This window comes from Bidens hawaiensis, unplaced genomic scaffold (genome assembly GCF_021521415.1).
Source record: "Bidens hawaiensis isolate Kalapana, Puna unplaced genomic scaffold, B.hawaiensis_p1.1 tig00042484_1, whole genome shotgun sequence".
Classification (NCBI taxonomy): Eukaryota; Viridiplantae; Streptophyta; class Magnoliopsida; order Asterales; family Asteraceae; genus Bidens; species Bidens hawaiensis.
This window is the reverse complement of record NW_027497535.1, coordinates 1-144,179: the sequence shown is the minus strand read 5'-3', so window position 1 is coordinate 144,179 and position 144,179 is coordinate 1. Positions and strand designations below refer to the sequence as shown.

Sequence of the window (144,179 nt, the reverse complement as noted above, 5' to 3'; positions counted from 1 at the left end):
AATAAGTACCTAATCTAGCAAGGCAATTAAGTAAGCTGTAAACAATCAAATAGAACACATCATGTAAACAAATAAGAACGTATGGGGTTCCTAAGCATGTTACTAAAGCACCACCAACGACCTATCTTAAACCTTCGGCTCTGATACCAATCTGTCACACCCCAACCTACGGCAGAAATGCCGTGGCGTGAACTGATTGTCCACAGCTCTCAAGGTACTATCAAGAAATTATAAAACGACAATATTTATTTAATTTATTTATTATCAAACAGCATTTAAATACAACAAAAATAAAGATAATTATAAATACAAAACCAACTATTCTTGTATATGTTTATTATCCTAAAGTCATCTCTACGTGAGCTTAAGTTCGTAAAGCAATCCAAATCTATAACCTGCAAATGCGTACAAAATATATATTTGTCAACAACACATGTTGAGTGAGTAAAACACCAGTTTAAGACACAACAATAATAATATATAATAAATAAAGGATGCAAATTGTTCATGTGAGATAAACAGTTAAACCATAGCACATACACAAATAATCAACCATAAAGAAAGGGCTAAACCGTTGCCATGCGAATGAGCATTGGTTACCAAAAATGAGGTGTCGGTGAAACCATTGTCAATGCGTCGGACGCCAGCCACTACGATGGTCGTATGATCATACTAGACTGAGAATATGTTGGACCTCTCCGAATGCGATTCAAGTAAGCAAGTAAGAAAATAGAAAGTTAGGCATAAACTGATATACACACAAGGATTAAATAGTTGCGGTTTTGAATACTATATAATAGATAAATAATTTGATAAATGGTACGCAAGTGTCCCCAAAACATTTGAAAACAAGTAAAATAGGGGAGTGATTACTCACCTGATCGGATGAACGAAATATAAGTGAAGATGATGGGAAAAAGATAAATCGTTCGGGATATACCATCAAAGATTCCGATTTAAGTAATATTAATATGAATAAGTTAATAATGAGACAACACGAATAATGAACTAAAATTTGATGTGAATTGAGTAAGGTTTGGGATTAGAATGTTTGATAATTGATCGATGGATTTCTTCAATAATTATTATTGTAAAGATTAGCATTATTGTTTGTCATACATTTAAAAGATGATTAATTATTATTATTTATAAAATACTATTAGTTATTATTGATAAAATATAAAATCCATTAACTTAAATAACTTTAAAGAATTAAGATATACGATAATAATATTTAAATAAATATATAATTAAATATACAAATTAAATAAAATAATTTGATAAATATAACTTGAGACATACTTATAACAATATTGGGATACATATTGGATAAATAATTAAAATAAAATAATTTAATTAAATATGAGATACACTTGTAATATCTGAATAAATACAATCCAATATTTAAATATTTAATATATAATCATAATATATATACAATCCAATAAAATAATAACATTTAAAAGCAAAAACGCACTGGCTAGGGCTCAAACCCGCGCCTGGCTGGCTCACAAGTGTTTAACACACACACAACCAACCAGTGGAGCCAACAGATCAGATGTTTAAAGAATAAGAAGAATAAATTAAATACAACGACCCAGATTAACCCCCAATTCATAAGAACCCTAATTCCATAAATCGTTCAATCCGTTTTTGTTACTTTAATTAAAAATAGGGCTATTGATATGCATGTTAAGACGAGCAGAATAAAGATTATAATTACCATAAACGATGATGTTTTGCGGGTTAATTTCCAAGAAGAGTGACGGCCAGAAAAACAATGATGAACGCATACTTGCAGGTCAAAGTAATCTAATTAACTACGAGGGTTAGATGGCGCTGGGTCAGGGATGGTGTGGGTGCGATTAACTGAATTATAAACCTCGATAGATCGACTTTTGATGTTAAGGTATTGACGGCTTGGTTAAATTAAACGAATTCGTATCAATTTGATATTTGATTCCTAATTAGTCATGTCGGTTATGGTCAATTATACGTAAAGAATAAGGAAACACCGATCAATTCCAATAATAGATAAAGATTAGGGCTCAAGAAAGTTGATTCTGGTCTTGATACGGGTCTGGGTTCATGGATTTGGGTTGAGAAGTTGGGTTTGGATAATAATAAAATAATACAACACAGATTTTGCTTAAAGGTCCTTAGAGAACGAAGATGGAAACAAACTTGGATAATAGTTTTAGTTTAGGGTTTAAAATTGTCATAATACGAAAATTATAAATATTTAATATGGAAGTAATTAAACAATAATATAATAAAATTAACTCGATGCTTTTATTTGATAAAATAACCCGAACGTAAAAGCGGGTCAGGTATAATATAGATTGAGAAAACTCGAGTTGTTACATTATGCACATTGAGTTAACATGATGCATAGACTATCATCTTTTGTCTTTCTGCATAAGCGTACATACAAGACTTAAGCCTAAAACATCACAATCACTACAAAGCTATGTGCTCCTTCTGGGAGGGGCAAGATAGGTGCACTACACAATCTTTTGCTCAGTAATTGAGAAACTTCCTCTAATATTTTTGTTCCAGGCATATTTCTTATCCTTTTGGGTTAATATCGTCAAAGGTTAAGCTAATCTTGACTATGCATCTCCAATAATTCCCATTAAGACCTAAATATTATCTCACTTCGGTAGGAGACCTTGGTGTTTCCCCTAATTGCTTCAGTCTTTTATAAACTTATATGTATACCTTTCTTACTGATTATATGTCAAATACAATGAATTTCTCAAATCCAGAAATCATACTTAGAGAATTTCACAATTTTTCATTCTTTAAATTTTAAAGTGTTTGTTCATGAATTTTCTTGGTATGTGAACACATATGCTTATATCATCCAGGTAGGATTTGCATATCTTATTCATGAAATTCAAGAACATTGCGACTCATTTGTCAATTCGACTGGTATGACTTATAAACTTATAATGGCCCTATCGTGTCTCTAAAATGTCTTTAGAAGGTAAATTGATCTTTCGGTATGGATCAGGTCCACCTTGAAACTGATCAAATAGATCATCAATTCTCAATAGTGGCATCGGATTTTAATGGTATGTTTTTGAGTTCCTGGAGTTGTTTGGATAGAGTTCTAGATATCGGTGTGTCGTCTTGTACAAGATCAGGTCTAAACTCGATCTGTCTAGACATAAATTATCCAGGTAAATCTATGGGGAAAACTTCTATAAAATCTTGAATTGTAGGTATATCTCAAGGAGTATGGTATTCTTCATGCAATAGCTCGTGTGTCTTGGTAACAATCAACAATTTGGTATCATACTAATCACCATGGATTTCTAGAGTTTCACCACTGGTGAGTGGTAAACGTACTAGCCTTTCCGAACCCACGATCTTAGCATATTTTCGGATAATTAGCCTATGCCTATATTGAGGTTTTCTAAATTGATAGGTATATAGATCATTATAGAGGTTATGGGTTTCTGTCAGAAAATTATAGCCATGGATGACTATAGCGGTTTTTACTTTCATAAATAAACTTAATGAATACCTTTTATCTAAATTTATTGGTCTTATGGCAAGAGGTAACCCTAATCGTTTAGAAACTTAACTCGGCTCTAGTATAGATACGTACAAGAACATAATGGTTATTCAGTGATAAATAAGTGAATCCATACGGGTTTTCATGGATCTTCCTCTAGCATTCTAGTTTTTGAATTTAGGACAATCCTTTTTGGATGTGTCTCTCATTTATCAAAACAAAATTGGGTTTGCTTATTGCTAGCTACCGAATTTCTTGTTCAACACTGGGTTTGCTTATCGCTATCTACCGAATTTCTTGGTTACCTAATTTTCAACTTAATGTATACTATTGGGTTATAATAACTCTTGGAATCATCACAGACACCTTCAATCTTATTCTTCCTAGTGCATTTCAACTAGTAGCTCTATTGCTAGTGTATTTTCTTGCAATGTGTCCTTGGTTTTGTTGCTTCAATGTAGCGTTAGTGTATTGTACGATTTTTGAGCTAATTTTTCAAAGAAGATTGATAATTTAGGTCTTCTAAAGGCAGGTCTTTGTCTTAATTTGGGTGGTTTATTATCAATTCTATTATTTTTGAATAACATAAATAGACAAAGGTCATTATTAATTATTGAAGGCGTGTATATAAATATAGGAAATATTCACAACCGCATACTAGTCAATAAATCAACCCAAAATATAATTGTGATAATGAAAAATTACCGTACTTGTTTTGAGTTATTAAAATAACTACTAAATAGGTGTGAATATTCATCAGCACCAATTACAAGTTATTCAAATTTTCCTTACCAAAATATCTAAGCTATAGGATATTTAACTAGAATAATAAGAGGGAATTACTAGAAGTCCAAACATTCCATAAATAGGTTCTAAGAATTAAAACAACAATGTCAATAACGGAGTTATGCATCATGAGAATCGGTTCGCATCCTCATCCTCTAATTACCAACGATTTCAAATGAATCTAGCGTAGGAAGATGACATATGACCAAGGTTAGTGGAAAATAGGCTCTCGGAGTGTGTGTGAATAATTTCTCTAAAAGGAATATTAAGATTCACAGAAAAGGCACTGGCATGGTGCACGATTGATAGCAAAACAGAGGTCGCTGGGGGTGGTCCTTCGACTTACTGTCGCTGTTGCAAATCTTGATAGTAGTGTGTGAAATAGGTTTTGTGACATAATGCGTACTAAGTAATTGCTAGTAAATAACATATATATTCATATAGATTAAACACTAAACTTTAAACATTACAATTTTATTTCTTTATTTACTTATTATTATTTTTATTTTTTTATTTATTATTATTATTATTATATATTTTATTTAAATAATCATTTAATTGTTTGTACCTTTGCTTCGCAAGGCCAAAAAAAGCGTGTTTTTGAATATACGGGTTTTAGTTTAGAAATTTTTATCTAAACTTTCTAATTCACTATAACCATTGGCTCTAATACCAACTTCTGTCACACCCCAAAAATCTTAACATAAACAGCGGAAGACTTTGACCAAGTCTTTCTGGTGGTGAAAGACGATGTTTCAGCCAATCACATTTATGTATACATTTATAATGAAAGTTGAGCTTTATTTAATTATCAGAGACATTACACGATTATTATTCAAACTACAAATCCAACATAAAGTCAACATTTTTCATTCAAACACACGTCACTATTTCCCCGCGCTCTTCACGACGCTTCAATACTTCATATATTTTCCTAAAAAGCATATTAAAATCGTACACCAACACGAATGTTGGTGAGTTCTCTTTATTCGAAAATAAATTATACATATATATATATATATAAGACAGAAAATGGTAAAATAAAAATATATAGTTTTGTAGGAAGAGTAGGAATGACACAAAATTTAAAGTTAGGAAACAATGTAGCATAAATCCTTATATATATATATATATATATATATATATATATATTATGAAAGTATGGCAAATGAAAATTCAATTCAAATCATCGTGAAAATCATAAAAATCAACACTTTATCAACTTATCATGAAACATGATAAACGAATACTTATAAATCTCATTATATGGTTCCATGACTATTCCTATCACATTTTATTGCTATAACCAACGGTAGTATTCTTTCCATACCGTTTTAACATGGTAACTTAATCTTTAAAAATTCATTATAATCGAATTTTCCATAAAGACATATCATTTTATCTTTTAAACAAATCGTACTGTTGTAGACTAGCAAAGAATACAACAAGTGTATGACCATCAAAATTGATAACTCGATACATACCATACTCAAAATATTACCACTTTTAACCCAACACAATTGGAAGTGTGGGCGTCACCCTGATTGATCTACCAATATATATGTGCCCTTGTTAATTCGGTTAACAGTTATTTAACCAATTTTTTACTCATATCACTTTTTACACGGTTTGTAAAATAAAATGTTTTTTAAAACTTCAATAAAATTGATAAAAGAATATATTTTTCCCCCAAAACACAATAAAACAATTTATTAAAAAAAGGGTTTTTTTTAGAGAAACTCATCATTGGTAGGCACAACGTCAAATATATCCAAACACTCTGTGTCCTATTATTATTGTACACGTGTTTAATAATATATATGTATTTTAAGTTGTTTGCTCAAAATATTTCACACAAATGTTTTAGTTTTCTTTGAACGCTTATTATTATTCTTTTTATTAGTTCAAGACCTAACTTATATATATATATATATATACACACACACTTATGTTACTTAGCAACTAGCAAATATACATGTATACAAGAAACACCAAATATTAACAAATATCATACTTTATATTATTCTAGCAAACCGTTATATTCTTTAATAATATATATAAATGTATATAAATATGTTTTAGTTGCTGGAAACTTATAAATTTATAAGTTTTATTCTTATTATGATTATGGTGTCATTTGTCGGTTTTGTTGGTTTCGCGTTTTAACGACAAACCGATTAACTTTTCGTTAAAACTTGGAGCTTTAAATTATTAAAAAACACTTTTTATATGATCTTGATCAAGTTTCATTAGTTTTCCAATAAAGATGATACGGTTTTTTATTTTTGTTTCTGTTTTCTTAAAAACATCAATTTTAACCGTTTGTGTAGGTTCAAGCTTTGCTATCTTGACCCTTTTATTATATTATAACTTATGTTAAATATAAGAAATTTATGACTTTAGAAGCTGTTTTAAAACAGTTCCGAAAACTTGTAAGTCCCGAATCTGGATCACTACAATATGATATCAATCCGAACATGATGTTAGTGCGGAATCCTAACACAGTGGTGATTCAAGAACGATGTAGAACAGTATGAATATAATAAACACGATGTAATACTCCAAATGCACACGATTATATTATTAAATCGTCTGGTACATGAGATTACACAAAATCGTTATTGCTCTCTAGATGGATTACGGTTTTTTTTTCAATATGAACAACCCCTTAAACCCTATACAATAAGATCTATTTATAGAGTAGCCAACTATCAAGCCGAAAGTAAAGCCCAAAGCCCACCGAGATCCCTTTGATCTCGGTTTACACACATAGCCCAACACGAAACTCAACAAGCATAGAACTAAGTACAAACCACCAAATATTGACCCAACAATTTCCCCCTTGGTTTGTAGCTTCGTTCTTGTATATTTTACTTCAAACTAGCCTAACCGAAATCCATAGGGGTTTCGGTATTGCACCAATGTAATTCATCAACTCGTCTTTGTTTGCATCACTTTAGTCTTGATCATGTCGTGGCCTTTTGATATGCGTCAGTGTAACCAATTTATGACCCAACAATCTCGCCCTTAGACTGATGCTTTCAAGATCTTTAGAATCTTTACTATAACATAATTCGCAACTTCAGTGATCAGCAACTTCAGCATCTGCATCCAAATAATCTACCATCTCCCTCTTATTGACAGCATCATTCAATTTGAATCTCAGATACTTCATATGCTTTCGTTGCGAGAAATCAGCCTTAAAAAACAATAAACTTTGATAGAAAGATCAACCAAAATATTTTTGAAAACAATTAAATAAAACAAAATAAGACAGACATATTTTTTTATTTTTTTATTTTTCTAATTTTTATGATTTTCTTGAAAAGACTTGAAATGAGATCATACCAGCTGAACCAACTATAACACAATAACCAAAATCATATTTCATTAGCAGAAGACAAATTTTAAAACGATTTCTTAACACATTTGTTTCGACAAGAGTAATCAATAAGTAAAAATAAAATAAGACCAAAAACAACAAATAAAACAAATTTAATCACCCGGTCTTCTTGTAATTTAGCAAAAATTTGGGATCAAATTTCAGTTTTCTTGATAAAACTGCCGCCTTTATGAAAAGATCCGAACATGGAATCATATTGTTTAAGGTGCTTTCACAAAGATTCATGTTCAGCGTTATTATGATATAATGAAACAGGTTGATAGCAGGTATAACGAACTTTGCATGATTTTCATTGCATCAGTGATATGAATTAGGTTCAGTTCGGCATAAAGCATAGATGAACATCACTCATGGACCTGTGATGCCTCTTATCTCTTCTCAAAGCGTATTTGGCTTTCCCCAGATCACCCCAATTTGACTCCAACCCCCTAGTGCTTGATCAAAAGATTTTTATAGATAAACAAATAGAATTTTTAAGCTTTAAGGTTGAACGTTGGACTTACAAGCCATTCGGACTTACAGGCCTTTCATTCGAGTCACGACAGGACTTATTTTTGTGCCCCCATCTCTGTAGTTCTAGTTTGACCCTTTAACTTTTGAAATACGAATTTTTTATTTTTGCTTCACAATAATTTTTATTTATTATATATTTTTCTCTCTTTTTGTTTTTCTCTTTTTTTTGGCAAAAAATTAGAAACATAATATTTTTGGTGATCAAGACACTAACGGGCTCGTGTATGACTGGGTAATTGCTTTTCTACCTATCATTCGGAGAGATGTATCTGGAGACATGCACCTGTCTTCAAAATGACTCTCCACATTAAGTTTAGCAAATTTAGTTTATATCACTTCAACTTTTACGCATCATGGAAAGCTACCATACAATATCAATGACTGTTCTAGAGCCTTTTAAGCTTAATAACTTCACCCGTTAGGCACACAGAAACAATTTATCTATCACTTTCCAAAGGTTGGATCAATTTTCATTTGAAAATGTTTTGAAGCTTCTGAAAAGCTGTTAACTAAATAATCATATCACTTCCCAGAAAGTTACAGAAGACACACATGTAAAGAACTCAGTCACCCCGGTCACTCTTTAGTTTTCAGGTAAATGGCTATCCCATATGACCACTAGTGGTTAACAGGACCAAAACACATATGAAAATACGTGTCCCTCCAACTTGGAATTACCAACATAATTTTAAGTGAAAGAATTCAAAACACAAAAACACATCACAATCTCCCCAGATGCTTTCAGTCTTTAGGTGAATGGCTATCCTGTGAATCTACAAGTAGATCACGGACCAAACATATACAAGTATATGTCCTTCAAACTTGAGCAGCCGACATGATTTTAAGCGAAAGTGAATTATGAAACTTTTATGTACAAATTTAACCTCAAAAAGACTCAATCGTCGAAACGAATTATTTAATAAAAAAAGGTGTGATAGTCAGCCAACTGATGTACTATCATTTCTCATGTACGTTCAAGTCATTTTCTCAATTTTAAATAATAAAAAAAAACTATACTTGAAAAACTATACGAGAACATATTTTTGTATAATTTTTTTTTAAATTTAAAATTTATAAATCCTTTTGATTGATCAATCTTTCATACGAAAGTGATACGGTTACCTTTTATCTTCAAGACATTATTTTCCCATTTGTGAGAATCTCCCCCTAGGATTAAGCTTGTTTTGAGATTCTTCATCCTTGCGAGTTGAATGTCTGGAACAAACCTTTTAATATGCAATGTATTCACTGATTTGTTCCTACACACTTAGAGAGCAGATTAAAAACGTTCTATCACCCTGAAATCCCGTCCAGGCAACAACTAATCCATTTTATGGTTTAAAGATTTAAAAACAATGGATATTTGCCATGTCATGTGCCTGGAACAACCTATTTAATAAACAATGAATTTGTGGTTGTTCCTACACGTATAGCGGGATTAGTTGGACATAGGAACCCAAGTCATAAATGTCTTGGGGTTTCCTTGAGCATCAACATATGTGACCTCTTGCCAACTCATATCATTTCCATCTTTAATAGAATCATTTGTTATGACAGATTCTGGTTGCTGAGTTTTAAGTTTCCAAGTCTGTCTTGGTTTAGTGAAATTTGATGGCACGGACTTTAGAGTGGAGCAATTCGAATTCGAATTCTTAAAATTCTCAGCACTCTTTGACTTTTGAAAATTTATTTTTCTGTTAACAGTTTCTAAATCATTTGAGTGCAAACCTGTCATATTAACTTTGAATCCTTGAGTATCTGTGACCCGTTGTACAGATACTCATGGTTTTCTAAAATAAGCATTTTGTTTAACCACTGGATTCGGTTGAAACTTGTTACCTTTCACCTGAGGAGCTTGTCTATTAACAGCACGGTAGTGACACTCCTTTGCCAAATGCCCGCCGTTCCCGCAGACGAAACATGCTTTCATCCTTCTTCTAATGTCAACGTAAGAACTAGCCTCATGTTGGAATTCCTTCTTATGAAAGCTTTTTCCATTCTTCTTGCCCCTTGGCACAGCCTTCTGATTTTGCTTGTAGTATGGAACATATAGACGATGAACACAATTTCTGGCTATATGTCCTGGCGTGCCACAATGGTAACATGTTTGCCTCTTAATATAAGTAGCACCCGATGATTTATCAACACATGGACATCCGGAGGATCTATGAAGACGAGACCGTCCTTGTTGTGCTGATTTCTTACGTGCCTTCTCTTTGTTTCCACAACTCTGTGTATTATTATTAGTACAATTTTGAGTTGTGGTGTCATCTGAGTTTGATGACACGTTAGAATGAGATTCATTTTCACTAGCCTGAACCCCTTTACTATCAGAAGCAACATCGGTTACTATATCTGCACATGAAGTAGAAGCATCAAAATTGTTCACACATTTAAAATCAGGCTTGATTTCCTCTAGGGATCCTGATCCAACAGTTTCAGATTGAACCTGTTTACCATACTTCATGTCCTTTATCTTTTCCTCCTGTTCTTTGGTGACAGGGGTAGTGACATAATTGTGGTTGTAAGGTGGGGGAACTTGACTGTATCCTATTCCCTCACCTTCATTTTCCTTCCACCACAATTGGTTTTCAATCATTGAGTTAACTACTTTATTGGAACCATCGAATTTTTTAAAATCAAGTTCAGCCTTTTCAAACTTGCTAGTTAGATTCAAGATTTCTAACTTGGAGGCTTCCAGTTTAGCAGTTAACTCAGCAATTTCTTGTTTGGCATCTAGAAAATGACAGCCTTTTATACTAAAATCAGACTTAAGTTTTTTAATATCCTTGTTTTGAGCTTCTATTTTGTCTAGAAAACCCTTTTCATTCTTCTTAAGTTTAAAATTTTCTGATTTTATTCTCTCCATATCTCTACTTAGACTGTCGTTATGAATCTTATACATTTCTATTTTTTCACCACAATTTAAAGAACATGGTTTAAAACTTATCTCAAATAAATTTTGATATATTTCTTGTGAGGGAGCAGACTGATTAAGAGTACTTCCAAACATTAGATGAGTTGTGGTGAATCCGTTGAGTAATTAAAGAGATTAAACTGATTTTCCTGCCAAAATTTCTTGAAAAAATATGATCGCCAAAATTCTCAAGAAATATGTCCCGCTCAAAAGAGGCGTCCAGGAAAAATTTCGTTCAAGACAAATTTTTTTCGAATTTCCCGCCAAAATTTCGCCGAAAATCACCCGAAAAAAAATAGTTTTCGCCAAAATTTTCAAAAATGAGTTTTTACTTATAAGGAGTATTCTGGAAAAATTTCGTTCAAGAAAAATTTTCCCGACAAAAATGAGTTTTTTTTTTTAATCGAGAACCCTTGTCTTTGCTTGACTTTGACCGAGAACAGATATGGCCGAAAACTCAGATGACCGAGAACAGAGAGTGTTGACCGAGAACAACAAAAATTTGATCGAGAACATGAAGACTTGGCCGAGAACTAGTAAACTTGGCCGAGAACGATCAAAAGTTGGCCGAGATCCCTTGATTTAGGCCGAAAACTCTTGTATTTGGCAGAGAACTAAGTTTATTGGCCGAAAACAGGTCAATCAGTTGAATTTTGGCAGTAACAAATTTCCGAGTTTAGCGGGATTTGATTTGTTTCCAAACAAACAACAAATCTTTCACCAAAATTAGTTACTCTTCTTCTCCGATGAACCACTCGCCGGAAAACTCACCAAACCACCAAACAAACCGATATCTTGAATCTGTTGATATCAAATCGAGCCTGAATAGGTCTATGGCTCTGATACCAATTGTAAGTCCCGAATCTGGATCACTACAATATGATATTAATCCGAACACGATGTTAGTGCGGAATCCTAACATAGTGGTGATTCAAGAACGATGTAGAACAGTATGAATATAATAAACACGATGTAATACTCCAAATGCACATGATTATATTATTAAACCGTCTGGTACATGAGATTACACAAAATCGTTATTGCTCTCTAGATGGTGGCTTACGGTTTTTTTTCAATGTGAACAACCCCTTAAACCCTATACAATAAGATCTATTTATAGAGTAGCCAAATATCAAGCCCAAAGTAAAGCCCAAAGCCCACCAAGATCCCTTAGTGATCTCGGTTTACACACATAGCCCAACACGAAACTCAACAAGCATAGAACCAAGTACAAACCACCAAATATTGACCCAACAAAACTCATGACGGTTCACGTTAAATGTCGAACTTTTCGACCTTTAATGTTACCGCCAAGCTATTTAAGTCATAATATTAAAACTAAATTATTTTATACAGTAAATATACACATAATAACAAATAATACACCATCACTTTCAGGTTTGATCATATAGCACCAAATATGCACACTAAACCAATTTCTCAACTAAACATGCTAAAGCCTTGACTTCAAGTTTCTAACAACACATGAGCATGTTATTTCTAAGATGTCAATATGATGTTTATGCATCAAACTTTCCAGATCATAACAACTTATAACATGGTCCTATTTCACTATATCATTGTCATTAAAAAAAATAGCATTCTTAACACTTCAAACAACAAAGTTTCCATAATTAGCAACTTGGTTATATTCGTATCTTTCATTCAATTCAAGCTTTCAATTATGACTTCATGTTTATCTCATTCAACCAGATTGATAGAGATCCCTGACAATTCATCATCCAACTTGGTCTTAGATTCTCTATTTATTAACTAACAAAAGTTTATATTCTTAGCAAGTAATCTAACTATACTAATAAAAGGAAATAATGAGAATGATGTGGCAATCCCACATTCATTCTTGGCCTAATCCCTCTTCTCATTCATCCTACCTATCCATTGGTTATAGGGCAAAACCATATTGGCATATGGGTTATAATTTCCTTTATAATTCTCTAATCTTTCATCTCATTCATCCTAGCTATCCATTGGTCATGGGTTAAAATAATTTTTCCAAATGGGTTATAATTTAATTCCTATTTCTATAATTTCTCATCTTATTTATCCTACCTATCCATGGGTCATGGGACAAAACAATTTTGAGAAATAGGTTATAATTTCTCTTCTAATTCTTTAATCTCTCATCTCATTATCATAGTTATTCACAGGTAATTGGGCAAAACAATTTTTGCAAATGTTGTACTATATATTTTAACTTCTTTTTATCTATAATTTTGTTCATTCTTTTAAATAATGGATCTATTTATCTTTATTATTTTACAAATCCCGTGTAATACACGGGTGCAAAAGCTAGTCAACTTAATAATTATCTTGTCAACTCAACACTTTTCACAATAATGTTTACTATTACAATTCTAATCATAAGTCACTAATCATTCATATATCCATGTGTTCAATAATCAAGTCAAACTTTTAAACAATAGGCACCTAATCAAAAAGTTTCATTTATTAAAAATCAACAAGCTAACTTTGAATATTGTCTTAAAACTAGCAAGTTATAAAATTTCTAGCATGTAACCTATCGTCAATATTAATTTCAAGTTTTATTAACCATTTTACCAATCATAAATTTATCCAAGTATTCAAATAAATTCCCCAAATTGCAAATTCTATCTATGAACAATCTTTTATCAATATTCATCTAATTATTCATTTTTCATGTTATGACTTCATCAAGCAACTATTTGAGCATTAGTTTAATAAAAATCCATTTTAACATCCAAACCCACTTGAACATCTATAATCCATGTTCTTCCTAAATCTTTTAATCAAGTAAGATTATTATCAAATTCAAGTGTCATAATTCAATACAAGCAAGCTTATTACCATGAGTTAATGCATGTATGTGGGTGTTCAACACACCTCACGCATACACATACACAAACACTCTCACGGCTCAATCACACACACACAAGCATTCACTAATTTTTGTTTCTAAGGTTGATTCTAACCCATTTGTGTGAAACATTATTTAATCAAACTTGATTCATCAAAAATTAATTATATATCTTACCTTGGATTTTGAAGAAACTAGTAAGGTGATGAAAAAAAAAAGATCTTGTGTGTGGGTGCTTTCCTAAATTCCTAGCTTGATTCTTGCTTCCTATAATGCTTAATCTTCCATTGTAGTGTGTGTTCTTGATCAAGTATGATTGTGATTTGGGTTGATGGTGGTGTAAGGGAGGTGGTGGTGGTGTGTCGTGGGTTATATGGAGGAAGAGAGAAAGAGTAGGTTGGTGATGTGTAGTGTGGATTTGAAATATGGATGGTGTTAGCGAGTTACAACACACTAATCTACATAGTAGGTTATAATTATAAGGACATGGTTTTACAAGGAAATCAATGAGTGGTGGACATTGATTTTGAGAGAAACAATGGGAGGGCACATGGGTTTGGGTTGGGATCTTGTAGATAAATTAATCAAAGTCTTAAACTTCCTAGTGTACGTATTATGAATTTTAGCTAATCAGTCGAACTCCGTTTCAAATGATATTTACCAGGTTTGATCCGATATTGAATTTCTAATAATACGAGCTAAAGAAACTTAATTTTGGTGGTGGTTGGTTTCGAGTTCATATGGTGTCCTACATTGGCTTTTGCTTGCTTATTTTCAAAATTTCGCGATTCGAATCTTCGAAAAATATCTTTATATATTATTACAAATATTTTCATAAAAATTTAACTTTTTCTAGTTGTTCCTGACACGTTTGGACTTCTATCAGTTTTTAAGTTGTCTCCAACGGTCATTTCGCGTGGTGTTCGCTACGCGAAAAACTTAAACTTTTCGAACATTTAATAATATATTTCTCATAACTTTGCAATTTGGACTTTAAACAAAGATACTTTTATTCATATAATTATTTTATTACGTAATCACAGTTACAATAGTTGCTATTTTTTGCCGATTGTCACACCCGGAGCCCGAGCGCCCTACTTGGACGTTGGATTTACTCATATACTCAGTTTGTTACAGCGTTAGAACATATAATTTGCAGCGACAACTAAAACATTTTACATAATAACTTCTTTCTCTAATCTAATATGATCAATTCATCAATATTTATAGCCTCGTACGCGCCTCAAGCCCGCAATGTCATCAACAATACTTGCATGCATACTAAAAGTCAGCTACACGTTGAATGAGTTCTAACGTTTCTTTCTTTTTCATAAAATACGATTTATAAATAAATCACATCTTTGAACATTCACACCTAACATAACCTTTCTCATTCATTATTTACTTTCTTTATCTCTGTCTATCAATCATTTCCATAACTAGGTTCATACATGCTTGCTCATAACCAAGCCTCCTATTCTTGCCATAACCGAGCCTCCTATTCTTGCTCATAATTGAGTCTTCTATACTTGCTCATAACTGAGCCTCTTATTCTTTCTCATAACCGAGCCATCTATTCTTAATAACTGAGCCTTCTATTCTTTATCATAACCGAGTCGTCTATTCTTACTCATAACCAAGCCTTCTATTCTTATCCATAAAAGAAACATCTACTCGTATTTATAAAAGTAACATATATATTCATATCCATAAAAGGAACGTCTGATCATATCCATAAAAGAAACACATATATTCATATCCATAAAAGGAACGCCTGATCATGTCAATAAAAGGAACCGTAGTGTCTAATCACGTAACGTTAGCTCGTATATATAGAAAGAATAGTAAACACATAACCATTTAAGGAACACTTATCATATAACCATATAAGAAACATACATTATTATTACCGAAACTACAACGTATCAACTATCATTTTTACTATCCATAGAAGGAACACATGTCTATCGTATAAGCCAACTATCATTCTTATTATCCATATAAGGAATACATGCCTATCATATAAGCACTCGCATACTGCCCACGAGCATTCATGATGTGGACAGGTAGAAGGTATCACGGCCTCCCTGATGTCCACTCATGACATAGTCATGTTCTTCATACCGCTTAACATAAGAGAATTGTGTATAATTATTATTAAATTGTTTGCCTTTCCATTCTCATTACACATTTACTTTCTTATATAAACATGTCACATTCATATTTTAAATTCTTTTTGAGTATGCATACAACCCCAAAATCGTTTAAAGGTAAAATGGGGGCTAGAACTCACCTGGGTCATGTTCTTTATGAGTTAATTGTAACACATTTCTTCAGTTGGGCACGGATAAGTATAAATTAGCTATCCTTCTTTTTAAACAATACTACCCTAGTTAGTGAACTAGTTTAACTTAGCTAATTGGTTTACTATTTAGAATCGGGTCGCATTCGCATGTCCACGAATCGCATCCCATGGTCATGCACGAATCGCATCGCATGATATCAAACGAGTCTCATCTTATTTTCAAACGAATCTCATCTCATTTTCAATCGAATCTAATCTTATTTACAAACGAATCTCATTTTCAAGATATCTATTTCTAGCTCTAGTATTGAAGTCGAGTATCGCGGTATGGCCAATGTAGTTGCCGAAATATACTGGTTACGTAGTCTTCTTCTCGAATGTTGGCGCCCTCTTTCTCGCGCTACACTTGTATATTGTGAAAGTGCCATATATCTCTCGAGTAGCCCAGTTCAGCACCAACGAACTAAGCATATAGAACTTGACATTCACTTTGTGAGTGAACAAGTTCAACGAGGTCGCGTCCGCGCCCTCTATATGCCTACACGACACCAAATTGTGCATGTCTTCACGAAAGGTTTACCACTGACTCTCTTTGAAGATTTTTGTACCAGTCGCAACATTTGGTCACCTCCAGCCAACTGTGGGGGTGTTATAGCCCATGATATACTTATATATAGAATAGATATGGTGTGTGTGATAATCTGTATTAATTTGTTATTGATATTATCTCTTAAATTAGTGCATATTGTAAATTATATACTAGAATGTTTAATGAGAATAAGGTAACAACAATTCTTGGTGAAAATAACGAACACACATCATGATCAAGGCAGAAGACGAAAGAAACTGATCATTTAGCAAGTTGAAGTGTTGCACAAGAATAGTTAAACGACTAAATTGTAATTATTTATTATTTAGGATAGAAATACCCTTGATGCAAATGGAGCAGGTGTGGATTCACAATCTTTAATAGAAAACACACGCATAAAGATGTAATATTGAATCCATCAGTCTCTCTATATGTTTCTGTTTGGATTAAACACACACACGAACCGAACACACACACGAAAGCAATAAACGAACACGAGGATTTAACGTGGTTCGGTCTAAACTGACCTACGTCCACGGGTGGCAACTAGATATTCTTTATTGAGTGACAACGATTACAAGTACATAACGGTAAATATATATAGAGATACAACTAGGGTTTGTATCTTTTTAAACAAGAAATCAAAACCGGGTCGGGCTTCGGTCTGGCCACCCTACACCCGTCAACCCTTTGGACTTCATATAATAAACCGGGCCAACAAGGCCTACGAACCCAACAGCTTCATCTATCATCACGTTCAAGATCAAGACTTTCTTCTTCTTGTACTCCTTTCTATCTTGTTCGGTTTCATCACGTTCATGGTTCTGTTGTATTCAGCGTTCCGAGAATCACATAGATCCATAAACGATTGTTGGATCCGGTCATTTTGGGACTTACAAGAGTTAATGCCAGGACTAATTTCTGGGTTAACAACGAGAAGCAGACCATGGATTAAGGAATCGTGAGTGGGTAACAAACGAACAATTAATGGCATTTGGATTCTGAATTCGGGTTTATTTATACAATACATTATAATTCAAATGGTCTGCATGCATAACAGAAAAGACTAATTTTCCCTACAGCAATTCCATAATTATTTTAATTCAAATGCGGGTATACGTCTTGAAGCTATGAGATCGAGCATGCTCTTAATCCCATTGGATTTCTCTGTGAAGGGTCCAATCGGATGGGTTTAGGGTTGTTTTGCCATCTATAGAGATTACATCATATTCCGAGTCTTCTGAGAATTCAGTGGGCATAGATTTCCAGTGCAAACTTGGTTTCCATTCTGCTTCTTTAAGCACCTTTAGTATCTCCTCAACTACTATTTTGCTTCCCGCACCCGATAAATGAATCCCATCCCTGCAAAAACATGATTTCAATATTTTGTTTAATTAGGATCAGTGGTTTGTTTTATTGTTTTAAAAAGAGAAATTTTCAGAGGTCACAAATTCACCAGAAATGGTCAAAACTCAAACGTGTTGAAAGTCACCCGGAGTGTATTTTAAACCATAAAGCTCCTAAATCTTATTTCAAGATGTTTAATATTAACTTTTAGATAAAAACTGATTTTGGGTCACGCCCATAATTTTTCATTTCTGGTGTTGTACTAGCTAACAGTTTTTAAGACTTCACTTCAGAGCCTGGTCCTTTAATTAATATTTATTTACATGAAAAAAAAAAAGAATATGTAAAGATATATGATATGCAAGAGTACTTACTTAATGAAGTAAGTCAACCAATCATCTTGTTTTCGAAGTGCTGTCCAAATATCAATAACTTTTATTCCCATCTCATTGCACAATTCTATGCAAGCTTCTGAATATATCCGGCATAACTCATTTGTTCGAACAAGACCAAATTCACTCAAAATGGAGCTGTTTGTACATGATAAATCAATCGATTTAGATTTTATTGCTTGAGACAAAAAACTAAAAAAAAAAAAGAAAAGAGAACTTAAGAAAGTACCCTGGTTCATGAATTCTGACCTCATCCACCGGTGGACAAGTGAGGAAAATTATGCGCGTTGTGTCTGAAAGACCCTGATTTTCATATTGGTGTTAGTATGTTTTTGTTACATAGAAGAATCCTACCAGATAATCAGTTATAGTAAATCATGTTGCGTAAGCATATAGTGTTTAAATGTGTTTTTGTTATTTGAAGTCCTAATTATCAAGTAACAAGATGTGTATTTCAGTACATTCCTTGGGAAAATACAAACATTTTGTGAAATGGGAGTAAAACTCATCTAAATTAGGTTAAAACAGTGGATAAGTCGGTTATTTAACTTATTTGTGTTTACCCTCGAATAATCAGTTTCTTTGCAGCTGGTATAAAACTGCGAAATAATCATATAGCGAGACGCAGAAATGTGTTCATTAATAAAAAAATTAAGAAACTCATTATACGACTTCAAGTTGTGTTTGAAGAAGCTAGATCGTACCTGGAGATGAGTAGCAATTTTTCTCATGTTTTCAATATATTCAGGAAGAGGGACATGGGGGCCTAAACCAGATGAGTGAGGTCCCATTGAATCATTACCACCAAAGTAAGCAATGATCAGTGAAGGCTGGCTAGCAGCATCCTACATGCATCATTCATAATAAAACAAGACGATTATATTCATAACACAACATGATGCATAGAATGTAGGAAATATAGATTTCGTGTGAGTTGGAATTGGAAAGCTTTCTGAATCATGTAAGAACTCACTTTCAGATTAAAGTATTTATCCTATAACGAAATCAATAATCGGATAAGGGAGAGTAATTTTCCAAAAACAAAATGTTCTTTTCGGTGAAATTAAAGTATGAATTCGAAGATCCTTTATATAAGAGTTCACAACGTTTCAGTTGGTAGCTAAAACTTAAATACCTTCACAAACCAGATCCTCCAACATAAAGAAAATGATTTAAGACAATTCAAACAATCATGCTTACATGACAATGTAAGTATGTATATAATATTGTATTCAAAAGATTTACGTGGCAGTCGAAGACGAACCTTTGGGAAAATTTGATCGAGTATCTTGACAGCACGTCTGGAATTCCATCCATTGTACCCGCGCAACACTATATCCGCCTACAATAGATAAAAATATATTTTGTTGAAATATATAACTATTGAACTCGAAAGATTTTACAGTCCTGCTATTATATATTTATTTCATATATATTACTATTGGTTTCATGAAAATAGCATAAATTAATGAGACTGTTAATCAACTAATAATCTACTATGAACTCCACAAATACACAATGTCGGATTAATATTTTTAAATGCTTAAAACACACTATATAATTGGGCGTTTTTATATAGTAATTAACCAGTAGAAAACTGATCATGTTTCAAGTTTCAACATTTTCAAAACAACCAACACTGGCATTAAAACAAACCAACCAAACCATAGTCCAGAGTGCTGGTTCTTTAAAAAAATAGTACTCATATAAAGAAGTACCACGCCACCATGTAAGCATATAATCTACTATAAATGTTGAGAAGTTGTCTTTAAAGAAAATATACAACAAAAATGATTGAATATAACTTATTTGTAAATTGTGCTTTATTTATATTTAAAAATTATTTTTTTATTGTATCAATTTGGAGTTTTAGCCCTGAGAGGCCTCAAGCAAAAAGCCAAAACTTTACTTACCATAGAGCATCCACAACAACAAACCTCCGTAAACCATCATATCACCGCCATGTCAGATTTCAAATTTTTATTAAAAACTTAATATTTTTACACAACTAACAAACCCCCACAAACCATATCCAATAATATTATTATAATACAACATACTTATACATGTCAATATATATGTGTGGTTGTGAGAGTAGAGCCCCACCATTTATCCCCTATGTGGTTTGGATGAAGTTTGTGTATGCAAACTTTCTAAACAAACTTTTAGTCCACCACAAGGTCCCACTTTTCCACTAGAATCCACATCATCCAAACATATTCAAACTTTGGATTCCACACTATGCCTAAGTCTTTGTTTGCATGTACACGTGTAATCAGATTAAAAGTATGTGTGTAATTTTTTAAACCCAACTAGAGGTGGCAAATGGGTTGGGTTGGGTCGAACGAGTCATGGGTTGAAATGAGTCATGGGTCAAAACGAGTATGGGTCATAATGAGTTTGAGTCAAAATGGGTCAATTAAAAAAAGGGTTGTTTTGGTTTGGGTCAAAATAGGTTAGGGCCAAACCGAGTTTTAAGGTTTTTTTTTTGTGAACGAAAATAACGTCGGAAACATTTTAGTTTTTTTAGATTTTTCGTTTTTTATTTATATTTTAAGTTATGATTTTTTTTATTATTTTTTTGTTGAATTTTTTTGAGGGGTTTTCTCATAAGATCAAAAACCCTCAAAAAATATTCAAAAATAATAATAAAAAAATTATAATTCAAAATATAAATCATAAAAAAAAGTAAAAACGCTAAAATGTTTCTTACGTTGTCCTCGTTCTATAAAAAAAATAAATAAAACAAAAATACCCACCTAGAATCGAACCGAAACCGAAAAAATCGACGAAAATGAAACAAAGAAACAAAAGGCCAAAAGCGGACCACATCAATCGAAATCGAAAAAATCAATCAAAACGAAACTAAAAGAATTCAAACCGAACAAAAACAAAACTGAAAAAACAAACAAAAATGAGTCCGTAATCGACCAGAAAGAAACAAAAGAAACCAAAACCCAATACGTCACGGGTGAAAACTCGTGTTGGCTTGAAACCTGAACCGAAACCGTTCCAATCTAAAACCCGTTTCGTGCCGAAACCTGTCTTGTACAAAAACCCGTTCCGATCCGAAACCTGTCACATTTCCTTAGGACACTAACCCACATCGACCCATTTCTTTGAACTTGTCGACCCATTTTGACCCGAAACTAAAAGGATGGAATTTCAAATGACTCATTTTGACCCATTTAGTTAAAACCTTTTACTCAAACCAACTCATTTAATTTTTAAAACAACTCAAATTGACTCATTTGAAAGAGTTTGGGTCAAGATTGCCACCCCTAAACCCAACACAAACATAACACAAAATTCAAAATTCACGGGTTTGGGTTTGATACAAATGAATTCAATTCAACCCGCTAACCCAAACTGTATTTTATGTAATAAATTAAATTGTCTCAAAATAAAAATTTTAACTAAATATAAATTAACATAAACTTTTATAACTAAAAGATCATTGTTTTATATTAATTTGTTTTTTTCTTTTAAAAATGTAATTAAAACTACTCATTTGTAAAAAAATTAGAAAAATAAAAAGCTTTCAGGTCAAACGAGTCGTGTTTGGGTCAACAAGCGAATATGCGCATTGTGTTCACGTTCACATGTTTGACACGATTTTCACGCCCGGGTCTCATCTCAGGACCCGTTTAACACCCATAACTAATTTAAAGTTGTTAACACTTATATTTTATAAAAAAAATTGATAATACTTCTAAACTATTAAATTAATTATGACACACTCGGATTTTGGATCCGGCTAGATATCCAATTCGATTCTAAATAGCACAAAAAAAACGCAATTATTTTCGTTAAAAGTAGAAAACTATATAAATACCTTACGAGCATAGATGTCCGCGAGAGTGGCACCCCAACCATCGTTGCTAAAACTCATCTGAACAATTGACGATCCAAACAATACTATCTGTGGCCTCGCTGGTCCAACCATGGCTAAAGCTGAAGATTAATATTAATCTAACAGCTGATCAACCACGCAACTTTTATGGTGGATGGGTGTTATATATATAGAAAAGAATTGTAGAGTAGGTGATCGCTATATCATATTTTAAACTTTTTAATATTTTAAATTAAAGTGTGAGCACTATGGTTTTTCTGTCCATGTAAAACACGTATCCCTATTCTTTTAGAAATAGCACCATTATATACGTTTTTTTATGGTTTTTGATCGGTGTAAAATATGTGTTGATAACCTTTTAAGCATATGTTTCTTTGGGTTTTCTTTCGGTTGCTATACCAAGTATCAGTTTCGTACCGTAACAGACCAATATTGATAAAAACTGAAATCTCGCTGTATTACGTGGGGAAGTCGACTAGTTTATCAATAATCATTAAATCCTTTAAATGGTTTTTATAGCTTAGAGCAATAGTCATTTCAATACATGTTGGCGGATTAAATTGTTCCACGTGAACACAACTCTTACTTTTATTTGTATAAAAATATCAACTCTAATACGCAAACATTTAAAATCGTATTACCCGAGCACGGAAAACTCATTTATCTAAATGTGTCAAATTGGTTAACAAGTTGGTAAGAACTAAGTAATCAAGTTGTAAACATGTTAAGCAAGTTAATGGGTTGTAAAATTTAGGGCTGACAATTCGTGTCTTAACAGGTTTAACAGGTAAGAGGCGACGCGCGTATCACAAATATCAAACTTGAATACGACTCGTTTAATTACTTTATATATCATGACTATAAGACAGTTTTAAGTTTTGTGTACCAATAAGAGATAATGAGGGAGTCTAGCCTACTAATTTCAATTATTTAAGAAAATAGAAAATTCACATACCGCACTTTTTTTATTAACAAGTCTTGCCGTGTCTTTAACAGGTATCCAATTACCAGCCCTAGTAAAATTGGTAAACAAGTAATTTTAGGAAAGGGCCAACAATAGACACAGTAACTCAGCTTACAATTTAGTAACCTGTTTGGATATGGATAGCTTATATGCATTCACCAGTAGATACATATAAGTATCCTTAGAATCTACGAGAAGTACATTTACCAACATATGTATAGATAAATTGATTCAATATGCCATTTTGTCAATCACGCAGTATGCAAGATCGAAGAATAGTTCATTTGCTACATGTCCGAAAACAACTGTCTCGCTTGAACGTGATCTACACAAAACAAAGGGTTTAAAGAGCTTACGTGTTTCTTTGCCTCCAAACTATACACAATGTTACAAAAACTAAACAAAAATAATATAATGCACTTCGGTTTTCATGTAACCAAACATACATAACATTCTTGGTTTCGGGTTTGGTGGGGAATATAAAAGCAACCTCTTTCTTTTGGGTCAAACATTGAGCAAACTTCAAATCTTTGGAGTGGGAGAAATGGCGGAGCTTTGGTTCGGTTCCATTTTGATGTAATGCGTGTGTTGGTTTTTCCTTTGTTTGCTTTCACTTAAGCTTCTTGCTTAGTTTTAATGAAATTGCCATTCAAAAAAAAAAAAAAAATTCCCTGTATTTAAATATCCTAGAGAGGTTGAAAATATAACCATGCAAGTCATAAATACTACAAAACAATAAACTACTGATGTCTATTTACAACACACATAAATGCCAAACAACCACACATGTTCCCTAGCCCAAACAATAAACTACTGTCTCTGTCTCTGCTACCTTGAAAGAAATGACAACTCTTGTCTTTTTCACTAAAAAAAGACCAACATATATATCTCATTTATGTATAACAGCTCATTATGTACTAATCTGTCAAAACAAGTCCAACCTATATCCCAAAAATAGCAGGAATCAAGAACACAACCTCATTTCTTACATCAGTAAAAGATGTTTTTACCTTGGTCTTATGCAAAATGGCCCTGACTTTTTAAGTGTACCTTCACAAGCTCAAGGCATTCTTGACTTGTAGGGCCCACAAGGCTATTCGCATTAACATAAACCGAGCTTCTAGTGAGATCTCTTCAAACCATACACTTATCAAGCTACATAATGTTTTAGCATGTGAGAATTTCTCCTCAATAACCACCTCGGACGAAACTCTGCCAATAATCAAGAACGACTCCAGAGAAGGCCTTTGCAACTATTGAAGAAGAAAAAGATACTTGTAACAGCTAAAAAACATCAACGAAAAAAGTTTGGATTTTTATGAAGATTTGAATAAAGATGTACCAATGCATTGCTAACAGAACGTAAACAATCGTTCGTTTTCATCATTAGAAGTATGACACGTGGCAGTCTATGCAGAAGCTCGGTGACTTGAGAAAAATATTCAGGACCGTATATCTGCAAAACAAAATATATCACAAGACATTCTTTTATTTAGTTTATTGTGGTATTTATGATTTAAAATTATATTAATAATAATAATAATCTATTTTTTTTAAGAAAACGATTTTGGAGGTTGTATGCGTTGAATATTTGGGCAACTTTCAACATGTTTACACATTTGGTCATTTCCCTTTTTTAGATACTTTTTATAACTTCGGGTTTGCCTTATTACAAGTCCATTTTAAGTCAATGGGCCGAAAGTTTACCTGAAGATCTGATTGATCATTTATGGCCAAATGGTCAACAGAAGGGTCAATAACTTTCTCCCACGGTTTCATAGTAAGAATGCTTGTAAAAAACGTATACAAATCTTCTCCAGCCCCAAATTTCATGCAATTTTCCTTAATTCCTTTCACATCAGCCAATACCAAAGCCTGTAAAAAGTACATATATCTTTCATATCCTAAATATATGAATAATCAAGAAGTTAAAAAGTTCACCTTCCATAGTGCAGCATAGTTGGTTCTCGTGTCAGTGTCGAGTTCTTTGTAGAGACCATGGTCAAGAAGTACCAATTGTGGTTTTCGTTTTCCTTAACACAAAAGCGGGACATATTAAACATTTATCTAAACCCAATTGAATATGACTTAAGTGATAAAAATATTAAAAAAGAAAATAATACAAGTACAATGAGTTTTGATGGGATAACTTATAAGAGGCGATTTCAACCAGTTACCAAGAAATGAGATGGATCGGGTGAGGGGTGTGAACTTCTAACACGACCTGAACCTAACACGAATTTTGCGGATTTTGGTTTATAAATGGGTTCGAGTCAAACCTGTGAACACGTTTAGCTAAACGGGCCATGTTCATATCAACCCTACTGGCTTGCGGATTGACCCATTTGACCCGTTTATTATTATTTTTTTTAAGTTCGGTTTTATGTCAGAATTTAAATTTATTTGGAAATTTTGTCAAAATTTAAAAGTGAATATAGAAATTTACACAATTCTCATAATTAAAGTATAACTTCTCTATATAAATGTGTAATTTTCTGCTGCAAAATAGTATTTTTATGTAATAGTTACTATTAGTAAAAAAAATTGGTGTTTAAAGAAATCTACATTTGAAGAAAAAACAAGCCAGTACTACAGATTTACAATTATTTGGAAGTTACGGTACAATAATTGCAAGCAGCATATAAAAACTAAAACTTACCAAAAATACTACTTCTATACGAAGGCAAAACACGAACTATCAAATTAGCAGCATGAGGATCACAGTGCACAAATCCATGTTTAAACATCATTTCAGCAAAAGTTTGACTAACCTACATAGAGTCAAACTCAAACCAACCCTTAATTATCAATAATTAAGCAGCATGAAACTTACATTAGATTATTGAAAATAAATGTGACATCGCTTACTAGTTTTGAAATGTCATGCGGTCGAATTCCAAGGTTTTTGATGCTCTTTAAGTCGTTGACTTGTGGACCTTCTATAAACTCCATGGTCAACAATTTTGAAGTACTTAGACTCCAATATATTGTAGGGGCATACACATATTCTGCAATATGAGGAGATAACCTTCGAAAGTTATCCATACATTTTACATTGTTCTCCGCTTCAATTAAAAAATTCAGCTCCTGATAATAATCATTATAACTTATTAATAACAGATTTAAAAATTCATAAACAATTTTAAAATCTAACCTTTGGTGAAGTTTCTTGTACTTCATCGACCAACCACCTACATCAAAACCAATATTTTATATTACGTGAAATGTAGGTTTTGAAATCAATTTTTATATATTTAAGTCTAACTTTTAAGATTCGAATTGTGCTATCAGTAGTTTAGTGCTACTACTTTTAGTACTTTTTATTTTGTGTCACAGTGTTTGTTATTTGGTTATCTGGATCCTATACCTGTAATCAAAAGAAGGAAAGAAGCGGTGCAAAGTGTTCACAATCATTTCCACAGTCGCAAAGTCAGCAGCTGCGGTATCTGTCATGTGTGTATGTTGTACCTGAAACGACGACGGAAACATTAAATAATGATTTTAAGATTCCATATATTAATAATAACTGTTTGAATAAAGTGAATGAGTTTTAAGACCTTCACGGCAACTTTTTGTCCCTCGTGAGTACGAGCAACATGAACTTGTGCAAGTGAAGCGCTTGCAATCGGAACAGGATCAAACTCATCAAAAACCTGAAAACAAAACGTATAAACAAATGAATTGACAAGATTTATAAATAAAGTTTTTTTGAAAAAACATAGATAATGATATGATTAATGTTAATGTACCTCTTCAGGGGGGGCACCAAGCTCTTTCTTGACAACTTGACACACTTGCTCATATGTAGAAGTTGGACATCTATTCAACATTGACTCCCTCATTGTTTTTGCATATTCTAGAGGTACCAAGTAATCCTAAACAAGAAACCGATAACTATCAGTTAGAAGATACAATAACGAGTGTCGAACTTGTTTAAAGGGTCGGGCTGTACCAGTTGACCAACATGTTGACCAAGCTTTATATAAATTCCACCATTTTTGAAGCATAGGTCTTCAATCCTGCGCGCACTCCTCGTGTGAACTTCGCGCACAACTTTTTCCCTCTCTTTACTACCTTCTGGTAATCCCATTAATGAATACTCGTAATCTAACCAATTAAAAGATTACATTTAGTCATCTATATTGGATTAAAAACCTTGTACATGGTACACTCATGTTGATGGATTGACATTAACTTATAGACCATAGGTTGTATGTCTCACAATCAGAAAATTTCACCCAATAGTAACCAAGTTTCTATAGTCTTCTACTAAAGTCAACGCATTTTTCACTAAAGCCTATGCAATTTTACAAATGTTTTAACTTTTTTCAAATTAAGTTACACAAGTGAAACATATATGAATATTGATTACTAATAAGCGACTATTTTAACGATTAATTTTATATAGGAGGTAACGGTAAAGAAAAAACTCACTAAATAACAAAAAAGTTCATATATTATCGCGGTTCCACTTAATTTCAAAATTTTTTATCATTTATAAGAAAGTTACATATAGTTAAAACATGTTAACTTCAAAATCAAGATAACCTTAATCAATTATCTTTGATCCTTGACAACAAATAAAACCCTGTCAATTTCACTCAGACCATATGTTATGGGCGTTAACCCACGGGCGCCAAAAGGGGAAAGCGTGATTGCATTGACGGGCCTTAGGGGAGAAGGGTATAATGGGTGGGACCAGTGGGACATAACTTTTTTTCAACCAATCACACTAACCTATTTTATACTTAAACTAAAAAAGAAAAATTAAATAACTTGGCTAAACCATTACACAGGTTAATGCTTTAGTTGGTGAATGCCCGCCTGCTTACGTGGCAGCTACATACGGTCTCAAGAAAACAAGTTTAATATGAAAGGCATTAATTGCAAAATAATAACCAGTTAACAAAATGTACCAAAGGCGATGGCGGCAGCGGTGACGGAGAGGCGAAAGAGGCGGATGGGTACGGTGGTGCAGAGCTTGAGGGCGGTGGCAGGGTCATCGGAGTTTGCAATTTTAGCGGCACCAACGCCGCCGCCCAAGGCGGTGGCTGCAAACACAAGCTTCAATTTTGAACGCCAAGCCATGTAATGTTTTTGGCGCTAAGAGGATACAATTAAATTAAACGTGAATTGGGAGAAAGTGGGTGTTGTTGGATACAATTAAATTTAGTGTTTTTGGTCATTAAAATTTCCGGTAGGGTTCTTGTTTCTGTTTTCTTTTTTTTTTAAAGCTTTTTAGTTTGTAACGTATTAAACAAGCTAATTTCTAAAATGAAAAATCCGAAATAAATTGTGTACAGAAAAATGGATTGTATTAATTTTCAATCTTGTATGGTTGACCAATAATAACTCCGTCATAAATTGTTATCGGGTATATTTGGTATTAAGCTTTTAGCTTCAAGCTTTTAAGAAAACAAATACTCGATAAAAAGTTTTGTTTGTTTGAAGGAGCTTCAAGCTTTTATGTTACGAGAAAAAACTTCAAATTTGAACGCTACTACTACTAGCATTTGAGAAAAAGCTACAAGTTTTTATATTTGAAATTTCACAAGTTTGGTACTTGAATTTTCATCAACTTTTGTTAATTTATGTAATAGTTACACAATTAACCCTTATTCAAAACCAACTACTCCACAACCTTTTAAGAGGCAATAACTTTTTCACACGTTAATATTTTTTTAAAAAAAAATTACATCATAAAACGAGCATTATATTCTCTATAATTTGGGTACGATATTGTTATACTTCTTTAACTTTAAAACGTTAACATATTACGTTATTACCGGTTATGATCAGCAACAAGTTGAGTCGGGCGAGCTCGGGTCACGTGTAAGACCAAATTAGGGTCAGAACAAGTCGATACAAAAAGGGTTAATGTAGTTTTGTTCGTGCCGATACGGTTTTAAGTTGAAAGGGGTCAGGGTATAACATGTTTCAAATTAGAACAATGCCGAGCCAAAACGAAATTCGGATCAAAACAAGTTGGTTTAAAAAATTATCTATTTGAATTTATTGTATATTTCAGCTTTATTTTTTATTTCGCCACCGGTTACACACGTATTGCCTTTGCACGAATTACACGTCTACATTCGGGTTATGTGTGCACTATCATCAGGTGAATCATGTACCGACATTGATTATGCGTTTGATGTCATGTTGCCCTCTCACTCTGTCGCACCTCGCGAGCACCCGTCTAGTTTTATTAATAGCTCCAGCTACTCTGTCAAACAACTAAAATTATCTAAAAAGCTACAGCCAACAGCAATCAGTTACCAGCCACGAGCTTCCAACTAGCAGCCACCAGCTAGTTTTGCCAAACATACTCCTCATCAATTCCTCTTTCATACTGTTTGTTTTAATTGTATCCATGTTAAAAAAACTTAACTCTGTTTATGTCTTTTGATCGGAAGGAGGATACAAATTTATAGATGTAAAACTTATCTCAGACGGCTTTATTTTTTAAATTAGTAAGTTCAAACATCCGAAATGTAGCATCGTTTTATCGTTTGAAGCATCGTTTCAAGGTAAATTTTAGATCAATCGACTCGTATGCTCCTTTAAATCAAAACCCCTAAAACATCAGTTTAAAATTCAAAAAAAGAAAAGAAATAAATAACGAAGTTAAGTTTTTTAACGGGGTTTAATGAAAATAATAATGTGAAAGGTAGGACTGATGACAATAATTTTCTGAGATGGCGGCCAACCTTAAAAAAGTGGGTTTGATAAAATCCGACTTAACTTTAAAATAAATTATTAAATTTGTAGTGAAAAGTTAAAATGAAAATGGAGAAAAACATAAGAAAATATGAGAAAGATATGTGATAAAAAAATTCCCTCAAAACAAATTAAAAAAAATATTAAATCAAAATATAAATAAATAATGGAAAAAAATCTAAAATTTTAAAATGTTTCCCTCGTCATTCATGTTTCAAAAAAATGAATAAATAAATAATAACCAAATAAAAAACAACGAAAAGACATAATGCCGAGGAAAAAGACACAATGGCAAAAAAAGACAAAATTATTGTGACATTCGTCAATTTCGGGTCTCGTTTTATAATCATTTTGTTACATGTCGTTTTTTCGCGTTTACTTTTAATAAATTATACTTCGTAGTTGTGGTTAAGCGTGTAAACCCGACTAAACATTTTTGTTTCCTTCTTTAATTATTATATAATATTATTATATATCTCGATAATCAATAAATCGATGTTTGTCATGTTATAGTGTCGTTAAGAAAAAACATAAGGGGTAATACTTGTCATTTTCGAATCTATATTATCATTTCTAAAGCTTAATACCCTTTTTGTAAAATATTTAGAGCATGAGGGGCCAAAGTGTAATTTTTTATAAACCACCTATATATTCATCAAACCCTAACCCTATACCCATTTTTAAAACATCTCAGCCGCCACTTTTCTCCCCTAGTCGTTTTCCGGCGGACCCCTTTTCCGGCGAGAAGCCTCCGGCGACCAAACACCTCCGAGCCGACCTCTCCTCCCCTCTCACGTTTTTCCAGCGACCTCCCCTAGCTCCGGCAAGCCCCTTTCCCTCTCCCTCTCCGGCGAGCTCTCTCTCTCCGTGCTCTCTTTCTCTCTCTGTTTTTCTCTCTCTCTGTTTCTCTCCCTCTCCGTCTCTCTCTCTCTCTCCGTTTCTCCTCTCTCTCTACGTCTCTCTCTCTCTCTGACTCTCTCTCTCATGGTCTGCCTCTCTCTCTCTCCCACCGTCTCTCTCTCTCTCTCTCTTTCACAGCCTCTCTCTCTCTGGTGGAAACATTCTCCGACGACCGTTGCTCGGCTCCGACATTGTTCTCGGCCAAACATCATCGTAAGGAGATTTAAAGTTTTAATCGTTTTTGTGTTTAACTCATTAACCGGTAATCGAGTCGCGAGTTCGTTTCACCCTAAACCGACTTTGGAGAGTGTTTGGAATTATATTATTTATTTTATTAATCTCATAACTTATAATAAGGCTTATTATTATTAACATGATAATATTTATTATTATTATTATTATTATTATTATTATCATTATTATTATTGTTATTGTTTAACAAAACAATTATTATTATCATTATTTTCATAACAATATCTTATTATCATTATTATTATGATTATTAAGTAATATTATTAAATTATATTATTGTGAATATTATCCACTTGTTTTATTAAACCGAAACCCATGTCGGGCCTAGTTACCATTTAACGTCATCATCACTCGAGTTATATCTTTTATCACTAATACTACTATTATTAAAATGTTATAAATATTAGTTATTATTAATATGGCACATATAATAATAATAATAATAATTATTATTATTATTATTATTAAAAGTTATAAATCTATTAATAACGTTTTCAACAATAAAGTAATAATTATTATATTTATTATTACTACTACTATTATTAGTTTCAACTACAATTCTCAATTGGTAGTATTACTATGTATTATTATCATTATATTCTTATATATATATATATATATATATAACATATTCTAAAATCATTATTATCATTTCTATCTTTATCATTAATAATATTATTGTAAACTTTATTATCAATTCATTTTTATAAAAACGAACTCCTGATTTAAACCCGTTTTGTTTCTATTTAATATTGGTTTAGCTATTTAAAAGCTCAATCATATAATATTAATTTACTTTTAATTATCAATTAAGTACGAGTCCCTAATCGTTAACAAATTTACCAGTAACCCGATTAACAACCGAACATTCTCGTTCAATGTTTCAAATGAAGTTTCAACTAAAGTTCAAGTTCATTAATATATTTTATTTTTTCGTTTTCAGTTAGCTTTCAAGTTGGATTCGTTCGTTTCGTATGCAAGCTTTCTACATTTCGATAATTTATTATTTCTCGATTCGTCAATTGAGGTGAGTACATTTCATCCCCCATTTTCACTTTTATATTTTGGGGGTAACATGCATACTTATTCAAACAAGATGATTTATTATACTCATTTCTCAAACCACAAACTTTAGGGTGTATGATACTAAAATACTTGCTCTATTGTGTGTTATATGTCTTATATGCTTTACGTGCACGAGTGTTTATTTTTATGTTGTTGTTGAGCCTCATTAAATATGATCATACGCTCCCCTAACTACTTAGCCTTGTGCTAGTAGAATAGGGCCTCATTATCCAAGTATGTCGGTTGTTACCGATTAGAAAGGATCCTCATTACATATGTTTTATATACCACGATTGATGCTTTTATTTATAGTCTCATATACGTTTGTGGATTTCGCTCATATTATATATACTCAAACTATGAAATTGCTCACCAACATACGTGTTGACAAATATTATTTTATGCATTGTTACAGGTTTGACTTTTATTGACTTGAGGACTTGACGAAAAACGTTACCAAGACTATTAGGATATTAGTAAAACGTACAATATATTTGTTTACTTGTGTTCAATTTGTTTGTATGACCAAGATGTGCTGTTTATTGATTTGAGAAATAAATGAGTTGATTAAATATTGTCACTTTAATAGTGTCTTGTGTTTTGGGCAATCGGTTGCACCCCGGCATGTTCCGCCTTTGGTCGGGGTGTGACAATGATAAATAAAAAAAAACACAATATGTTGCAAAATATAACACAATGCCGAACAAAATATAACACAATGTTGAGTAATATAACACAATATCAAGAAAAAAGACACAATTTTAGCGAAAAAAGACACACAATAAATGACGAAAATAAACAAAAAGACAACGATAAATAAAAATACACAATGATCTTTTTTCCTCAATATTTTGTCTTCTTCTTTTTTTTTTGAGAACGAGATTACGGTGGAAACATTTTTGTGTCTTTATCTTTTTCATTTTTTTAATTAAATTTTCAGTTATAATTTTTTTAATTATTTTTGTCATTACTTTTTCTAATTTTTTTTCTACAAATCATTCTCGTCCTCCTCATATTTGCCCCCATTTATAGAATAACCTGATCCTAAATTTATAACCTATTGGAAAAGGAAAGTATGGAGTAGGTCGGGTTTATGCAACAATAGCTTACTCAATGGCTCTGAACCCCTCACTTTTAGCCCAAAATATATCATCAAAATATAAAGGCAAATTGAATTTTAATAATCCTAAATTAATGTCATTGGCCGATAATGTAAGGCCCCGAACCCGGTACCCCTACTTTAACGTCATATTTACTCATAAACACAGTTCTACAAATCAGAGTTTATTGAAACCTTTTGCGGAATATAAAACATCAATCATTTATTACGAAACATTCAATCTTTACTTTAAAAACATAACGTAAAACCACATATTTAAAACATCATTTCTTCCATCTTCAGATGCCAGCCGTTCAATCCATGCTATGTGTCATCCTCATGCCTTCTCAATAAACATATATACCTGCGTGCATACTAAAAGTCAGCTACGCTGAGTGAGTTCAAGTTAATCAGGCAACATACACTACATACACATATCATACGTACTTACATACCCGAAGATACACATCCATACTTAACCAGTTACCCTTCTATCGTACATACATACATACATACATACATACATACATACATACATACATACACACTATCACTTACCTTGGTCCACCTAGAGTACGTTCATAGTCCGCCGTCTATACCTATACTCAAGGTCGTGAACACGTAAAAGGTCCGCAGTCCTTACCTATGCTCATCATGTATGGTACGTGCAAGGTCCGCAGTCCTTCCCTATACCATCCTATATTAACAACACGTACAAGGTCCGCAGTCCTTCCCTATTTTGCAACCTAATTCATAGCACGTACGAGGTCCACAGTCCTGCTCTATGCTACCACAATGCAATTACAGCACGTATAAGGTCCGTGGTCCTTTCCTATGCTGGCTCCTATCTTAAGTACGTATAAGGTCCACAGTCCTTAACTACGTTCTCATCTATCATCTATAACACGTATAAGGCCCGCTGTCCTTAACTACGTTCCCTTCTAACAGCTATAACACGTATAAGGCCCGCAGTCCTTAACTACGCCTCCACATGCCAAGTCTATGTCCAACGGAAGTTAAAGGGATTTTCCATCCTAACTTACTATGTCAGACATAGAACTCATTTATCATTCCTATACCTGCATACACTTACTGTGCATATACAATAATTACATCGTAACATAAGAACACACTAGGCGTTCTTCACTTCATTCACTTAACAGTCATACTCCTTGTCGGCTCGTGCAATATTAGAAGATCGTTCACGCCCCGACATGCATTCATTCATAACGATCATACGTCATCCATGTATAACATTCATATCTTTATTTACAAACTGACAGTACGCGCAATATCCGAAGATCGTTCGCGTACCGACAAGCAATCATTCATATCTTTCGCATATATCATATATAGCATACACTTATCACTTAGGATAAGTGTATTAACAAACACATCGGGTAGGCACACAGCCCCGAAAACATAACAAAGAAGTGGGGCTAGAAACTCACCTGGATCCTGTTGCGTTTGCCGTTAATCGTTATCCCCTTCTTTAATTGTGCACGGCTAACTGTTATATATATATACTGTTAATTAACCGTATAATTATTTAAGTCGGTACTAGATTGGGCTTGTTTTATTATACAAGGGCTTAACAACTTGTGGACTTTAATTAAGTCAGGCCCAACTGTCCATTAAAACATCTAGGCCCAACTCGGTTCAGGCCCAGACCCAAAAGTGGGTGGCCGAGAACTCAGGGCAGAGAACCCTTTTTGACCAAGAACACATGTTTGACCAAAAACCCACTTTTGACCGAATACCCATTTTTGATTGAAAACTTGGGTTGACCGAAAATTCAACCGAAAACTCATGGTGACCGAGAACTCTGGCCGAGAACCCTTGGTGGCCGAGTACTCAGGCTTGATGCTTCCAGTTCATGTTTTCTATCTAAATTTTCCTTTCTAGGCTCAGGTAACTGTTTAACAGCCCATATCGTATATTTTAACCATCATTTCTACTCTCCTTAGCCGTTTAACGTCCAATATCATCCCACTATCAAGATTTAACCCGTTTCTAGCATAACGCTTGGACCTTTATATTTTAAAACGTTCTAGGCTAGATCTAGGGTTTCCTTTATGAACCGTATCTAACCATGAGTCCACTAAGTCCATTTAAATCATCAAGTTTGCATTTTTATGGTTCGTTTATACCAGATCTACTCTTGGGCTTAATTCCATGGCTAACCGTTCATAAAAACATAAGCTTTGAATATCAAGAACATACCTTAGAACGTTTTTAGGTCGCGGTCTAGGTTAGTTATGAACTCGTAGCTTGTATATAGCTTGCACACCAAAGATCTATCAATAAAAGGCTTGATTTGATCTTGGATCTTCTTTCTCTTCTTGCGGCTGTAAGTTGTAGGAGAGGTGTGTGTGTTTTGAAGGTGTAGGGGATATTATGGATAAGATGGGTGGAACAATTTGAAAATTCATATCAATTAATTAAACAATCATTATTGATTATACCAAATGATATGAACATATTCCACTGTTAACCCCTATTCATACAATTATTTTCTTTCAATTTGGCTATGTTGACATCTTGCTACAACAATCGTCTCTTTATATATCATATTTCCTTATGGATTAAGTTTATAACAATATCTGTAGTTTCATATAAAAAAGGGCGTGCGTTTAGAATCTGATCCATTCAGTCCTTCTGTTGAATGATCCAAAACTTAAATTTTCATGATCTAAAAACAACCATATATACAAACTACAATTATAAGAATGTAATATTCCTAAATCGTGTCGAATTTCCAAAATTTATCCCCAAAATCCATGAAAATTATAAAATACTAATTTCAATCGAATTAGAAGGAGACTCACATTTAATTACAAAAGACGATGACTGTGAAGACAGACGGTGGTGGAGATAAGCCTTCAATTCAATTTGATCTTCGTTATTTTGTTTTAGGGTTTGAGAATGGGTATGGGTATGTTCATCAAAAGGGAGGGGCGGTGGAGTTATGAGGAGATTTTTTATGACCCCGTGTACAAATTAAAAGGGTTAAACCAGGTTAAATCAATGAGAAGCCCCTATTTAGAAATCAAGTGATCTGGTGGCTCTAGAAGAGTGGGGAGTGACGTGAGAGTGACACGTAAGTAGACAATTTTATAGATAGTTAGATTAGATTGGATCTATAATATATATAAATGAAAGCATAAAAATCTTACGCATCGCGATGTGGTCCAGTGCATCCTCAAGCTAATGGTCAAGCAGAGTCAAGCAACAAGATCATCATCAACAACCTGAAAAAGAAGCTAGGATCCAAGAAAGGCAAATGGGCTGAAGAACTACCTTATGTTCTTTGGGCTAACAAGACAACACCCAAGAATGAAACAGGACAAACACCCTTCTCATTGGTGTTTGGGTCAGAAGCGGTAGTCCCCACAGAAATGGTGGTTCCTAAGCCAGAAAAAGCATCCGTGATCCTGAGGCCAATAAAGAAATCCTTCTTGAAGACTTGGATACTGTTGAGGAACTCAGAGACCTGGACAAGATTAGAATGGCAGCTTATCAACAAAGGGTAACTGGGGCATACAACAAGAATATCAGAATCAGAAGGTTTCAAGAAGGAGATTTAGGTTTGAGGAAAGGCTTCCAAAACACAACCAATCCGGCTTATGGGAAGTTAACACCCAAATGGGAATGTCCTTATCTGATCGAGTCGGAAGCAGGAAAGGGAGCGTATCATTTGCTCACTATGGAAGGCAATAGGTTACCGAGAGCATGGAATGCTATCCACCTTAAGAAGTACTTTTTCTGATCAAGATCAAGTATCCTCTAAGGATCGAGTATCCTTAAAGATGAAGGATCCTAAAATTCGTAATATTTATCTGATCACTTATCCCTTTTCAATTTTTTTTATTAATTCAAGGATAATATATTCTTAACGATTTGTTTCTTCCAAGTTATAAGTAACAATGCAGGGTTCTAATGATATGTTTAGTAATTAAGAGGTTGGCCACCTCTCCTTTACATTTGAGGTACTTTACTATTACCCTTGGCCTGGCCCACAATTGGGTATGACCCCCGATGGTCATATCCCCTAAGATTTAAAGGTTTTCACCTTTCTTATAAATTAGGGTTTCTACACTCTCGCCTGGAGCGCACGCTATCCAACGTATAGTCCGGGGCAGCGGGACCAGTACATGTTTTATGGCTGACAATTTCGTTGTCTTCGGCTATATGGAGGATCCTACAATTTATGGTCGATGTACAGTACCACCGGTTTATAACGTTTTCACGTTATCTCAAGACAAAGGTTTCTAACATTTTCATGTTAGCTAAGGTTTTGACGTTTTAACGTCACTCACGTTTGGGCTAAATCCCGGTTTGGGCAAGTCCCCAGTTGACATCCGTATCTTTGGGCCAGTCCCCAGTTTGGGCTTGTCCCCAGTTTTGGGCTTGTCCCCAGTTTTGGGCGTGTCCCCAGTTTACGGGCTTGTACCCAGTACACGGGCTTGTCCCCAGTTTGTTTATGGGCTTGTCCCCAGCTTAATGGGTCTAACCCCAATTAATCTTATAAGTTGTTTGCAACAGATATTCTAAGTTCAATTACGAAGACAAAGTCTTATGGATTCAAAATCCTTAAATTACTTCTTCAAGGATCATCGAATGTTCTGTATTTATGTTAACTTAGGTCTACTTAAACCTTCTGGTATGATTTCTACTTATAAGTTTGTATCGTTTTAGTTAGAATGATCTTATTTACTTTTGTTTAAAGTTTTAACATTTTTTTTGAATTATCCTTCTAAGGATACTCTATCCTAAAAATTTTGTTTCAAGTATTTTTAAGGATAATCTATCTTCAAATGTTTGAGAATATTCTATCCTAAAGATTTCTTTCAATCAAGAAAATTTTTTAAAACTTTCAATGAAGCTAAATCTATATTAAAGAAACCTTCACAATAACAAGCAAATAGTCAAAAGTTTTATATTATTAAACATAAGTCACCTGGACTTACCCAAAATTCTTAACCCGGATTTCACCATACAAAAGATGTACCATCCACCCGGGTTAAACATGTATTACTAGCTGTTCATGATTTGCAGGGAGAATAAGAGGTTTTGGATATCTAGCTTGAAGGAAAGTTCTCAAGGAAACTCTATAGATATACAATAATTATATCTAGCTTGTAAAATCTCATCTGTTTTTGCTGGAAGTCTGAATTCAAAGGCAAAATAACAGCTGTGATCTTATCTCAACCGCCATTTTGGGGGCAATTGTTAGGGCACGGAAATTTGACACTGTGGATACGTTATTCTGACATATGTTCTTGGATCAGTTATCCTTAGTCAGATCCTGTTAGGATCAAGGATCTTCAGTATTTATTATTTACTAACGATTGTTTCTCATGTGTAGTCTTATATTTGATAGATATAACGGCTCCAGGACCTGGTCTACCATATATTTCGCTATAAGGCACTTGAAGCACGTGGTCAAAACTGAAGACTAAGCTAGTGGAAGAAGTGGCGGATTTATAGGACTTCTTATTGGGTCACAAATAATTGAGTACTGAGGATATGTTATTCTTGAAGACGTGTGTGGATCAATTATCCTACCGAAGAGTTCCAAAGCTATGTCAGGATCATGGATCCTCGGTACTTGGTGTTGTTAACGGTTGTTTCTTATATGAAAGTTGATATTTATCAAGTGCAACGGCTCCATGACTTATTCCACCGGATATCTCGCTATTGGACTTGTCAAACACGTGGTCAAAGTCGTGGATGAAGATAGTGGGAAGATGGCGGATTTATAGGAGATTAGTTAGTAGTTATTTTTCTATATATATCGAGTTTATGATCAATGCTAGGTCAGATAGTCACATTCGCACATACTCTAGCTGCTAAGTTCTTTGTAATCACATACACATTGCATTCATTGTATTCATTGATCATAAACTCTACCCATTGTAACCCTTTTTTTGTGATTAATAAATTGGTGATCGACGAGTTGTCATCACCCGGGGTTTTTTCTTTTGATCTGAACAAGAATAAAGGGTTTTTCCTCGCAACAAATCGCTGTGTTCACTCCATTTTCGTTCATACAATCGTTGTTATCATCGTAGCACTAGACCTCACATTAACAGATTTGGATACATTATCCTTAGGAGATTTTTATCCAAAACACCCATATATATATATATATATATATACACATAAAAGCACAAACACCAGGCAGTCGCAACGAACCGGATAAGACGCCTAGTTGTTTTAATTTTTGGTACTTGTTTTACTACAAATTTTATAAAAATAATTTCAATTGTTTTGTTTTCATATCTTATTTTCAAGATTAGTATTTCGATCTTCAGCTCCTATTACAGTATATTATAATAATACCACAATGATTAAGCGTCTTATAAAGTTTAAAGTTATAAAACTAAAGTGTCAAGTGTCCCAATAAGTTATGTTATAATGAAATTCTAGCGAATAAGCTACTATCACACTGATGTTTATGACTCATATATCAAGTGTCATATTACGGTGTATTACAATAACACCACAATGGTTAAACGCCATGTAAAGGTTAAAATTATAAGACCCAAGTGTCAAGTGTCATATTAAGTTATGGTATAATAAAACTCTAGCGAATAAACGTCCTATAAAACAAATGTTTTATGATTAAAATATCAAGTGTTCTATTATTGTGTATTATAATAACACCACAACGATTAAGCTTCCTATAAAGGTTAAAGTTATAAGACTCAAGTGTCAAGTGTCCTGTTAAGTTATGTTATAATAAAACTTTAACGAATAAGCGTCCTATAAAACGGATGTTTTATGACTCAAATATCATATGTCCTATTAAGAGCATTCTCAACCCGTTCCTCATCCATATCTCTATAATTACACTAAAAAACATTACATTTCTCTCTCATGTTCAATTAAATAATATTTTTTATACCTTTATATTTACAGTTTTCTCTCTCCTCTACTCACAACCAATCCAACAAATATTAAAAAATAAATGGTGGGAAACAATGTTTCCCCAATTTACAAAAAAATCACTACATCTCTCTCTGCATCCTATAATTTACACTAACAATCACTCATAATCTCACCCTGTAATTTGCAAACTTCCCTTACATAGGATTGTGTTAGTTAAATATATCATATCATAGGTTCATTGGATTCAAAATATGTATTTGAGTTAGTGTTAGGGGTGTGCACAAAACCGAAAGAACCGAACCGAAACCAATAAAACCAAAAAACCCGAACCGAAAAAACCAAACCGAAATAGAAACCGGTGGTTCGGTTTTGAACTTTAGCAAAAACCGAAATATTGGTTTTGGTTCGGTTTTGTATTTTGTTATGAACCAAAAAAACCGAACCGAACCGAAATAACCATAACATCTTAACCATAATCATTAAAACAAAATCTACCGATGAATATTTGTTTAATTTTAACATATTGTTAATACAAATATATTTGGTTTGCAAGTATGATTAAAAACCAATAATAGGTACTTTCGGTTTTTGATTTTGAATTTTGATTTCAAATATGTCTTTTATTATTTTAGGTCTAAATATTCAATTTTCTATTAATCATTAGTTTAAAGAAAAAAATGGCATGCTCGATTTCAATATCTTGGGTCAAGTGTTTTTTGCCCAAAAAGTTTTGGCTCGACTAGCAAAACTGACAAAACCGCATTCAAAACCGAACCGAAACCAAAAACCGAAAACCAAAAACCGAAAAAACTGAAACCGAATGGTTTTAAAAAATCATAAAGCCGAAATTTTGGTTTTTGGTTCGGTTTTAGTCAAAAACCGCACCGAACCGCACCACGCACACCCCTAGTTAGAGTAGGATTAAAACTGTGGGTTTATATATATCATAGGTTCATTGTGTTAGTTAAATTATTAAGTTTTTCTCGTTTGTCGTTTTCTTAATAAAATAGTCGTAGAGAGTTCTACAAATCTCGTGTTCGTGTTCTTGATTCACACGCTAAATGTTTAACAAGTGGTATCAGAGCCTAGGGTTCGTTACAAGAAGCGGTTTGAAGATCGGGGTAGCCTCCGCCGGCGAGTATCCGCTGGTGGAGGGCAAGCGTGAAGGAAAGCAAGTAAAGAATCCGATCACAGGTGTTTGTGCTTATTATCCTGTTTTGCCGAGAGTCGTGACTCGTGATCAACGTGAATTGTTTCTATTCCTTAAAGGAGTTCTTGTGTTGATTGGTCCTTAGGTTCAAAAGTCAAATTCTATTTGATATTTGGTGACGAGGATTTCAAGAAATTAAAAACAAATTGGTTTGTTTTGAGTTTTGGTGTGATGTTTTTGTGGCGGCTTGAAGATTCAAAAGAAAATAATATGAATAAGTTCTTTTTTGGTTGAGCAAGTAGGTTTGGCCATCGTTAATTAATTTGTTCGTATTGTTCTGACGGACCAGAGCAAGGTATTGAACAAGGTGTGTCCCATTCTAATCAAGGTACGATCAAACAAAGGAGTGTCCAGGTTTCGATCGCGTTTGGAGCTGTTTTTGGGTGACTTAAAACTGATTCACAACGATTCAGTGGCGAGCTAGTGACATGATGCGGTTACAAGGTAGTTCGGGTCCGCTGGTATAAAGGGTGCATCTAGTTTGTGTCAACTTAGTTTTGGTGTTCATCGAGTCGAAGGTGTTTCTGTGTTTCAATCGCAACAAGAATCTATTCGAAGGTGTATGTGTTTCGATTGCAGAAAGAATCCGATCAAGTATAGGCGACAACCCATTACCGTGTGTCGGGATGCTTAACCCTCCGTGTGTCGAGCAGTGATGATGTGTCATCATCATGTGTCGGGATGGTTAAATCTCCGTGTGTCGAGCAATGATGCTGTGCCATGTGATGGTTTCATCAAAGTATGACCCGTAAGTGTGCTTAATCGATATAAATGATATGCATTGAGTGTAATTTCATGGAAATTGGATAAAAACTGTTGTGTGGTTAATTTCAGGCTAAAAGGAAGTTCCGGAATAATTATGGTGTATAACGAAGAAAGCAAAGGAACCGGCAACTCAAGAAGGTCAAAACAAGTGAAAAGTAAAGTTGTGTGGCTGAAGTCCACTCGTGGGCCACGGTCCAAAGTAACAAAACGAACAGACGAGACCGTACCGTGGCGGGCAGGTCACCGTGGAGGCCACCGTGACCCATGGTGTGAACCGTGGGCCACAGTTCAAGTTTTCCAGATCACACTGTGACCCACGGTGTGAACCGTGGGCCACGATCCGGCAGTCGTAACTGCCGTTTTTGACATATTATATTCGTTTTTTTGGTCTTTTCATATATCTTCAATCCTAAAACACCCTAGAGATGAATTTTGAGTCCAATAACAATACTATGGTGATTGTAATCATTGATTTGGTATTTTTGATTCATCTACATACTTTAATTGATGTGATGATGAACCGAATGATGAGTGGCTAGTACTCTTTATGTTTTCTCCCGAATAGGAAGGTTTCAATTGACTATTTGTGAATCGTTTATGTTATTTGTGGAATAGTAATTTGATCATTTGATTGTATTGCTATGGTGACTGTGAGTTTGTTTTGTAATTTTTAGTATGGTATAAATTCGTGTTCTTGATTATCCGTTCTTGGTGCCATAGGAAATCGAGATTTAGAAGAGAATTAGGGTTAACTATATTAAACTGATTATCGAGTGACAACCTTGCATTTTTACAACCCAATTACTTAGTCCTCTTTTATCACAATCAAACACATACTCACGAGCTATGTCTATGTAGTTCATCCCAAAAAGTAAACGTTAACAATATCAACATTGGAAACCTGAAATTGGGAGAGAGCATTGTTCTCATATTGTTTTAAACTCGTTAAATTGCTTTAAGTTCTTTTTGTTAATCAATCCAAACAACCAAATCTTTGAATTTATTTTCTACACTTAGAGTAATGTAGATAAATTACTTTGCTACTTAATAACACATTTTCCACAAACTCCTTGTGTTCGATACCGGCTTATCGCTATCTAATTAGTTGTAATCGGATTATTTTTGAGTGAGTCTTCGACTTCACGTCAAATTTGGCGTCGTTGCCGGGGAGTAGTGCGCAACGTGTGTTAGATTTAGTATTTTTTGTTTGTTATTTTCGGGTTTACGCTGGTTGTGTCAGTGTGCAGGTACCTACAGGTGTATGCATACTAGAGGCTCTAACAAGTCATCACCACTAGTTATCGATCCTGAGATTGACAGAACACTTCGGAGAAACCGAGTCCTACTTAGGGAGAACAAGCTTCTTGGTTCTCCAACTGCATCAGACAGCACCATGGATTCACCAGCTCCCACTTCGGGTTAAACAATCCCAACCACACCTCCACCAAATCCACCTCCACCGATCAATACTACTATACCTACAACATCAAGTGAATTGCAACCAACTCACACAACAGAACCCATCCCTGCTCAGTATACCTACTCAACATCATCCACATTGCCATATATTTCCAACCTTTTTCCTACCTTTGGTGCATCATCATCTCAACAAAATCAACAAACAACCTTTCAACAGTCACAATCAAGCTACCAATATCAACCCCCACCTTTCATGCAACATTCAAGATCACAAGGCGACAGATACGGATACGGGTTTGACAGTGAATTTGAGGGGTATGAAGTGGAAGGTTACTACATGGTAGGTGATGGAAGCAAAATGGTAAATACGGGAAATTTTGGTTATGGTCAATGGCAACAACCGGGACGGTTGCAAGAGCTTAATAGACAACCACCGTCGGTTGTTCAATGATGTGTTTAATGATGCTCTCACAACTAAGCTTTAAATTTATTAAACGAAAATCCTAAAGAAACCACACAAAACCGGCAAGTGTACCGATCACTAACAGTATAGCACTAAGGAAGTCCGAGTGTCGAACACAAGGACACGAGAAAACGTACTTAATACTTAACCTTAAATAAGACTCACCTAAGAATAATATTTTTTAATTGATTTTTATATTATTAACTACTTAACCTAACTTAAATTAACTCAAAAGACTTAAATTAAGAAAACTAGACGAACTTTGAAAATAAGATTTATCAATGGGAAAAACGTCTACCTAGGTAAAAATCCTATTGAAGGTATAATAAGCTAATGGATTGTAAAATCTCACGACACCGGTTCCTAAGGATGACACAACTAAGGTTCACTCAGGAAGCTAGATTACCTCTCGGTCTCAATAACAAACCCTAACCTACACTTAGTTGATTTTAAGAACAAACCGGGTGATGAATTGTTAAAGTGCTCTAATTCCGACTCTCCTCTCGGTCTCACCGACTCACTACCCTAATGGAGATGAATACTACGCAACCAAGGATAGAGGAACAATTTATTTCAACTTAAACTAGGTCAACTAATCGCTCACAAACCCAAACCTGACAAGAACCGAACCCGCTCTCGCGCGATCCTAATCCTAACAAGTAAAAGCTATGAGACGAGTTTACTTCCTATCACCTCTCGGTCTCTAAGAAGGTGTCTACCCGCTGATTATATTCAATTAATACACTCACTTAAACCCTACGGTTGTACTTTTCGCAAAAAAACCCTAAACACCAGGTAAAGAGTTCTAACAAGCAACAATCAATCGAAACTCACTCAATTAATCAAAGCAAGAGGTATATGAGTGTAATTAACAAATTCATTGCCACTAAACACAACCTAATTCAATGTTAAAGCAAACTTTTCATTAACAATTCAAGCCATGATCATCAACAATCCAAACTACTTACTAAAACCTAACAATAATCATCTAACCTAGGTAGAACTAACTAATTTAGCCTATCATTGATTTTGGACAACAGCATATAGTTAAGATAAACATCATAAACATAAGTAAACTCATTCAATGATCAAAAACAATCAAACACAAGTCAAACTTCAAATTACTTGCAAAACAATCCAACAAAAAAGATCAAGTTCAACTAGTTAGGGTTCTTGAACAAAAGACAAAGTTTATGAATGATTAGTTAGGGTTATGAGCTGAGATTATGAGTGTTTAACGTCCTTAGCTGATGTAACAAACCTCCTTCATGTTCTTCTTCCTTTTCCAGCCACCAAGAACAGCCACTTTCTTCTTCTTCTCTTCTAGCCGATCGGATCTATGTAGGGCTGTTAGGGTTCTTTCTTTTTTTTATTTAATTAATATAATAAAGAAGATAGGCTTCTATTCTGTGGGCTTGGGTCGGGCCTTGACTTGTATTATTAAAACTTGACCAAATAAGCCCCTAAAGTCCTCAAATTTAACTCTTTTTCCATCAACTTTCATAACCTACAAGTATACAATCATCTTTGTAAAATTAAGCATAAGCAAGTCATAAAACTTAATAATTAAACTAATAAAGTACTTAAAACATGATAAAACGATAAGGAAAGTAAGTATCTTTTACAACACATCAAACATCCCCACACTTAAGTCTTTTTCGTCTCTCAAAAAGTAATCTACACAAGATTATAACCAAGTGAAAAACAACAAACTATCAGATTATTATCATTTTCAAAGCACAAGAAACAGCCTGACATATTGACCGCGATTGCCGATATTGTTGTCCACTTAAACCCAGCCACCAACCAATCAAGCCCCCCTTTTGTATTAAACATTTTAAGTTCAAAAATTAAGGCTACACCTACCCCATCTCAGACAAAGAGTGCTAGAAAAACTAGAGTCGAAGCAAACTGGTTTGACAAATCACCATAAGCCAAGGACTCGTTGATGGTACTAATTAGATGCACTTGGTGAAATTTGGATGGATGAATGGTCATGTGGAGGTCGTACGAGTTATTCCTAAATATTATTGGACTTTGTCCTATAAATTCCTAATTTCATATTTATTGACTATGAACCTTCGAGCCCCAATAGTGTATCCTCAGAGTCACCATCCCCAAGGTAACACGTAAACTCTAAGTCCCGTCTAGTATGTGCATCATTGGCCTCTTTTTATAACTTTAAACAATGCTCATTTGGCATTTTACAATACATAACTTTCTTCATAAGCATTTTTCTTGTCTTGAACAACTTTGGATAATACAATACATAACAAACTTTCAAAACATATACTTTTTTTTTCTTTTCTTTTTTTTTTCAATCTTTTATATCACCCTAAAATATATAACTATTTCTAAGCTTGTAAAAGATGGACATGTGGTGTGTGCTGATTTGAGTGCATTTAATTCTTACCATCTCAAAAATTTTAGATTATGGTAATCCTCCCTAAGCATCGAAATTCGGTTTCACTATTTTTAAATTATTATATATATAAAAACATGCTAAAGAGGACTATCAAAGCTAGTTGGGCCTACCGACACATCCCAAATCAGATATGCAAACCATCCCTTCTTTTATTTTATATATTTCAAAAGTTCCGAGAGTTCGTTAGCACATTGGTAATAATATCATTTCCTGCTTAACGTAGAACAAAAACAATTTTCAAGGGACATTTTTTTAAAACTTTTTTTATATAATTTTTTTTAAAACTTTTTAATTATTTTTTAATAATTTTTTTTTCTACAACTAAGTAAAATTAATTCCCATCCCCACACTTAGAACAAAATCGTCCTCGGTGAAAACAAGGAAAAGAAATAAAATAAAACAAAAACTGAAAAATAAAAATTAAAACTTAAAGCAAAAAGTAAAACAGAGAATGGGTTACTCCCCTGGTTTAGCTGCAGATTCTTCATCAGCTGTGTATGAATCAAACGATCGTATAACATTTCATTCGCGGCCGCAACCTCGGGTGAACCAGTTCCAGAACGTCATCAGAGCTACCATGCGCATAATAATACCTGCAATAACTCAAACTCGCTCGCATGTAGCGGCGTACAAAACAGAAACAAAATATAAGAAATAAACATATTTTTTTTGTGTTTTTTGATTTTTTAATTATTTTGATTTTTTTATTAAATATTTAATTTTTTTGTATTTTGGAATTTTTTAAATTTTTAAATAACAAAAATAAAAGAAACAAAACTCTAAATCTCGGCCTGCCTCCAGAGAGCTTAGTTTAATGGGTCCTCAGCCTGACCCCAAATCTCAATTTTAATCAGGTGGCTTCTCCTTTATCCATTTCCCACTCGACCCGTTTCGTTTTATTCGTTTACTATTAGTTGGGAAATACTCACCAGAAAAATTTTAAGAGATTTGGAAAAACTGAAGCGGGTCGGACCACCAAGACTTATACTTACCCGGACCAAACTTTATACGAGTCGTGTAATGAAGGAGGATGTCATATTTGTTGTGTGTCAACTTTTTATGTTGTTTCGTATGTCGTATCCTCACCTTCAAGTTCGTTTGATCCAAGTATACATGTGCCCTCTTCTGTGGTGTCTCTCTAAGAATTAATCTTTCTATTCCTTCAATGTCACCACCCGGGTCAAATTGCATATCATCTACTTCCATAGAGGTACCCTCCACAAGCTCTACATGACAACCCTCAATATCCAAGACAACCACATTCGCCTCTTTAATCAATTCAGACTTCTGATGTTCTCCTTCTAAATCATGAATCATATCATTCTCACAAGACAAGTGTGACGCATCTGTTTCATTGCTGAATGGATCCTCACCTTCTTCATCCAATGAGGACAAATGCTCCTCCTCTATCTCATCCCCTACTCTTGAATCCTCAATCTCACTTAGGGGTTCGATAAGCGTTTGACTCGGAGGTGGAACATATACCGAGTCATTCACAATAGCATGTAGTACATCGTCCATTATTGCCTCCAATTCTGGGGTGGGCTCTAATATATTTCTCAATGAATCTTTATACCCTAAGAAGTTCCCCATCAGATCATATGCCAAACGGTATGGAGGTTCTACCCAAAGTGATTCGAAGTCAGCCTTTCGTGCCTCAGTTTCAGCATCATGTACCAAGTGATCTCCGCCACACACTTTGCACCATGGAGTTCCAACGTGTCGTCCGAACATATTTCCTTTAAAGAACACTCAAAAGAAAAAGATCACGGGCACTAGATAAAAATAGAATAAAAAACTTAAACTAAAATTAAACTAAAACTAAACTAATTAAAATAACTAATCTAATCTAAATATATGAATATACAATAGGTAAATCCTAACTCGGGTCGTTCTCAATACGCCTTTAACCGTGTCCCCGGCAACTGCGCCAAAAACTTGATGTGTGTAATGATGCTCTCACAACTAAGCTTTAAATTTATTAAACGAAAATTCTAAGTAAACCACACAAAACCGGCAAGTGTACCAATCACTAATAGTATAGCACTAAGGAAATCCGAGTGTCGAACACAAGGACACGAGAAAACGTACTTAATACTTAACCCTAAATAAGACTCACCTAAGAATAATACTTTTTAATTGATTTTTATATTATTAACTACTTAACCTAACTTAAATTAACTCAAAAGACTTAAATTAAGAAAACTAGACGAACTTTGAAACTAAGATTTATCAATGGAAAAAACGTCTACCTAGGTAAGAATCCTATTGAAGGTATAATAAGCTAATGGATTGTAAAATCTCACGAAACCGGTTCCTAAGGATGACACAACTAATGTTCACTCAGGAAGCTAGATTACCTCTCGGTCTCACTAACAAACCCTAACCTACACTTAGTTGATTTTAAGAACAAACCGGGTGACGAATTGTTAAAGTGCTCTAATGCCGACTCTCCTCTCGGTCTCACCGACACACTATCCTAATGGAGACGAATACTACGCAACCAAGGATAGAGGAACAATTTATTTCAACTTAAACTAGGTCAACTAATCGCTCACAAACCCAAACCTGACAAGAACCGAACCCGCTCTCGCGCGATCCTAATCCTAACAAGTAAAAGCTATGAGACGAGTTTACTTCCTATCACCTCTCGGTCTCTAAGAAGGTGTCTACCCGCTGATTATATTCAATTAATACACTCACTTAAACCCTACGGTTGTACTTCCCACAAACAAACCCTAAACACCAAGTAAAGAGTTCTAACAAGCAACAATCAATTGAAACTCATTCAATTAATCAAAGCAAGAGGTATATGCGTATAATTAACAAATTCACACCCACTAAACACAACCTAATTCAATGTTAAAACAAACTTTTCATTAACAATTCAAGCCATGATCATCAACAATCCAAACTACTTACTAAAACCTAACAATAATCATCTAACCTAGGTAGAACTAACTAATTTAGCCTATCATTGATTTTGGACAGCAGCATATAGTTAAGATAAACATCATAAACATAAGTAAACTCATTCAATGATCAAAAAAAATCAAGCACAAGTCAAACTTCAAATTACTTGCAAAACAATCCAACAAAAAAGATCAAGTTCAACTAGTTAGGGTTCTTGAACAAAAGAAAAGTTTATGAATGATTACTTAGGGTTATGAGCTGAGATTATGAGTGTTCAACGTCCTTATCTGCTGCAACAAACCTCCTTGATGTTCTTCTTCCTTTTCTAGCTGCCAATAGCCACCAAGAACAGCCACTTTCTTCTTCTTCTCTTCTGGCCGATCGGAACTATGTAGGGCGGTTAGGGTTCTTTCTTTTTTTTATTTAATTAATATAATAAACAAAAAAGGCTTCTATTTTGTGGGCTTGGGTCGGGCCTTGACTTGTATTATTAAAACTTGACCAAATAAGCCCCTAAAGTCCTCAAATTTAACTCTTTTTCCATCAACTTTCATAACCTACAAGTAAATAATCATCTTTGTAAAATTAAGCATAAACAAGTCATAAAATTTAATAATTAAACTAATAAAGTAATTAAAACATGATAAAACGATACGGAAAGTAAGTGTGTTTTCCAACACATAATTCAACAACAACAACCGGTTATTGTTCAACAACAAGTTCAAGCACCACCGGTTGTCCAACAACAACAAGCTCGACAACAAGTGCAACCACAAGGGCAACCTCAAGATCCACAATTTCAACAAATGTCCCAACCACAATTTCAACAATTTGTACAAACAAGGCCCGTTTATGGAAAATGGGTCAACCAAGAGTACCAATGGGGGTACCAAGAAGGCATGCAAGAGAGATGGTTAGGGGGATTGAAGTCCATTTCTGATCGATAATTACTAATAACTCATCTCCGGTCGTTATTCCTCACAATCAACAAGGGAGGACATTTGAGTTGAGAACCAATTCCCTTCAAAGTCTCCCTAAGTATAAAGGTCTAGCAACGGAGGAACCTTACTTTCACTTGGAGGCATATGACTCCATTTGCAATACAATTGGGGTCAAGGTTTTACATCCGATGAGGTGAAGTTGGTCCTATTTCAGTTTTCGTTGGAAGACAAGGCAAAGAGATGGTTTTACACTTTGACTTCGGCATCCATTTATACTTGGGCCGAAATGCAACAAAGATTTATTTAAGAATTCTACACGGCACAAAGACCAATGATGCAAGAAGGAGTTTGAGAACCTTCCAACAACAATTGGGCAAGATGTTTCATGGGGAATTTGAGAGGTTTAACACGATAATTAAAAATTGTCCTCATCATGGTATTACCTTATGGGAATTGTTGAATGCGTTTCATGAAGGTTTGAGTATGGAAGATGAACGGGATTTGAGGTCGATCACAAATGGTACATTTGGTACCAGTTATAAACAAGATGATTGGGCATATTTGGAACAAATGACGGTTACATCGAAGAGGAAGGCCCAAACCGGAAGAAGAGCGAGACCGACGATTGGTAGACCACAAGTGCAAGCCGTGGAAAAAGTAGGGGAACCAACCACTAATCAAGTAATTGATGTTTGTACGAACTGTAACGAGTTGGGCCATGCGTCGGAGGTATGTGCGGTAGGTCAAGTACAAGTAAAAGCGGTGAATGCACTACAAGGGGGAGGTGGTAGGAATTACAACATGAATTTCAACACTTACCACCCCGGGTTAAGAAATCATCCAAATTTTCTCTACGGAAACCCAACCACTCAATCTAACCCGAATTTTCAAGGAAATCAAGGTAATTATGTTCGTCGCCAACAATATAAGAACCAAGGTAATTTTCATGGCGGGAATAATCATGGGTTTCAAGGTGATGTGCTAGAAGTAGTTATAAAATAAATAACTAAAATTATACTAATCTAGACACTAAGTAATACTCTAGACCCTTAAACTACTAACCGGCAAGTGAACCGGTCGACTCTAGTACAGCTAAGTAAGTCCGGATATCGAACCCACGAGACTCTTTAAATTACGAAACTAGAAAATTAGACTCAACTACAAGACACGACTATTTATTAATAATATTTTTGGGGGATTTTAAAACTAATTAATTAAAACTCTAATAATAATTAACTAATGATTACTTTAATTTAACTATTAATAAACTAATTAATATAATAATATAACAAACCCTAATTATTATACTAATAATAAAACATAATCATTACTTATTAATTAATTAATAAAACTTAAACCCTAATTAGTTTTAACTAATAAACAATTTAGAAAACTTTGATTAATTCAGATGATTAAAATAACTACCCAGGCCAGAATCCCCAAAGTTACGGTTATTAATTTAAATGGAAAAACGCAAGTTATGGAACCGGGATCATAAGATAGACCCTTGAGAGAAAACCCGAACAGGACCCTTGAACTTCAAGAAGACGCCTATGGGTTTCTAACAAGTTTTAAGACTCACCAGTTTTATATTAAACTTCCTTACGTTTATTTAATCGCTTATGTCTAAGTATCTTTTATGACGAAAACCTACCTTACAGCGTGGAATTCAAAGATAGTCAAGTAGATTCAATTAACTTAATAGACTAAGCTGACAATCAAACCTAGACGGACTCCTTACGAAGAACTAAATCTAGTAATCCCGACGAGCAAAGATCTATTAATAGCCTATCACCTTACAGCTTTTTAGACTAGCAGCTCACTTTTATCTGTTTACTTGATTTAATTGTTTCTATGATTTTAATTGATATTAATCACAAACTATTCAAGAACACACAGTAAATGACCTAACAAAACCCTATCCTATGAAACAATCAACAAGGGCTATGTGAAACAATAAATTCAAGTAAACAAAACCAAGTAATCATAAGCATCAATTAAATCAAACTCAACCATTTTCTTAGAACATAAAATCCATAACGAAACGAAAATCCAAATAAAATCAAACCGAACTAAGGTTCATCACGACCTAGGCAGTCTAAGGAATTTAGCCTAGCATATTAAATTCTAAAACAAGCAAAACAAATAATAACGAAAACATGGTGAAAGTATAAGAAACGGGGAATCGAAGATGATAAAACCCGTAAACTCAAACGTGAACGTGTAGCTCTTCACCGGATGTTCTCTCGCCATCAAAATCACCAACAAACGCGTAAAATAGCCCCAAGAACTCTCCAAAATCGGCTGGTGACTTCAGGTTATATCAGGTTTAAGTTAAAGGTGTTTAAATAGCGAAAACAAGGCCCGACAATAAGCAAAAACGAATTAAAAACCCATCAGCAGCCCCTAGGCGCCGCGCTAAGGGCTTTTAGCCTTCCCCTTCGCGCGGCGCGGCTTCCTTCTCCAAAGGGGACGGTCATTCTCTGTTCTGGTTCTTCCTGACGCGTTCCGGATCTCCGTTTCGGCTCGTTTTAGCTTGTTTTTCGCCTTTTTTAATCACGATCAAATCCCGGAACCTACGAAACATAGAAATGTTAGTAGTATACAAATCTCGACTAGAAACGAACAAAAACTATTAAAATATTAATTAAAATGAACAAGGGAAACATATATATTTAACATTATATCAAATATCCCCACACTTATTCTTTTTTTGTCCCTGAAAAAGTTTAATGTAGTTGGATCAGAATCGGAAAATTGAAGTCTAACAAACATATAGGTTAATTTTTAAAGCTCAAAAAAACGTAAAAAACCGCGATCACCGATGTTGTTGTCCACTTAAACCCATGCCTTAATCTTTACCAGGACAAATATGATCCGACAATTTTTTTACTCAGTGGTTTACACAATTAAGACCCGTTTATTTTCAGCTTTTACCGGACCAGACCACCCCAACTTGGCTTAAACCTCAAAATTAGCAGATTTAAAACTTTTGTTGCTTTATTATTTTTCATGAATAGCTAAGACGATCAAGGGTATTGTTTATCCACCAAAGCTTAAGCATCAAAGTCTACCAAGCAGCCATTAGATATGATTAAGGTTTAATTAATTAATAGCTAGTATTCCCCACAACATGACATACCCCCGTTATCAAGCAACACCCCAAATCCATCACCATAGGTGAGTATGCAAAATTTCATCTGTAGGGCTTAATTTTAAATATTCACAACCCCATTTGGAACGGTGAATACCCAGATGAATAGTCGGCATACAGACCCATGGTCTCCGGACCCGAAGCATCCCATCAATACAGGATTTAAGGTTATAAAACCATACGCCGATGAGGTGTAAAATACTAAACTAGCAGTTTTAAGTTTATATCACAAGCTACACAGCATACTCTAACGTTAAACCTACCCAAGCACCATATGATAACGTATTCAGATTTTTTTAAAATTTATGATATTTCCACTTTTTCATACCAATAATTGAGGCTTGAGTATGGCCCGACCTTTCATTACTTATCTTCCACGGACAAAACGCTTTACCCACAAGAGATTTCCATTTTAACCATTTTATCAAATTGCCCTTACATTTTCAAGGCTGAGCCTACCGACACATTCCAAGTTAAGTGCGTTTTCTTTTATTTATCTCATATTATTAGTAGTTTGAAAAATCGATTTCCGATAAAATCATCATCTCCCACTTTAACGCAACAAAAAACTAAACTCAAGAGACATTTTTAAAACATTTTTTTAATCATTTTTTTAACGAAATACGAAAACGAAAACAAAATTAAAATTAGTTAAAACAATTATGTCTCATCCCCACACTTAAATTTTGCATTGTCCTCAATGCGGGCACGGGAAAACACGACTCAAAAATTTAAAACAAAACTTAAAAAATATAAAAATAAAAACCTAAAAAGATAAAAATAAAGACATAAAAATAAAAACATAAAAACATAAAAACAAAGTAAAATGGAAAAGACTTAGCTGGTAATATGCGAGACTGTCAATGTGCCAGTCTATTTCCATGGGTCCTCTCCTCACCGACCGCTCAACATGAATTGTTAACTCATTCCCTTTTTCTGAACGGACACGGCCTCTCCTCTCGACAAACCTAAGTAGCATCAAACATATAAACTAAAACATAAAGGTTACTTATAAAGTTCAAGCATCCACCAACTTCCAACCCGCCAACCCAACCAAAAAGTCTAAAATAATATCCGTACAGACCAAATAAAAACAAAAACATCATAAAAAAATTAAAATAAAAACATCATAAAACATAAACTCCCATGTCAGCTCGTCAGCTCAATCCTCATCTTCTTCCTCCTCCGACTCCGAATCCTGCTCAAGAATACGGTATGGCTCAACATTATCAAATTCTGGGTAACCCGTCCTATAAAAAGGTACTCCATGACCAAATCCCGAACTACCCGGGGCGCTAGACCCGCTTGGTCCTGCATCGACCGGCTGTTGAAGAGAAGCACGCAAATCAATACGCATTGCACTCATCATATGCCTCATGTGCTCATCCTGCCTCCGCTGGTTCGCCTCTATCATATGTCTCAACTCTTCTCGACTCTCGGTCACATAACCCCTGATCTGATCAAAACCGGACTCCATCCGATCATATACGAATCCAAAGTAATATCCTCGGGGCGAGGCTCTCTAACCGGGAACTGAACACCCGGTCTCTCTGACCTGTGAAGCGGCCTCTGGTGACGTGTCGGTAAGCCTACTCTCATAGCCGCAGCAGCCGCGGTCCTCGCCAGTGGATGAATTTGTGGGCCCGTCTTGACATCCTCCCACTCTAACGGATCGGACCCCTTCAAAATTCCCGCATTCCTCAAATCCTTAACCTCCAAAAACTCTTTAACGGGTCCCTCTATCAAATTATCCGATTTAAACCTATCAAACACACCCAAATATCTAGCAATCCGTGTAACGTACGGGCCCATATCCAACCTTGACCAATTTTTTGTTCCCCCACGTCTCTTTCGATGAAACGACCACGCCAAAAGACTTGCGTAGTTTATCGGAACCTTCTCAACCATCGCCATCAAACAGAAAATATCCAACCAATTTACCTTATTGTCGCCCGAACCGCGACCAATCAAAGTATTAACCAAAACTCGGTGGATAAACCGAAGCACGGGATCTCGAATATCTGACGCCACATTCGCTCCCGAAAACGAACAAATAGAAATTTTGTTCCAAAAGTGGCCAACTCGTCCGAACCGATACTCATATCATGCTTATTCAAAAACGCACCCCGTAGACCCGTCACAAACCCCGGTTCTCTCACCTCTGCATCCGTATAAAAACCACTTGCTATCGCAAACTGTGCGATAGTCATATTGTGCATTTGTCTTCCCAAAGAAAATGATACCGCATTCGATTGAGCAAAATTACCATCTTTATATTGAAATGTGCTCAAGAACTCAAGTGTCAGCTCGTGGTACTGTGGTTCGTTTAAATCTAACATCTCCCTAAACTTCTGGCCCAATAACTCTTCAATGCGCTCTTTTTGACCAATAGAACCCACCAATTCCCAATTTATCGTTTTGAATGTGAGGAGATCCGAGTTGACTAACTTACATAATTGATCGTACTCGGGCGAATTAACATCAAACTTAAGCAAGAAATTTTTCTTAAGGTTGGAAACTTTTCTAAACACAATCTGTCCGGGTTGATACTCGATCACCTGAGCCCTCGGGTCTATGAAAATAACCGGTTCCGGCTCGCCACGTGGTCGTGCGGTCGGACCTCGTTTCCTTTTTCCCGCCTCTTTAGACATCTTTTGAAGTGTGAAACCCGGATAAACTTGCAAAAATTGAAGAATTAAAGTGTGTGCAAGTGAGAGATTAAGTGAGTTTTTAGGTGAAATTAATGGTGGTTTATGGTATTAGGGTGATGGGGAAGTGATTTGGATGTTTAATTTGGTTAATAGTAGTGAAAAATTGGTGGATTATGGTGGGGAAAGAGGTGAAAATCGGCTAGGGTTCTTGGAGGAAGAAAGGGGATTTGAAAAATATGAAGAAGATTGATGTAAAGTGGTTTAGAAATTAAAAAAAATCGGATGTGTGTGTGGGGCGCCGCGCCACGCGGAGCTCGAAGGCCGTTCCCCTTTGCGGGCCGCCTAGGCAACGCTGCAGCTTAAACTTTTTTTGTTTGTTGTCTTCGCGGGCGTCGAGGCAAACTAAGACCACCGTCGCGCGCGCGACGGGGTGTTTTAACAGAAAGTTTCTGAGTTTTGGGACCTCTTTTAGCCTTAGAAAAAATTTTAGAAAAATACCTACTCATTCTTATGCCTATTTTATGTTACTTTTACGTGCAAAACTTACCTGGCATCTCTCGAATCCTCTTAAAACCTCTCGTTTTGTTAGGTGATGATCTCTGGCAATGACCCGACGACGCAATTAAACTACAAAAACTAAAGTTAGTGACCCTACGAAATGAAAATAAAGTAAAAGAATTATACAAACTCTACACTTGAGTTTTCACTCAAGAACCCGATTTGATGATTCAGTTCGATGGATCGAAGGGAGTTTCCTCCACCTCGGTTGACTCCTCCGGCCCTCCAAGATAATGCTTTAAACGATGACCGTTAACTTTCCACGAAGTTCCGTTGTCCGGATTCTCTAACTCCACCGCTCCATACGGAAATACTTCTTTCACAAATATGGTCCCGTCCACTTGGATCTCAGCTTACCTGCAAATAACTTCAAACGAGAATTATATAACATAACTTTATCACCTTTCTTGAAGTCTTTACCTCCCTTTAAACGTCGATTGTGCAACACTTTCGTCTTTTCCTTGATATCCAATGATCGAGAATATGCCGCATCACGAAGCTTCTTTAACTCATGAATTTGAAAATACCTCTTTCTAGCCGCTTCAGTAAGATCAACATTTACCGTCTTTAGCGCCCAAAACGCTCGATGTTCCAACTCAACGGCAGATGACAAGCTTTACCGTAAACCAAAATAAATGGTGTAGTACCAAACGGTGTCTTGTATGCGGTTCTGAATGCCCATAACGCGTCATCCAATTTCTCCGACCAATCTTTCCGACTAATCCCAACCGTCTTCTCCAAAATTCTCTTCACCCCTCTATTAGCATTCTCGACTTGACCATTCGTTTGAGGATGGTAAGCAGTAGAGGTGCGATGAGTGACTCCATAACGAGCTAATGCTTTCTCCATGACGGAATTGAAAAAATGAGTACCACGATCACTAATAATCGCTCGTGGAGTTCCAAAACGAGTAAACAACTTCTTTAAAAACTTCACAACCACTCGAGCATCATTCGTGGCCAATTCTTGCGCTTCGACCCACTTTGAAACATAATCTATTGCCCCCAAAATATACTTGTGACCACCAGAAACGGGAAACGGTCCCATAAAGTCGATGCCCCAAACGTCAAATATTTCAAGAGTTTGTATGGGGTTTTGAGGCATCTCGTTTTTCGACGAAATATTTCCGGTGCGTTGACAAGCGTCACAAGTCTTAACAAATTCCACCGCATCTTTTACAACCGACGGCCAATAAAAACCACTATCAAATACCTTTTGAGCCGTCGCATGCGCTCCATGATGACCTCCCTTTAGACCTTCATGAACATGCTTTAGAATATTCAACCCTTCTTCCTTCGACACACATCTTCTAAGAATTCGGTCACCGCTAATCTTGAACAGATAAGGATCGTCCCAAACATACCGATTAACATCCCGGAAAAACTTCTTCTTTTGTTGAGTAGTCATTCCCTTCAACACAAGGCCCGTGGATAAAAAATTAGCAAAATCGGTGAACCATGGAAAACCTTGCTTTTCAGCCGTAACAAAATCAATCGACTCATGCGGAAATCTATCACCAATTTCTTCTTCGCGAATCTCTTCTCTCTTCTGATTTTCCAAACGAGAAAAATGATCTGCCGCAACATTTTCCGCCCCCTTCTTGCCTTTAATCTCTATATCAAACTCGGAAATTAAGAGAATCCACCGTATGAGACGGGGCTTCGCGTCTTTCTTGTGAAAGAGAAAACGCAACGCCGCATGATCGGTAAAAACGGTGGTCTTTGAAAGTACGAGATAAGACCGGAACTTGTCAAATGCAAACACAACGGCTAAAAGTTCCTTTTCGGTGGTGGTGTAGTTCTCTTGGGCATCATTCAAAGTCTTGCTTGCATAATAAATAGGGTGAAAATGTTTATCACGCCTTTTCCCCAAACTGCTCCAACCGTATAATCGCTCGCATCACACATGAGCTCAAACGGTAAATTCCAATTCGGTGACACGAGAATAGGAGCACTTACAAGTTGATCTTTCAGAAACTTGAACGCCGACAAAGAATCCTCATCGAACACAAAAGGGACATCTTTCTCCAATAAACTGGTCATCGGGCGGGTAATCTTTGAAACGTCTTTAATAAACCGCCGGTAAAAACCCGCATGATCGAGAAAACTTCTTATAGCTTTGACATTTGTCGGTGGAGGAAGCCTACTAATCGTACCAATCTTCGCCCGATCCACCTCTATACCATCTCTTGAAATTTTATGACCCAAAACTATCCCTTCCGTCACCATAAAGTGACACTTTTCCCAATTTAACATCAATTTCGTCTCGATACACCTCTTCAACATTTTCTCAAGATTAACTAAACAATGATCGAAAGAATTACCGTACACAGAAAAATCATCCATAAAAACCTTCATGGACGTCTCTATCATGTCTTGAAAAATTGCCACCATACAACGCTGAAGGTAGCCAGAGCATTACACAACCCAAACGGCATGCGACGATACGCATATGTACCATATGGACAAGTAAAATTCGTCTTCTCTTGGTCTTCCGGTGCGATAGGAATCTGAAAATAACCTGAAAAACCGTCAAGAAAACAATAAAACTGTTGACCCGTGAGACGCTCCGACATTTGATCAATAAACGGCAACGGGAAGTGGTCTTTGCGAGTAGCATCATTTAATCTTCGGTAATCAATACAAACCCGCCAACCGGTAACCGTACGTGAAGGGATAAGTTCATTCTTCGCGTTCATGACAACAGTCATCCCCCCATTCTTTGGAACAACTTGAGTCGGGCTTACCCATGGTGAGTCCGAAATCGGATAAATCACCCCGGCATCCAACAACTTAAGAACTTCTTTCTTGATAACTTCTTGCATATTTGGATTCAAACTCCTTTGGGGTTGAACCACCGGTTTATATTCATCTTTCATCAAAATCCGGTGGGTACCATAAGCGGGGCTAATACCTTGAATATCTGAAAGTCTCCATGCAGTTGCCCCTTTATTCATCTTCAGTCAACTTCTATCAATTTTGACTTATTCATCTTGAGCCCTCTTCAAGATACGCATACTCTAAATGTGACGGAAGAACCTTTAATTCCAACGGAGCGGGTTTATCGACCTCTTTTTCACAAATTATTTCACTAACCTCCTTAATCTCCGCCGAGCAAGAAACATCATCTACCAATTTTTCCTCACCATCCTCCATAATTTTCGTCAACTCGTCATCCATCTCCATCCCAACCAAATCGGTACCACAAATATAATCAAGACACTTATCAAAACCTGGAATAAAAGAATTAAGAAAATATACCGAATGGCATGGACCACTAACATTGCCACTATCATCCCGGTGCTTCATCGACTTTGCAATATCATAAGTAACATTCTCGTCACCAACCCGAAGTGTAATTCGCCCCTCATACACATCAATAAGAGCCTTATCCGTTCTCAAAAACGGCCGACCGAGAATAATGGGGACTTTCTCGTCGGCCTCCATGTCAAGTACCACAAAATCAACCGGAAATACAAACTTGTCAACTTTTACTAATAAAATTTCAATAATACCTCGCGGATACTTAACCGAATGATCCGCCAACGACAACGACATACAATTCGGTGTAATCTCACCCAACTCCAACTTCTCAAACAACGAATACGGCATAAGATTAATACTCTCACCCAAATCCGCCAACGCTTGACTCATCATATTACTTCCGAACGTGCACGGGATTGTAAACACACCCGGATCCGACAACTTTTCCGGGACCCGGTTTAACATAACCGTCGAACAATCCCCGCTAAGTGGAATAGATGAAATCTCTCCCAACCTATCTTTTCTCTTGAGTAAATCTTTCAAGAATTTTGCATACTTTGGCATGTGTTAGAGGGCTACAACAAATGGAAGATTAATTTTCAATTGTCGGAACATATTTAGAAAATGCCCGTATTCCCGCGTGTACTTTTGATTCTTGAGACGAGTGGGCTAAGGAACATGGGCAATATTAATTTCGGGCGGTGGCCGAAATACGACCGGCTCTCTCTCAACTTATGGCTCGATAATTGGTTTTTTAATTTGTGACTTACCCAGAGCCTCCAACTCGATCTCTTCATCAGCCGCTTCCTCTTCTTCAACTCCACCCGTTTCTTTAACTACCTCGGGACCCAAAACCCTTCCGCTACGAGTAGTAATCGCATTCAATTGAGTGGTCGGATTAGTCTGAGTAGAACCCGAAAACTGTCCTTGAGGCCTTTCTTCGAGACGACGAGCAATATCACCAACGGTTCTTTGAATTTCAAGAATAGAAGATTGTTGATTCTTGATGAGCATATCGTGTTCGGTCAACTTTTTCTGTGTGACTTGATCTCTCTCCAAGGTTTGCTTCATCATCTCCTCTAGACGTCTCATGCTTCCATTAGAACCCTGTATATTATTTTGAACATTAGTACCATTGCAATTGTTAGTATTATTATACTGACCTTGTCCTTGATTGTAAGAATTTTGGTAGCCGGGTGGTTCGCCTGTCGGACGCCAGTTGGAGTTATTCTGATTTGGATTCTTGTAGGTGTTCCAATTCTGATTGTTGTTGAAGTTGTTGTTGGGAAACCTATTCTGAGTACCAACATAATAGACTTGTTGATTCATCACCGGGCACTCCAAAGTTCCATGTCCACCTCTACAAAACTCACACTTGTCCACCTTAGTCTTGAGTTCCTTCACCTCTCGGGTTAGTGATTCCAAAGCAGAAGCCACAGTAATATCCAGATTAACCTGGTGTACACCTCGAGAAGATGAAGATGTACTGCTAACGGGAGTGGAATTCCCGTGTCGTGGCCCTTTGGCGAGGTCTGATTGAGCGAAGCTCTCAAACATCTCGTTACATTCGGCGACATTCTTCCTAGCCAGTAGACTTCCTCCTGCGGCCGTGTCGAACCGAACTTGGGTTTCGTAGTTCAACCCATTGTAGAATTTCTCCACGAGAGCCCATGGTGTGAGACCATTCTCTGAGCATCGAGATAGCAAGCTCTGAAAACGCTCCCAATAATGACAATATTGCTCATCCGGCTCCATGTGAAACGAGTGAATCTGGTCGCGAAGTACAACCGCTTTAGCCGGTGGGAAGTACCTCTTGATAAATGCGGAACGTAGTGCTTCCCAAGTGGTTAACGTGTCAGGTGGCTGCGTGTCAAGCCACATAGTTGCTTTACATGTAAGTGTCGTCATCGTTCCCATGAAACTGATTAGTTTGAACGATGTTGTTCATGACGTATGACGGAATCTGCCACGAGTTGGGGTTGTCGATCGCGGGGACAACGATGCATGACTGGTTTCCGGTTAAGCCATCGAAGGCTTGAGCAGCAATTGTCCTATCGTCGGCCATTTGAATGTTTGGTTGAATTCTCGGACTTTCGGGCAGTGAACTGTGTGGTGACGATTTTTGTGAAGAAGTAGCTTCTGACGGTGGTTTCTCTGCTGACGAGCTGGTCTCTGTCTTGAATGAAGAAAAATCCAGATTACCCAGCGGTGGTCCTTCCGAACGAAGATGTGGCATAAACCTGAAATCGCAACAGACCAAGTAAGTAGACTAAAAATAAAATTAAAAGCTTAAAACGAAAGTAAACTAAAATTAACTTAGACTCCTATGACTCAAACTAAAATAAAACAAATAGCACGTATGTAGCAATTAAGTCCAAATAAAGTAAATAACGCAATCGCTAGGAGTCCCCGACAACGGCGCCAAGAATGATGTGCTAGAAGTAGTTATAAAATAAATAACTAAAATTATACTAATCTAGACACTAAGTAATACTCTAGACCCTTAAACTACTAACCGGCAAGTGAACCGGTCGACTCTAGTACAGCTAAGTAAGTCCGGATATCGAACCCACGAGACTCTTTAAATTACGAAACTAGCAAATTAGACTCAACTATAAGACACGACTATTTATTAATAATATTTGAGGGAAATTTTAAAACTAATTAATTAAAACTCTAATAATAATTAACTAATGATTACTTTAATTTAACTATTAATAAACAAATTAATATAATAATAAAACAAACCCTAATTATAATAATAATAATAATAAAACATAATAATTACTTATTAATTAATTAATAAAACTTAAACCCTAATTAGTTTTAACTAATAAACAATTTAGAAAACTTGGATTAATTCAGATGATTAAAATAACTACCCAGGCCAGAATCCCCAAAGTTATGGTTATTAATTTAAATGGAAAAACGCAAGTTATGGAACCGGGATCATAAGATAGACCCTTGAGAGAAAACCCGAACAGGACCCTTGAACTTCAAGAAGACGCCTATGGGTTTCTAACAAGTTTTAAGACTCACCAGTTTTATATTAAACTTCCTTACGGTTATTTAATCGCTTATGTCTAAGTATCTTATATGACGAAAACCTACCTTACATCACGGAATTCAAAGATAGTCAAGCAGATTCAATTAACTTAATAGACTAAGCTTACAATTAAACCTAGACGGACTCCTTACGAAGAACTAAATCTAGTAATCCCGACGAGCAAAGATCTATTAATAGCCTATCACCTTACAGCTTTTTAGACTAGCAGCTCACTTTTATCTGTTTACTTGATTATATTGTTTATATGATTTTAATCAATATTAATCACAAACTAGTCAAGAACACACTGTAAATGACCTAACAAAACCCTATCCTATGAAACAATCAACAAGGGCTATGTGAAACAATAAATTCAAGTAAACAAAACCAAGTAATCATACGCATCAATTAAATCAAACTCAACCGTTTACTTAGAACATAAAATCCATAACGAAACGAAAATCCAAATAAAATCAAACCGAACTAAGGTTCATCACGACCTAGGCAGTCTATGGAATTTAGCCTAGCATATTAAAATCTAAATCAAACAAAACAAATAATAACGAAAACATGGTGAAAGTATAAGAAACGGGGAATCGAAGATGATAAAACCCGTAAACTCAAACGTGAACGTGTAGCTCTTCACCGGATGTTCTCTCACCTTCAAAATCACTAACAAACGCGTAAAATAGCTCCAAGAACTCTCCAAAATCGGCTGGTGGCTTCAGGTTATGTCAGGTTTAAGTTAAAGGTGTTTAAATAGCGAAAACAAGGCCCGACAATAAGCAAAAACGAATTAAAAACCCATCAGCAGCCCCTAGGCGCCGCGCTAAGGGCTTTTAGCCTTCCCCCTTTGCGCGGCGCGACTTGCTTCTCCAAGGGGGCCGGTCAGACCGGCCCGGTCTCACCGGTTCTCTGTTCTGGTTCTTCGTGACGCGTTCCGGATCTCCGTTTCGGCTCGTTTTAGCTCGTTTTTCTCCCTTTTTAATCACGATCAAATCCCGGAACCTACGAAACATAGAAATGTTAGTAGTATACAAATCTCGACTAGAAACGAACAAAAAAATTAAAATATTAATTAAAATAAACAAGGGAAACATATATATTTAGCAGTATATCACAAGGTCAAGGAGGTGGCGGTCAAAGTGGGTCAACGGGTCAAAGTTCATCAAGTGGAAATGAAGTTATGGACATGTTGAAGTTGATACAACAATACATGCAACGAAGAAATCAACTTGATGAAGGTCGAATGCAAAAGGATGAAGTTAGAGATAAGGACATCCAATCGTTGACAACACAGATGGGTCAACTCGCAACTGAAGTTTCAGAATTGAAGAAAAATAAAGGCCAAATGCCAAGTGATACTAAGGTAAACCCGTACCATAGTTCATCTCGTAACGTTCCTATAAATCATGTTAGTGTGTTAAGAAGTGGTAAAGAGTACAAAACTGATTTATCACCGGGTGTGGTTGACGGGGAAGTCGAGGACAATATGGGTAATGATAGTGATGATGAAAATGAAACTAATAGACCCACTAAACATGTCACTTTTGAAAAACCGTTAAAAAATCCGGGTCAAACTTCATATTTAAAAGATAAAAACAAGGAAGTAGAAACAAATGCGATTCCATTTTCTTCGGCTTTGCTTGACCCGGGTAAGAAAAATGTAATTGCTAAAATTGGTCCTCAGAAGGAGGAGATGTGGGAAGTGTTTAAACAGGTAAAAGTGAATTTACCTCTACTTGAGGCAATAAAACAAGTACCCGCGTATGCTAAGTTTTTAAAAGAACTACGCACTCAAAAGAGGCAACAAAAAGTCCTAAACGAGTGAATTTAACTTAACGGGTAAGTGCGGTTTTAAAAGGAGATCTTCCTCCTAATCTTCAAGATCCGGGAACACCCTTAATTAATATTCAAGTAGGCAATTTTCAAATGTCTAGGGCGTTACTAAATTTTGGAGCCGGAGTAAGCATTCTCTCGGGGGTTTATATGACCAATATGACTTTGGTCCTTTGAAACGTGTTGAGACCACGGTTGTATTGGAGGATTTGTCTCATAAACTTCCCCGTGGAATCGTGCGGGATGTAATTGTGAAAGTAGAGGATTTTTACTATCCTGTGAACTTTTTAGTGTTAGACTATTCTTCGGGTGATCCAAGTCTACAACAAAATGTTATCTTGGTTCGACCATTTTTGAACACTGCTCATGCAATCATTGATTGCAGATTTGGTACCATTGACATGGCGTTTGGTAATCGTAAAATGTGCCTTAATATTTTTACTAATGTTGCTAATTCTTTGAGTGGTAAAGAATGTTTTATGGCAGATTTGGTGGACCAATGTATTCCTCATGAATATGATGAAGATTGTGTAGAAGCTTGTATTTGTGATGATTCTGAACAAGTACACGTGTGTGCTTTAAGGATGGAAGAACAAAAACAGGATGTCTTAGCTATGCAAGAGGGAAGACCACCATGGACATATCAATTTGAGAGCTTGCCAATGGAGATCAATTCGAACACAAATCCGTCTTTGGAAAGGTCATCAAAGGTTTAATTGAAGGAACTTCCAAGTCATTTGAAGTATGCATTTCTAGGGGAGAATGAAACCCTTCCGGTTATCATTGCTTCTAACTTGGAGGAAGAACAAGAGAGGCGTTGGTAAAAGTGTTGGGAGCACATAAGCCTGCCATTGGATGGACGCTTGCGGATTTAAAGGGTATTAGTCCTTCGATTGTTATACACAAAATAATTACAGATGAGCAGGCTAAACCAACAAGGGAGACTCAAATACGATTGAACTCGAATTTGCGAGAAGTGGTGAAAAAGGAGGTTATCAAGTGGTTGGATGCGGGGATCATTTATCCCATTTCAGACAGTGCATGGGTGAGCCCGACACAGGTAGTACCCAAGAAAGCCGGCATCCAGGTAATAAAAGATGATAATGGTGAACAAATCACCACCCGACCGGTAACCGGGTGGCGAGTGCGCATCGATTATATGAAATTAAATAATGCAACCTCAAAAGACCATTTTCCATTACCATTCATTGATCAAATAGTTGAAAAACTTTCCGGTCAAAAATATTATTGTTTTTTGGATGGATATTCGGGTTACAATCAAATTGCAATTCATCTCGATGACCAACATAAGACCACCTTCACTTGTCCATATGGTACTTTTGCCTTTAGGCGAATGCCATTTGGACTGTGTGATGCCTCCGCTACTTTTCAAAGATGTATGATGAGCATCTTTTCTGACATGGTCGGGCATTCGCTTGAAGTTTTTATGGACAATTTTTCCATTTTTGGCTCAACATTCGAGTCGTGTCTCGTTGATTTAGAAAAATTTTTAAAATGATGTGTTGAGACAAACTTGGTGTTGAGTTGGGAAAAAAGTCACTTCATGGTGCAAGAGGGCATTGTGTTGGGTCATGTGATTTCAAGTAGGGGAATGGAAGTTGACCAAGCTAAAATAAAAATAATTTCATCTTTACCACCCCCAAAAATGTCAAAGGGGTGAGATCTTTTTTGGGACATACCAGATTTTATAAGAGATTCATTAAAGGTTTTAGTGCACTTTCAAAACCTTTATGTAACCTCTTATTGAAGGATGTCTCCTTTGAGTTTACTGATGAATGTTTGCAAGCTTTTGACAGCTTGAAAGAGAAGTTGGTACAAGCACCCATTTTGCAATCACCGGATTGGTCAAATCCGTTTGAAATAATGTGTGATGATAGCGATAGCACGGTCGGAGCAGTTTTGGGTCAAAGAGTGGAGAAAAAGCCGGTGGTGACATATTACGTGAGTAAAACTTTATCTGAAGCACAATTGAATTACACCACTACCGAAAAAGAGTTACTAGCGGTGGTGTACGCCTTGGATAAATTTTGGTCATATATTTTGGTAAGTAAAGTTGTGGTGTATTCGGATCATAGCGCGATCCGATATTTCATGGAAAAGAAAGATGAGAAACCGCGTTTGATTCGATGGGTATTATTGTTGCAAGAATTTAACCTTGAAATCCGGGACAAGAAAGATTGTGAGAATGTAGTAGCGGATCACTTGTCTCTGATTCCACTTGAAGGTGTTGATGATCCAGTGGAAATAAATGAAAAGTTTCCGGATGAACAGTTGCTCGCCGTCTCAACCGCATCGTGGTATGCCCATTATGTTAATTATTTAGCCACAGGGGCGATTCCGGAACATTGGTCGAAGAAACAGAGGCAACAATTCATGTCCCAAGTCAAGAAATACATATGGGATGAACCGGATCTTTTCAAGATTGGAGCAAATCAAGTTCTTAGAAGGTGTATACCCGAGAATTAAGTGCAAGAGATTTTGACACATGCTCATTCGTCGGCATGTGGGGGTCATTTAGTGGATAAAAAACGGGGTATAAAGTACTAACATGTGGGTTCTATTGGAACACTTTTCAAAGATGCTAATGAATATGCCCGACAGTGCTTGAATTGTCAACGAATGGGGGGTATATCAAAAAGGAATGAAATGCCTTTACAGCCCATTCTGGTGGTTAACATTTTTGATGTTTGGGGCATAGTGTTTGTTCCCGTATCGGATCTAGCAGCGTCGATACATCGATAAACATAAGAACGATTAATACTTTAAATGCATAGTTTATTGATAAGTATGGATGAATACATTATTGAGGAGAAGTAACTTATGGAGAGCATAATTTAAACTATGTACACTTGCTCTCTCTCTCCCTTAATTAAGACATAATCTACCTATTTATAGGCCAAAGCCCAATTCACAATAAATATAGATTAAATACAAAGACTAGACAACTATAACTTATTCGATCGCTACGGACACAAAAACCGTGCACTAACAGACACCCCCTTTTTCGTAGCTATCGAATACTTTAATATTGAATACTTTAACTGCAAATCACCAGTCACAAACCGTGCACTAACAGACACCCCCTTGACTGATGATTTTCGGGCTTGTGGAGACAGACAATCTTTAAATCTTTTCAGCAAACCAACAACTTGTAGCCTCTCATATCAGATCACCCCCTCAAAGTGAGCAACTCTTGGAGATCATCCCGATCATCCATTGGCGTATGATATGGTTCAATCTTTCAACAATCAGCAACAAGTCATCAGCTATCTGTCATCACCGGTAAAGAAAAACATATCTTTACGTTTAACCTCGTCACACATCTTCATGAACAACTCGATCATTCAACATCTTTCACTTTGGTTTTCCCTCTCTTGATAAAATTTATCCCAAATAACTGTTTGAAGCTCTTCCACATCCCATTCGCAAAGATGCACTATTGTTTGGGCATATGATTCAGAGTTCCAACCTCCATTAATAAACCCCAAATGATCAAATTCTTTAATCCAATGACAAAACTCGTATATTCTTCAATAAGATCAACTCGTTCGAGGATCGTCCCCCGCAACAGAAGTAATCCGCAAAAAGAGGTAAAAGAGCAGACACTCGTATCCCACGTAATCAGGTTTCAATCATGAATAAATCAATCACCAATAGAAGAACAGTTGCAGTCTTGAATTACCACCCGGATTGCAGTAATTTTTCAAGAAACCTTGCAAACATAGGAATATACATGCTAAATAAACTCAAATGAAAGTTTTATCTCCCCCTTTTCTTGACAAATTCAGCAAGGTCTTGATCAATCTCCAAAATTCACAAATAAAAATTCCTCCTTAAATTACACGTGGTCACCCCCTCGACCAGCCGAAACACGTAAACAGTCGGCTGAAAATTATATTACCAAAATTTGCACGAAGAGTCTCCAATACATTAGGAACAACCCAGAAAAAATTCGATTAAGAAAATTTTCCCGATTTTCCCGCCAAAAATTCACCAAAATTTTCGAAAAATAAACATTATCGCCAAAATTTTCAAGAATGAAATCTCACTTACGAGGAGTATTCAAGAAAAAATTCGCGCAAGAAAATTTTTCCCGTGGATAATATGTGTATGTATTAATATTAAGATGAAGATTGAGAGAGAAATCGGGCAGGGGTTCGATAAGATTAACTCAATGCTTAAATTAAACAGTGGAATAACACCACTATATATAGAAGACGAGTATGATTTGTTAACATTCCATAACGAATCAGACACCACCTTCGTTACATTACAAAACCGAAAGAAACCTTAACGAATCACCCCTCGATTCATTAAACATCCTTAACGAATCAGGAGTGATCTTAATTTAAGTCTAGTCCGTTAAACATCCTTAACGAACTAGACAACTCTTTAACAAACTACATAATAACTTAAACTTTATTACATAAATAAAACGATCAATACACTAACGATAAATACAAAGACTCAAGACGCAAAACCGTGTACTAACAGACATCCCCTCGTCTTGAGCTCTTTGCCTTGTAAATTACTTGAAGTGTCATGTCTGCCAATCTCTGCAACTGTGAATCCCATGTTCATAACACACCCTAACAACACGTTGAAATTGCATTGACAGATCATAGTCTTCACGACGCTCGATCAAAATCTTGTTCGTAAATAGCACATCATTGTCGGTCTCTGTTAAATTAACGAGCCATATTGGATCGATGATATTTATCAGCTCAGTCTTTAAACCTTTACCCACCACAATGACGGCCTCGCCAGTTTTGTTGTCGTAGTACCAGCGGTTGAAGGATAAATACATATGTTGGTTCAAAGTCTTCACCGGCACATGCTTCATGGTCTTTGGCGGCTTTACCTTAAGAACTAGCTTTCTCCAACATGTTCTTGGATCGATCTCATCGATACGCTTGCGGATGGGAATTTGTTGTTTAAAATACTTAAAATCGTTGTTCACCTCAAACACAAGTGTTGGTGAAAACGACTTGCATGGTAATCTTCGCCACGATTAATGAATGGACGATACGCCAGAGTGAAAACATCTCATCTCGGTAATGAGAGAAGATCAGACATTCTTTCATAGTACTGAACGCCCTTCTCCCATTTAACAATATTCAAATGTCGGCACAGACGTTATGCCGCTTATCATACGGAAGCAAAGGAACGTCCTGAGCTTGTTGATCTTGTGGTGCATCAACAAGCAGATTTTGAGCTACGTTATCAGCCATTGAACTGTATAAATAAACCCGAAGATTAGTGATAATTATAAAAATAATACTCATATAATTAATAAAATAAATAAAAGTTTTTATATATAAAACTTCTTAATTATAAAATAATTAACCATGTCATTCGTTAGAAACATGTTGATTCGTTAAATAGATATAACGAATCATCTGTTTCGCTATCAAGTAAATGAGTAACGAATAAGAACTAACGAATTACTATGAAGATAGTAACGAACTACTATCTAGTTCGTTATAAACAACGAATACAATTCTGATTCGCTAAGAAAATGATTCGTTGTTCTAATTCGTTTGGATTACCTAACGAACTGGACACGAATTAGTTCCAATTCGTTATGTATAACGAATGGCCAAAATAAGCTTAATCTTTGACTCAATAAGTCATGGTCAAAATTAACCAAGAACTTCAAAAGTCAAAAATGCAATCGACAATCTGATACACCCATAATCAGGAACATGAAGCCAAATCAGTGACCGCAATGGATCTCGGAAACACATTCCGATGACAATGGTATCAAAAAGGTGGTACACAACATAGTATTAAGCATATAAATTAAGGTTTATATAAACCTCACAAACCCGATAATAAAATCGTATAATTAACCCATCAAACCAGTGTTAAATTTGAAGAAAAACACAAAGGTATGATCGTCTATACCTTAGTAACACAGAGATATACTCAAAACAAAGAAATATGAAGGTTGATAAAATGGTGAAAATTTTGGTAGAGTATCAGTACAAAAGGAAGAAGAAGAAGATGAATAGGGAGGCGGTTCGTATGCACGCTGTCCTATATAGCATGACATTGCACGATTCCCAACGTACGAATCAACCAATTCATTTCAATTTTGAACTAACGAATCACCTGATTAGTTAGATTAATTTAACACGTGGCTTGCGAAATAGATTCTATTCTTGTCTAGTTCGTTAAATATGCATAACGAAATAGATTTTTATTCTTGTCTAGTTCGTTAAATTATGCATAACGAATTGGGTGTCTTTCGTTACAGAGTGTGGAAGCGTATTAGGGTAACGGATTTGAATGTAATTCGTTAAAATGACCTAATTCGTTATTCATAATTAACGAAATACCATTTATTTAATTTTAAATGAATAAATTAATCAATTTAATAAATTAAATAATTAAATAAATTAAAGAATTAAATAAACAATGTTAACTTAAAAAATAAATTACCGGGAACCTTTATCTCGATAATCGAATACTGTAACGTGTTTTTCCTTAAAAAAACACTTATCTTAAAAACTTATTAAATAATATGTAAAAATAAAAACGAAAATCTTTTTGAAATTTTGAATTTTTATTAAAACTAAATATTTACCAGAAAATTATCCGAAAATTAAAATGTAAAAACAGGAAAATATTTTTGTGTGTTGTATGATTTTTCAAAAGCAGTACAGGAAAATATGCACGAGTCCATCTGTCGGCTTACATACATTGTATCCCCTGGGGTCCGTTTCTTAATGGTATTAAGACGCGCGCAAGGGAGGAACAATGTATGACTAACAGCGAATTTTGATCAAGTCAGTAATTTAGATTTGTACGAATTACAGCAGTGATCAAGTTTAATGACTTTGGGTTTGCTCTAAAAGCGAGTGAAATATCCATGCATATGAATACCCAGATGATTAAGCCGCATAAAGACTAACAGTGTCCAGAACCTCAATGCTTATTATTAGCTTTATTTTATTTTTGGTTGATCAAACAAGTATAAGGCTTGAGTATGACAAGTTATTACGTTTCTGCCATCCTCACCGAGATTTTTGCTAGAGACTAACACCTCTTTCAATTTGGCATTTCTTTATATTTATATCACATACTTTACTCTAGTTGTTTGTTTTAAGACCTACCAATACACCAATGCAATTAAGCACACAATCTTTTAAGCTTATTTCTTGCTGGATTTGGGGTCAAAACAGTCAATGTACTATCATTTTCTCTTTTTGCTTCAAAAAATCAAAATTTTGAGGAGCATAAAATCAAGATAAATTTAATCGCCCCAGTTACGTTAAGTATATAAATAAATGGCTAACCTATCAATTCATAAGTGAATAATAGGACCAAAAAATGCAGGCATGCTTCACAAACTTAAATAACCGACATAATTTTCAGCGAGAAAATAAACTAAAACGCATAACGAACGCCCCAACTACTTTCCATTATCACGTGAATGGCTATCCCGATCATTTACAAGTAAAAGTCAGGATCAAACATATACAAGTACATGTCATTCAAATTTGAGTAATTGACATACTTTTTCAGCGAACATATGCAAAAATGTTTTTGGTTTTTCTCTATACATACTTAAAAATACAATCTTTTTGTCTTTTTCAAAATTTTCTTATAAACAAGAATAACTTCACAATCTTTTTGGTTTTTCGGATTTTTCTTTACAAACTGAAAACACAATCTTTTTGGATTTTCAAAATATTTTAAGGAAAAGCAGTAAAGAAACAAAATCACAATATTTTTGATTTTTCAAAATTTTCAAATGTTTTTGGATTTTAAAAATTTTAATGTTTTTGGGTTTTATCTATATAAATGAAAAACACAATATTTTTGTAATTTCTATTTTTCACCCCCTTAAAACCTAAAACCAGAATAAATTTTAAAATAAAAAGTTAACAGAAAAGAAAGATAGTTATCCTTGTTTCAGGATATCAGCGAGGGTCTTCAATCCTTTAAACCAAGCAAAAATTGAAAACGAGTTTATCAAAGGCTTTGGTAAATAGATCGCCTTTCTGAAAATCAATATGTACTTTCTCAAGGTCAATTAATTTCTTATCAAAGCAATCCCGTATAAAGTGATATTGAATTTCGATATGTTTTGTTTTAGAATGTTGTACGTGATTCTTTGTGATAGATATGGCAGCAGAGTTATCAATCAAAATAGGAGTATGATGTGTTGAATAACACACTTATACTTCCTTACAATTTTATAATGTTTTAATGATTTAATATCAAATTTATGTAAGTTTAGGGGGTTAAGTGCAAAGTTTTACAAAGTTGAAATGTTTTGTGTAGGTTATGGAAAGATGTGGAAAAAAAAGGCAAGAAAAAGAGAACTTGGAGGGTTTAAGTGTCAAAGTTTCAAAGTTTAATCAAGGCCCGACCCAAGCCCACATCTTAGAGGCCTTGTATAATATTATTTGAAGTTAATTATCAAAAGAAATCTGCCATTATCTCATCATAATCCCGAAATACACAGCCAAGAACCCTAAACCCTAATTCTGTGATCGCAACCAGCAGCCAAAGAAAAGAAAGAAAAAAGAGAAGAAAGAGGCGGCTGAGGGACTGTGACGGCTGGAGATCAAGGAGGACATCAAGGAGGATCTTGGTACAATAGCTAGGCTTCTTATACTTCATTAATCTCAGCCATAAACCCTAAGTAATTGGTCTTAGACTTTGTTTATCTTTCAAGAACCCTAACTCTATTGATTTGGTCTTTTGATTTGAATTGTTTTGCAATTGTTTGATAGTTTGAGTTATAATTGATTGAGTTTGGATCTTGAATGAATTTTATAATGTTTATGATGATGTTTGTGATGTTTTTATTAAGTGTTTGCTGCTGTCCAAAATCTATGTTAGGCTAAACTTGTTTGTTCTACCTAGGATAGATGATTGTTGCATAGTTTTAACTTGTTTAATGGATTGATAATGTTCAAGACTTAAATTATTGATATAAAGTTTAACTAAACCATGAATTAGATTGTGTGTGATGGCTGTGTTTTATTTGTTATTACTTATAATCCTCTTGCATTAGTTAATTGAATTGGTTTTGATTAATTGATTGCTTGTTAAATTCTTTACTTGGTGTTTTGGGTTTATTTGCGGGAAGTACAACCGTAGGGATAAGTGGGTAATATAATCATCTAAAATCAGTTAAAATACACCTTCTTTGAGACCGAGAGGTGATAAGAAGTAATATTGTCTCATTGCTTTTACTTGTTAGAATTAAGACCGCGCGAGAGCGGGTTTTTGTCTTGTCAAGTTTGAGTGTTTATGTGCAATTAGTTGGTTTAATTTGGGTTAAGTTAAATTGTTCCTCTATCCTTGGTTGCGTAGTATTCGTTTCCATTAGGTTAGTGTGTCGGTGAGACCGAGAGGGGAGTCGGTATTTGAACATGTTAATAATTGTTTTTCGGTTTATTCTTTAAAATCAACTAAAATAAGTTAGAGATTGTTAGAGAGACTGAGAGGTAATTTGACTTTCTTAAACAAGTTTTAGTTGTGTCATATTTTATAACCGGTGTTTTGAATATTTTCAATCCGTTGTCTTGTTATTTCTATCAACATGATTCATTCCTAGGTAGACGTTTTTATCACTGCAGTCAAAGTTTTCAAAGTTTTGTTAAAAGTTTTTATTTAATTAAGTTAAGTAGTTTAATCAATTTTAAATATTAAAAAAATCCTTTAAATAATATTTTGGTGAGTCTTGGTTAGAGTTTCGTAATTATAAACGTTTTCACGTGTCTTCGAGTTCGATATCCGGACTTTCCTTATCTGTGCTACACGCGATCGGTACACTTGCCGTTTGTGTGAACTAGGATAGATTGTTTGGTTTTTAAAGCTTAGTTGCGACTTGTGTTTAATATTTATATATATATTTTCGCACGTCAAGTTTTTGGCGCCGTTGCCGGGGACACGGTTTGAAGCGTTTTAAGAACGACTCGAGTTAGGACTTGCTTTGTTACTACTTGTCTTTCTTATTTGTTTTGTTTGTTAGTTTAAAATAGTTTAGCTAATTATAATTTCTTTTATTTACTACTTGTCGTACAAAACCGTCTTCCAGTTCATCTACATCCGTCGGTAATACGTTCTCTTCCCCTACTTTTTCTGAACCCGTCATTAGGGATAGGATTATGGGCGACGCGAATCCACTACCGAGGAGGACAGTTGCAGACCGGGCCCGTCCGGTCGATGCTGACGCGAGATCCAGCATTGCTCCACCAGCTATAGGAGTTCAAACGACTTGGCAGATTCCATCTAACGTTCTGAACACGATTGCTCATTCTGCTCAATTTCACGGGTTGCTCCACGAGAACCCGCATTCTCATCTCACTCGTATTGCACGTATCTGCGACACTTTTCATCTTGCCGGCGTATCCGAAGACGCCATGAAACTCCGAATCTTTCCGTTCTCACTCGTGGATCATGCGAGTCTGTGGCTTGATTCCCTCCCACAGGGATCCATTGCTACTTGGGCTGCCATGCAGACCCAATTTCTTGAAAAATACGATCCTCCGGCTAAAGCCGCTCGTTTGCGTAACCAAATTCATTCTTTCCAGATGGAGGACACCGAGAGCTTCTACGAGGCGTGGGAAAGGTTCAAAAATCTACTCGCATTATGTCCAAACCACGGCCTACAAGACTGGGCGGTTGTCGAGAAGTTCTATAACGGAGTGACATACGCAACTCAGAGTATGCTCGACACAGCTGCAGGAGGTAACCTACTGACAACGAAAGATACGGATGAGTGCATTGACTTGTTTAACGGTTTAGCCATGAATGGATACCAGCGACCACCAGTTAAGAGTACCAAAACCGTTGATCCCCTATCACGCGGCATGCATTCGGTCGACACGAGCACCACACTTGTGGCACAAGTTGAAGCGTTAGCAAAGATCGTGAAGGACTTGCAGGTGAAAAGTAAGTTATGCGAGATCTGTAGAGGGGGACACGATACCGTTCAATGCCCCGTAGGTTTCCAGGAGGAGGCAGTCGACTTCGTTAATAATCCAAACCGAAATCAACATTCTTTCAATTCTTATAATTCGGGGTGGAGAGGTAACCAAAACTCAAACTGGAGGAATGGAAATCAGTCCGGCTTCCAGCAACGTCAGAGCCTATTCCAGGATTCTGGTGAGGGAACGAGTAGTGGGGAGAAGAAGCCCACGTTAGAGGAGATGATGGCACAGCAGACACAGATGTTGTCGCAGTATATGACTCGGGGGGACTCCCATCACAAAGAAACTCAAGAGAAATTCCCGGAGCACGAGTCATTCATGAGAAATCAAGGAGCATCAATTCAAAATCTTGAGCGTCAGATGGGAGAGATAGCAAGTCGTCTAAATGAGAGGACGCCAGGTACACTTCCAAGTAACACTGAACAAATTCCGAAGGCGTTCACGAAGGCTGTGACGACAAGGAGCGGTGCGGGGGCACGTAGCGAGCCCGTGATTCAGGAAGCGACGAGAGGAGTCGTTAACGAACCTGCGGTAGATGTAGAGGAGCAGGTAGACGAGGAGATTCAGTTGGAGTCTCCACCGGCCAGGGTGCATCAGAGGCACAACCCAGGAAGTACAGCACAGGCCGAGAACCAGCCACTGCCCAGCACACCACCGAGAGTCTACAAACCTAGACTCCCGTATCCCAGGAGAGTCCGTAGGGATAGAGACGAGGAGCATAACTCCAAATTTCTTGTTCTTTTGAAGCAACTTCATCTTAATGTCCCATTCCTTGAGGCACTCACGCAAATGCCCAAATATGCAAAGTTCCTTAAGGATATTCTTTCGAACAAAGAGAAGTTAGCCGAAGTCTCTTCCATTCCTCTGAGTGCTGGTTGCTCTGCAGTCTTGCAGAGAAATTTACCTGAAAAGATGTCCGATCCTGGAGTTTCACAATTCCCTGCATCTTGAGTGATAATACGGTCGTCCATGCGCTGGCAGATCTTGGTGCCAGTATTAATCACATGTCGTATTCCGTGTATCGCAAGTTGGGTCTAGGCGAACCGAGGCCTACCCGTATGAGTATCCAGCTTGCTGATCGTTCTGTGAAATACCCCCGAGGGGTGGTCGAGAACATGCTTGTTCGTGTCGACAAGTTCATCTTCCCGGTGGACTTTGTCATCCTGGACATGAACGATGATGATAGTGTCCCACTTATCTTAGGCCGACCATTCCTTGCCACTGCACAGGCGTTGATCGATGTATGCGAGGGTAAATTAATCTTAAGAGTTGGGGATGAGAACGTCACCTTTGACGTTCGACAGTCACTGAAACACCCCAAGGCTGCTGATGACTCCTTATACTTCATTGAAACCATCATGGACCATGTTGGGGAGTTTCTCAGAGAATCTGTGGAGGATCTGCCTCCGACACCCAGATTCTCAACAGGGAGAATCCAGAGATTGAGATGGTTGTCGTAACTAATCAGTCCTTTGATGCCGACACCGAGTTGCATACCCCTGAATCTAGCGTGTTTGCTAAGATCGTACGAGACGATCCGATGGACCGACCTTCGGTCGAGATTCCTCTTTCTTCCTTAGAGATTAAGGATTCGCATGCCCACCTTGAGTATGCGTTTTTAGATGAAGAGAGGAAGCTGCCGGATATCATTGCATCTACTTTGACGGAGGTCAAGAAGGCGAATGTGGTTATCTTTGATATCGAGGGTTGTCATGAAGAGCTTGTGGAGGATACCTCTATGGAAGTAGATGATACACAATTTGACCCAGGAGGTGACATTGAAGGAATAGGAAGACTAATTTTCAGGGAGACATCACAGAAGAGGGAGCATGTATACTTGAATCAAACGAACTTGAAAGTGAGGATACGACATACGAAACAACATAAAAAGTTGACACACAACAAAGATGACATCCTCCTTCATTACACGACTCGTATAAAGTTTGGTTCGGGTAAGTATAAGTCTTGGTGGTCCGACCCGTTTCAGGTTTTCAAAATCTCTTTAAATTTTTCTGGTAAGTTTTTCCCAACTACTAGTAGACAAATAAACGAAACGGGTCGAGTGGAAAACGGATAAAGGAGAAGCCACCTGATTGAAATTGAGATTTGGGGTCAGGCTGAGGACCCGTTAAACTAAGCGCTCTCTGGAGACAGCCCGAGTTGTAGAGTTTGTATTATGATTCTCTTTATTATTTGTTTTATTTTTATTTATATTTATAAATACAAAAAAAAAATAAATAAATATTTAAAAAAAATCAAAAAAATTAAAAAAAAATTCAAAAACACAAAAATATGTTTATTTCTTATGTTTCTGTGTTCTGTTTGTACGCCGCTACATGCGAGCGAGTTTGAGTTTTTACAGGTATTATTATGCGCATGGTAGCTCTGATGGCGTTTTGGAACTGGTTCACCCGAGGTTGCGGCCGCGAATGAAATGCTATACGGTCGTTCGTTTGAGTCATATAAAGCCGATGAAGAATCTGCATCTAAACCAGGGGAGTAACCCGTTCTCTATTTTAATATCTGTTCTTTAAAGTTTTAATTTCATGCTTTACGTTTTATTTTTATTTTATTTATTTTCCTTGTTCTCATCGAGGACGATTTCGTTCTAAGTGTGGGGATGGGAATTTATATTACTTAGTTGTAGAAAAAAATTTAAAAATAAAAAATTTAAAACTAAAAAGTTTTCACTTGTTTATCGTTTTCGTACGTTGTTCAAGTTTGAAAAAAATTAAAAAAAATAAAAAAATAAAAAATAAAAATGTCCCTTGTTTTTAGTTTCTTTTGCATTAAAGTGGGAGATGATGATATTTATCGGAAATCAGTTTTTCAAACTACTAATAATATGAGATAAATAAAAGAAAACGCACTTAACTTGGGATGTGTCGGTAGGCTCAGCCTTGAAAATGAAAGGGCAAATTTGATAAAACGGTTAAACGGAAATCTTTTGTGGGTAAAGCGTTTTGTCCGTGGAAAATAAGCAATGAAAGGTCGGGCCATACTCAAGCCTCAAATTTTGGTATGAAAAATTGGAAATATCATGAGTTTTAAAAATCTGAATACGTTATCATATGATGCTTGGGTAGGTTTAACGTTAGAGTATGCCGTGTAGCCTGTGATATAAATCTTAAAATGCTAGTTTAGCGTTTTACACCTCATCGGCGTATGGTTTTATAACCTTAAATCATGTATTGATGGGATGCTTCGGGTCCGGAGACCATGGGTCTGTATGCAATCTACTTAGCTGGGTATTCACAATTCCTAAGTGGGGTTTTGTATATTTAAAATAAAGCCAAAGAGCAAACCCTTATAAGTCTATAAACATGATCACAAAACAGTACGAAAGTACAAATACACTACAGACTTGATCATTCATGCTGTTAGTTATGTGGGGTCCCCTTGCTCGCGTCTCATTACCATTAAGAAACGGACCACAAGGGACACGCTACATGTAAGCCCTACAGATAAAATTTTGCATACTCACCTATGGTTATGGATTTGGGGTATTGCTTGATAACGGGGGTATGTCATGTTGTGGGTAGCACTGGCTATAAATAATTGAACCTTAATCATATCTAATGGCTGCTTGGTAGACTTTGATGCTTAAGCTTAGGTGGATAAACAATACCCTTGATCGTCTTAACTATTCATAAATATTGAGCAACAAAGTTTTAATTCTGCTAACTTTGAGGTTTAAGTCAAGTTGGGGTGATCTAGTCCGGTAAAAGTAGAAAATAAGCGGGTCTTAATTTTGTAAACCACTAAGTAATATTATTGTCGGATCTTATTTGTCCCGGTAAAGATTAAGGAATGGGTTTAGGTGGACAACAATATCGATGATCGCGGTTTTTGCGTTTTTCTGAGCTTTAAAATATAACCTATATGTTTGATTTGACTTTGATTTTCCGATTTTGATTCAACTGCAGTAAAATCTTTTTCAGGGACGAAAAAGTCTTAAGTGTGGGGATGTTTGATGTGTTGAATAACACACTTATATTTCCTTACAATTTTATAATGTTTTAATGATTTAATATCAAATTTATGTAAGTTTAGGGGGTTAAGTGCAAAGTTTTACAAAGTTGAAATGTTTTGTGTAGGTTATGGAAAGATGTGGAAAAAAAGGCAAGAAAAAGAGAACTTGGAGGGTTTAAATGTCAAAGTTTCAAAGTTTAATCAAGGCCCGACCCAAGCCCACATCTTAGAGGCCTTGTATAATATTATTCGAAGTTAATTATCAAAATAAATCTGCCATTATCTCATCATAATCCCGAAATACACAGCCAAGAACCCTAAACCCTAATTCTGTGATCGCAACCAGCAGCCAAAGAAAAGAAAGAAAAAAGAGAAGAAGGAGGCGGCTGGGGGGCTGTGACGGCTAGAGATCAAGGAGGACATCAAGGAGGATCTTGGTACAGTAGCTAGGCTTCTTATACTTCATAAATCTCAGCCATAAACCATAAGTAATTGGTCTTAGACTTTGTTTATCTTTCAAGAACCCTAACTCTATTGATTTGGTCTTTTGATTTGAATTGTTTTGCAATTGTTTGATAGTTTGAGTTATAATTGATTGAGTTTGGATCTTGAATGAATTTTATAATGTTTATGATGTTGTTTGTGATGTTTTTATTAAGTGTTTGCTGCTGTCCAAAATCTATGTTAGGCTAAACTTGTTTGTTCTACCTAGGATAGATGATTGTTGCATAGTTTTAACTTGTTTAATGGATTGTTAATGTTCAAGACTTAAATTATTGATGTAAAGTTTAACTAAACCATGAATTAGATTGTGTGTGATGGCTGTGTTTTATTTGTTATTACTTATAATCCTCTTGCATTAGTTAATTGAATTGGTTTTGATTAATTGATTGCTTGTTAAATTCTTTACTTGGTGTTTTGGGTTTATTTGCGGGAAGTACAACCGTAGGGATTAGTGGGTAATATAATCATCTAAAATCAGTTAAAATACACCTTCTTTGAGACCGAGAGGTGATAAGAAGTAATATTGTCTCATTGCTTTTACTTGTTAGAATTAAGACCGCGCGAGAGCGGGTTTTTGTCTTGTCAAGTTTGAGTGTTTATGTGCAATTAGTTGGTTTAATTTGGGTTAAGTTAAATTGTTCCTCTATCCTTGGTTGCGTAGTATTCGTTTCCATTAGGTTAGTGTGTCGGTGAGACCGAGAGGTGAGTCGGTATTTGAACACGTTAATAATTGTTTTCCGGTTTATTCTTTAAAATCAACTAAAATAAGTTAGAGATTGTTAGAGAGACTGAGAGGTAATTTGACTTTCTTAAACAAGTTTTAGTTGTGTCATCTTTTATAACCGGTGTCTTGAATATTTTCAATCCGTTGTCTTGTTATTTCTATCAACATGATTCATTCCTAGGTAGACGTTTTTATCACTGCAGTCAAAGTTTACAAAGTTTTGTTAAAAGTTTTTATTTAATTAAGTTAAGTAGTTTAATCAATTTTAAATATTAAAAAATCCTTTAAAAAATATTTTGGTGAGTCTTGGTTAGAGTTTCGTAATTATAAACGTTTTCACGTGTCTTCGAATTCGATATCCGGACTTTCCTTATCTGTGCTACACGCGATCGGTACACTTGCCGTTTGTGTGAACTAGGATAGATTGTTTGGTTTTTAAAGCTTAGTTGCGACTTGTGTTTAATATTTATATATATTTTTTCACACGTTAGAGTAGTAAGAAACTTCAAACCGTAGTCACGCAGATGTTGTTGAATCCTCAAAACCTTGGAACAAAAACTCGAGGCTGCAACATATTATGCCTCAGCGGTTGAAGTAGAGACTGTCCTCTGCTCCTTACACTGGCAGGAAACAAGCCGGTTTCCTAAAAATTGACACATTGCCGTCGATGATTTGAAGTTGATCTCGCAACCTCCGTAGTCCGAGTCTGAGAAGGCAGTAAGCTCAAAGTTATCGTCCTTGGGGTACCATAACCCGATGTCTGGATTTCCCCTCAGATACTTAAGAATTCGCTTTACCGCAGCTAGGTGAGTTACTCGTGGACTTGCTTGAAACATAGCACAAAGACAAACAACAAACATAATGTCGGCGCGATAAGCCGTTAGATACATTAAAGATCCGATCATTGCACGATAGAGGGTAGGATCAACGGTATCCTCCAATTCATCCGGTGATAAATTGTGACCCACGGGGAGAGGAGTTGAAGGAATTTTTCCCGCAGATATCTTGAATCGGCTCAAGACATCGTTCACATACTTGGTCTGGTGAATAAAGATTCCTTTTGCAGACTGGTGAACTTGCAACCCTAAAAAGAAATTCATCTCTCCCATCGAGCTCATCTCGAACTTCGTTTGCATTGACTTCTCAAACTCCTTACATAACATGTCATTTGTAGACCTAAAGATAATGTCGTCGACATAAATCCGAACTAGGAGAAGATCATCAGCAACAGTTTTATGAAATAAAGTGTAGTCGACAGTCCCTCGCTAGAAGCCATTATCAGTCAGATGGTCGGCGAGAGTGCCATACCAAGCTCTCGGGGATTTATGTAGACCATACAGGGCCTTGTTTAATCGGTAAAATCGGTCTGGATAATCAGGATCTTCAAAGCCAGAAGGCTGTAAAACGAACACTTTCCCGTGTAGTTCACCATTGAGAAAAGCACTTTAAACATCCATTTGATAGACCTTGATATTCTTATAAGCATCATACACCAGAAAGATTCGAATAGACTCTAATCTTGCAACTGGTGCATACACTTCAGTATAATCAATACCCTCTTGAACCACTAATCGTGCCTTGTTTCTCACGATCACCCCACGATTGTCTTTCTTACATTTAAATACACACTAAGTCGGAATAGCTTTCTTAACTCTAGCGGGTTTGTCGATTAAATCCCAAACACCCAAACGTGCAAATTGATGTAATTCTTCTTGCATAGCTTCTACCCAAGACGGATCTTGAAGTGACATACGAGGTGTAGTTGGCTCAACTTGGGATAGATAGCAGGTGAATTTGGCAACATTTACAATTCCAGAGGAATGTAAATCTGCATAAGCACACAATACGTTATTGTCACCTGACGAAGCAACTTGATGACCTGTTTGAACTCCCACATCAAGTTCTCCAATGTTGTTTTCCTGTGGATGATAATTATGAATCCGAAGAGTGGGATTCTCAGGAACAACAACATTTTCAGATATGTTAATGTAATGTTCACCAAGGTCAGGAGATGAAACATCACTGCTAAGTTCAATAACATGATCATCAGCTTGATTGTCATCAGAAGAAGTAGATACATTATCGAAAGCAGCTGGAGAAACATCACTTGGATCTTCAGTTGGAGCATCGGGTTGAGCTTCAACATCATTAGAACTTGAAAATCTTAGAATTGCCAAATGATCTTCAAAGTATGCTCGAACCAGGTCTTCATCAATGTTCTCAGTTGATGGAGCAAATGAATTAAATAAGCCATCATAATCAAACATCCAGTCAGGACCTTTTTCTTGAGGAGGTGTGGTGTACTTTTGATAGTCCACATGATAGCATTCCTCAACACCACCAGAAGTAACATTAAATACTCGTTTCTTCGGAGACACATACCCCAAGAAATATCCTTCAATGGCTTTTTCTTCAAACTTACTCGTATCCTTCTTCAACATTGTACAAGGACACCCAAAAGGTTCCAAGTACTTTAAGTTAGGCTTTCAATTGTTTAAAAGCTCATAACTTGTCTTCTTGAGTCGTTTAACAGTAAAACCCGATTAAGCGTATAGCAAGCTGTATTCACCGCCTCATTCCAGAATTGAACGGAAAGCTTAGAATCAGCAAGCATAGTTCTTGCAGCTTCAATCAAAGTTCTATTCTTCCGTTCAGCAACACCGTTTTATTGTGGTACATAGGGTGCGCTATATTCTCGATGAATTCCTTTTTGAATGCAAAAGAAATCCAATACAGTGTTTTTGAATTCAGTACCATTATCACTTCGAATTCGCCTCACCTTTTGTTTGTATAGTGATTCGATCGTAGTGATAAGGTTTTGTACCAGAACAGGTGTTTGATCCTTTGAACTCATAAACAACACCCATGAGTATCTTGAATAATCATCGGTAACAACAAGACAATACCAGTCTCCAGAAATACTCGCACGATTCATAGGACAATATAAAGACTAGACAACCTATAACTTATTCGATCGCTACGGACACCAAAACCGTGCACTAACAGACACCCCCTTTTCCGTAGCTATCGAATACTTTAATCTTGAATACTTTAACTGCAAATCACCCGTCACAAACCGTGCACTAACACATAGACTTTATGGGCCCGTTTCTGAACTCGTGTGGGTATTTTTACATTCTTGTTGCCGTTGACTATTTGTCGAAATGGGTTGAAGCGGTTGCAACAAGAACTAATGATCATTCTATGGTTTGTAAGTTTGTACAAGCTAATATTTTCTCAAGATTTGGTATCCCAGGAGTAATTATAAGTGATGGTGGATCACATTTCAAGAACTTTACGTTTGGTAAGTTGTTAAAACGTTATGGTGTCAATCATCGAATTGCAACACCTTACCATCCTCAAACGAGTGGTCAAGTTGAAGTTTCCAATCGCCAAGATAAGGAAATTTTGATGAAAACGGTTCGGGTGGATAGGAAAGATTGGTCGGTTAAGTTGGATGACGCGTTATGGGCATATCGAAACACTTAAAAGACACCGATTGGTACCACTCCTTATCGGTTGGTGTATGGAAAGGGGTGCCATTTACCAATGGAATTGGCTCACCGGGCATTATGGGCACTTAAGAGTGTTAATATGGATTATCATGAAGCCGGAAAGTTGAGGAAGTTGAAGTTGAGTGAAGTAGAGGAAATCCAGGATGAAGCTTATGAATGTGCCTCGGCGTATAAAGAAAAATTAAAAAGGGTGCATGATGCTAAGATAAGGAAGAGAACATTTGAAGTTGGGCAAAAAGTATGGTTGTACAATTCGAGACTCAAATTTTTTCTCGGGAAGTTAAAAAGCAAGTGGATGGGTCCGTATGTCATCACAAGAGTATGGAGGTTAGGTGATGTAGAGATTGAAGATATGCAAAATCAAGTTAGAAAATTTGTGAATGGATATCGCCTCAAACCATACTTAGAAGGTAAAGATCTCAATATGCTTGAAGATGATAAGGCGAGTTTCATTCTTAGCTCACCGGATATTGCCACTTCGCAAGGGTCCAAGTATGTTGTACAATTTAGTCTAGCTTTTCGTTAAACTTTGGTTTTAAAATTATCTTTCCTACTTTGGAGTTTTTCCAAATCAAGTGTGGGGAAGGTTTTATGAATTTCTTTACCGTGTTGGAGACAACTCAGGTTTTTCATGGGGATAGGGAAATTTTATTTTTTATAAGTAAATTTTTGGTCATTTTTGTTATTTTTAGTTCTTTTTCTTTAACAAATATTTATTAGTGAACAGTGGACCACGGTTTAGACCGTGGCCCACGGTGGGGGACCATTTGATACGGTTCAACGATTCACCATGGTACGGTGCTCTTTGTCTAATTTGTCACATTCAGACCGTGACCCACGGTGTGAACCGTGGGCCACGGTTCGCTTTTTACGGACGAACAGAACTTGATCGACCGTGAACCACGGTTCTGACCGTGGCCCACTGTCTGGTCGAGATAGCAATAGGGCAGCCGGGTTTTGGGGTTAAAAACAATACGGTATTAATTTTAAATCAATTTCACACCACATATTTCACCTACCATCATTATTTACTTCAATTTTCACTATCTTCTTCTTCTCAAACTCCTCTCTACAAACCCTAACCTTCACATCCTATCTCCTTCATATCACCATCAATCTCAAAGATTTTTTAGCATTGTTTCATTGGATTTTCGTAAGGATTAACAATAACAAGCTTAATTACACTCATTGTTAAGTGTTAATCCATTTATTGAGCAAACGGATTGACGAATTTCTTAATAAATTTGGGGGGGGGGGGGTTGTTATTGTGTGAAGAAAGAGTTAGTGTTCATCCTATTCAACTCTCAAGGTATGTTCTTTGTCAATTTTCTTGTACATATTGAAAAATTGTTAAGATAGAATTGATTTGAATTATATACCCACTTGATTGTTTGAATAATTAGCATAATGGTTGTGCATTATGGTTGTGAATAGTGGATAAATGTTACAAACATATTGTTGTTATAGTGATAAGTTGGAGATCATGTGTTGAAGCAATTCTTAAATTTTTTTGGTAAATTGATTAACGAGTAATTATCCACAACCATAGTAACAAGAAAGTGTGGGGAGGTATATGTTGATTTAACTTGGTTTGTTTGGGTTGTTTGTTGTGCGTAGATGGGTAGAACGTCGGATAAGGAAAAGGCAAAGGCATCAACTTCTAGCGGCCGAGCAGCCCAAGCAAAAAGGCAAAGATTGCATGAGGAACTAGCACGGGTGCAGATACCGACTGAAAAACCCACTTGGAGAGGTGGGGTGTTGTCAAAGTACGCGTTGGAATGGCAAGCGAGGTTGTTTACTGATAAGATGTCCATGTTGCATAAAAGAATTGAAGGTTATATGTGTGAGAAAGAGGTACCGGATCCCGGGTTTGAGGCATTCGGGTTAGTTGAAAGAATTAAGGACTTAGGTTCGGAAGCAGCTCTTAAGTGTTACGATGAAGAGAGTAACACTTTGTATGATAGAGAAATTGAGGAGTGGGTGTCCATGTTGAGATGTCCCACATACTAGAAGGGATCCAACATGAGATTGATTGGAATGGTGGGTGGACAGGAAGTTATGATGTCCTTTGACACATTCAATCAGATCGCTCTATTTGACAGTAAACCAAGCAACTAATATGTGTAACCTTCTATTAAGGATTTGTTCGAAAGTCCTGACAAGCATCCACAACAGCACAACATGCTAGAAAAGGTCCTTAAAGGATGTAGAGGTTTGAATGATCAGATTAGGAGAAAGGATCTGAAGATTGAGGCAAAGTTGTTGATGTTGATTTGGTTATACAATGTGGTGCCTCATCGGGGGGAAATTTCGGTAGTGAGGAACAGTGATATTCCCATGTTGTACGCATTAACGTGAGGGAAGTCTCTCATTTCTTTTTAATATTTAGTAATGCACAACATTTGGATCAGCCGGGAAAGCAACAAGCAGAAGTTAGTACCGCATTGTCGACTGATCACGACATTATTAAAGAATCATGGTGTGATAAATTAGGATTCGGTGGGAATGACCAAGTATTTAAGGAGTTTAAGTTGACTGATTTACCGGGATGGGTATACACACGAACTGATAGATATCACGAGCTTGTGAGTGATAACGTGAGATGGAGAATGATTAGAGAATAAGTAGGAGCAGTGGTGGATGATGAGGCAGAATAAGTGGAAGAAGTAGGTGAGCCAGATTTCATGGATGTGGGTGGTGGTAGCAGTTCCCAACACGGGGGTTGGGATTATTCGGTTGGTTATGACTCGTATGGTAATAACTGGGCCCATGTGAGTCAATGAACGAAGTGGTGGAAAGTCATTGGCCTTCAACGTATGAAAATTGGTCGGATGAGTCGCGTGCATTATTTGACCATCAGACCTTTATGGGGGCCTATGCTGAACCGGCCGAAAAAGAGAGGCACGATAGGTTAGAGATGTGGAACCATGCCAATGCTTATGGGCGAGAGAATGAGATGAATATAAAACAGACACATGCATGATCAATGGCATGCAGGTGAACCGGTTGTACCAGATCCACCAATCGTAGATTACACGACCCTACCTCCATATGACAGTTCGGTACGCTATCCTGAACCACCTCTTCCTCATTCTATGTGGGTTGATCCAATGCAATCGATGACACCACCACCACCTCAAGAAAAAGGAAGTAGCGGCGGCAATAGGGAGTTTAATTTTGGCACTTCTCAGATTTCATGACGACCAGTTTCGGGCCGACCCACCCGCCTTACAACTGATTGAGTGTCGTGATTCCAGGTGAACCCCGTTCTGTATATTTTTGTATGGTTGTTATTATTTTTGTTTTTATTTATTTTTGGGTGGATGGGTGTAGGATGGAATACTTATGATTAAGTATTATGGGTTGTGTTGGAAAGAATGTTGTTTTTAAGATGTAGTTTGTTTTAGTTTTTTCTTAAAACCGTACATTGGGAACAATGTATCTCAAGTGTGGGGATGAGGAAAATTTCGTTTGTTTTGAAAATTTTTGTTTATCATAAAAAAAATAATAAAATAAAATTAAAATTTAAAAAAATGTGTGTTTAAAGAAACCGGAAAGTGGTAAGATGGCGGGGTAAGGTTTTGGTCCTTTTTCATGGTCACAATTCCCTAAGTAACATTTTTCCTAGTTGTTGTTAAAAGGGAGGTTGTTTAGTATTCTAATCAAGGTTAGCACGCTTTCGCTTTCGGTGCAATAACTTGCATAACATGTCGTTTACACTTGCAAGTCGAGAAAATAAGGATTGTTAAAGAAAGTAGAGAGTTCTCCGATAGAACTTGTGCAATTAGTGCGTTTCGAGATCTTAGCTTGACATGAATGCAAAAGTGATAGAGGCACTTAAGTTAAGCGTCGTCTGGATGAGTGCGAGTGTGGGTTTTGTGAGTTGGGTCTCATACATTACATATATGAGAGTGGATAATGAGAGGGACGGGGGGTTGGTTACGTTAGAAAACATTTTTGGGCCTATTATTATTTCACATAATCAACCCCGGTGTTACGAGACGATCCGGCTTAATAGGTTTCATTGTAACTGTTTTAGTATTTATCAATAGGATGTTTTAAGAATTATGTTTATTATGTTTTAAAAAAATTTTGTTAGAGATGCAATGATTCAAATATGCAATGTCATGTATTATGTAGTGAAAAAAAAGAAAAAAAAAAGAAAAAGAGAAGTTAGTGATGTATATAGTTGTTTATTTCATTGTTTACTTAGTTTGTTTGTAATAAGCCGGATCGGATCGTTTGATCTACTTTCAATATTCCCTTCCATACCTTTACACTTAGCCCCGTTATAACCCGTTTTAAGACCTCTTGATTCACATTCATGTCAAAGTATTTATGTAGGTGGAGATTTGATGATTGAACAAGCGTATATGAGGAGAATTGGTTATATGTGTAAATGGGTAAAAACCGAGAACATGGTAGGTTTGGTTAGAACTCTATGGTTTAAATAGAACATCAACTATACTAGTGCAACCGGTAGAAATGAGGGAATAGGGTATGACTTGGGACCTTAACTGAACCGGAACTGTTGGTAAGATTGGTGGTTACAAGTTGAATATGAAAAATAAAAGTGATTGAGGTGTTGCTTGGGGGCAAGCAACGGTTCAGTGTAGGGATGTGACGTGTGCATCGGAGTATGACCCGTAAGTGTGCTTAATTGATATAAAATGATATGCATTGAGTGTAATTTCATGGGAATTTGATAACTACTATTGTGTGGTTAATTTCAAGCTAAAAGGAAGTTCCGGAATACTTATGGTGTATAACGAAGAAACCAAAGGAACCGGCAAGTCAAGAAGGTCAAAACAAGTGAAAAATAAAGTTGCGTGGCTGAAGTCCACCGTGGCCCACGGTCTGGACCGTAGGCCACGATCCAAAGTAACAAAACGGACAGACAAGAAAGTACCATGGCGGGCAGGTCACTGTGGAGGCCATCGTGACCCACGGTTCAAGTTTTCCAGATCACACCGTGACCCACGGTGTGAACCGTGGGCCACGGTCCGGCAGTCGTAACTGCCGTTTTTGACACATTATATTCGGTTTTTGTTGGTCTTTTCATATATCTTATATCCTAAAACACCCTAGAGACGAATTTTTAGTCCAAGAACAATACTTTGGTGATTGTAGTCATTGATTTGGTATTTTTGATTCATCTACATACTTTAATTGATGTGATGATGAACCGAATGATGAGTGGCTAGTACTCTTTATGTTCTCTCCCGAATTGTATGGTTTCAATTGACTATTAGTGAATCGTTTATGTTATTTGTGGGATAGTAATTTGACCATTTTATTGTATTGCTACGGTGATTGTGAGTTTGTTTTGTAATTGTTAGTATAATATAAATTCGTGTTCTTGATTATTCGTTCTTGGTGCCATAGGCAATCGAGATTTATTATAAGAGAATTAGGGTTAACTATATTAAATTGATTATCAAGTGACAACCTTGCATTTTTACAACCCAAGTACTTAGTCCTCTTTTATCACAATCAAACACATACTCACGAGCTATGTCTATGTAGTTCATCTCAAAAGTAAATGTTAACAATATCAACATTGGAAACCTGAAATCGAGAGAGAGCATTGTTTCTCATATTTTTTTAAACTCGTTAAATTGCTTTAAGTTCTTTTTGTTAATCAATCCAAACAACCAAATCGTTGAATTTAATTCTGCACTTAGAGTAATATAGATAAATTACTTTGCTACTTAATAACACATTTTCCATAAACTCCCTATGTTCGATACCCGCTTACCGCTATCTAATTAGTTGTAATCGGTTTATTTTTTGAGTGAGTCTTCGACCTCACGTCACCATGATCGTGTGTCGGCATGGTTAAGTCTCCGTGGGTCGGGATGATAAAAGCTCCGTGTGTCGGGTAGTTTAGTGGGTTGGATCAATAATCCAACAGTCCCGAGTGGTAGTGTTGTCGGGTTGTCTAAACGAGATAACAAAATCAGATTTTCGGGCTCGATTTTATGACCAAATCATATCGTAGGGAGCTGTAACGTTTCGAGGTGTTTGGATACCGCATGGGGGCTGAAATTGGTTATCAAACGGTAGCAAATAGTAGTAGTTTTGGGTTGTCAGTAAGGAACATAAATGGGAGTTCACGATCGATAGTTACAGCTATAATATAAAGCCTAAATCAACATGCAACATGCATGTGGGACTGTGTGTTTGTAGAAGACCAGTATGAAGAAAATGGTATTATATATCAACCTAAACATGTTGTTGATATGTTCAACAAGTTTGCAATTATTATGTTGGCGGAGATTGCTTGGAGCCAAAGTAATCTATTCTTGTTCGTCCGAGAAGAAGAAACAATCGGGTTTGATTGTGTAGAGTTAGTGTTTGGTGGTGAGTTGAATGTGTCCTGAATCTTGTGTAGATTAAGGAGTAACCGACTAAGACGCAACTTCGTGTGAAGGTGTATGATGAGTCCAAGAATCAAGTCCAAAGAGATACGAGTGTTGCGGGCTGTGAAAGGCCTTAAAAGAACAAGTATGAATCTAGAGGGAGTGTTGGAATTCAGCATTTGAGCCATTGCCAGAAGACGTGACCTGTTGTGTTGAGTCGCGGGGCTGTTTTGAGTCGAGCTTCTTCGTGTGTGTCACGGTTAGAGGAAGTTTGGTGTTGAGAGGGAGTGTTAAACGTGTCCAACACCAAACCAGATTGAAGGCTCTTAGAATATTGGAGAATATTTAATATAATAATTAGTTTATTATTATAAGATAAGTTAGTTTTATTTTATTTAATCCTATTTGTTTTGGATTCAAATTATGTATTTGAGTTAGTGTAGGATTGGAACCGTGGGTTTATATATACCATAGGTTCATTGTGTTAGTTAAATTATTAAGCTTTTATCGTTTGTCGTTTTCTTAATAGAAGAGTCGTATACAAATCTCGTGTTCGTGTTCTTGATTCACACGATAAAAGTTTAACATTTACCACTTGAATTTACATATCAAAAACCGAGGTTTGTAAATTTTAGATTTTATAATTCCCTAGATAGCTTTTCAAAGCATGTATCACTTTTAAAATAAAGTATTTCATGGCTACACAGAACGAGTATCAGAAAAGAAATAAACTATATTTTCAAACAATATGATTTTATGTGAATATAAAGTGTTCAATGATATGTCTTTTGATGAATTCGTTTATACAAGGTCAAACCATTAAAACGTGAAGCTTTTTTAAAAAAATAGCATGACAGATGAAGTGTAACAACAATGATTACCTCGGTTATAATAGTGGAAATTATGTACTCCACTGCTAAAGTTGTCAATATTGTTGCATAGTTGCAACTAACACACGATATATGTCACTGATGATGCTGATGATGTTAAGTTGCAGTGCATGAGTGTTGGGCTAAGTTACAATGGATCTTTAGTAATCACTCTTGATTAGTAGCAACTCCAAACATATATATTATCATCCACTTCTGAAAAGACAATTTCTGTTTTAACTTTTAGCTGTTTAGCCGGTCCAACCACTTCTAATACAACATTATAGGCATAGGAATGAATATTAAGATAACTTATGCATGTTATTGAACTTACCTTATGAATTATAGGAAAGATATGAACAATCTTCGCCGCTTTTAAATTACTAAGACCTAGTGTTTTTACCAAACATATATATTGCATAATATGATCAACAAATAAACTCTCGGGATAATTAGCACTACAAATGTATACTTATAAAAAGAATAAATGCAATGTCTCAGGTAATGAGTTGATACACAGATACAAGTTTCATCGAAAAGTAGTCTATGAATTCATCAAATGGAGTAAAGTCCGTCTAGCCATCTTCATCATCACCAAGAAGTGACAATATTTCCGGATAGATATCATCGTCATAAGTAGCATCCATGGATCGATTATAGCCATTTTGCACGTTGAATAGGGTATGGCTATCTTCATGGTAGGTGTTATGAGCATCTCCAATGGGACAATTAATCCGGACGGGGAGATACTGAAGAAGAACTTGAACCACCACTTGAAAACCGAAAACCATTTGTTGAAGTTGACATATTAGATTGATTCTCATTATATCCAGACCCATAGAATGATTGAACTTGTTCCGATGCAAACCCGTGGTTAGGATCTTGAAATGCATACGATGGTTGCATGGTGATCAAAACATTTGCTCCCAACTGATTATTATTTTCACTCACTTGATTTCTTTCTGGATCCGGTAATACTCTTTGTCTTTGTCTTTTCACGCGTGAAGGTTCATCATGATTCCTTGTGTTTTGAACTTGTTGATCCGTTTAATTAACAATTGAATATAGGTCTGTTCCTTTTCATTAAAATTTATTTTTGTACTATCCGTATGCTAAACACTATTGAGTTACTTCTAGGGCTTTCTCCGTCTCATCAAAAGTGTCAATATTTTCTTTTTTATTTGTTTACATTATAAATGTTCATTTTCAAGTTTCACAACTTGCATTAATAAATAAAATTGGACCTAATTTCCCTAGGCATTGTCATTTGGTAAGCAAAAAAGAAATCATTTAATGTACTTTAAACTTTGTGTTTTTCAAATCATAACACTTAAAGAGGAACGGAGGGAGTAATAAACTAATATTTTTAACAATTTTGTTAATATATATCAAATATATGAACATTAAATATTTAAATGATTAAAAAGCCAACAAAAATAACCATGATCCGTGATAAACCTTCAAAAGTCCTATAATTATCATGTTTTTTTTTTCCTGAACAACAAATTTTACTTCCACCTAAAATCCTTTAAACCTTACACCTGTAAGCATATGAACTTACGACCTCCATTTTTTTAAAGATATTTTAAAGAGTGGATACATATTTGCATTAATTCGACTTGTAAACAAGCTATGGAGGTCTTGTTGTGTCTATTTAGGCACTTGATATCAACAATGTGCTTTGGAATGAAGATTGACGGGGTTGATAGGAAGAACGAGTTCAAGATTTGAAGATTTCTATAGTTTGCGACAGTTTCGCAAGAGTTTAAGTAATTTCGCAGAGCTTTTCTGTGAAACTACAAAATATGTCAATTGGCGAAGCTTAATGCTTTGTGTTGCGAAACTTAGCTAAGTTCTCTTTTGTGTTTTGATTAAAATGTAGTTGGTAAAGTGTCGTGGAGAGTCTCTGCTAGACTTCATATTCTCTTGCAGGGGTATGCTTTCACTTTAGCATGGCATTTTCATGATCTCATTTATTATTGTGCCGATATTAAGTTGTAGGTAGAAGATTGAAGGTAGGCATATATAAGTGATTGAATCTGGGTTTGATTGATGAAGGAGAAAGAAAGATTGAAATTGGAAAGTGGAGCCATGTAAGTAAATAAAAATATAGGTAAGACTACTCCCATTGAAAATCTCACAATCTCAATCTTACATTCTAAAATTAATTTCTCTCTCTCCAATCTACATAATTTAACTTTTCCCAATCTTTTATACACATTCACAACCCATCCCAATTTAAAAAAAATGTTTTTTTAATGAAGTCCGTTTTTAATAAAATTTATATCGGAATGTTCATAACTTTTTTTAAGAAATATCGGGTATTTAATTATTATTTTTAGTTAGAATATTAAAAGTTAATTAAATAATTAAGTTACCGTGGTTTAGTTTGGATTGCAATCTAGGTTGCTCCAGCAACCTAGATTGCCAATCTAGATTGCATTATTTTCTTTTTTCAATTTCTTTTTTTAACTTTGGACACAACCAATCTCATTATGAGATTGCCAATGGAAGTAGTCTAAAAGCCATGTAGGAAAATAAAAATACCAAGTATTTAGCCACATCAGCAAAAACTTAACCCCGTTAATTTTTTTAAACGGGGATCATAAAACAAAAACATGGAAAATGTGGGACTGCTAGCGGGAAATACCGGAAGTGGGATTATTATTGGCCAATCCTTTAAAGATGAGATTATTTAAATCCAATATTCCTAATATCATTAGCTTATTATGTAAGTATTAAGTGACATGTATAAATAAATATGTAAATTAAACTATTGTTATTGGGCCAAATTCTCATTGATTGACAAATTATCTGTATAAACTATCTGTACATACTATTAAAGCAAGGAACAATTTCCAGATGTCACCATTCTAGGGTGTCCACATAGGATGTCATCTCAACTCTATGTCATCCATTTCCTTTCTTAAGCATGCCAACTCAACAATTAAACGATATTTAACACATTAACCCATTTAAGCTTATTTTTTCGCGGGTCTTGGATATCCATTTAACCCATTAACCCGTTAATTCAACTACTATATTTAAGTCTAATTTCGTCTGCTGCCACTATTCAGAAACCCTAATTGCCGCTCTAAGCCTCTTATTTCCGGTTAATCTTTCCGATGCAAGGTAAAGTTATATAAATTAATTTCCGGCAACCTTATTATTTTTTCCGGTTATTCTTTCTTCTAAGCTTTTTATGTTTTATTTTCATTGTTTACTGATTTTAAAAAAATAAGTTTAGGTCGTAAAGCATAAACGGGCATGAAGATGATATGTGGACGTTTTACGTTTTTCCGGTAAGTATTTCCGGTAAGATTTTCCGTTAATTTTTTATTATATATTAAATTTCGATTGTTGATCTATGTATTTCCGGCAAGAATATATTTTCTTCCGGTTATTGTTTCTTCATATCTTTTTATGTTTCGTCTAATAATATCAGTTTAGGTTTTAACTAAAGAAAGGCGATTTCTACAATTTTTCGACGTGTTTACGTTTTTTCCGTTGAGTATTTGCGGTAGGTTTTTCCGGTTATATGTTATATTTATAACAATGATATTGTTTTATATTTGTTTGTATTTTTTAATTTTTCCTGTTTTTTTGTTTGACATGTTGTTATGTTCTATATCAAAATTATATTCATCCATCGACGGTATCAAAATCTAAGATTGCATGGTTAAAAACCATATTTGTATTTTTTTTCCGGTAAGACAAACAATTTTTCCGGTTACAAATTAAAAATCAAATATTCAATAATATAAAAATTAGTGTTATACTTTCTAATTTCAGGTCAATGCCAAGAGTAACATATCTTCATTTCTTCAATTCTATGCAAAAATCCTACACCCGATTGTCATTGTCTCAATATCGTTTTTCCGGTTATTAACTATAATTCAAAAAAAATAATATCAAATATTAATTTTCAATTTTATTATTTCAGGTTATTGTCCGACTCATAGATGCAGGCTTTCATGATTGATCAAGACTTCATAACATTTTTTTTATTATTTTATCATGTATAGATGATTTTTTTTGAATAATCGTGTATTTCAATATTTCAATATAATATGTACATTATATGTCCTATGTCAATAATCATGTATAGATTATTCTTTCCCGATTGATCAAGACTTCATAACCTGGATGTATATTTTGTTTTTCTTCTCCTTAATAAATTACATAATTAACTATTCCATTAATTCCAATTATTTTCTTTGACTTTCCTACTTTATGGTCATAACGGAATTCCCATGATTATATACATTGACTTTCCTACTTTATAATTTAAATTTCAATTTGTCTTCCTAATTAATGTCCATACTATCTGTTTGACTATTTTAAATTTGAATTTATAATTAATGTTTAAGCTTATTTTGACTTTCCCTTTTATTTATCAATTGTTTGACCATATTATTTTTGTTAAAAATATAATATCAATAGTTAAGGCAAATATAATTTTTAAATACAACAAATGTAACAAATTAAAATGCACTTTATTGTCATAACGGAATTCCCATTTTATATACATTGACTTTCTCAAGTAACTATTTCTTAATTTTGTTGCTTAATACAACTTATTCCATTTAAATTTCGTACACAATTTGTTTCCTTAATTATTAAATTAATAGACCGATTTTACAAATTAAGTTCATTTGTTTCCTCATTTACTATTTTTATAATATCAATGTTATTTATACAATAACATTTACACATACATAGAACCATTTTGACCATATCAATGAATTTGACTTCCTAATTAATTTCCATACTAATTGTTTGACTAATTTAAATTTGAATTTATAAATAATGTTTATGCTTATTTTGACTTTCCCTTTTATTTATCAATATTTAATTTATTTTCACAGATTATGTTAAATTTAGAAATAATTAAAAATATACTTTACAATTTCAATTTTGTTTCTAAATTTTTAAACGGGTCCCAAAACTTTCCTCATTTACTATTTTGACCATATTCTTTTTGTTATAAAAGTAATATCAGGCAAGTATAATTTTCTAAATACAACAAACGTAACAAATTCAAATATAGTTCTAAATGTTTCGACTTATATTATGATAAGCAATTCAAAAATATTTAAGTTAATTTGGTATTCGAAAATATTTAAGTTAATATTAAAGTTGATTTGAATATTTTATGACCATCAATTAAATAAGTTAATCTTGTATATTTTTGGTACAAGTTAATATTCTCTTACAATCCATTATTATGTTATTAAGAGTTACTAATAATGTTGAAAATAGTAACCGTAAATTTTTAATGGTCTTTAAGTGAAGCATAATTTATGCATGTTTATACATATAATTGTGTATTTATCAATAATAATAAATTGGAATTTAATTATGTTTTGACCGAAATCAAATATTAATTTGTATTAATTGTATTAACTTTGATTCAAGGAAAAGAAAAGACAGTGGACACATTTTGGATTTTTTTAAAAAATGCATATATATTAGTTGACATTTTGAAGTCAAAATATAACATTTTAAAATTAAAAGTTAGACCTTTTAATTCAAACATGGTTTGTTATTTTTTTTCAAGATGGTAGGCTACTAACTATCAATTTTTCAAGATGGTATTATTTAATTCAAACATGGTTTGTAATAAATGTTTTAAATTGTTGTGCAAATAAACACAGGTACTATCTTAGAGTAATAAATATTACAGTTATTGACGTGTAATAAATGTATTAGATAGTCTTTGTTAGTTGTATGTTTTTGTATTTGACTCAAATAAGTTATAATGTCTTATAATTCATGTAAAAATATCATTTATTTATAAGTACAACATTTGCATTTCATTAAATTTATATTATGTTGCATATATATTATGTTTTTAAATATGTTCCACCGTGTGTAACACGGGTACTATCCTAAATCAATATTGGAATCCAAAAATCTGTTTCTTTTAAGAGATTTGGATCACTTGAAGCTTGCTAATGTTATAAAGAAATGACACATTTAGATTTGGAAAATGATATTAGTGAGAAGGTAAAATGGTTGTTAGAGTGTGAAAACTATGAGTCAAATTTTGATGATCTTTCAAACTCTTTGGAATTTAAAGATAAAATTTAAGGTAACACCAATAACTTAGTTATGTAGTTGATTACTCTAAATTTTTTACTTTCATTGTTTACTTTGTGTTTTCTATTTAAGTTGTTAGTTTAGTTCATAACTAAAAACTTTCAAAAACAAACAATAAACTTCTATAATTGTTTATTTTGTTTGTTAAGTTGTGAAGATAATTTGCTTTTTTTGGTGAAACTTTTAAGAAGTTAATGGTTGGTAAATTTGTCTATATTGATTTTGTTATTTATCTATTTTCAACCCTTGTTCACATAAAGTCATTATGATATACGTTAACATTTTTGTTTAATTGTTAATTGAGTTCCATTGTTTGTTTGTTTTTTTTCAGACTTTGAGGCCGGATGATTTTGTTTGAGGACGGGAATTTTGAAGATCATGTTGGTATAAGACTGTTAATATCTAATATTTTCATGACTTTTGTTATAAAATTAGGTTTGTGAAATTAGTAACTGTTTATGTAAACAATGTTATTCTCTATATCTCCAATATATAGATATATGATATCTTTTTGGTTATAAATTTTATGATATCTTATGGTTGTTTATATATACTTTCTTACTTATCTAATGTCAACCCATGTGTAACACGGGTACTATTCTAGTTATTTATAAATTAACCAGTTATGTTTACTTATGCTACTGGTACTAAACAACCATCAATGAGTCTAATTCACCATCATTTACGACTAATGAGTATTCGTGAATATATGTCATTTATGGAAGATTAAATGCAAGCCCATAAGGGCAGGGGGGGTGATGGATGCCAATCACGCGTAATACCATCACGAACACCGCCGCTGGCCCCCCATCACACGTGATGGGGGTCCAGTTGTGATGGCCATCAGGTGGTGAGCCCCGAGAAACTGACCGTTGAGGAATAAAAATTTGACCACCACTATGCGTCGTTCCTCAATCTCTCAGCTTCGCGTTGCTTCTCCGTTGTTCCTCCGCCGTTCCTCAATCGCCTCAATCCTCCGCCGTTGCACACCTTCGCCGGAAGCCGCCGTTACTCAGGCTGTGACTTATTATTAGTTATTATTATTATTATTTGACGGTGAGATGATGCAATGGTGGGTGTAGGTTTGCAAGTGATGGGTGGATAACCAATTAAATAATTATAAAGGGTGGGTTTATTAAACCAACTAAAAACCCATCACACCATCACGACACCACCCCCACTAAAATTCCATCACTAGTGATGGAAAGTGGTGGGGTGAGGTGGCACACCCCCATTGGGTGTTGCAAGTGATGGGTGTGGAACCACCCCCACCCCCTAATATTTCATCCACAAAACACTTCGAAGACTGAATATTTGTCCCTAATAAGATCTCTTGCATATCTTTTGAGAATGATTTTTTGCCTCAAAATAATAGATATGTGTTTTTACACGAGACTAAATACAATCGCTAACTATTTCATCTACAAGACTCTTCAGAGATTTAATAGCAGTCTCAAATAAAGTCACTTGTAATATTTTTGATAGTGTTTTGTCAATCTATGATACTTTTCATAAAATTGTAGCATTTACGTTAAATAATTTTAGACTAAAATTCAGTCCTGGAATTTTTTTTATATAAAAGACATAGAAGACTGAATATTAGTCTGTAATTCGATTGGTTGAAGGACTATTAAGAACCAAGTTTCAGTCTCTACTATGCTTCCAAATTATTAGAGACTGAAGATTAGTCTCCCATACATTTACACCATTTTTCTTTACAGATGGAACGTTTGCCAATAAGTTTCCCTCCCGAAAGATATAATACCAATTCATATTTGTGACTGAATTTTAGTCTCAAATTAGGTACCAAAACATTAGCGACTGATTATTAGTCACTAAGATACATCTAATTAAATTCAGTCCCTAATAATATTAGTAACTGAAAAATCAGTCTCAGATACTTTTTATTCGGGACTGATATTTCAGTCCCTAATAGTTTAGTCTCTAATGCTCTCTTTTTTTGTAGTGATAATCCACAAAACGATTTCTGAATCAAGAAAAAGATAACCACATCAACAATTTTGAACAAAATTGGACCTCTAATTGAGGAGTAACATTGGTAATTTAACTTAAAATTAAGGAGCATATAACGATCAAAGATGTAACTGGTTACCATTAAAAAGAGAATAAATTAAAGTTGAAGACTAAGGAATTGGGTGAAACCGAGATTAATATAAAGCCCTTTGACGCTTGTAAAAACCCTAATAATACATATATGTAATCTATGTTGTCAAAAACCCTTTAGTTTGCGTTGGCCTTGGAGATGTATTACAAAACAGAAGTTAATATTTACAAGGAAACAAACAATATTTGTAGACTATGGAAGCTACACTATAATAACTTCCTTTTGTTTTCTAAAATATCTTTAAGTTACTCCAAGACAGTAAAAAACTCAATAGCTAATAAGGATCCTGATACACACACAAAAGAGTAAACTTTTAACCCTTGGTGCATATTTTATTCCATCCTCTTCAAAAAAACGTACTTAGGTCAACAGGTTCAATACAGAAGCATTCCTCAGAGTCCACATATCTTCTCTAAAAAATGAATATAATTATTTGGACATTATACATTTTACTAGGACTAAAAAAATCATACAGAGTTTGATAGAAATCCACTTAGACCAGTACAATTTTGCCAAAAGCTACAACATTAACCTTAACATTATAACTTTTGCAGTACATCTAAACACCCCAAAATCATGACTGAAAACCATCAACAAGCTGTAAATTAAAAAACATAAACACATATATTAAAGAAACTAGCAACAATATTAAGAGATTATAACAACAGGAAATTAAAAAAAAAATCCATACCGATTTAGATGTTGATGCAATTGTTAGGTTAAAAACAGAATAGAATCTGCAAAAACATATATAACATATATAAATTGATGCAATTAGCATAAGAATAAAAAGGAAACTTACTGAATTTGGGGGATCCAACCTTTTGGGGTCGAAGACGGTGAGTGGTGTCGAATAACCAACTTTGAAGATTCCCACCTCTGGCACATGTAATGAGCGTGTCTGATGTGTGTATAACGATGCTCTCACAACTAAGCTTTAAATTTATTAAACCAAATTCCTAAAGAAGCCACACAAAACCAGCAAGTGTACCGATCACTAATAGTATAGCACTAAGGAAGTCCGAGTGTCGAACACAAGGACACGTGAAAACGTATCTAATACTTAACCCTAAATAAAACTAACCTAAGAATAATGTATTTTAAATGATTTTTATATTATCAAATATTTAACCTAACTTAATTAAATTAACTTAAAAGACTTAATTTAAGAAAACTAGACGAAACTTTGAAAATACGATTTATCAATGGGAAAAACGTCTACCTAGGTAAGAATCCTATTGAAGGTATAGTAAGCTATTGGATTGTAGAATCTCACGGCACCGGTTCCTAAGGAATGACACAACTAAGGTTCACTCAGGAAGCTAGATTACCTCTCGGTCTCACTAACAAACCCTAACCTACACTTAGTTGGTTTTAAGAACAAACCGGGTGACGAATTGTTAACGTGCTCTAATGCCGACTCTCCTCTCGATCTCACCGACACACTACCCTAATGGAGACGAATACTACGTAACCAAGGATAGAGGAACAATTTATTTCAACTTAAACTAGGTCAACTAATCGCTCACAAACCCAAACCCGACAAGAACCGAACCCGCTCTCGCGCGATCATAATCCTAACAAGTAAAAGCTATGAGACGAGTTTACTTCCTATCACCTCTCGGTCTCAAGGAAGGTGTCTACCCACTGATTATATTCAATTAAAACACTCACATAAACCTTACGGTTGATCAACCCGCAAACAAACCCTAAACACTAAGTAAAGAGTCCTAACAAGCAACAATCAATCAAAACTCATTCAATTAATTAAAGCAAGAGGTTTATAAGTGTAATTAGCAAATTTACAGCCACTAAACACAACCTAATTCAATGTTAAACCAAACTTTACATTAAAAATTTAAGCCATGATCATCAACAATCCAAACTACTTACTAAAACCTAACAATAATCATCTAACCTAGGTAGAACTAACTACTTTAGCCACTCATTGATTTTGGACAGCAGCAATTATTCAAATTAAACATCAAAAACATCAATATAAACATAAGAAAACTCATTCAATGATCAAGAACTATCAAACACAAGTCAAACTTTAAATTACTTGCAAAACAATCCAACAAAAAGCTTAAACTTAACTAGTTAGTTATCTTGAACAAAAGAACAAAGTTTATGAATGATTACTTACGTTATATGAGTTGAGATTATGAGATTATAAGACCCTTAGCTGCTGCAAAAGACTCTCCTTGGTGTTCTTCTTCCTCTCCAGCCGTCACAACCACCAACCCTAGCCGCCAGACGTTTTTTTTCTTCTCCCCTTGCTGCTGCCGATCGGAACTTGTGTAGGTGTTAGGGATTTTTTTTATTTTTTTCTTTTAATTAATATAATAAGGCATGAAAGGCTCTAATTTGTGAGCTTGGGTCGGGCCTTGAGTTGTAGTATTGAAAGTTGACCAATTAAGCCCCTAAACTCTTCAAATTTCACTCTTTTTTCCATCAACTTTAAAAACCTACAAGTAAACATTCAACTTTGTAAAATCAAGCATAATCAAACCATAAATCTTAATAATTATACTAATAAAGTTTGTAAAACATGATAAAATTCTGTGGAAAGTAAGTGTGTTTTACAACACATCAAACATCCCCACACTTAAGTCTTTTTCGTCTCTGAAAAAGTCTAATGTAGTTGGATCAGAATCGTAAAATACAGTCTTAAAAACATATAGGTTAATTTTTTTAAAGCTTAGAAGAACGCAAAAACCGCGATCACCGATATTGTTGTCCACTTAAATCCATGCCTTAATCTTTACCTGGACAAATAAGATCCGACAATAATATTACTCAGTGGTTTACACAATTAAGACCCGCTTATTTTTAGCTTTTACCGGACTAGACCACCCCAACTTGACTTAAACCTCAAAATTAGCATAATTAAAACTTTTGTTGCTTTATATTTTTTTTCATGAATAGTTAAGACGATCAAGGGTATTGTTTATCCACCTAAGCTTAAGCATCAAAGTCTACCAAGCAGCCATTAGATACAATTAAGGTTCAATTAATTAATAGCTAGTGTTCCCCACAACATGACATACCTCCGTTATCAAGCAATACTACGAAACCATCACCATAGGTGAGTATGCAAAATTTCATCTGTAGGGCTTACATGTAGCGTGTCCCTTGTGGTCCGTTTCTTAATGGTAATGAGACGCGAGCAAGGGGACCCCACATGGCTAACAACGTGGATGATCAAGTCTGTAGTGTATTTGTACTTTTGTACTTTTGTGATCATGTTTATAGACTTATAAGGGTTTGCTCTTTGGCTTTATTTTAAATATCCACAACCCCACTTAGGAATTGTGAATACCCAGATGAATAGATTGCATACAGACCCATGGTCTCCGGACCCAAAGCATCCCATCAATACAGGATTTAAGCTTATAAAACCATACGCCAATGAGGTGTAAAACACTAAACTAACAGTTTAAGATTTATATCACAGGCTACATGGCATAATCTAACGTTAAACCTACCCAAGCATCATATGATTACGTATTCAAATTTTTAAAACTCATGAAACTTCCACTTTTTCATACCAAAATTTGAGGCTTGAGTATGGCCCGACCTTTCATTGCCTATTTTCCACGGACAAAACGCTTTACCCACAAAAGATTTCCGTTTTAACCATTTTATCAAATTTGCCCTTTCATTTTCAAGGCTGCGCCTACCGACGCAACCCAAGTTAAGTGTGTTTTCTTTTATTTATCTCATATTATTAGTAGTTTGAAAAACCGATTTCCGATAAATGTCATCATCTCCCACTTTAACGCAAAAAAAACTAAAAACAAGGGACATTTATATATATATATATATATATATATATATATATATATTTTAACATAATAAAACTTACGAAAACGAAAAAAAAAACAAAAACCAAGTGAAAACTTTTTATTATTTTTTTTTTAAATTTTTTTTCTACAACTAAGTAAAATAAATTCCCATCCCCACACTTAGAACGAATCATCCTCGATGAGAACAATGAAAAGAAATAAAATAAAATAAAAACTGAAAAATAAAATTAAAACTTAAAGCAAAAATTAAAACAGAGAACGGGTTACTCCCCTAGCTTAGATGCAGATTCTTCATCAGCTGTGTATCAATTAAACGACCGATAGCATTTCATTCGCGGCCGCAACCTCGGGTGAACCAGTTCCAAAACGCCATCAGAGCTACCATGCGCATAATAATACCTGCAATAACTCAAACTCGCTCGCATGTAGCGGCGTACAAAACAGAAAACAAAAGCATAAGAAATAAACATATTTTGTGTTTTTGATTTTTTAATTTTTTTTTATTTTTATTAAATATTTAATTTTTTTGTATTTTGGAATTTTTTTTATAAATAAAAATAAAACAAATAAAAACAGGGAATAAAGAAATTCGTAATACAAACTCTACAACTCGGGCTGTCTCCCGAGTGATGCATCCATCACGTCTATTCCTCGGTGAATGAGTCAAGGTAGAACACCTCGACTGTCTGATCAGTTATCGGCTCGCCTATGTAGTGTTTCAATCTATGACCGTTCACTTTAAACTTCCCTCTTTGATCTTGTATCTCAATCGTGCCATACGGGAAAACCTCAGTGGCTGTGAACGGTCCCGACCATCGGGATTTCAACTTTCCCAGGAATAACCTCAACCGGGAGTTATATAGTAAGACCTTATCCCCACACTTAAACTGCTTATTACCCTTCAGTTTTCTATCATGCAGTTCCTTCGTATGCTCCTTATACCGAAATGATTGTGCATACGCGTGATCCCGGAGCTCCTCTAACTCATGTAACTGATGGAAACGATTACCCTCTGCGGCGGATAAATCAAGATTAACCCTTTGAAGGGACCATGAAGTGCGGTGTTCCAATTCAACAGGGAGATGACAGGCCTTCCCATAAATCATTCGAAATGGTGTGGAACCAGTCGGAGTCTTGTAGGCTGTACGGAAGGCCCAGAGAGTCATCTAATTTGTCAGACCAATCCCGACGATTTGAACCAACCATTTTCTAGAGAATACGTTTGATTCCCCGATTACTCACTTCTACTTGCCCACTAGTCTGTGGGTGGTAGGCGGTCGCGAGCCGATGGGTGACCACATAACGCCGCAACGCCCTATCCATCTGCGAGTTGCAAAAGTGAGTACCTCGATCACTAATCAAGGCTTTCGGGACTCCAAAACGAGCAAATAAACTTTTTAAGAAACGGACTACCACTCGGGCATCATTGGTGGGTAGAGATTTGGCCTCAACCCACTTAGAAACGTAATCGACGGCCACGAGTATGTACTTGTTTCCACGCGAAGATGGAAACGGTCCCATGAAATCAATACCTCAAATATCAAAAACCTCACAAACTTGAATATCATTCTGGGGCATTTCGTTTCGCAAAGAAATGTTGTCAACACGCTGGCAACGATCACAACTCTTAACGAACAGATGAGCATCCTTAAAGATAGACGGCCAGTAAAAACCAGAATCAAAGACTTTCTTCACCGTAGAACTCACACCGTGGTGACCTCCTGTCGGTCCCACATGACAATGGCTCAAAATTTGCCATCCTTCCTTGACATCTACACACCTCCTAATAAGCTGATCAGCACCGATGTGAAAAAGATACGGGTCATCCCAAAGGTAAAATTTGATATCCGCAAAAAATTTCTTCTTTTGCTGGTAAGACATCTTTGGGAGGTATCCGTCAGCAAGATAGTTCGCGAAATCAGCGAACCATGGAAAACCTTCCTCTTGCGCCGTAACAAACTCAGACTCTCCGTCAGAAAACGATCGTCGATCCTGATCCCCGAATTTCCTAAATCAACTCTGTTGGCACATGATGTCAGTAGTTCAGTATATAGTGTCAGTAATCGAGTCGTTTGGATTTGTATTTTGTGTTAAGCGAAGTTAGCTAACAAGTTCGCTGATATAGGCGAACTTGTTAGATAAGCGAAGTTAGTGACAACTTCGCCTGAACATGCCAGGCGAAGTTGTCGTGTTATATAAACATAGGTTACGGCTTAGAGTTAATCAGTTTTTAGTTTACGAGTTTATGAGTTCTGTAATCAGTGATTGATATCACATGTTTCCGGTTGCAATATAACGAGTCTTTGTTTATTGTAACGTGTGTTCGATCGTGTTAACTCGTATCGTCTTCTATGCTCGTAACGTCTTACGTAGGGATTCCGCACCTATGTAAAACGAGATATTCCGTGTAGATCCGGCTGGGAACCTACAAGTGGTATCAGAGCCTTAGGCTCTTATGCTATGGTTCGAGATCTGCGTTTTGGTGTTTCTGGCACGTTTCTGATGTGTTTCTGGCCGAACAGCCGCCGCAGGCGAAGTTATGGGGTTCAGGCGAAGTTGTCGCTTAAATTTTAGGGTTTAGGCGAAGATATAAGGTTAAGCGAAGTTATTCACAACTTCGCCTACCTCACAAGTTCCCTTATCTCAGGCGAAGTTATCTGTCAGGCGAAGTTTTGGACATGCGAAGTTAAGGATGGGCAAAGTTGACTTTTAGGCGAAGTTGACTTTAGGCGAAGTTAAAAAAAAAAAAAAAAAAAAAAGAGTTTTCGTCTGTATGGCCAGGTGTACGCGATTATTGTGAGACCGAAGACGTTGTTCCGTCAACGAGTGAAACTTGTTATCTCTTGGTCTTACGTGTGAACAAATACGTGTCAACTCTGGATATGGAGTTGAGGTTGTGAATGGGATATTGATTGAAACTGGATATTGACACATATTTGGGTGTTTGTGGGCAATAAAATAGTTGTTGTTCGAGGTTGACCAACTGAAGAAAGTCAAATTGAACTGAAGGTTTTCGTCATTACTGGATTGCGGTCAGAGCATATTATTTATGTTATTTTCAAGGCGTTCGAGAATTGGATCCTGAAACGTGATGCTTATTTATTAAAGTGAAAATTCTGGAACAAGTTGGATTTAATCGGGAATTAAAGTGTTTATGTTCTTGATCGTTATCCCTGGTGATTGAAGATGCTTCGGATTAATTAATGGTCATGTGTGTTAGATTCTGTCAAGGTGGTTTTGTGATGAAATTGATCACTTGATGTTGAGTAGTTGAAGATTAAACCTTATCGTATGCCGACGTGTTGGTGAAGTTGTGGAGGGAGCCCAACTTCACGTGTTGTGAAGTCAGAAGGACTCACGTGATTGGTTGAGATGATCAATTAGGCACGGGGATGCATGCATTTCAAAGACCTCAATCTATATAGTCGGAGAAGCTTACACTGAAGGGGAGATCTGATATGGAAGACGCTGGGTGATTGGTAGATTTGTGAAGCTACAAGACAGTTTCAGACACGGCTGGTTGAAGAGCAAACAGAAGATCATCAGTTAAGAGGGAGTCTGTTGGTGCATGTTTTGTAATAGATGATCTTTTGTGTTTGTTAGAATTGAGAGCAACGGTCAAAGGGGAGTCTGTTGGTGCATTTTGTGACCGTCGCTATGCAATTCTGTTCAGCGGAAACGAAGTACGAAGTTAGAACAACTTCGCCATAGGCGAAGTTGTAACAACTTCTGCCATAGGCGAAGTTAGAACAGCTTCGCCTTAGGCGAAGTTGTAACAACTTCGCCTACAGGCCCAAGCCCGTGAAGTTGTTTATATATATATGTATATATATATATGTGTCTTGGTTAGGTTTGAGAAAATCCAGAAAAGTTAGAGTGTGTTTTGTGTAGTTCAATTGTCTAGAGAGGGAGAGTCGTGTGGGACGACCCGAGGTAGAGCTCACCTCGGGTCGGCCGTCATTTTTTTTCGTGTTTGGTATGTAACGTGTTTGGTTATTATATAAAAGATCTGCAGATGTGTTTATCCCATTCGTGTGTTTGTTCGTGTATGTGTTTGTGTGTAATTGTGTTCTTCGTCTTCTACACCATTAAACGAGTCTAGGAGGATTCCGCACTCCTAGACCTCGTGCGGATCTCGTATCGATCGGCGACGCCCCGGGGGACCTACAAGAGTGTGTTTTGTGTAGTTCAATTGTTTTGTGTAGTTCAATTGTTTTAAAACTTAATTGCAAATTGTTCAAATTATAGGGTTTGTTTTGAAAATTTTAATACCGGCGAAGTTATCCATAACTTATCCATAACTTCGCCTGCAAGGCGAAGTTATCCATAACTTCGCCTGTATGACGTTGACCCTATATAAAGGATATTAAAGGTCAGACTGTTCATTATTTCAACAAAACCAGTGAACTTATACTTTCGTAACCCTAAGCGAAGTTATCGATCGAATCTTCTGTGTTCACTTTTCTCAGTTCTAATACGTGATTAAAGGTGTGTAGGGTAGTCGAATCGTATAATCTTTGTCAATTGATGTTATTCAGAGGTCGTATCTACCCGATTAGCGACCTCGTTTATATGAAACCTTAACACCCGATTTTCAAACATGTTTTTACGTGGTCATACTCAACTTAATCGTCTAGATCTTCATAATATCATGTGTTTATCACCGAACATTCTCCAAATTGATCCAATTCGTTTCGTTTGAAAGTCTAATCTGTCGCCGTTTCATATTCGGCGAAGTTGCAGTTTAGGCGAAGTTATCCGTAACTTCGCCTGAGGTTCAACTTCGCCTAATAATTAATTAGGTTACAGTATATGAGGCGATGTTGTGGTTAGGCGAAGTTATCATTAACTTCGCCTGGGCCTTTTTACTTAACTGTTATCCGGTGAAGTTCAAGTTGAAGCGAAGTTGTTCCCAACTTCGCCCCACCTCTAACTTCGCCTATACAGAACAGATCACAACTTCGCTCATGGTAACAGGCGAATTTGTGATTTGCTTTGACGTTTATCTAACTTAGTCTGTTTGATGCAGATATGGCTGCTGTAACTGGAGCAGGCGGTGCAGGCGGTGATGATGGAGGTGATAACCAGCGACAGTTCTTCCCGGGTCATAACATGTACATAACATTAGACCCGGAGGCGAGCGGTGTTGATGATTTCCGCGAAATCATCACATTCTTACTCCGCTCGCGTATATTCCACGCGATTACAACAACTCTGCCGATATCCTTGCCAAACATTGAGGATTTTTGGCAGACTGTGGAATATGACTGTCGCGTCGAGCCCTCGGTGATGCGCGAACGGTCAACAATCAGATTGTTCAGTTCTCATCTGAACAAATCCGGGCGGCTTTACGGTTTGGAGATGAGACATGAGACGATCCGACAGATTTCTTCGCTCCATTCCGTGATGGAGCGTTTCTGAGAATGGGATACTCTGGTCCCTTGGGGGATACGCAGAGACGTAAGGGGTTTTTACTAGACCAGTGGTGCTTTCTCATGCATGTCATGATTGTATGCATGTCAGGAAGAAAGGCTGGCACTGATGGCATGGGCGCGACCATGCAGTCAGCGATGACTGCTCTGACTTATAATAAGCGTTACAGCTTTAGTCAGATGGTCTTCTACGAGATAGATCGACAGAGAAGAGCGGTGGCGCGTGAGAGATTTATTATGTATCCAAGATTCATTCAGATGATCTTGAATCACGTTGCTCCAACGCTACCTCAGCGCCGCCCAATTAGATACGTGGAAAGTGTGAGCAAATGGATCTTCGCCCAATGCAGATCTTCAAGTGCGAGGAGCAAACCTGAGCTCCGTCCTCGACATACTCCACTTTTTGGGTACTTGATCAACCCGGAGTATGTGCCAGCTCTTGGGGACGAGTTTCGGGACCCGGCACCACAACAGGCAGGAGCACCTCAAGCTATACCTGCTGCTCCTGTTGTGTCACCGGAGGAGAATGTAGACCTTGACGCTGCGTTTGGTGGTCAAGGCTTCTTTGATATGGATCGGGTGGATCCAGAGGAAAATGTACAAGTTTCAAGTGTGAATGTGACTAGGACAGCTACAACGGTGGCTGATTCTGATTCTGATTCTGATGATGAGTTGGCTGAAGCGAGACGAATTCTAGTTAACCAAGAACGGGTTCAAGGGAAAAGAAAGAGAACTGATGATGACAGCGAGTCAGATTATGAAGAAGAAGTTCATCAGTTGATTCGGAGATCAAGAAGGGAACGGGCAGGTGCAGGTTCGGGAGCCGGTGAGAGCTCAAGGGTGGTACGTTTCACCCCACCCGCACTGTCCGGTATGACTATTGTTCATTACAAGTTACAAGGCCAAGCGCCACGGACGTTCCCGTGGTGGCTACCTCATATGCCTTTGGCCTCCCACCCACTACATTCCAACTATCCGCTCCGGAGATTGTATCGTTGCCACCTCCAACTCTTACTCCAACGGAGGTCGTGGCACGATTTATTGAGTCGACGGTTGTGGCCACTGCAGGGTTATCGGTGACGATACCACCTGCGGTTACGTCTATGCCTACTTCTGAGGTCCCGGTTACATCGGAAATCCCTCCTCAGTACACTCAAGATATATCACATCTGAGGTTTGATTTCGATGCAACCTTATCAGACTCTGAATGAATAGCATCACTTGAACGGGTCGTGGCAGAACAATCAAGGGTGAATCTTATCCAGACCCATGCTATTCAACGCCTCGTTGCAGAGAATCAGATACAGTCGTCCCTGCTGATAGAACATGGCAAAATCATTGATGCTTTGAAGGAGTTCTTGGCATCTCAGGGGGAGACGAGCTGTAAGGGCGATGAGCTGAGGACTAAGAAGCGAAATGACAGAGACGATGATCCTAATGCATAGAAAGGTGCAGGTGGAGAGTTGCCAAGAACTGATCAAGCTCTTGGGACTTCCACAACTCAGGGGGAGTCGACAAGTGCAGCTGGTGGTGATGATGTGGTGGTAGTGGACGTTGAGGAGATGGATGATGAATTTGTAGGTGATGATGATGTATTACCGGTGGATGAGATAGAGAAGATTAGTACAGAGATTGTTATTGAAAATGATATAGAAGAGGGAGAGATAGTAGAGGAGAATCTGGAGCATGAGATTCCAGAAGTCGATAAGGCAGATATGAGTCAAGAGATTGGAAATGATGAGACGGAATGGGAAGAGCAGCCAAGATGGAAAGAAGGCTATGCTCAATGGTTTGTGATAAGGTTGAAGAAACCGGCGGTTCCTACTATGTTTAAGAAGAGTTACAACATTAGAGGCTATGCTGAATCGAGAAAGGGGATTATATGCTGGATATATGATGAGCAGTTGAGGCTCTTTGTAATTAAAAGATATGATGGCGTTCAGTACTTCAAAAGATTGTTGAGATCATTGAATACATTGCCAGAATGTGAAGTAAAAGACTTAGCCAGATTGGGGTTAATAAACAGAAGTGATGATAACATGGCTAGAGTCATTGGGAAGATTGTTTGGAAGGAAAGTATAAAAGAGAAGAAGTTCGAGCTGTTGAAACCACAAAAGGGAAAACTCATTGAAGACAAAGATAGAGGGATGAGAGCAGATGGCAAACCTTGGATGATTATGAAGTATAAGCCGATCCGGTGTTTAAAAGAAGTGCTGATGAAACAAATGCCCAAGGATGTGCTGAAGGATCTGAAGTGGTGGTATGTAGATTGTGAAACAGCTGAAGCAGTAATGGAGGACGAAGATGAACAAGAGTTGCTGAGAGTCTATGATCCGATGCATCTAGTGAACTTGTCGCAAGCTGATCTGCAGGTGCTGAATGAGAAGAAGATATTTTATATTCCTGCTTGGAAAGACGAAGCGAAGAAATATCAAAGAATTGTATCAGTTTGTGTACGTGAAGGAGTTCATGCTTAAAGATGAAGATACAAGACTGTTGAAGATTACAAGACGCGTGTTTGAAGATAAAGATTGAAGCTACTGCCAAGGGGGAGTCTGTTGGTACATGATGTCAGTAGTTCAGTATATAGTGTCTGTAACCGAGTCGTTTGGATTTGTATTTTGTGTTAAGCGAAGTTAGCTAACAAGTTCGCTGATATAGGCGAACTTGTTAGATAAGCTGAACATGCCAAGCGAAGTTGTCGTGTTATATATACATAGATTACGGCTTAAGGTTAATCAGTTTTTAGTTTACGAGTTTACGAGTCCTGTAATCAGTGATTGATATCACGTGTTTCCGGTTGCAATATAACGAGTCTTTGTTTATTGTAACGTGTGTTCGATCGTGTTAACTCGTATCGTCTTCTATGCTCGTAACGTCTTACGTAGGGATTCCGCACCTACGTAGAACGAGATATTCCGTGTAGATCCGGCTGGGAACCTACAAACTCCTTCTAGACGTGAAAGAGGATCGGCCGCCACATTCTCGGCCCCCTTTTTATCACGGATCTCTATATCAAACTCTTGAAGTAACAGGATCCATCAGATAAGACGAGGCTTAGCATCCTGCTTGCTAAAGAGATATCGAATAGCGGCATGATCCGTATAAACAATCGTCGTTGGACATAACCATATAGGACCTAAATTTATCAAAAGCGAACACCACAGCTAAAAGCTCTTTTTCGGTGGTGGTATAGCTTTCCTGTGCACCATTTAAGGTCCAGCTCGCATAGTAGATCGGATGGAAGTGTTTATCCTTCCGTTGTCCTAGAAACGCTCCGACTGCGAAGTCGCTCGCGTCACACATCAACTCGAATGGTAACGACCAGTCAGCAACCATGATCGGGGCGTTGACGAGTTTGTATTTTAGAAGATCAAACGCCTCGATACACTGCTCAGAAAAAACAAATGGATCATCCTTCTCCAAAAGTTTGGTCATGGGAATCGCAATCTTAGAAAAATCTTTGATGAACCAACGGTAGAAACCGGCATGACCTAAAAAACTACGAATGGATCTCACAGAAGTAGGCGGGGGAAGATTTGAAATGTTCTCGACCTTTGTCCGGTCAACCTCTATCCCTGCACTTGAGATCCGATGACCCAGAACAATGCCCTCGCGAACCATGAAACGACACTTCTCCTAGTTAAGGACTAGGTTGGTGTCAACGCAGCGGGACATCATCCTCTCAAGATTTGACAAACAATGATTGAAGGAACTCCCAAATACGAAAAAATCATCCATGAACACCTCCATGGAGTCCTCGATCATATCATGGAAAATGGCCACCATACACCTCTGGAATATGGCCGGAGCGTTACAAAGTCCGAACAGCATACGTTTGTAAGCAAACGTTCCGTAAGGGCAGGTGAAAGTGGTTTTCTCCTGGTCATCGGGAACTATCGGAACCTGGAAGTACCCGGAGAAACCATCTAGGAAGCAGTAGTACTGCTGACCAGCTAAACGCTCTAACATTTGATCAATGAAGGGTAAAGGAAAGTGGTCCTTCCTGGTGGCATCATTTAGTCTGCGATAGTCGATGCGGACTCGCCATCCCGTCACAGTCCTAGTGGGAATAAGCTCGTTCCTCTCATTGGTGACGACAGTCATACCACTCTTTTTAGGAACCACTTGGACTGGACTCACCCAAGCACTATCAGAAATGGGTAAAATGATCCTCGCATCAAGGAGTTTAATGATCTCCTTCTTAACGACATCTTGCATTTTCGGATTAAGCCGCCATTGCGGCTGAACGACAGTTTTGAAATTTTCCTCTATGAGGATATTATGAGTGCAAAACGAAGGGTTGATACCCTTGATGTCGATAATCTTCCATGCAATAGCCTCTTTGTGCTCTCGTAGCACCCTCAACAACTTCTCTTTCTCAACCTCGGTCAGAGCAGATGCAATGATAACCGGAAGCTTGCTCTCTTCATCTAAAAAAGCATACTCAAGGTGTGCGAGCAAATCCTTAATCTCTAAGGAAGAAGGAGGACTCTCGACCGAAGGTCGGTCCATAGGATCGTCTCGTACGATCTCAGCAGACACGCCAGATTCAGGGGTATGCGACTCGGTGTCGTCATCTAAGGGCTGATTGGTAACGACAACCATTTCAATCTTTGGAATCTCCCTATCGAGAATCTGGGTGTCGGAGGCAGATCCTCCACAAATTTCGTTGAGAAACTCCCTGACATGCTCCATGATGGTATCAATGAAGTATAAGGAGTAATCAGCAGACTTGGGGTACTTCAGTGACTGTCGAACGTCGAAGGTTACGTTCTCATCCCCAACTCTTAAGATTAATTTACCCTCGCAGACATCGATCAATGCCTGTGCAGTGGCAAGGAATGGTCGGCCCAAGATAAGTGGGACACTATCGTCATCGTTCATGTCCAGGATGACAAAGTCCACCGGGAAGATGAACTTGTCGACACGAACAAGCATGTTCTCGACCACCCCTCGGGGGTATTTTACAGAATGATCAGCAAGCTGGATACTCATACGAGTAGGCCTTGGTTCGCCTAGACCCAACTTGCGATACACGGAATACGGCATGAGATTAATACTGGCACCAAGATCTGCCAGCGCATGAACAACCGTATTATCACTCAAGATGCAGGGAATCGTGAAACTCCCAGGATTGGACATCTTTTCTGGTAACTTTCTCTGCAAGACTGCAGAGCAACCATCACTCAGAGGAATGGAAGAGACTTCGGCTACCTTCTCTTTTTTCGAGAGAATATCCTTAAGAAACTTTTCATATTTGGGCATTTGCGTAAGTGCCTCAAGGAAAGGAATATTAAGATGAAGTTGCTTCAGAAGATCAAGAAATTTGGAGTTCTGCTCCTCGTCTCCATCCCTACGGACTCTCCGGGGATATGGGAGTCTAGGTTTGTAGACTCTCGGTGGTGTGCTGGGTAATGGCTGATTCTCGGCTTGTGCTGTACTTCCGGGGTTGTGCCTCTGATGCACCTTGGCCGGTGGAGACTCCAACTAAATCTCCTCGTCTACCTGCTCCTCTACATCTACCGCAGGTTCGTTAAGGACTCCTCTCGTCGCTTCCTGAATCACGGGCTCGCTACGTGCCCCTGCACCGCTCCTCGTCGTCACAGCCTTTGCGAACGCCTTCGGATTTTGTTCAGTGTTACTTGGAAGTGTACCTGGTGACCTCTCATTTAGACGACTTGCTATCTCTCCCATTTGACGCTCACAATTTTGAATTGACGCTCCTTGGTTTCTCATGAATGACTCGTGCTCCCGAAATTTCTCTTGAGTTTCTTTGTGACGGCAATCCTCTCGAGTCATGAGTTGCGACAGCATCTGTGTCTGCTGTGCCATCATCTCCTCTAACGTGGGCTTCTTCTCCCCACTACTCGTTCCCTCACCGGAATCCTGGAATAGGCTCTGACGTTGCTGGAAGCCGGACTGATTTCCGTTCCTCCAGTTGGAATTTTGGTTACCTCTCCACCCCGAATTATAAGAATTGAAAGAGTTTTGATTTCGGTTTGGATTATTAAAGAAGTCGACTGCCTCCTCCTGGAAACCTATGGGGCACTGAAAGGTATCATGCCCCCTACAGATCTCGCATAACTTACTTTTCACCTGCAGGTCCTTCATGATCTTTGCTAACGCCTCAACTTGTGCCGCAAGTGCGGTGCTCGTGTCGACCGAATGCATGCCGCGTGATAAGGCGTCGACGGTTTTGGTACTCTTAGCTGGTGGTCGCTGGTATCCACTCATGTCTAAACCACTAAACAAGGCAATGCACTCATCCTTATCCTTCGTGGTCAATAGGTTACCTCCCGCAGCCGTGTCGAGCATACTCTGTGTCGCGTACGTCACTCCGTTGTAGAAATTCTCAACAACCGCCCAGTCTTGTAGGCCGTGGTTCGGACATATAGCAAGTAGATTTTTAAATCTCTCCCACGCCTCGTAGAAACTCTCAGTGTCCTCCATCTGGAAAGAATGGATCTGGTTACGCAAACAAGCGGCCTTAGCCAGAGGATCGTATTTTTCGAGAAATTGGGTCTGCATGGCATCCCAAGTAGCAATGGATCCCTGTGGGAGGGACTCAAGCCACAGACTCGCATGATCAACGAAATAGAACGGAAAGATTCGGAGTTTGATGGCGTCTTCGGATACGCCGACAAGATGAAACGTGTCACAAATTCGTGTAATGCGAGTTATATGAGCATGTGGGTTATCATGGAGCAACCCATGAAATTGAGCAGAATGAGCAATCGTGTTTAGAATATTGGATGGAATCTGCCAAGTCGTTTGAAGTCCTATAGCTGGTGGAGCAATGCTGGATCTCGCGCCAGCATCGACTGGACGGGCCCGGTCTGCAACTGTCCTCCTCGGTGGTGGATTCGCGTCGCCCATAATCCTATCCCTAATGAAGGGTTCATAAAAAGTAGGAGAAGAGAATGTATTACCGACGGACGTAGATGAACTGGAAGACGGGTTTGTACGACGTCTCTCACGAAGCTCTCTCTCAGGTTCGGAAAATCCTTCGGTGTCTGGTGGTCCTAGAGATCGAGTACGTCGCATACAACTATTAAAATAAATAAAGTAAACTAAAATTAGCTAAACTATTTTAAACTAACAAACAAAACAAATAAGAAAAACAAGTAGTAAACAAGGCAAGTCCTAACTCGAGTCGTTCTTAATACGCCTCTAACCGTGTCCCCGGCAACGGCGCCAAAAACTTGATGTGTGTATAACGATACTCTCACAACTAAGCTTTAAATTTATTAAACGAAATTCCTAAAGAAGCCACACAAAACCGGCAAGTGTACCGATCACTAATAGTATAGCACTAAGGAAGTCCGAGTGTCGAACACAAGGACACGTGAAAACGTATCTAATACTTAACCCTAAATAAGACTCACCTAAGAATAATATATTTTAAATGATTTTTGTATTATCAAATATTTAACCTAACTTAATTTAATTAACTTAAAAGACTAAATTTAAGAAAACTGGACGAAACTTTGAAAATACGATTTATCAATGGGAAAAACGTCTACCAAGGTAAGAATCCTATTGAAGGTATAGTAAGCTATTGGATTGTAGAATCTCACGGCACTGGTTCATAAGGAATGACACAACTAAGGTTCACTCAGGAAGCTAGATTCATCTCGGTCTCACTAACAAACCCTAACCTACACTTAGTTGATTTTAAGAACAAACCGGGTGACGAATTGTTAACGTGCTCTAATGCCGACTCTCCTCTCGGTCTCACCGACACACTACCCTAATGGAGACGAATACTACGCAACCAAGAATAGAGGAACAATTTATTTCAACTTAAACTAGGTTAACTAATCGCTCACAAACTCAAACCCGACAAGAACCGAACCCGCTCTCGCTCGATCCTAATCCTAACAAGTAAAAGCTATGAGATGAGTTTACTTCCTATCACCTCTCGGTCTAAAGGAAGGTGTCTACCCGCTGATTATATTCAATTAAAACACTCACTTAAATCTTACGGCTGATCAACCCGCAAACAAACCTTAAACACTAAGTAAAGAGTCCTAACAAGCAACAATCAATCAAAACTCATTCAATTAATTAAAGCAAGAGGTTTATAAGTGTAATTAACAAATTCACAGCCACTAAACACAACCTAATTCAATGTTAAACCAAACTTTACATTAACAATTTAAGCCATGATCATCAACAATCCAAACTACTTACTAAAACCTAACAATAATCATCTAACCTAGGTAGAACTAACTACTTTAGCTACTCATTGATTTTGGACAGCAGCTATTATCCAAATTAAACATCACAAACATCAATATAAACATAAGAAAACTCATTCAATGATCAAGAACTATCAAACACAAGTCAAACTTTAAATTACTTGTAAAACAATCCAACAAAAAGCTTAAACTTAACTAGTTAGGTATCTTGAACAAAAGAACAAAGTTCATGAATGATTACTTAAGTTATATGAGCTGAGATTATGAGATTATAAGACCCTTAGCTGTTGCAAAAGACTCTCCTTGGTGTTCTTCTTCCTCTCCAGCCGTCACAACCACCAACCATAGCCGCCACAAGTTTTTTTTCTTCTCCCCTTGCTGCTGCCGATTGGAACTTGTGTAGGTGTTAGGGTTTTTTTATTTTTTTCTTTTAATTAATATAATAAGGCATGAAAGGTTCTAATTTGTGGGCTTGGGCCGGGCCTTGAGTTGTAGTATTGAAAGTTGACCAATTAAGCCCCTAAACTCTTCAAATTTCACTCTTTTTTCCATCAACTTTAAAAACCTACAAGTAAACATTCAACTTTGTAAAATCAAGCATAATCAAACCATAAATCTTAATAATTATACTAATAAAGTATGTAAAAATGATAAAATTTTATGGAAAGTAAGTGTGTTTTACAACATATCAGTTTCTCCCCGGTGTAAACCTGTTTTGAGATGCTTACCATAGATGATAATAACAATGCATACGTAGTTTGAATAATTAAAGAGATAATTCTAAAGAGAGAATGAGGCCAATTACCTTAGATAGGAGTGTTGGACTAGAGCAGTCAAATTTAGGAGAAGGGTCGATTTAGGGAAAACTTTTCAAATATCGGAAGGGAGGAGGCGTGAACAACAACTAGCATTAACATATACTTATGTTTTCTTTTAATTAAATTTTTTTAAACTAAACAAGTTCAGAAAATGTATATCAAAATATTAACCTACAACTTAACATATTAAAATTAAACACATTACTTAAAAAAAATAAGAAAACGGAATTAGCCATTTGCAATAATTTCAAAATGATATTAAATGTGCGTAATTGGACAAACCACAAGTACTAAAATGACACTTAACTCTATAAATAATGAAAAACAAAAGTTTACAATTAATGAATCTCTAAAAATCACTTTGAATACAACATTTGAAGTTATATCCAAACTTTTTCAGTAATATTTACATATCTGGACCCGTTTTATGTGTTATCAGGACACCCGAACCAACCTTATTGTAAATAAGTGGGTCTTATAGGTTCGGGTCTTGCCATGTTCATGTAAGGAGCAAATGGATCACACTCGCGAGACATGACCCAAAATGAACTTATTTAATGGTATTCTTATGACTTGGAAACCAGCCCTATTGGAAATAACCGGTTTTGACCTATTTATGTACGAATCGATTATTTACTGTCTCTTTATTTCACATAGTTTTTTTTTAAGGTATATCTTTCTTCCTACCTAATAAACCAAATTTCAAGATTTTTTATTTTTATTAAATTTGGAATGTATAATCCAAAATTTATGCATTTAAAATCATTAATGTCTATCCATAACTATGAATTTTAAACACGGAAATCTTATGCAAATTAAATTAGAAAATATGTTAGTAGGTATAATTTAGTTAAGTTATGAATAAAATTTTATTGTTATAGTTTACTTGTTAAATAAAAAGGAGAGTTTTATATGCAGTTTGTATAAAAACCGTGGCTAAAAAAAGCCTTAATATTATTTGACGCAGTTTTATAGCTTTAGACGCGAGTTTTTTGCATAGTAGATTTTCGTGGATATTAAGAAACCTTTTTAGACGTGGTTCTGGGGGTAAACCGCGTCAAAAAAGAAATATCAACCACGTCTAAAGCTCTTTTTTCTACTTGTATTGTGTCAATTTCATGATACACTTCTTTCGGTTTTTCACTCGTTACACTTATTGGTGATCAAATAATAGATCTGTTTATTGATTGAGATATGTCATGTGTTAGAAACTTCATTTACTTCTCTTTAGATCTTTCAGTACCTACAAGTCCCTAATTAACAAGGTTGGCTTTCCCAAACCAAAGATTTCGCCGCTCTCTACGATCAATGTGCGTGAGTTCTGGGATTTGTGAAGCCTTTCGTGGGCTTCATCTATGTAAAAAAGGCATACCATTTTGTAAAAAGCGCCCAGAATACTCCTCGTATGTCCCAACATAACCTAACTTTGAGGCGTTGGGAATTAAACCAAACCCAAATGTAGCATTTATGGGATGCATTTAGTGTGGAAAAAATCTTCTCCAAGTGTATATATTTGTGTTTGCATTTGATGATATGTGAGAATTTCAAAAGAGAATGAGTGAGAGGAAACACAAAGGGTGAGGTTGATGATCATGATCTGACATGCCTTTGGCTATTTAGAATGTCTTAAATAATGTGTAGTGGTAACTAACTGCATATGAACGTTTTACGACACTTGACGTTCCAAACAACAATGACTAATTTTGTAAAAGGTGTAATAGTAACATGTCATATAAGACCAAGTGTAGTGGGGCGATGATTTCCCCATTACCACCCCCCTACACGCGAGGGGGTGGGGGAGGCTATTGTTGACATGGTGTGTTTGAAATATTATTATTTTAGTTTAATGCTTTGACCATTGAAAAATACTCCTATTAATAATATAAAAAATTAATTATTCAAAAAATAAATATAAATACCCAACGAATTCAATCATTTTCACCCTTTCATTTTATACCAACTCAACCTTCAAAACCCGTTATTTTCACCAAATATGGATTCGACAAGTGCATTTAGGGGCGAAGGAGCAGGACGATGCAGTTACGAGTGCATTTGGGCCATAATATGATAAGATAGCTTCTGGTTCAACTAGTTCTCACCCGCGCACGAGGCGAGCGTTTATCGTTCGAGACGGTGAGGCCGCGAATGATTGGTTGAAGAAAGATTACTTCAACGAGTTACGGCGACGCTAAGTTTAGACGTCGTTTTCGGATGTCTAGACGTTTATTTTTGCGCATTGCTGGAGATTTGGAGGGCGGGTATTCTTATTTAAACAAAAATGCGACATAAGAGGAATGTTAGGATTCACTGCCATCCAAAAGTGTACTTCGGTGCTACGTGACCTCGCATACGGAAAGAAAACCGACATCAACGACGACTATTTAAAGATGGCGAAGACAGCGACACGAGACGAGCATAATTTAAATTGTTTTATATAACTTACATGTTTGTAGTTTAAATTGTTTTAATGCTTTATTCATATATGAATAATACAATTATATGGTCTTCGTTATCTGAGGATTCCAACTTCAAACGACTTAAGTCGCGTATACGATGTACATGAAAGTAAACATACTTTCCACGGCATGATCAGGAGTATAGATTACATGCATTGGGAGTGGTCTAACTATCCAGCCGCATGGTGAGGTTAATACACCCGTGATGACCATGGAATATCAACGTTTAGTCTTCAGGCCATTTGTTTACATGACATTTGTCACACCCCAACCTACGGCGAAAATGTTGGGGCGGGCACTGATTGTCACAACTCTCAATGTACTATATGCAATATTATAAGTTTAAGTATCTATTAAATAAATTTCAAACGAAACAAATATTCATACAATATCCAAACAAAACAAAAGTGCATCAACAATCAAAAGCCATAAATAATTTTCTTGTTAGTTTTCTTCTAGCATAAATTCTTAAGTGATCTTTTACTTCAGTTACTTCACATCAAACGATAACCTGCATATGCGTTGAAAATAAAATAGTTTTGTCAACACAAGGTTGAGTGAACAACACACCAGTTTAGATGTACATATAGTATATATATGAATAAGTAGTTGCAACAAGTCATATGAGGATAACAATTCAACCAAATGAGCAAGTATAACTGGGATGTCGAGAAACACAAAGCTATAATGACTAGCGTATGATCATACTTTTCTGAGATTATGTTGGACCTCTCCGAATGCGGTTCACGTAAAGCATATAAGCACATAAACAAGTAAGGTATAAGTTGTTAGCACATAATAAAATAGTTGCAGTTTTGTGTATAAGTATATATGAGAAATATATTTATGCATATGTCCCCAAAACGTGAGAAAACGAGTAAAAAAAGGGGAATGTGGTACTCACCTTAGCAATAGGCAAGAGATAAACGAATAGGTAAGAAAGCGGTAACTCAGGCTCTTCGGGATATACCGACGAGAAATCCTAAGTATCAATAGTTGTGGAATAAATATGAATTGAATAAATAATCTAAACTAAATAGAGATTCGGAATTTGATGATTGAGTGTAATCTTACGAAAGTTAAATATTAACATATTTATTATTAATTTTATTCTCAAAGTTTTATAATACGATTTTAGCTTTTAGAGAATATCTCATACAATAGTAACCAAGTTTCCCCACTGTTCTAATCATATTTTTTTTTACCTATTCAATAGGTTACATGACATGTCAATCTTTATATTTTAAATGTTTAATCTCTAAAGCCTTGTTTATAAAGTACACACTTTCACACACAGACCATATCAAGAACCAACACACAACCCACACATCAAAATCCAATTTTGCAAAAACAGGAAACAACTCTCAAACCATTAATAATAATTCATCTTTGTCTTTGAATTTCACTGTACGCTATCACTGCAATCATTACTCTGGTTGGTTGGTGCTCAATAATAATGGCGGATCTATACGGAAGAACAACCAACAATAACAATTGCTCTTTTTCTTCTTCTTCTTCTTCTTCTTCTTCTTCTTCACTCGAATCTGAAGACATGTCTTCTTTCCTTCAAAGTTTCCTTAATAACCCTTCAACCAAGGTTCAAGTTAATGAAGTTATCCCCTCTCATTTGACCGAATTTCTCGATTCGGACCACCGCTTCTCTGATCTCGGCTCCTTTTACTCCTCCGACCCTAATCGGGTTGGTTTTTCGCCAGGAAATGGTTCGGATGGGTTAAAAAATCACGGAATTTTACAAAACCCGAGAATAAAAAAAGTGGCGAGCGTTGCCGGATGGGGTGGCCGAAGTTGTCGGAAGGGGTGGCCGGAGTTGGTGAAGAAGATGACCGGACTAAGACACATGAAACAAAATATAATTTTTATTATTTTAATTATAAAATCCTAATGATTTTTAGACATAAGCATTTAACATAAAAAAAATGGAAAACAAAAATGACATGTAAGATGTTTACCTGTTAAACAAGTAAATTATTTAAGATTAGAACATTATTTATAAGTTGATGACCTGATTAGAACAAATAAAAGAATGAGTGACCTAATTGAAACAAAGTTGAAACTTTGTTACTATTCTACAGAATTGTCCCTATAATTTTATTATATAAAATACATTAATAATATTTGTAAAACTTAATAGTTTATATAAAAAGGTTTGTTTAATTACTTTAAGCTAAAAAATACAATTAATGTATATATATATATATATGTATATATATATTACTATTAATAACGACCCCTTTTATATTATTATTGTAAATAATCAAAAAGAGATAATAAATAAAAATATCTACATAAAATGATCTTTTTATAAAACACTTGATCTTATATATTTTATTATGTTAATTAAAACGATTATATTAAATATATATATATAATTTCGATTTAAAACTCGTTTTAATTTTGAAGCTTTTATAAATTGGTTAATAATTTATTACATATATACAAATTTATATATAAATATATATATACATACATATATGGTGTTTACCCAATGTTCAGAAAAACGATTGGTTCATATGTTGGTTAGGAAATTTCTGATTATTTAAGATTTTTATATGAATTATAATATAAATTAGTTGATGAAATAAGTTAATATAACAATATAACTATTTATCCAAAAATAAAATGTATAAAAAGCGCTGGGGTGGCTCGAACCCGCGCCCCCAGCCTTGACGAGTCTTAACACGCAAACATAACCAGCTGTGCTACCAAAGCAGCTGGTTACAACTTCATAACAGAATAACAGATGCTCAAAACAACAGACAGAGACAACCCCAAATCAAACTATAAACCCTAGAAAACCTAATTGCTTAAACCGTTATACGATTGATCGGTTAAAGTTAGGGTTAATGACGAGTGACACATGACGATCACATCAACATACTTAATTGCCCGCTGCAATGATGCGGATTTTTTGATCAATTAGTGCGATGAACGACCGGCCGTAACTTAATTAAAAACGGGCACAAATAATCACGAATATACAATCGGTCTTAGGGGTTTGATAGGTGATGTGTGCTGCGCGTGCTAGTAAAGTGATAACTAATTGGATATTTAGCTTTTGCACATATAAAAGTGATTTCTACCAAAACTAAACACACACAAAATAGGCAAGTGTACCTATCGTATATGTAGAATAGTATTGGTAAGAACCAAGTATCGATCCGTGGACACAAATGTGTCAAATAATGAGTCATTGTTTTAGTTTAATCGGAGAGTTTTAATCATTTTGAGGTTGATTTTCAAACTTCTATAAAATAGAAATAAATAATATATATAGGTGACAAGAATAGTAATTCTAAATGAGTAATTCAATTATATGAAGGTTTATCATCTATTATCAAGAATCCACTCCATTATTCCTTGATGATTAATAGTTGAACATGTGATAAACTTGTCATAATAATATATGATAGAACAGTCCCTCATTTCTAAGTGAACATATTATATGATATAAAATAAAGTAAAATGCGCATTTTAAAGTCCATCCTTTCCTAATGTCATGTTACCACGAGAATGTCAATTTAAGTAGACAAGCAGTCTGGTATAATAGAACGATTAAGGTTGACATCGATTTTTCAAATACCAACCCTAACAACTTCGAGTGATTGTAGTTAACTCACACAACCTCCCCTTGGTTGATTTAATTAGATTATAGTTACACATTCCATTAACATATGATTTCTTTAACTAGCATGATAACCTAGGAAATCATGTTAACAATGTTATTTTAAAATTATCAAAATTAGAGAAATAGATCATAGCTTATATCTCATCATTTCTAAGTACAACATAAGGATCCATGTTTTATATTGAATAAAGTATCAAAGTATTCTTTTTACCATTTCAAGTTTCCAAGAACATGTATTACCGTGAATGATTGTAAATCATCAACCTTGATGTATTGGATTAAAGTGATAAAACATTTCTTCATCAACGGATAATTGCAAAATAACCATGTACTATATCACACTAAACCACATGTTTCATGTAATCATCAAGTAAAACAAAGATTTTTCATAGATTATAGATGGTAATAGGAGTTTTAGCTCATAATGAGCATTGTTATGAACATAAGAGATGATAATAACAAACACATAATTAAACTTAGAACAATCTAACCAATGTAGATGAATCTCCTCTCTTAACGATGGATTATGATGGTGTCGATGATGATGGATGATGATGATAACCTCCAAGCCTTCAAGCCCCTCACAAGATATTCAATATGAGTGTAATGTGGGTGTTTTATAAGTGAAAACCGTTTAGAATTCTTATTCAAGCACACTTGATCAGTGCAACATGAGCCGCTATTTATAGGCAATCTGGAGACTAAAGCATGGCCCCGTGCTTTGGTAGGCACGCCCCCGTGCTTTTATTGACATGTGCTGAAATTGTTTTGTCCTTTTGTTGAGGGTGACCACGGCCCCGTGGCCAAGAGGCACGACCCCGTGCTTTTGTTCCTAGTATTTGTAATTTCTTGTAGAATTTTGTCTTTTCCTGTGTTTAGAAGCATGGGGGCATGTTTCTTGAGGCATGGGGGCGTGTTTCTTGATTTTCTTGTGTTTCTTCTGTTTTTCTTCTTCTTTCCGCTTGTTTCTTCGTTTGGGGCTTGGGTTTACCTGAAATTGTTTTTTATTATGATAAGTAGCCTTCTGTGTTATGTTATTTGATAGAAGTTGCATTTTCTAGAGTTTATTTGATGCTTAAAGATGTATAATTTTATACATATTAAACATTCCCACACTTGGAACCTTGCTTGTCCTCAAGCAAGTTACTTATAAACATTTATCTAAAAATAGCAAGTTAGGACCATAGCTTAAATATTCCCAAAAGTTTTCCAAGATAATGGAAACGATTGACCAACCTTAAATCATAGGAATATATGTAGTGATATAAAAAAATGATTTGTTTTTATGAGCGTCTGTTTATGCAAATTGTCACATTCTTACAATTTTCAGTCATACTCGGTTTTATATCTGATTATACCTGTGATGAAGGTAAGTGAACACTCTTAGTCAAGATGTAACCTGTGATGAAAAAGCTTGCAACAAGTTCAAATCTCCACCTTTGTGAAGGGTTGCATAGTTCAGAAGGTAAAAATAGGTTGGTTTTGTGTAGGAATTTGGTGTTGTTTCAAGGGTTTATGTTGATGAGGATGTGACTGGTAAATACAACTTCTTTTGGTTCTTGGGGATCTTGAGATGTTTTCGATGGTTAGCTTCTTGTTCCCCAAGTGTTTTATTAACAGAGTTAGTGACTCTTTTAAGGTCAGATCATCAAGACCAGTTTTGTCGAGGATGTGGATTAGTTCTTCCTCAATCCTGTTCTGAACATAACTTCAAACTCTAATGGATCGTTTGGCTTTGAGCCTAATAGCCCCCACCCTCATTAGTTTGGTATATTCATGCTGAGACTAAGTTTGACTTTTTCTACATCTTCCTTCGTGGGAACAGTTTCCACAGCCTAAACATCGTTCATATATTTTTGCTCTTCTTTTCATTGCGCTTTTGGAAACTCCACAAAATGGTGGCTTCGTTCTTCTTGGCGCCACTTTTTCTTCACATCATTGCTAAAGAGAAAACTTCTCTCCCTAAGTTCTGGAGGCAACCTAGGCTTTGTGAAATGTATGCAGCAAAAGAAATTGAAATTGAAAGAATGTATTTCCTGTTCTTTAGGGTCTGCCGGTAAAAGATCATTGTTGTATATTACCGGTGATAAGGATAAAGTGGTACGGTAAGGTTTCGGGGTTTTCGGGTTTGTATTTGAAGAGTGGATTGATGGGATTTGTGACAATTTTACCTTCTTCTTTATACAAATGGTCTTTATTTGCTACAAAATAAAAAAATTGATTAGTGAAATTTTGTATAATTTGTTGAACAAGCAATTGGTCAAGTAATTTCCCTCCCCACACTTGAATCTCACATTGTCCCTAATGTGAAAAGATTGATAAAAAATACTAAGTAAGTATGTGGGTCAAAATGGAAAGGTACTTCCCTATGATTTAACGAAATTTCGACAGAGCGTCCCTTGTTTTTCGTCCGTTTTCCTGTTTCGTACCTGTATAAGATAAAATTGCAAACAACCAAGCATAATTTTCCTGAAAATTGGGTATTGAATCGTCCATCCCTTGCCCAAACGGGCTAAATAAGTAGCTAGTCATAGTTTCTTGGCCTATATGGCCATAATAAGTATCCAAATAAACAAACAACCAAACGACAGAATGTAAATTGTCTAAAACACACATAATAATGTTATGAAAGTACTACCAACCCATGCCCACGCCCATGCCCGACCTACCATTGCCATTGCTTATCAGTTGCCCGTGTCCGGGTCAAATGGTCCCCACTTCCTGTCCATGCGATACCCAAACGCTTAATCTCTTACCTCGTTTCTTCATATTCCGCTGCCCGTTGTGCATCAGAGGCAGCAATCTGTCCTGTGATCCTGTCAAATGAAGCGGTAGTGTTAGCTGAGAAAATGAGCCCGTATAGGCCCTCGAATGAGTATCGGCTATCGTGTGACGAGCTGGGGCCGGCCTCTGATGAATCACTGATGATAGGTACGGCGACGACTCTGTCTGGGTGGTGATACTCCTCTCCTATCGGGCACATCCTGGAATAACATTTCTGCTGGGTCTTCAGGGTCCCAAACCTAGTTATAAGTGTCACAAAATCTCCACACATCTGGGTTTTGGTCAATCTACTGAACCATCTGCATGCTGATACAATAATCAAGGCTAAGAGCAATCGGGTCTGGGCATCGGGTCCCTTCTCTGTCTACATTATAGGATTCATAGAAGGTTATAGATCCAAGGGCCACCGAAAATCAGGGTGTTTCTTCTGGCATTTGCATTTGTCATGAACAGCTTGCAGAATAAATAAGTGATGTTGCATGGTATGCCATTCTTCATGAAATATAGTACCCAAAGATCCCTAAAATTAACAACCCCTTCACTTTGACCTCGAGCAGTGGCAGTGTAACTGAGCAGGTGGTGAATGTATCTCATAAGTGGGTCACGTAGTGCCATGCTCTTTGAACTGCTTGCATTTTAGTTTTTGGTCCCGTAGCTTAGTTGTTCCCATGCTTCTAACCTTGTGTTTCCAGCTTCAACATCATCATCACCATCTTCATCGGCGAATATTTTCACGGCTGTGAACCAAATTTCTCTGTCTGTTTCCTCGGCTATGTAAATTCCCAGATCAATCCCAAGTTGGGTGACATAAGTTGTGTGCCATTAACCCCCACATCTGAACTCAATGGCGTCTTCATCCCACATGTCCAAGTTCTTGGTCTTCATAGAGAAAGAAGCTAGGAATTCCTTTGTCAGTTCCGTTATAGCTTCTTCTGTTTGACCAAAAACTCATTTCCATGGCCCTCTCACAATGGTTTTGTACCGGTTCCATTGATTAACTCGCCTCAATGTGTCCCTGCAGGCATAAAAGATTGGCTATGGGAACCGTCGGTTGAGGTAGGTTAATCTGGCTTGGGCTCTTCTATCCCTTGCATCCCGTACTGGAAAGAGCAGAAATGCATGAACGTCGTCCCCATATTCAGCCATCTGCAATTCGTACCCCAATCAGTCAAAATTTAACAAAAATTCTAACCAAACTGGAACAGAAAGAAATCCACAGTGCCATGCTTTTAAAAGCACGACCCGTGCTGCTGTTGTATGTCAGTTATTATCAATTTTGACTTTTGTTGACCAAAAGGTGACCACAAGTCGTGTTGTTTAAAGCACGGTTCGTGTTTTTAATTCTACTTTCAAACTTATCATGACTCGAACCTTCGTTTTTAACCGGTTATATCAGTTAGGGTTTTGATTGGTCATGTATTTTACCCAAGATCCGAACCCAAATGATTTCTTTCAACAATCCCTTAGTATAAAACCTATCTAACAATTCAATATTCTAAATCTAAACGAATAACCCATCTAACATTCTGGTTCAAACCCGATTTAATCAATTGGTGAGATTTGGGGGTTAATTTAGACCTAGAAAGATGAAATTGACAAATAGATTTGTTAAATTATCATACCTTTGGTTGGAAACGGTTGAAATTAGGCCTAGAATTGCATATTAGGAGGGTGGTCGGCGGTTTTGTGGAGAAGAACGGAGTTATTTTTAGGGTTAAGTGAATGAAAAATTTATTTTATTTGAAACAAAATTCGTAACTGTACTAGGCATAAAAACACGGCCCGTGTTTTTAGAAGCACGATACCGTGCTGCACTAAGCAGTCAGTTTCTTGTGTTTTATTGTTTATTTGTCGAGCTGGTTCATTTTATATTGATTTTTCTTGATGATTAGGGTTTAAGATAGAATTTTAAAAGTCCTAATTTTCATTAAACATAAAATACAAAGTTAAACATAGTAGAAAGAAAAAGCAACAACAACCCCGAATTACGAAACATAAGACTTAGCAAGAGTAACTTAAAGAAGATAAAGTCTGAACTTTCAACGACCACCATTTCCGAACAAGTCATGAATGTGTGGTGGTGTTTGTTGGTTATCCAAGAGCTCGGAGAGCTTCTTGTCAAGTTTCGCGATCTCTCGGTTAAGATAGTTGAGTTTAAAATCAACGTCTTTGTTGTGGCTGCCCACGATGTGGAAATTCTCAAACCGGAGTAGTTCGACTTTGTTTGTCAGCTTGATTAAATGAGCTTCAGTTTGGATGTTGCTCTCGACTTGGTCTCGCACAATGCATTGGAGCCTCATGATTTCTTCCTCAAGGTTTGAGGAGGAATCACCATGCTTGCCTCTTCTCACTGGTTTCCATTCCATTTTCTTACTTTCCATTTCAGTAAACTTGTTTTTTAGTATGAATGGAATAGTGAGTTTTATATGCATTATATAGAGAGTGGGAAGTCGGACACGACCCCGTGCTGCTATAGGAATAAATGTTTCTGAATCAAAGAATTGTACGGAGTCAGCGCGTATCATGCCGAAGATTCTGAGGTGACCATGGCCCCGTGCTTTTGGTTACTGAGAGTTTCAGCCAAACGCGAGAGCCGGAATTATTAGGATGATGTTTAATATGTTATTTTAAGCATTTGATCATCCTAAAATTACTTTTCATTAAAATTAAAAGTCCTAAAACAAGTGTGGGATAAGCCCGGTTTTCCTAGAAATATAACATTACCCGGGTTAAGCCTGAAGGTCCTAGCACAATGTGTCTAGTGCACTTGTTTACACATGAAAACAGAAATTTAAGGTTCCTAGATTTATTCGAAGGGTTCTCCTCCGCTGAATGGTCCTGGTGGTGGAAAGTATGTGAAACCGAGAACTTGAAACTGAAATTGTTCGTTAATGTCTTGAAGTTCCATTTTCATATTTTCCACTGATTCGGTGAGTTGGACGAGACGCATTTTAGCAAGGAGATTCATTTCAGTGAGTTCCTTGACGAGTTCTTGAAGTTTCAAGAGAAGCTCGGTTTTGGAAACATGTCGGGCATCGTTTCTCGGTTGTCGAGGAACGGGAATTGCTTCATTCATCTCAGTAGGCATGTTGAATTTTCAGAGAAGAATGTTTTGGTTTGAGTTGGTGCAAAGCATGTACTGGCAGGAGGTGCCTTTTATAGCCAACTATATAGCAAGCACGACCCTGTGTTTTTAGAAGCACGGCCTCGTGTTTTTGTTCTGACAATTCTGTTACAAACCAGACTGACTGAGATTTTGGCAGCGAAGATTCTGGCCCGCACATTATGGCACGGTGCCGTGTTTTAAAAAGCAAGACTCCGTTTTTATAAGTATTTACAAGGCCTAGTTTATGAAGGTCTTGGCCAAACCATATTTCCTTAAACGTTTACTTGGTTGGCTGGAGGATTATTACCTCCGAGACTTCTTCAAATGGTCCATCGATATATTGTTTTAATCGATATCCATTAAATTGAACTTGTGGCCGTTAAAATTTGAAATCTCGACTGTCCCATAGTTGAAAACTGATTCAACTATGCATGGACCTGTCCAACATGATTTTAATTTTCCTGGGAAAAGACGTAAACGTGTGTTGTACAACAGCACTCGACTGCCAACTTGAAACTTTTTGTTTCCTTTCATATGGGCGTCATGTAGACGTTTAGTCTTTTCTTTGTAAGACCAAGAATTTACAGAGGCCAATGTTCTTAGTTCTTCGAGTTCGTGAATTTGATCTTCCCGCTTTTTGCCGGCGGATAGTATATCGAAGTTCACAGCTCTTAAAGCCCAATAGGCCTTATGCTTAAGTTCTACTAGTAGATGACATGCTTTTCCATAAACTAGTTTGAATGGTGTTGTTCCTATGGGGGTTTGTAGGCCGTCCTGAGGGCCCACAAAGCGTCATCTAATTTTTCCGCCCAATTTTTGCGATTCATTCCTATAGTTCTTTCTAGAATCCTTTTGATTCCTCTATTCGAGACTTCTACTGTCCCACAAGTTTGAGAATGATATGGTGTTTTCAGTCGATGGTGTACTCCATATCGTGCCAAGACTTTTCCATTAAGGTATTGCAGAAGTGGGTACCTCTGTCGCTGATTAGGGCTTTTGGAGTACCGAATCATGAAAATAATTTTTTCAAAAATCATACAACTACTCGTGCATCGCTGATGGGAAGAGCTTATGCTTCAACCCATTTAGACATGTAGTCGACTGCCACAAGGATGTACTTGTTTCCAAAGTAGTTGGGAAATAGGCCCATGAAATCTATTCCCCATACATCAAAGACTTCACAAATTTGAATAGCCTTTTGAACCATCTCATTCTTGGATGAGATGTTTCCGGTTTTTTGACAAGCATCGCATGCTGGGATCAAAGCATGTGTGTCTTTATATATGGCGGGCCAGAAAATTTCTGCATCAAACAATTTTCTGACCGTGGCGGCGGTACTGTGGTGACCACCGGTTGGGCCTTCATGGCAGTGTTTAAGGATATCTAGAGCTTCTTTTCCAGACACACACCTACGAACAACCTGATCGGCTCCTATTCTAAATAAATATGGATCTTCCCAGAATTAGAATTTAAGGTCGGAGAAGAATTTCTTTCGCTGTTGATGAGTAAGCCCTTTTCTTAGGATTCTACGTGCTAAGTAGTTTGCGAAATCGGCAAACCATGGACTCTCATCTTCCTCTTGCATAACTGCTTGGATGTGCATGAGAACTTCATGTGGAAAGTTATCGTTGATAATTTCTTCGTGATGTTCTTCTGAAGCTGGGCGTTCTAAACGTGAAAGGTGGTCAGCGGCCAAAATTTCTGCTCCCTTCTTATCCTTAACTTCTATGTCGAACTCCTGGAGTAAGAGAATCCAATCGATGAGTCTTGGTTTTGCATCTTGTTTGTTAAAGAGGTATCTTATGGCGGCAAGGTCGGTGTAAACTATGGTTTTGGAAAGAACTAGGTAGGATCTAAAATTTTCAAATGCAAAAACTACTGCTAGTAACTCTTTTTCTGTTGTGGTGTAATTTTCTTGGGCGTCGTTAAGAGTTTTACTGGCATAGTAAATTGGGTGAAAATGTTTTTCTTTGCGTTGTCCGAGTACGGCTCCAACAGCAAAGTCACTTGCATCTCACATTATTTCGAATGGAAAGGTCCAATCGGGTGTAGTCATGATTGGTGCGTTGACAAGTTTGTCTTTCAATATGTTGAATGATTCAACTAATTCTTTAGAGAAGACAAAGGGTGCTTCTTTTTCTAGAAGTTTGGTCATAGGTCTAGCAATTTTGGAGAAGTCTTTTATGAAACGATGGTAAAATCTTGCGTGACCTAGAAAACTTCTAATGGCCTTTACTGAAGTTGGGTGCGGAAGCTTAGAGATAGTTTCTATTTTTGCTTTATCAACTTCTAATCCCTTTTGAGAAATTTTGTGACCGAGAACAATGCCTTCTTTAACAATAAAGTGGCATTTCTCCCAGTTGAGCACTAGATTTACTTCCTCACATCTGGCTAACATTTTGTCAAGGTTTATTAAGCAATAATCAAAGGTGTCTCCAAATAATGAGAAGTCGTCCATGAATACTTCCATAGAGTGTTCGATCATTTCGTGAAAGATGGCCACCATATAACGTTGGAAGGTGGCTGGAGCATTACATAGTCCAAACAGCATTCTTCGATAGGCAAAGGTTCCATACGGACATGTAAAAGTGGTTTTCTCCTGATCTTCAGGAGCTATGGGAATTTGAAAGTATCCCGAAAATCCATCAAGAAAACAGTAGAACATTTTTCCAGATAGACGTTTAAGCATTTGATCGATGAAAGGAAGTGGAAAATGATCTTTTCTTGTGGCGTCATTAAGTTTCCGGTAGTCAATGCAAACTCGCCAGCCTGTGATGGTTCTCATTGGTATTAACTCATCCTTCTCATTCATTACTACTGCCATTCCTCCCTTCTTGGTTACTACTTGAACTGGACTAACCCAAGGTGAATCTAAGATTAGGTAAATTAATACGGCATCAAGGAGTTTTATTACCTCCTTCTTCATGGCATCCTGCATGTTGGGATTGAGATGTCTTTGATGTTGGACCACGAGTTTGTATTCTTCCTCCATGAGGATTTTGTGAATACAAAAGGAAGGACTAATGCCCTTGATATCCATGATCTTCCATGCAATGGCCTTCTTATGATTCTTAAGAACCTTAAGAAGTTCGTCTTTCTCGTCTTTAGAAAGGTGAGATGATATGATTAGTGTAAGTTGAGAGTCTTTTTCGAGAAAGGCATATTCTAGATGGTTCGGGAGTTCTTTTAACTCTAAGGCTGGTGGTTCCTTAATTGATGGTTTCGATTTTTCTTTACATTCAGTTATCTCGTATACTACTTCTGATGTCTCCTGATTGTTGTCATTAGTCTTGAGATTTTTATTTTCTTTAAAATGAGTTTGGGGTCTATATCAGTTAAGATTTGTGTTTCTAATGGTGTGTTGATGGAAGATTTTCGCAAATAGCAACTCACGATAGAATCAATGATGTCGACATAATATAATGTCTCATCGTGGTATTGCGGATGTTGCATAGATTTCCCTATGTCAAAGGTGATAGCCTCGTTATTGACCCTGAGAGTGAGTTTGCCGGTGCAAACATCAATGATAGCCTTTGCAGTGGCCAAGAAGGGTCTTCCTAAAATCAGAGGTACATTTTTGTCTTCCTTCATGTTTAGAATCACGAAATATACTGGGAAAACAAATTTTTCGATTTTGACAAGCATGTTTTTAACAATGCCCCAAGGATATTTGATGGATCGGTCAGCTAACTGAATGCTCATGCGGGTGGGCTTTGGTTCTCCTATCCCTAGTTTTTCAAAAACCACATATGAAATTAGGTTAATACTAGCTCCTAGGTCAGCCAGAGCATTGCTAACAGACAAATTTCCTATGAGACAAGGGAGAGTAAATCTCCCTAGATCGGTCATCTTTGTTGGTAGCTTGCTCTGGAGGACTGCTGAGCATTCTTCATTCAGGGTGACATGTGATAGTTCTTCCAATTTCCTTTTGTTTGTCAGCATTTCTTTGAGGAACTTGGCATATTTTGGCATTTGAGCGATGGCCTCGATAAAAGGGATGTTGATGTGGAGTTGTTTGAAGAGTTCTAAAAACTTCCCGTACTGTGCTTCCAATCTTTCCTGCTTCAGTCTTCCTGGGTATGTGATAGGTGGAACATAGGTTCTGACTGGTTCCTTGGGTTGTACAATGTCTGTTGGAATTAGTACTTCCACTGTTTTGCCAGTGGCTTCCTTCTCCATGACTGGTTTTGAAATTGGTGAGGCAACAATGGTTGTACCGCTTTTGAGTGTAATAGCGTTAGCTGTTGCATTCGGATTAGTGATTGTGTTGCTCGGAAAGGTACCGGGTGGTCTTTCGGATATTTTTCGGGAAGTTTGTCCAATCTGAGTTTCTAGATTCTGTAATGATGCTTGTTGACTTTTTAGGTAAGCTTCATGTTTTAACAATACTTCGCTGATATCAACAGCTCTTGAACCGGCCTTCTTTCTACTTCATTTGGTTTGGTTATGATTTGGATCAACATTTCTTTGATTTTTGAGTAGCTTGGATTTTGATGGCTACTGGAACTTTGATCTTGAAATTGGGGTTATGGTCGGAAGGTTTGATTTATCGGTCTTTTTTCGAATCCAGGTAAGGGTTGAGTGTTACCTCCGTCTTTACAGCTGAAATTCGGGTGGTTTCTCCATCCTGAGTTGTAGTTATTGCCGATAGCGTTGTTCTGTCGAGTGATGAAATCGACTTCTTCCATGGCCATTATAACTTGTTTGCAGTCCCTCGTCTTATAACTTCCTCCACAGGTGTCACAGGTGAGTCTGGTTTTTGATAATTCGGCTTGATGTTTTTTGAACTTTAGAAAAGGCTTCAAGTTGTGCGGTGACAACAGTGTTAGAATCGACGTGGTGCATTCCTTTATGGGTTGGTGTAGATCTTGGTGGGTTGTAAGTGAAACTTTTCTTTGCTGCCTTTTCCAGGACTTCAAATGCTTCGTTAGGTGATTTGGATCCTAGGTCTCCACCGGCGATTTGGTCGATGGCCTATTTGTTTTGACTGGATTATGCATCAATGAAAGTTTGTACTTGTAACCATACGCTCAGTCCATGATGTGGGCATCTTCTCAGAAGACTTTTATATCTTTCCCATGCTGCGTGTAACGATTCATCATCATCGGTCCGAATCCGGTAATGCTGGCTCAGTTTTATCAGGCGGAAAAGTATTTGAGGAGAAAATGTTCAACCTTCTGGTCCCAAGTGGTGATGGAACCAGAGGAAAGAGATTTTGTCCATTCCAGGGCTTGACCCCTCAGAGAGAAAGGAAAGAGTTTTAGTTTGATATGATCTTTCGAACAGTTTTGTATTTTAAAGGTTTCGCAGATTCGTAAGAATCGAGATATATGAGAAAGAGGATCTTCGTCGAGGAGACCGTGAAATTGAACTGAATTTTTCACCATATGGATGGTGCTTGATTAGATTTCGAAATTTTCGGTGATTTCGGGTGGAGCCACTCCATTGCTTTAGCCTTCGAGATTTGGCTTGGCATACTGGCTCATGTTCGGCTCATTGTTTTGAGCCGCCATCATTTCTTCGGTTTGATTTTCTCCTGGTGTTGTGGCGTCCACTAATTCGTCTTTGATTGTTTCGATGGTTTCTGCAGTCCGTTTACGTGCTCGTCGATGAAAGAGTCGTTCCGGTTCAAAAATTCGAGAAACATGCTCAGGCTCGAATGTAGAGGACATACATGGGACTAAATCAAAGTTAAGCTAGAGTAAAAGTTAGTTAAGTTAAACCAAAGGTTAGTTGAAGTTAAACTACGAGTTAGGCTAAGCTATTTTAAAACTAAACTAAGGTCTAAGTTAATTAAGCTAAAGTAAAGGTTAGGCTAGCCTTAAAAATATATAGTTTAATAGTTAGTAAAAAATAAAATATAATAAAATAAAAGTTAAAACATTTGTACAATTATAGACAACGATTAAATTAAAACTTGGATTGTTCTTAGTAACGTACCGTGTCCTCGGCAACGAGGCCAAAAACTTGATGTGTGCTGCGCGTGCTAGTAAATTGATAACTGATTGGATATTTAGCTTTTACACAAGATCGTGTTTTACATTTATAAAAGTGATTTCTACTAAAACTAAACACACACAAAATAAGAAAGTGTACCTATCGTATATGTAGAATAGTATTGGTAAGAACCAAAGGTCGATCCGTTGACACAAATGTTTCTAATAATGAATCTTTGTTTTAATTTAATCGGAGAGTTTTAATCATTTTGAGGTTGATTTTCAAAATTTTATAAAATAGAAATATATAATATATATATATATAGGTGACAAGAATAGTAATTCTAAATAAGTAATTCAATTATATGAAGGTTTACAATCTATTATCAAGAATCCACTCCATTATTTCTTGATGATTAATAGTTGAACATGTGATAAACTTGTCATAATAATATACGATTGAATAGTCCCTCATGTCTAAGTGAACATATTCTATGACATAAAAGAAAGTAACATGCGCATTTTAAAGTCCATCATTTCCTAATATCATGTTACCACGAGAATGTTAATTTAAGTTGACAAGCAGTCTGGTATAGTAGAATGATTAGGGTTGACTTCGATTTCTCAAATACCAACCCTAAAAACTTCGAGTGATTGTAGTTAACTCTCACAACCTCCCATTGGTTGATTTAATTAGATTATAGTTACACATTCCATTAACATATGATTTCTTTTACTAGCATGATAACCTGAGCAATCGTGTTAACAATGTTATTTTAGACTTATCAAAAGTAGAGAAATAGATCATAGCTTATATCTCATCATATCTAAGTACAACATAAGAATCCATATTTTATCTTGAATAAAGTATCAAAGTATTCTTTTTACCATTTCTAGTTTCCAAGAACATGTATTACCATGAATGATTGTAAATCATCAACCTTGATGTATTGGATTAAAGTGATAAAACATTTCTTCATCAATCGATAATTGCAAAATAACCATGTAATATACCACACTAAAACACATGTTTCATGTAATCATCAAGTAAAACAAAGCTTCTTCATAGATTATAGATGGTAATAGGAGTTTTAGCTCATAATGAGCATTGTTATGAACATAAGAGATGATGATAACAAACAAATAATTAAACTTACTACAATCTAACCAAATGTAGATGAATCTCCTCTCTTAATGATGGATTTTGAAGGTGTTGATGATGATGGATGATGATGATAACCTCCAAGCCTTCAAACTCCTCACAAGATCTTCAATATGAGTGTAATGTGGGTGTTTTATATGTGAAAACCGTTTAGAATTCTTATTCAAGCACACTCGATCAATGCAACAATGAGCCACTATTTATAGGCAATCTAGAGACTGAAGCACGAGCCCGTGCTTAGGTAGGCACGCCCTCGTTCTTAGGTAGGCATGCCCTCGTGCTTTTATTGACATGTGCTGAAATTGTTTTGTCTTTTTGTTGAGTGTGACCACGGCCCCGTGGCCAAGAGGCACGGCCCCGTGCTTTTGTTCTCAATATTTGTCTTTTCTTGTAGATTTTTGTCTTTTCCTGTGTTTAGAAGCATGGGTGCGTGTTTCTTGAGGCATGAGGGCGTGTTTCTTGCTTTTCTTCTGTTTTTCTTCATCTTTCCACTTGTTTCTTTTTTGGGGCTTGGGTTTACCTGAAATTGTATTTTATTATGATAAGTAGCCTTCTGTGCTATGTTATTTGATAGAAGTTGCAGTTTTTAGAGTTTATTTGATGCTTAAAGATGTATAACTTTATACATATCAATAGGTGATGCTCATAGGATGGTTTATGTATATGGAATTGAATTGTAATGCTCGCTAAGATGTATTATGATTTGCGAGTTATGGCGGCCTAATTAAAATAAGCAATCCGTATCAAAAGTTATTGTTTTAACATAACTAATCGATGTCGGCAGGACATTTTTGGCAAGAATAATATCCCTAAATCAATTCCAAGATTATTACAAGAATTACGGTACAAGATATCTAAACGGGTCTCATATTCATGGATTTCGGGTCTGATTTACGGGTTAACGGATTCAGGAAAAAAATATAATAATAATATACAAAAGTTACAGTTTAGTCCTTGGAGATTTGAGGTGGAAGCATATTTAAGTTAAAGTTTGGTTTTGGGTTAAAATTGCCAAAATATGAAAGTTATAATTATATATTATATAAATACTTAAACAGTAATATAATAATAGTTTAGTAATTCTATAAATGCGATAAAATTTCCCGAATATAAAAGCGGGTCGGGTTATGACTAATAAACAATAATTTGGAAAATCCGAGTTGTTACAACCTTTGGTTTTGGTAGGCTTTTTTGGCTCTGTCGGGGTCCAACAGCGACAAAAACGTTCTAAACCCGTCACCCGTGTTAGATTATTACATCAGCCTTAGCATACCGGTCTAACCCATTTTATGAAAATGGTACCTACTACCAACACAACTACCATCTAGGAGATGTGATATATCCGGAGTTCCCGATCATCCTTAGTACGTTCCAAGACCCGCTCGACAGAAAAAAGAGAATTGATAGCAATGGGTTAGAAATATGTGGGTCACTTGAAACGGGTGGGTCAGCATATTCGGCGGGTTATGGGTGTGCTATTTGTATAGTCACTGGAAAAAATGAGCGATGTCAGGTAAACATCTATCATACTACACAACATGATTTTAAAAGATAACGACAGAGGAATATGCCAATACTATATATCAGAGAGCGTTCATGAAGAATTTCCTGAAGAAACCGAAGAGCAGCAAACACAAAACCTTCACGAGCTCACATTAAGTGAGATACATAATCAACTTGAGGCGTATTTGCTTCCATAATTTGGGATAATCGTCCCTTTGAAGAAGAAGACGAAGACGAATACGATGATGACGAACAATACGGAGAAAGCGAAGACGAGGCATAAATTATTATATTTATATGTATTTTTTAAAATAAAATTGTTATATATTTTTTTTATTTTAATGTTTGTTTTTGTAATTTTAATGTATTTTTATTTATTTATTTAATTTAATGAAGGTTTATTTGTTTATTTTAATTACAAAATGAAAAAACAAATTATGCGGCGATATTGAGCTACATGCCACATGTCAAAAATCGCCCACGATGTAGCCCTTATACTACACATACCCTTAGGTTATATTACTTTAATCGGGTCCTGGGTTATAAAAAACAAATACATGTCCATCTAGAAAAGAAATTATTTTAGTTTTGAATTATCTTATTACCAAGAAATTATAGTATGACTTAGTTTTGAATTATTTTGTACATATGTGTATAATGTGTTGGTATTATTTACCCGAAACTGTTTACACACGTTTGTATAATTTATAGGCATTATATTTGTTTCGAGCTTGAAGAAATTCAAAACTTAAAAGTAAAATTCCTCGGCAACGATGATACTTTTACGCGACAAGATTTGAATACATATATGTATAACTGTGAACATACTTTTAACGGACTTGATTTAATCAACTATGTTGACCAAGCTTTTCCTTCTAATTGTGATTATATACGTATATGCAATATGATCATACATATATGTATAATCAGTTTAAGCAACGATGTTGACCTAACTTTTCCTTCTAATCATAATTATACATATATGTACAATGTGGTTATGCGTATATGTATAGTCGGTGAAAAATGTTGCAGTTACATGCACGTTTATAATTGTGATCATACTTCTAATGTATATGATTTAAACAGCAATGTTGTCAAGCTTTGCCTTCTAATTGTAATTATACATATATGGATAATCAGTGTAAAAACCTCGTTGTTACATGTTTTAAGTTGAATGATACATATATCTATAGTAAGTGTATGTTCTATACTATGATAAATTATAATATATGTATAATATATATGAGTTTTTTAATTACATTTGCAAGAATTTTGCATATGAAAGTAGTTAAACGACACAATGCATACTGTAGGGGTATGGTACTAAACCCGGTTTTACAACCCTAAATTTATTATGTTTGGCTTATTTTATTATATGGACTAATACAATGTTATTGGGCTGAGGGGGTTTTGTGGAGGTAACCCTAACTGGGCTAGGCCCATTAGGGTACCATGATGGTGGCCATGAGGCTCTCTATATAAGGAGGTCTCCACCTCCTTATTATGGGGATGCTCAGTAAGAGCTGCCATCAAATCATTTTTGTGTCTGTAAACAAGAGATCCTTGAGATTTCTTAGCAGTCACCTCCACACCCCCAAAAGGCCATTGCAGATCTCAAGCAACCGAGAAGAAGATCAAGACGTGGTTCGTTCATCTCGAAATCCGTGGAAACATCGTCATGGGTCAGGTCAGATTCATCTCATGTTTCGACATTGGCGCCATCTGTGGGACGGCAACGAACTACCCTTCGATTTTCGTCTCGGTTCTCAGATTTCTCCCAAGAAAAACCCAGATCTGGAAGTTTACAGAAAGAGGCTTCAAGACTTGTTCTATTAAAGCTCAAAAAGATCCATAGATCTAAAAGAGGCTTCCAGATCTGTGCAAAAATGAAGCTGAAAAGGATTTGTAGATCCAAAAAAGAAACTACCTGATTCGGATGATCAAGCCTCCGGATCTGTGATGGTTTTAAATTCTCTCCGCTCCGAACTTCAGATCTATCTAGATCTGATTTACAGATCTAGATCTGGATTACAGACCTGGATTTTAGGTTTAAAATTACAGTCCATAATCTAATTGCTTTTGTATAATCAAGCTTCATTTAGTTTTACTGTTTCGTACAATATTATGTTTATTCAAACCTTGCTTCTTTCTTTTTAAGCATATGATAGGCACATGTGAAAGCTTTTGTTTCTCTTGGAGAGGAAGACACATTCATAGGCAGTTGGCAAAGGGAAAAGCTTTAATCACCTGTAACTCACACACAAAATACGGTAGCAATAGAACAGTAACGGAATGTGAGCAACCCGAACCTAGATTTCGTTGATTTGTTGCCTAGTTTGTGATTTGGAAATACCTAAAACAATTATCCGAAATAGCTAGTAAGGAACCGATAAAATACCCAAACTACCTTATGGAACTTAAATTTACCTTCAATAGTATAACCTGCAGTATGACCTTTTCTAGTATGCATCCTTGTAGTTTGAATCCGGTGACCACTAGTAAACTTGCAGCCCGAAACTGAATTTTCTTGATCTTTTAACCCGTTTATGATTTGAAAAATGTGAAATAATAACTAAAGATAGTTCGAAATTAAGTGAACCAAAGCAGTTTCCTAAAACATCAATTCATTTGAAAATACCCAAACTGCCCTTGCGAATTGAAGATAATAAAGATGCATATTAATGGATATTGGAATCTGATTTAAGGCCCAGACCCATTTGAACATCATAGCAACACTGTTACACAAACATGGCTGCAAGATAGGTTGAAAATGGAATACTCATTTGCCATCCTATGTATATGCCAAGCCAAGTTTAAACTTGCGTGTTAGTCAAATAGTGTGTTCATCACAGCCTAAAGTTGCATTTACAAACACCCGAAACAATGACCCCAAATACCCGAACCTAGCCCATTTACAAGAACATCAATTTCTTTTAAAATACCAAAACTTACATCGTATTTACATTGAGTTATCAAGTTCTGCGTGTAACAAACAACAGAGGAAGGATGCGTGTAACCGTAGGTGGCAACATTAACACACCTTAAGTACTTGTAAGCCACAAAAAATAAAAAATAATAAACGTAGGAGTAGCATAATATCAAATTGAGAGTGATGACAAACTTGTTAATTAATACATGAATAATAATGAAAATACCGTTTGGCCTTATAGCAACATGCCAACACCACTCCTGGCCACCATAATACCACCAGTCCACCACCACAACATCACCATTACCTAGGATTCCACAATTAGCAAAAGCATCGTAGGTAAATCGTTTTAAATGACCCGAAAACGATGGTCGACTGAGCGACTCAGAAAAAGAACCACAACAACTTAAAGTTAATAGCTGAAATCCAGAAATCACTCATGATAACGACAGGTGGGAGGTGGCAACCGGCGTAAGGAATCATAGATTTAACATGCATCACTTTCCTATAGCGAAGCACTTCCCCCACCACATGATCGTCACCTAGGGTTCGTAGATCGAACCTGGTAACAATCGGTGATGATGGTGGCAATCAGTGGAAAACTAAGAGTCGATAATCAAAGATTATGGTGATAATCGGTGGTGAGAATACCAGAATTGGAAAGATGGAGTAAAGAAGCGCCGCCCAAAACATAGTGCAGAACATAATCAGAAGCACCGCACAAACAACCAATATGAAGCTGCCAACATTAACGCATTAACGACTTGTACCACACGCTTCAAAACATGTCGGGGTAGCACAAAAACGATATGTGAGTGTCACCGACCTTTCAAATTAATATTTATACAATGTCTAAGTTGAGCATCAGTATAAAACATTATTTAACAAAACAATATAAACTAAAAAAACCGCATTCCAGATGAAGTCATTCACATATTCTTCAATATTGTAAGGTCACGGTCCCGGTGCCATACTTTGGCGTTGGATCTACTCATAAACACAGTTCTAAATATCCGAGTTAATTAAAACTTTCGCGGAATAAATAAAACTTCGAACATTTATTACAAACATTAGATACTTGTCTTAAAAACAGAACATAAATAGTTTATTTAAAATATCATGGTTAAAACTTCTTTGGATGTCAGTCCCTTCAATCCTGCCATGTGTCCTTCTCTCAAGCCAACTACTTCAATCTATTCACCTGCGTGCATAGTAAAAGTCAGCTACGCTGAGTGAGTTCTAGTTAATACAGGTAACATACAATACATCCATATACTTAATTATGTACGCATCCGAAGATACATATAACATACTTAGCTTTTTACCTTCTTCGTACTTTCATTCTTTCTTTCATACATACATAAATACATACATTTCGTCCTATAACCTTAGCAGGTATTATTACGGTCTGTTCCCAACATTCGCAGATATTATTAGGGTCTGTTCCCTTCGTTCGTAGATATTATTTGTAACAACTCGGATTTTAAATCAATATCTATTAATCATAACCGACCAGCTTTTACGTTCGGGAATTTTTATCAAACAAATATCATGATATTCGAGTATTTATAATTTTAATATGATTTGGTTAATTAATTAAATATGTATATCAAAACAACTTTGAAAAAATACAAAATTTACCCTAAACAATAATTTTGGTTTTATGAGATTCCAACTCTATAGTTCAGGGACCAAAATGCAATTTCTATTATAATCTTTATATTATAACCCATTTTCCTTTTCTGGATATTCCGTTTACCCATATCATTGTCTAAACGGGTTTTTCTTGTACCCCGAAGCTAATAAACACGAATTTGGTTAACAAATCTTTGTATCATTGAAGTTTGATCTCGTAATCGTTTGTAATATTCAAATCGCGGCCTACCAACACTCTAAACAAGTTAATGATATCAATTTTGATATGTTCTTCCATCTTTAGTTAACCAACTGTTGGTTAAACACTAGAACACGAAATATTTGATAATAATGCAATTATTTTAGCAGTCACAAACCTCAAACCCTAGCTGGCATAACCCTTGTATATTATTAGATTATCACGGCCTTAATCTGTTCGTTTGCAACCTTATTAGCGCTGGCAATGTTCTACCTCGTTCACCCCCCTTCTGATCACAGTTAGAGGTAATTAAGTATTTGGTTCTAATCGCGAGATCCTATTCTTCATTAACCCTATAATTGATTTGATCCATTATAACAGATTGGAT

General features: G+C 36.2%; 2 protein-coding genes and 1 pseudogene across 3 annotated transcripts; all 3 read right to left on the bottom strand.

The window, feature by feature from the left end:
• Positions 1 to 17,917: 17,917 nt before the first annotated feature.
• LOC143593679 (GDSL esterase/lipase WDL1-like) lies at positions 17,918 to 23,079 on the bottom strand. 2 transcript variants are annotated; one of them, XM_077073235.1, is made up of 6 exons: positions 22,468 to 23,078; positions 19,897 to 19,974; positions 19,337 to 19,477; positions 18,862 to 18,935; positions 18,615 to 18,770; positions 17,918 to 18,255 (listed from the first exon to the last, which is right to left on the bottom strand). In XM_077073235.1, exons 1-6 carry the CDS (start codon positions 22,576 to 22,578, stop codon positions 18,042 to 18,044), a joined length of 774 nt encoding a protein of 257 aa, XP_076929350.1. In that variant the 5' UTR covers positions 22,579 to 23,078; the 3' UTR covers positions 17,918 to 18,041. The 2 variants fall into 2 exon arrangements, with proteins under 2 accessions (XP_076929350.1, XP_076929351.1); XM_077073236.1 differs by lacking the exon at positions 19,897 to 19,974 and having other exon boundaries at positions 22,468 to 23,079.
• Positions 23,080 to 24,161: 1,082 nt separating this feature from the next.
• On the bottom strand, positions 24,162 to 28,537 carry LOC143593678 (putative ABC1 protein At2g40090). Its single transcript, XM_077073234.1, has 12 exons — positions 28,366 to 28,537; positions 27,402 to 27,556; positions 27,199 to 27,324; positions 27,007 to 27,102; positions 26,817 to 26,917; positions 26,604 to 26,640; positions 26,318 to 26,536; positions 26,109 to 26,220; positions 25,391 to 25,482; positions 25,157 to 25,324; positions 24,792 to 24,905; positions 24,162 to 24,702 (listed from the first exon to the last, which is right to left on the bottom strand). The coding sequence occupies exons 1-12, from the start codon at positions 28,535 to 28,537 to the stop codon at positions 24,502 to 24,504; spliced, it is 1,593 nt and encodes a 530-aa protein (XP_076929349.1). The 3' UTR covers positions 24,162 to 24,501.
• A 28,686-nt stretch (positions 28,538 to 57,223) lies between these two features.
• On the bottom strand, positions 57,224 to 132,885 carry LOC143593680 (uncharacterized; annotated as a pseudogene).
• Positions 132,886 to 144,179: the final 11,294 nt, after the last annotated feature.

Excerpts from the sequence above, each read along its gene's own strand:
- LOC143593679 (XM_077073235.1), bottom strand. The coding sequence starts at position 22,578 with ATGGTTGGACCAGCGAGGCCACAGATAGTATTGTTTGGATCGTCAATT. Across the intron at positions 19,975-22,467 it reads CGGACATCTATGCTCGTAAG|GCGGATATAGTGTTGCGCGG; the intron begins GTATTTATATAG and ends TATCTATTGTAG. Across the intron at positions 18,771-18,861 it reads GTCAGAATTCATGAACCAGG|CTCCATTTTGAGTGAATTTG; the intron begins GTACTTTCTTAA and ends ATGTACAAACAG.
- LOC143593678 (XM_077073234.1), bottom strand. The coding sequence starts at position 28,537 with ATGGCTTGGCGTTCAAAATTGAAGCTTGTGTTTGCAGCCACCGCCTTG. Across the intron at positions 26,918-27,006 it reads GACAAAAAGTTGCCGTGAAG|GTACAACATACACACATGAC; the intron begins GTCTTAAAACTC and ends TCGTCGTTTCAG. Across the intron at positions 26,641-26,816 it reads TTTCCTTCTTTTGATTACAG|GTGGTTGGTCGATGAAGTAC; the intron begins GTATAGGATCCA and ends GTTTTGATGTAG.